The sequence below is a fragment of the Aegilops tauschii genome, chromosome 6 (assembly GCF_002575655.3).
Source record: "Aegilops tauschii subsp. strangulata cultivar AL8/78 chromosome 6, Aet v6.0, whole genome shotgun sequence".
Classification (NCBI taxonomy): Eukaryota; Viridiplantae; Streptophyta; class Magnoliopsida; order Poales; family Poaceae; genus Aegilops; species Aegilops tauschii.
In genome coordinates, this window is record NC_053040.3 from 143,467,376 (window position 1) to 143,611,554 (window position 144,179).

The following is a 144,179-nucleotide window of genomic DNA, read 5'->3' on the forward strand; positions in this document are numbered from 1 at the left end:
CCATTTGATCTACAAGACATAGTGTAAAGATTTTAGACTAAGTTCATGATAATTAAGTTCATCTAATCAAATTACTCAATGAACTCCCACTCAGATAGACATCCCTCTAGTCATCTAAGTGAAACATGATCTGAGTTAACTAGGCCGTGTCCGATCATCACGTGAGACGGACTAGTCAAGATCGGTGAACATCTCCATGTTGATCGTATCTTCTATACGACTCATGCTCGACCTTTCGGTCCTCCGTGTTCCGAGGCCATGTCTGTACATGCTAGGCTCGTCAAGTCAACCTAAGTGTATTGCGTGTGTTCCGAGGCCATGTATGTACATGCTAGGCTCGTCAACACCCGTTGTATGCGAACGTTAGAATCTATCACACCCGATCATCACGTGGTGCTTCGAAACAACGAACCTTCGCAACGGTGCACAGTTAGGGGGAACACTTTTCTTGAAATTATCATAAGGGATCATCTTACTTACTACCGTCGTTCTAAGCAAATAAGATGTAAAAACATGATAAACATCACATGCAATCAAATAGTGACATGATATGGCCAATATCATTATGCTCCTTTGATCTCCATCTTCGGGGCACCATGATCATCTTCGTCACCGGCATGACACCATGATCTCCATCATCATGATCTCCATCATTGTGTCTTCATGAAGTCGTCACGCCAACGATTACTTCTACTTCTATGGCTAACGCATTTAGCAACAAAGTAAAGTAATTTACATGGCGTTATTCAATGACACGCAGGTCATACAAAATAATAAAGACAACTCCTATGGCTCCTGCCGGTTGTCATACTCATCGACATGCAAGTCGTGATTCCTATTACAAGAATATGATCAATCTCATACATCACATATATCATTCATCACATCTTCTGGCCATATCACATCACATAGCACATGCTGCAAAAACAAGTTAGACGTCCTCTAATTGTTGTTGCAAGTTTTTACGTGGCTTGTATAGGTTTCTAGCAAGAACGTTTCTTACCTACGTAAAACCACAACGTGATTTGCCAATTTCTATTTACCCTTCATAAGGACCCTTTTCATCGAATCCGTTCCGACTAAAGTAGGAGAGACAGACACCCGCTAGCCACCTTATGCAACTAGTGCATGTCAGTCGGTGGAACCTGTCTCACGTAAGCGTACGTGTAAGGTCGGTCCGGCCCGCTTCATCCCACAATACCTCCGAAACAAGATAAGACTAGTAGCGGCAAGAAGAATTGGCAACATCAACGCCCACAACTGCTTTGTGTTCTACTCGTGCATAGTAACTACGCATAGGCCTGGCTCATGATGCCACTGTTGGGGATCGTAGCAGAATTTTAAATTTTTCCTACGCTCACCAAGATCCATCTATGGAGTATACTAGCAACGAGGGGAAAGGAGTGCATCTAGATACCCTTGTAGATCGCGAGCGGAAGCGTTCCAATGAACGTGGTTGATGGAGTCGTACTCGCCGTGATCCAAATCACCGATGACCGAGTGCCGAACGGACGGCACCTCCGCGTTCAACACACGTACGGTGCAGCGACGTCTCCTCCTTCTTGATCCAGCAAGGGGGAAGGAGAGGTTGATGGAGATCCAGCAGCACGACGGCGTGGTGGTGGATGTAGCGGGATCTCGGCAGGGCTTCGCCGAGCTTCTGCGAGAGGGAGAGGTGTAGCAGGGGAGGAGGGAGGCGCCCAAGGCTGTTGTATTGCTGCCCTCCCTCCCCCCTTTATATAGGCCCCCTGGGAGGGGGGGGCACCGGCCAAGTCCCATCTAGATGGGGGGCGGCGGCCAAGGGGGTGCCTTGCCCCCCAAGGCAAGTGGGGCGCCCCCCCACCCTAGGGTTTCCAACCCTAGGCGCAGGGGGGAGGCCCATGGGGGGCGCCCCAGCCCACTAGGGGCTGGTTCCCTTCCCACTTCAGCCATGGGGCCCTCCGGGATAGGTGGCCCCACCCGGTGGACCCCCGGGACCCTTCTGGTGGTCCCGGTACAATACCGGTGACCCCCAAAACTTTCCCGGTGGCCGAAACATGACTTCCTATATATAATTCTTCACCTCCGGACCATTCCGGAACTCCTTGTGACGTCCGGGATCTCATCCAGGACTCCGAACAACTTTCGGGTTTCCGCATACTCATATCTCTACAACCCTTGCGTCACCGAACCTTAAGTGTGTAGACCCTACGGGTTCGGGAGACATGCAGACATGACCGAGACGCCTCTCCGGTCAATAACCAACAGCGGGATCTGGATACCCATGTTGGCTCCCACATGTTCCACGATGATCCCATCGGATGAACCACGATGTCGAGGATTCAATCAATCCCGTATACAATTCCCTTTGTCAACCGGTATGTTACTTGCCCGAGATTCGATCGTCGGTATCCCAATACCTTGTTCAATCTCGTTACCGGGAAGTCTCTTTACTCGTACCGCAATGCATGATCCCGTGACTAACGCCTTAGTCACATTGAGCTCATTATGATGATGCATTACCGAGTGGGCCCAGAGATACCTCTCCGTCACATGGAGTGACAAATCCCAGTCTCGATCCGTGCCAACCCAACAGACACTTTCGGAGATACCCGTAGTGTACCTTTATAGTCACCCAGTTACGTTGTGACGTTTGGCACACCCAATGCACTCCTACGGTGTCCGGGAGTTGCACGATCTCATGGTCTAAGGAAAAGATACTTGACATTGGAAAAGCTCTAGCAAACGAACTACACGATCTTTGAGCTATGCTTAGGATTGGGTCTTGTCCATCACATCATTCTCCTAATGATGTGATCCCGTTATCAACGACATCCAATGTCCATAGTCAGGAAACCATGACTATCGGTTGATCAACGAGCTAGTCAACTAGAGGCTTACTAGGGACACGTTGTGGTCTATGTATTCACACATGTATTACGATTTCCGGATAACACAATTATAGCATGAACAATAGACAATTACTATGAACAAAGAAATATAATAATAACCATTTATTATTGCCTCTAGGGCATATTTCCAACAGAATGGCCTTCTGAATGGTTCTACATTGAGGACGTCGCACTTCCCGACCCAGTTCGGAAGGGTCTTCCCAAATTTGCAAGCGTTCCGCTAAACAAACGCCACAGTTGGCGTCCCCGGAGTCTTGAAGAGGATGACAGTGCGGAAGTTGGTCAACTCATGAGCAAGATAAAGACGCTCGCCCAGTCCGGATTAACAATACTTGAGGTAATGGCAACCTCAATAGTGTGAGGGGTTCAGCCACTTCAATACAGAGGGCTTCCAATGTGGCACTATAATGGGGAGGACGACGCCTCCCGCTGTGGTCGGAAAGGTCTGGACACCCCCGCCGCTCTGGCCAAGATACTGGCCGGACTGTTTAAAGGGGAGGAGGAGGAATTCCTTCGCATCAAGCGCAGAGATGGGTGCTCTATGTATGACCCTCCCAGTTGGGTAAGTCCTGACCCCTCTGCTTTTACTCATTCTACTTTCCAAGTCATCTTTAATGAACTCTTAATCCGTCTATTTATAACAGCACTGGCGAAAGATCACCGAGGGGCTTCACAGCCCCGCCCCACAGCCAGAGAACAACAACCGGGAGCTTGATCCTGGGTTTGAAGAGGACCCGGATATATTCGTGGTACTTGCGGAAGGGGTGTTTTACCAGGCGAGCTACGATGGCACGGAAGTGGCCATTATTGCCGATTATCCTGGTCTTGTTCCTGCTTCCTACGTAAGTTATCAGGAGAAATCCCCCCGAAAGAGTTTCCTCGCACTGCCTCACCCACCGCGCTGTCTCTTGCTCCAAAGGGGATGCGTTCGGCACGTCATGCTACCCCGGGGGCGACTCCAAAGAGAGCGGCTCCTGCGCCGAGCAAGGCCTCTAAAAGGAAGACCGGTGAAGACACGGCCAGGCCTTCGTCGAAGAGGTATGGATTTCAAAGTATGCTTTAGTAGTCACATCCATCTGTGACTGTTATGTTTGTCCTGTATCAGGAAAAAGGTTCGCCGAACTATGTCCGGGAATTCAGCCAGTCGTACTCCCAACAGCCGGGGTGCAGACCCTGCCGGAGAGACGGGGGCCGATACGGGAATGACACCGGATTGTCCTTCGGCCGAGGGCTCGGAAGATATGTCCGTCACCAACTCGGAAGCGGAGAGCGCCATGAATCATCGGCGCCAGAGGACCGTTTTACGGGACCTTGGCTTCCCAAAAGATGCGTTTGATGCCTTCAGCTCGGCTGACGCATACATCCGAGCTGCTCGAGATGGGCTGGGCAGAGCCACAAAGCAGCATTTAACGGATGTGTAGGTAAGGTTTCTTTTGTCCGAATAGGATAACCACATGCTAGTAGCCCCCGAGACTGAAAGCAGTTGGCACAACTGATTTAAGGATCGTTGTATGACCAGGTTCTTACGGAGAAGAACAACCTGCTAGCTCAAGAGCTGGAGCAGTGTCGGACACAGCTAAATGCTGCTACCGCCGAACGGAAAAAGTCCAAGAAGGCATCCTCTGGTAATGTTCCCCTCCATCGAGGAATAACAATTATATACCAGCTGTGCTAATACTATTGCTTATCTCATAATAGGATCATCAGATCAACTGGAAGAGAAGTTGAAAACTGCTCAAGCGGGAGAGAAAGAGGCAAAAAGACTATGTGCAGCCAGCGAGCGTGTTCTGACCCAAGTCAGGAAAAACAAACTCCAGGATTCAAACACCAAACTGGGCAAAGAACTGAAAGATGTGCGGGCCCAGCTAGCTGACTCCGTGAAGGAATAAAAAACTGCGAGGCGGCATATTCAGTACGTGGCCGAATTTACCTTATAATAGTTTGGAGGTAAAAGTAGCTGATATAGCTATGATTGCAGGTATGTTGACGGGCCGTCCCAAAGAGGAGGTGTCCGGATCATCAAGTGATCTTCTGCAAGGGCTGTCGCAATTGCACGAGCAAGCTCGGCAGGCAATGCAGAGTGTAGCCAAGGCCTTATGGCCATCCGCCTATGGAGGAGCTTGTAGAGCTGTTCAAGGGAGCGAGGCAGCGTATCCGACTATGGAATATATCAGCCTGTCGGGAGGGTGCGCGAGAGGCCTGGGCCATGGTGAAAACGCGGTATACCAAGCTGGATCCAAATCACATGGCCCGGGTCGGACCGCTAGGGTCAAATGGGGATGAAATTCCCGTTAGTTTAGTATATGACCAAGTAGAGGTGGCCGCTAGATATTCCCAACAGGATTGTAAGTTAGACCGCCTGTTGGACGGTATAGAGGAGGAAGTTTTTGAGTCCTAAGTGACTATGTACTTTCCTTCTAGCTGGATTGTAAAACGATTGTCATGGCCGACCTTTTCGCTTCGACCTCTCGACCCGAAGGTGCGGAGTGTTTTCCGAATACCTGAGCGGCAAAATAAACCGGGGTATGTGTGAAAACCAGGTGTAGGGGTCATAGTTGCTTAAACAGACAAGTTGTATCCGACTAGTTATGTTATATTACATTAAAATTGTAAGAAACATCTTCCAAAGAGAATAGTTCCGTTAAGGGTTCCTTTCCCTGGGTGTGCATGCATCGATGTGCATGTCCGGACTGTGATGAAGAAACCACAATGTGTATAGCTTCCGGGGGTTCACGATGGAACGAATGCAAAAACACCTTTAGTTCACCGACCAAATATTCCCTTAAGAACGCCAGCTTTCGGCTTCACCCAGTCTGAGGTACACATCCGGATGACCCGACAGTAACAATCGCAGAGGTTCTCCCTTTATGCCCTAGCCGAACTAACAGGAACGTAGGGCATAAGCACAGGAGCCAGGCAACCCAGCTTGGCCCAAACTTAAGTCATATCGATGCATATAATGGCGAAGAAAAGGTACATATGGGAGAAAACGCATATGTGATGAGCTTGATGCTCGGAAAATAATAATAGCAAGCTTCTGTACAAGAAGCCCCCAGGTATAATAGACGTACATACTTGAAGATGTATGCGTCGGGGGTGCACGGTCTAACCGCATGAAAGCTTTTAAGGCTAAAGAGGAAAAACGAAAAGAGAAAAAAACGATGGAAACAATAGGGGGAAGGAGACGAACAAAGAGTTCGGCGCTAGGCATAGAATCTTCGGAGTCTGGCCGCGTTCCAGGGGTTCAGCTCTAGTCAATTGTCTGATGCATCACGCAAGCGGTATGCCCCTCCGGTGAGAACTTCGTCGATGATGAAGGGACCCTCCCACTTGGGCTTGAGTTTGTCCTTTTTCTTCTCCGGCAGGCGTAGAATGAGTTCGCCGATGTTATAAGTTTTGGCCCGCACTTCTCTGCTTTGATACCTACGAGCCTGCTGTTGATAAAATGCAGAACGGGCTTTTGCAATGTCGCGCTCCTCCTCCAGGGCATCTAAGCTGTCCTGCCGATCGAGCTCGGCCTCTCTCTCTTCGTACATGCGCACTCGAGGTGAGTCATGAATAATGTCGCAGGGTAGCACTGCCTCTGCGCCGTACACAATGAAGAAAGGTGTGTATCCGGTAGTGCGATTGGGCATGGTCCGCAGCCCCCAGAGTACAGAGTCGAGCTCCTCAACCCAGTGCTTGTATGATTCTTCCAAAGACCGCACTAGTCTAGGCTTAATGCCGCTCATAATAAGACCATTGGATCTTTCGACTTGACCGTTTGTCTGTGGATGATAGACAGAGGCGTAATCAAGCTTGATGCCCAGATTAGCGCACCAGGTTTTCACTTCGTCGGCTGTGAAGTTGGATCCGTTATCAGTGATGATGCTGTGTGGAACACCATAACGGTGTACGACGCCGGATATAAAGTCTATTACTGGTCCGACTTCGGCCGTTTTAACTGGTTTGGCCTCTATCCACTTGGTGAATTTGTCCACCATGACCAGCAGATATTTTTTCTTATTGCTTCCTCCTTTAAGGAGTCCTACCATGTCCAGTCCCCAGACCACAAAAGTCCAAGTGATGGGGATTGTTTGTAGGGCAGTGGGGGGGGGGGCATATGGCTTTGGTTAGCGAAGAGTTGGCATTCGGCGCAACGTTGGACAAGGTCCTGTGCATCTGCTCAGGCCGTCGGCCAATAAAATCCTGTACGGAAGGCCTTGCTAACAAGGGCCTGAGCTACGGCGTGGTGCCCGCCGAGACCGGCATGAATCTCAGCCAGGAGCTGCCGCCCCTCCTCCTCGGAGATACACCTTTGAAGGACTCCGGTAGCGCTTTTCTTATAGAGCTCTCCGTCGTGAATGCGGGCCTCATTCTGATCCTCAGGAAGTTCTTTCCTATTAAGGTAGGCCAGGAAGGGTTCAGTCCATGGGGCAATGACTACCATAATGAGATGGGTCGACGGTGTTATTTCGGTGGCTGAGCCGCCGATGATATCTGTGTGTTCAGAATCTGGGGTTGTGTTCGGATCCGGACTAGTGTTGCCGCTTTCCCCTGCCACACCACGAATGGCTTAAAAAGCCTTTCCAGAAAGATATTAGGTGGGACGGGGTCGCGCTTGGCGCCAATACGAGCGAGAATGTCCGCCTCTTGATTACTTTCTCGGGCCACGTGATGGAACTCGAGCCCCTCGAACCGAGCCGACATTTTTAGGATGGCATTACGATAAGCTACCATCTTGGGATCTTTGGCATCGAAATCTCCATTATTTGAGATATTGCAAGGTTTGAGTCCCTGCGCACCTCTAGGTGTTGTATGGCCATGGAGACAGCCATCCGAAGACCATGCAATAAGACCTCGTATTCGGCTGCATTGTTGGAGTCTGTGTATAGTATTTGGAGTACGTACTGAACGACGTCTCCAGTAGGAGACGTTAAAACGACGCCCGCTCCTAGCCCTGCCAGCAGTTTGGAGCCATCGAAATACATAACCCAATTGGAATATGTGCCGTACTCTTTAGGGAGTTCGGCCTCTGTCCATTCGGCGACGAAGTCAGCCAACACTTGGGATTTAATATCTCAATGTGGTTTGTATGTAATATCAAATGGAAGGAGCTCAATGGCCCATTTGGCAATCCGCCCCGTGGCACCGCGGTTGTTTATTATGTCGTTGAGTGGTACTTCGGAAGCCACCGTGATCGAACACTCCTGGAAGTAGTGTCGTAGCTTTCAGGATGCCATGAAGACCGCGTTGCTATATTTTGATAATGGGGGTACCAGGATTTGCATGGTGTAAGGACAGTGGATACGTAGTATACTGGCTTCTGAAGCGGGAATTTGTGTCTGTCCTGTTCTCGTTCAACGACGAGCACGACGCTCACCACCTGATGTGTTGCCTATATGTATAGTAACATGGGTTCGCCGATGTTTGGCGCGGCCAGGATTGGGTTGTGAGGGAGTCCTGGATTAGGGGGTCCTCGGACTGCCGGACTATATACTTTGGCCGGACTGTTGGACTATGAAGATACAAGATTGAAGACTTCGCCCCGTGTCCGGATGGGACTCTCCTTTGCGTGGAAGGCAAGCTTGGCAATTCGGATATGTAGATCTCCTCCCTTGTAACCGACTCTGTGTAACCCTAGCCCCCTCCGGTGTCTATATAAACCGGAGGGTTTAGTCCATAGGACAACAACAATCATAATCATAGGCTAGCTTCTAGGGTTTAGCCTCTACGATCTCATGGTAGATCAAGTCTTGTAATACTCATATCATCAAGATCAATCAAGTAGGAAGTAGGGTATTACCTCCATCGAGAGGGCCCGAACCTGGGTAAACATTGTGTCCCCCGCCTCCTGTTACCATCCGCCTTAGACGCACAGTTCGGGACCCCCTACCCGAGATCCGCCGGTTTTGACACCGACATTGGTGCTTTCATTGAGAGTTCCACTATGCCGTCACGATAAGGCTTGATGGCTCATCTTGTTGTCAAGGACAACATTACCTCGGGGGGAGCCCTGGCTGTAGGCCAAACTCTCTGACTAGGCGGCTTCGTCATGACCGCCCGTTCGGCCGTCGCGCCAACGATGACTTCTCGGGTCATCAAAAACAGCCTCCACGTCGGCTCGAGATTCACCGAGCAGATGGATCCAATAGAGCTCTCTTCCTTGAACGAGCTCTTGGATCGCATGGCCGCCCTGGGAGTCGCTACGGACTATGATCGGATCGGGCTTAAACCCGACCAAAGGGAGATTAACTCTCCGCCGGTCACCCATCAGATAGCGGTGGTGGAGGAGCAATGTAGCGATTCTTCCTCTATTTTGAGGACAAACTATGTCCGGATTCCCGAGCTCTCTGAGCCGGATACCCATCCACAGGAGGACATGGCCCAAGCTTCGAACCTAGAATCAGATAGCGGGCTAGAACTATTGGGCGACATCCCGGAGCCCGAACTGCTAAGCTCGAAAACTCCTCCGCCCCTGGGTCTCGGATCGGGTCAGGGTTTGGACCTAAATCTACCCACCCACCCAGAGATAAGTGATCTTTCCCACATTAGACAAGAGCCCCAAGAGACAGTACATCACTATTGGGCCAGATTCCTCCTTGTAATGAGCAAGGTCAAGGACTGTCGCGAGGAAGACGCAATTTCATTCTTTTGCAAAAGTTGCACGGACAAGGGAATCCTCAATGCCATAAGTCGCCGTGACATAGCACACTTCGCTGACTTGGCGGCCATAGTACAGAAGTACTGTGCGATGGAAAGCGCCTGGAAAACCCAAACAAAATTCTGGGATCCTCCGGCTCTCACTAAACCCCCGGTCCGAACTAAAAGGGTGTATTCTCGTAAGTCACCTGATCTAATTACAATGAAACCAAAGCCCACTACAGGGCATGGAACTGTATTGGAGGGATGGCTCAATGGGCCATGCAAAATTCACAGTACAGCGGATACCATGCCAACACACAGCCTTAGAGCATGTTGGATACTCCGGCAGGTGGCCAAGAGCGGCGAGGATCTCCTCATCAACAATACAACAGAGCACCATCCCGTGGAAAATAACAATACAGTATTGACAGTCTTAGAGACCTTCGCCTCAAATAATAGGCGCAAGCGAGCACTCCGCAGCCTTGCCGAAGTCTGCCACGTTGCAGCAATAAATCCATGGAACGACACGGCCATAACCTTCAATGCCAGTGACGAACCTCAATTGCAAACAGCCCGAGCACCAGCCGCTTTGGTCCTTAGTCCAATTGTGGACGGCTTCCGGCTTACTAAAGTGCTCATGGACGGTGGCAGCAGATTAAACCTCATCTACGAGGAAACTCTCAGCAAAATGGAAATAGACAAGAGCCGCATTGAGCAAAGCAGCACGACCTTCAGAGGAATCATCCCTAGTCGGGAGGCACGATGTGCGGGAAAAATCACACTAGATGTGGTATTCGGCACGCTGGAGAATTATAGGTCCGAAGAAATCACATTCCAAGTGCCCCCGTTCAGTAGCGGATACCACGCCCTTTTAGGGCAGGAAGCATTCACGATCTTCCAAGCTATACCCCATTACGGGTACATGAAGCTCAAAATGCCCGGGCCCAATGGAATCATCACTCTAGCTAGTGATCCGGACATAGCACTCCGCGCCGAAAATAAAACCGCCGCACTAGCCCTCGAGGCGTTATCCGAAGCCCTTGCGGCCGAAGAACTAACTACGCTGCGCTCCACAGTGGACAAGGACGACGTGATACTCGACAAAAGACCCAAGTCCACCTCTTTTAAACCAGCGGACGAAATAGTCAAATTCCAGGTCCACCCAACGGACCCTACAAAAACTGCATCCATCGGGGCACAGCTGAACCCCACAACAGACGCCAGACTGTGGGAGTTCTTGCGCGAGAATTGGGACATCTTCGCCTGGCATCCTTCAGACATGCCAGGAATCCCACGCAGGCTGGCCGAGCATAGCCTTAACATTCTAAAGGGGTTCAAGCCGGTCAAGCAGACTCTTCGGCGTTTCTCTGAGCCTAAGCGACAAGCCATGGGAGAAGAGCTAGCCAAGTTACTCGAGGCCGGATTCATTAGAGAAATAAAACATCCAGACTGGCTAGCAAACCTGGTGATGGTACCAAAGAAGGACAAATCCTGGCGCCTATGTGTCGATTTCAAGGACCTTAACAAGGCTTGCCCCAAGGATCCCTTCCCCTCCCCCGCATCGATCAAATTTTTGACGCTACCGCAGGACACGACTCATTGTGTTTCCTCGACGCATACTCTGGATACCATCAAATTAAGATGGAGGAGTCCGATCAAGCCGCAACGACATTTATCACTTCATACGGCCCCTTCTGTTTCAACACCATGCCCTTCGGGCTCAAAAACGCCGGTGCAACCTATCAACGCATGATTCAGACATGCCTGGAAATGCCGGTGCAAAACAGTGGAGGCATACGTAGATGATGTGGTCTTCAAAACCAGACACATCGAATCTTTAATAGATGACTTGAGGCTTACGTTCGACAATCTCCGAACATATGACATCAAGCTCAATCCGGAAAAATGCGTTTTCGGCGTGCCAGCCGGAAAGCTCTTGGGCTTCATCGTTTCCAATAGAGGAATTGAAGCAAATCCGGCTAAAATTCGAGCTCTGTCATAGTTGGCTATCCCAACAGACCTCAAGCAAATCCAGAAATTATCTGGATGCATGGCTGCCTTAAGCCGCTTTATCTCCTGATTGGGAGAAAAGGAACTACCTCTTTATCGCCTTCTTCGACACACTGAACACTTCGAGTGGACGGATGTGGCCATGGCTGGATTGGAAGAAATAAAGGCTGTCTTGGCCAGCAACCCAATCTTGGCCGCGCCAAATATCGGTGAACCAATGCTGTTATATATAGCGGCAACACACCAAGTTGTAAGCGCAGTTCTTGTCGTCGAACGAGAGACGGACGGACATAAGTTCCCGCTTCAATAGCCGGTATACTACGTATCCACTGTCCTCACTCCATGCAAATCACGGTACCCACATTATCAAAAGATAGCATACGCGGTCTTCATGTCATCCCGGAAACTACGACACTACTTTCAAGAGTGTTCAATTACGGTGGCCTCTGAAGTACCACTCAATGACATAATAAATAACCGCGATGCCACGGGCCGGATTGCTAAATGGGCTATTGAGCTCCTCCCGTTCAACATAACATACAAACCACGGCGAGCCATTAAGTCACAAGTACTGGCTGATTTCGTCACCGAATGGACAGAAGCCGAACTCCCTAAAGAGTACGGCGCGTACTCCAATTGGATCATGCACTTTGACGGCACTAAAATGCTGGCTGGTCTGGGGGCAGGCGTCGTCCTGACATCCCCCACCGGAGATGCAGTCCAATACGTACTCCAAATATTATACACAGACTCCAACAACGCAGCAGAATATGAGGCCCTATTACATGGTCTCCGGATGGCAGTCTCCATGGGCATTCAACGCCTAGAGGTGCGTGGGGATTCGAACCTTGCAATATCTCAAATAAATGGAGACTTCGACGCCAAGGATCCGAAAATGGTGGCTTACCGCAACGCCGTCCTCAAAATCTCAGCTCGGTTCGAGGGGCTCGAATTCCACCATGTGGTCCGAGAAAACAATCAAGCGGCGGATATCCTCGCCCGCATCGACGCTAAGCGCGACCCTGTCCCACCTAATACCTCTTGGATAGGCTGTTTAAGCCATCCGTGGTATGGGAAGGAGAGACCGGCAACAATAGTCCGGACCCGGCCACAACACCAGATACCGAACACTCTGACGTAATTGGAGGCTCTGCCACCGAAATAATGCCTTCGGCCCACGTGATTATGGCTGTCATCGCCCCGTGGACAGAACCCTTCTTGGCCTACCTAACTAGGAAAGAACTCCCTGAGGACCCAAACGAGGCACGTTGCATTGTGCGGCGGTCTAAAGCCTACAAGGTCCACGAGGGAGAGCTTTATAAGAAAAGCGTTACTGGAGTACTTCAAAGGTGCATCTCCGAAGAGGAGGGATGGCAACTTTTGACAGAAATTCATGCTGGACTCGGCGGCCATCACGCCGCGGCTCGGGCCCTTGTAAGCAAGGCCTTCCGGATAGGTTTTTACTGGCCGACGGCCCGAGCAGACGCACAGGACCTCGTCCAACGTTGCGTCGGTTGCCAGCTTTTTGCAAACCAAAGCCATCTGCCACCTACTGCTCTCCGAACAATCCCCATTACTTGGCCCTTCGTGGTCTGGGGGCTTGATATGGTCGGACCCCTTAAAGGAGGAAGCCATAAGAAAAAGTACCTATTGGTCATGGTGGATAAATTCACCAAATGGATAGAAGCCAAACCAGTTAAAACGGCCGAGTTCGGACCAGTGATAGACTTCATATCCGGGGTTGTACACCGTTACAGCGTCCCCCACAACATCATCACCGATAACGGCTCGAACTTTACAGCCGACGAGGTAAAAACTTGGTGCGGAAACATGGGCATTAAGCTCGATTATGCCTCCGTCTATCACCCCGAAAAAAACGGTCAGGTCGAGCAAGCAAATGGTCTCATTATGAGCGGCATTAAACCCAGATTAGTGCGATCCTTGAAGGAATCAGATATGCACTGGGTTGAGGAGCTCGACTCCGTACTATGGGGGCTGCGGACCACGCCGAATCGCACTACCGGATACACACCATTTTTATGGTGTACGGCGCAGAGGCGGAACTGCCCTGCGACATCATTCATGACTCACCTCGAGTGCGCATGTACGAAGAGAAAGAAGCTGAGCTTGATCGGTATGACAGTTTGGACGCCCTGGAGGAGGAGCGTGACGTGGCAAAAGCCCGCTCCGCATTCTATCAGCAACAGGCTCGATGGTATCAAAGCAGAGAAGTACGGGCCAAAACTTATAACATTGGCGAAATCGTTCTACGCCTACCAGAGAAGAAAAAGGACAAGCTCAAGCCCAAATGGGAAGGTCCCTTCATTATTGACAAAGTTCTGACCGGTGGAGCGTACCGTCTGCGGGATGCATCGGACAATCGACTCGAGCCAAACCCATGGAACGCGGCCAGACTCAGAAGGTTTTACGCCTAGTGCCGGACTCTGTGTTCGTCTCCTTACCTCCGTCAATTTTTTATATATATCTGTTACCTGTCTTTTCTTTCTTTCTTTCTTCCCTTTTTTCATGGCCTTAAAAGGTTAAAATGTGTCTTGACTACACAATCTTGACGCGCTAGGCGTGCTCATTATACCTGGGGGCTTCTTATACAGAAGCTTAATATAACTATGTTCCGGGCTCTATGCCCCCCGCACATGTGTTACTTTTCCACATGTACCTTTTCTTCGCCATTATATGCATCGATATGACTTAACTTTTGGCCAAGCTGGGTTGCCTGGCTCTTGTGTTTATGCCCTACGTTCCCGTTAATTCGGCTAGGGCATGAGGGGAGTACCTCTGCGATTGTTACTACCGGGTCAGCCGGATGTGTAGCTCAGACTGGGTGAAGCCGAAAGCTAGCGTTCTTAAGGGAATATTTGGTCGGTGAACAAAAGATGACTTTTACTTATTTCAATAAATGCCCCCAGATGTTTATATCCCGCGTCTCTTTTCGCAGTTCGGACATGCACATTAGTGCATGCGTACCCAGGGAAAGGAACCCTTAACGGAACTATTCTCCCTGGAAGATGTTTCTTACTATCCATGTAATATAACATAGCTAGTTGGGTACTTGTCTGTTCAAGCACTTATGACCCCTACGCCTGGTTTCCACGCGTACCCCGGTTTTCACATAACTGAGCGGGTATTCGGATACACTCCGGACTGTCGGGTCTGGAGGTCGAAGCGAAAAGGTCCGTTATGACAAATGATTTACAATCCGGCTAGGGACAATATATGTCACTTGAAGTACACAGACACTTAGACTGACTAAATTCTTCTTCTATACAATCCAACATGATGTCTAGCCTACAATCCTGTTGGGAATACTTTGCGGCTAATTTGATCTGGTCATACACCAAACTGACGGGTATCTCTTTCCCATCAGACCCCACAGGTCCGACCTCAGCCATGTGGTTCGGGTCAGCCTTGGTATATCGAGTCTTCACCATGGCCCAGGCTTCCCTTGCACCTTGTCGGCAGGCAGATATCTTCCATAATCGGAAGCACCGCCGCGCTCCCTTGAGCATCTCTACAAGCTCTCCCATGCCTCCTGGCAGGGAGGCAGAGGGCCACAAGGCTTGGGCAATGCCCTGCATCACCTGCCGAACTTGTTCGTGCAGTTGTGAGAGCTCTGGCAGAAGATCACTTGCAGACCCGGGCATCTCCTCTGCGGGACGACCCGTCAGCATACCTACAGATATAACTCTGTTAGCCGGTTTCTTCGCCGAACTCTATAAAAGTTTGTTCAAGCACTTACTAAAAATGCCGCGTCGAAGCCTCTTATTCTCCTTTACGGAGTCAGCAAGCCGGGCCCGAACATCTTTCAGTTCAACACTCAGCCGGGTATTGGCATCTTGGAGATCGTTTTTCTCCCGCCTAACCTGCGTAAGCACGCGCTCGCCAGCCTTTAACTATCGTTGAGCATGTTGCTCATCCCCTCGTACGACCTTCAGATTCACTCCAGGAACATCTGCAGAATCTTTTGTTAAATTTGCATGCATGCCGCATACTAACCGGTACATGTCATTCTTTTTGATAGAAACAAGTGTTACCAGATGGGGCCTTCTCGGACTCCTTCATTGAGGCAACTGCGGGCCGTAGCTAGGCTTTGCACTCCTCCAGCTCTTGAGACAACTGGGTATTCCTCTCTGTAAGAACCTACGCAAATAATGATCCTTAAATCAGTTGTGTCAACTGTTTCAAGTCTCAGGGGCTACAGATATACATAATTATCAGATTTTCTTACCCGTATATCCTTTACATACTGGTCCGTGGCTCTGGCAAGACCATTTTGAGCAGCTCGGATGTACGCGTCTCCTGAGTTGAAGGCATCGAACGCCTCTTCAGAGAAGCAAGGGTCGCGGAGTACGGCCCGACGACGCCTGTGATTCATGGCACTCTCCACTTCGGAATTCGTAGCGGACAGCCTATCCGCATCCTCTGTAGGAGGAACATCCAGCGTTGTCCCCATGTTAGCATCTGCCTCTAAGTCCGGCTCTGGAGCCCGGCTGGTGGAGGCGTGGCCGGCAGGCTCTCCGGATACGGTCCAGCGAGCGTTTTTCCTGCCAGGAACCATGGACGTCATTATATTTTCAAGATGACAACCACGGAGCAGGGTTCTTTTTCATACCTCTGCAACGGCGTCTCAGTCCTGACCGGCTTCCTTTTAAGCCTACCCGGTTTCGGTGCCCCTTGTTGGTGAGTCACTGCGGGTTCGGCATGGCGTCCCGAGGGCCTTCGCTGTAAGACACCATATGTGTGCGGTAGGTGAAGTGCAAAAAAAGGATCCTTCTCGGAAGTTGGGACTCCGGTTTTACTTACATGCGATGCAGGGAGCAGTCCAGGATAATCGGCTATGATGGCCACCAAGGCACCGTCGCAGCTTAACTAATAGAACGTCCTGTCAATGAGCTCCACAAATGTGTCCGGATCTTCTTCGAGTCCGGGGTCGAGGGCCCGGTCAGGGTCCTCTGGTTGTGGAGACGGGCTATGGACCTCCCTCACAGCTTTTCGCAGTTCCTGCTATGAAATAGCAAGGTAAATACTTATGACGAAGAATGCGGGAAGGTCTGGAGTAAAAAGTAGCAGCTCACCCAGTTTGGGGGTTGTACATGGAGAATCCATCCCGTGGCTTAATGCGGATGAACTCCTCTTCCTCTCCTTTATATAAATCGGACAGTATTTTCGCTAGAGCAGCGATGGAGTCCGGACCTTTACGACCGCAGCGGGTGGCATCGTCTTCTCCATTGAAGTGCCACATGGGTTGTCCCCGATATTGAAGTGGTTGCACCCCCCGCATTATACATATTGACATAACCTCGATTATTGTCAATCCTGATTTGGCCAGCGTTTTTATCCGGCCCATCAGGTAAAGGACCTCTATGTTATCTTCCTCCTGGGGGCTCCGAGGGCGCCAGTTGCGGCGTTTCTTCAAAGGGGCGTTATTGAACTCAAGAAGGCCCATCCGAATAGGGTCCGGAAGGGGAACGTCCTGCATGTAAAACCACTCCGAAGGCCAATCTTCGGATGTCTTCTTAAGAGTACCGGACAGGTATCCAGTCCCGGCGATGCGCCATATCTCGGCTCCGCCCACTTGATATATTGACCCCTCCTGTGTACGGGGTATGAGGCAGAATAGCCTCTTCCATAGCTCGAAATGAGCTTCGCAGCCCAAAAACAGCTCGCAAAGGGCGACGTAGCCAGCGATGTGTAATATGGAGGCGGGATTAAAGTTATGCAGCTGGAGGCCGTAGAACTCCAGGAGCCTGCGGAGGAACGGATGGATTGGAAATCCAAGTCCCCTTAATAAGTAAGGGACAAGGCATACCCGCTCCCCCATGGATGGGTTGGGAAAGCTCTCCGCTTGCTCCCCGCCATTGTAAGTGGCTAGTCTGGCTCGGACGGGGACCATATACGCTAGAGGGAGAAACCCCTGGGTATGTAACTCTACTAATTGGCTATGGGAGATGGAACACTTCTTCCAATTGCCTGGCTTAGTGCTACGGGAGCGAGAGGAGGAGTTGCGATGGCCGGCCATGATGGGATGGGCTTTTCCGGGTGCGCTCCGATGGATACTCGCTGTGGGAGGATGGTGTGATCTGGATCTGGGGATCCCCGGATCTTTAAATAGATGATTTGCTCACAGGGTTAGGGTGGCAAGTGTAAAAATGCCCCGACTTCTCGCATTCGCTCGACACGTGGAAGATAGCCATTATTAGGCGCGGAAGCCAAGGAGTGCAACATTCATGGGAAGCTGAACACTACTCGACAGGTACTCGGAATTTGGAGAAGAACCCGCCTTGCAATGCTGAAGACAATCTGCGCGCCGGACTCATCGTCATTGAAGCCTGGTTCAGGGGCTACTGAGGGAGTCCTAGATTAGGGGGTCCTAGGACTGCTGGACTATATACTTTGGCCGGACTGTTGGACTATGAAGAGACAAGATTGAAGACTTCGTCCCGTGTCCCGATGGGACTCTCCTTTGCGTGGAAGGCAAGCTTGGCAATTCAGATATGTAGATCGACTCCCTTGTAACCAAATCTGTGTAACCCTAGTCCCCTCCGGTGTCTATATAAACTGGAGGGTTTAGTCCGTAGGACAACAACAATCATAATCATAGGCTTGCTTCTAGGGTTTAGCCTCTACGATCTCGTGGTAGATCAACTCTTGTAATACTCATATCATCAAGATCAATCAAGCAGGAAGTAGGGTATTACCTACATCGAGAGGGCCCGAACCTGGGTAAACATTGTGTCCCCGCCTCCTGTTACCATCCGCCTTAGACGCACAGTTCGGGACCCCCTACCCAAGATCCGCTGGTTTTGACACTAACAAGTTGCTCGCTAGAAGGGCTTTTATTTCTTCCAGTCCGGCTGTTGCTGTCGGCATCCTGGGAACGGGGGTCCCCAGACTTGCCTGCCTGCAGCCCACGGCGAGGCTAAGCCAACAGTCCGTACAACCCATCTTCATCAACAAGGCATCCAAGACTCTCACGAGGGGCCAAGCCTTGCGAGATGGATGACGCAAGACCTCCTCAGGAGTGGCCTAATCAGGCAGGCTCACGAGGAGCGGAGATATCAAGGCGGGGCAAACGTCACGAGGCTCTCGTGACGTGAGCCATGACGATCGGCACCAGGCGGGCGCCAGCGCGCGTAGCGTCCTTGTTTCCTCTTTGGTGCTAAGGAGGCCAGCGTAGGCGAAGAGTACTGAGGCATTAGGCAAAGGTTGCCATATCAGTGCAACGAGACCAAGACCAGAAGGACGACAAGACGGAGGTCATCATGGAGCCCAGGACGGCGTCACCACCAGAGCCTTTCGCAGGCGAAGACCACTTTTGTCAGGATAGCTTGTACTAGCTGTCCCCCTTCAAATTTGCCCGCCGTTGTTGGCTCCCTTCCCGCTCAACATTTGGGAAGAGGACCAGTGCCTATATAAGTAGAGCTAGCCACCACAGTAGAGGCATCGGATCTTAGCTTGATCCAATCTGATCGAGAGCCTACCCTAGCCACAAGAACACCTCAACCTCAGGAGGCTGTTCTTCCCTCTGTAATGTTCATCATCAGCCCAAGAGGCAATCCACCACCACCACACTGGAGTAGGGTATTACACCACAACGGTGGCCCAAACCAGTATAAATCTCGTGTCTTTCTGTGTTGCGAGTTCGTCCGCGAGATCTTAGCGAGCTAGGGCGTAGATCGGTAGGAGGGAAAGTCTTCGCGCGCACCCCAGTGTTCGAACCTTAAGGGTTTGCCGGAACCCCACATCCGACATTTGGCGCGCCAGGTAGGGGTGCGCCGGAGCTTCCTCTCCGCCAATCGACTTGCCGACGCTCCGCGACCACGATGTCCGACGACCCAAGAGCTGACCCCGACCGCTGGGCAGCCTGGCCAGCCCGGTCGGCGCCGCCCGCCCATGAAGACCTCAGCCCCGCGCTTCAGGCGGCACGAGCGCCGTCCAATCCTGCAGGGCGCGGGCGACGCGGCCAGGCGTCGTCTACCCTCACTCCACGGCAAGTGTGAGCCGCTGCCAGAGCAGCAAGCCACGCCGCGGCAACGGCGCCACACTCGCGGCAGGAACAGGCAAACTTGCGGGCAGCACTCACTGTGGCAAGGGAGGTGCTGCGGTGCCGGCTGATGGAAAGCGGCGGGGACGCACTGCTGGAATGCGTTGCCGAGCTGCTGGACACGGCGGCCTCGGGAGCGCCGCCTTTCTGTCATCAGCTCCCACCTCAGGTTGCTACAAGGATTCACGGCAGGCCACGCCGCCCCACAGGCCGTCGGGTGCGCCAGGGGGCTTTGTCAACACCAACATGTCCGGCGGCTCAGCCGCGCCCATACCGCCCGCAACAAGCATGAGCACAAGCATCGCCTCCCATGGCCCAAGTGGGATGCCGAGCTATCACCCTCAGGGTGCCGCGCTGGGCCGGGCAACATGGAGTGTGGGGCACCACGACGAGGTGTTCGGGGTAACAGCCCCGGAAGCCAACGTGCCCCGCATGATGGACCAGGAGTACACACCGGAGGGCGACCCTGGCTCGTTCATTGAAGAAGATTGGGAAGAAGGGACGCTAGGAGTCGAAGCCTTCCAGGAGCCGCCAGGGAACCACCACGACCGCGCGTGCGACGACCACTACAGGGTACCCCTAATCCCTCAGGAGCAAGCTTACGCTAACCATGAGTCGCAGGAGGAACAGATCACCGCAACAGCCGGCGGCCCCAGCTCGACGGCCCCCCTACCGGCGGGAGGATCGCGTTGGGGGCTGCAGGAGAGGGGTCGGGAGCCAGGCCCCTCCCCAAGGCGCGTGAAGCCAGGGGACACTCGGAGGTAGGCCCTCTGTCGGGGAGGCTTCGATGACCCTTCCCCCGGCAGAGGACCTGTGGTCGCCGAGGGCACCGCTGGCGTCCCCTTTCCCACTTTTGTGTCGTCCTGGTAACCGGTCGGCTCAAAGGAGGTCAAGGGTGGCGCAAGGCGGGCCCCTCGTCTGGCGATATGAAGCAAGGCCGGTACCTGTGAAGAAGGCCCGGTGCCTGTGAAGCTCATCGCCCGTGACACTCTCACGTAATAATGAGTTGGGGCTGTACACGCCCCGGAGTCTCAGGAGCGCCGGCCTTTGGCCCTGGGGCTCCCTCCCACGCCTAGTGGCAGCACTTAGCTCCGCGCTGGTGAGAAGACTTGAAGACCGGAAGACTAGACTAGGTGCCAGACGCGGCCTTTTGCTTTGGATCTCTCTTTCTATAGCTTTGCTTTCTAGATCTGGATTTAAGTTGAAGCCGAATTTTTATCGATGCGCGCGGGGGGAGCCTTTTCTCGTTTGAGCAATTTCTTGCCTTCTGGATCTCGTTTTGTCTGAGACTCATGTCCACCATCTTTCCCTCATGAGCTCCTCGCGAGCTGGACCACATGAAGCGCACGCTCGTCAAGCGCGCGCCAGCGCTGCGGCTGGTGCTCACCCCTTGCGGGGCCCCCTTCAGACGGGGCGATAAGCTCCGCAGGATTCTCAGAAACTCGCCGCTTCACGACCCAGCTCGAAGCTGGCGCTGACTAAGGTAAACCACGATGGAAAACTCGCCCTTGGATTCACGAGTTCACGAAGACACATACTCACATCGCGTAGGAAAGTAAAAACTGCAATTTACTTACATGAGGGGCTACCCCTCTCAAAATGCTCTTACAAGTTTTCCATGGGCCACGCCCAAGTTTTGTGTGCAGGGTGAAACGACAGGAGAACGTGGGATCAGCCAGAAATGTCACTTGCTACATAACCCGCGGACGCGTCACTCGCGTCGTCATCGTCTTCGTCGGCATCATCGCCGCCGTCGGCGACGCCCCCATCACCGTCGTCAACCACGTCGCCTTCGTCTGCGACGACCACCACCGCGTCATCCTCCAAGGTGAAGGCCCTGACCAACGCGTCCACATTGTCCTCGACCCAACGCGCCAGGTCGCCTCGGACGGCGATGGGTACGGGGGCGATGGCGGCGTCGAAATCGAAGTTGGGGTCGGCATTCAGAAGGTGGCTGAAGAAACGGGAGAAAGCACGCTCAAGCAGGCCACGACCCCTTTCCTTCACAAGATGGTGAGCTCTGGCATATCGAGCCTCCAGGCGCGTCACCACCTCGGTGAAGAAGGTCAGATGGCTGGCATAGTCATTCGAATGAGGGGCCGGTGCATCCGCGTCGCAAATATGGCCCAGGGCGGTATTGGCCCTGTTCCGGAGATCCTGAAGCATAGGGGCATGCTTGCGCTCCAGCGTTCGTCGTTGGAGCACTTCATCCGTGTTTTGCCGTGCGACGGCCTCAGCGTCATCGACCCGCCTCCGAAGGGAAAGCATCTCGGCGCGGGCGGAGGCTAGGTCCGCCTGCGCCGTAACCAGGGCGGCGGCCGTGGCTTCTGCGTGCCTCTCAGCCTCATCCAACCTGGGCCTGAGGGCAGCGGCCCTGCCCGCATCCTCCGCACCCGCGAGCTTCAGCTTCAGGTTGTACCTACCCTCCAGGTCTGCGCGAACCTCGGCCGCCCGGGCGATTGACCTCCTCCTCGACTCTGGCCTCGCGAGCCCCGACGGCATCTTCTGGTTGAGCGACCTGACGCTCCCTCGTCTCCAGTTGCTCGAGATCGAGGCTGCGCTCCAAGGCTTCTAGGGCCAGCGCCTCCTCGCGCTTTCGGACCTGCTCTTCCTCCACAGGTGTCCCCCTCAGCGATGCAAGAGCAGCCCTGCACGCCTCCACCTGTTGCTCAAGGGACGCGCTCCAGGCCTGGAGCTCCCACGCGCGCTCCTTCGCAGCCTCGCGACGACGTCAGCCTCGCGAGCCTCTTCCAAGCCTCGCGAGCGGGCTTCATGGGCGATCTTGAGGGACACCTCGGCCTTCGCATTCTCAAGGTCGCGCTGATAGCGACCGAGGTTGATGGCCACCTTCAGCTTGCGCCGCTCCTCCACCAGCCGGAGACCTTCAGCCTCAAGGCGCGAGTCGACACCAGCGAGCTCTTCACCAAGTCGACTCATCACGCCCATCGCCTCCTGGAAGAGCTCGTGACGAACTACGCTCCGCCCGCGCTCGAGCTCGAACGCTCGGCCCACCTCGTCCTCCACCTCCAGGACAACGGGCAGGGCTCCAAGTGGCGCGCCACCTCCCGGCAGGGGCTGGGGGCTGATGACGCACCTGACGTCGGCCAGTCCTCGCGAGAAGCCCGAGCCGATCGGGGCTCGCTGCTTGAAGAGGAGCTGGAGATCGAGGCCAACCAGCTGCTGTCAATGAGCAAAGGAGGAGTCTTGGGCACGCCCATCAAGCTCCACGCCAGATCGTGGGGGAGGGGTGGCCAAGCCGCGGGCTCGGCGCGCCAGAGAGGCAGAGACGCTCCCCCAACCGACCCTGCTAGAGGGGCGGCAGGCAGACCAGGAACGATCAAGGCCGATGGGGGAGCTGGTGAAGGAAGAGGCCGCTTCTCAGAAGGCGCAACAGCTTCAGCGGAGGGAGCCCTGAAGGACTGATGTCAGGATAAGAAGGCTACATACAAGAAGCCATGATAATAAGATACTTACACATCAATGGCGATGTACTTTCGTCGCTTCAACGGTCCGAAGATATTGCTGCCGCTGGGGATCCCTTCCTCTTGCGGAGCTCCTCGAAGTCCACACAAAGACGACCGAAGCGCTGGATGTGACGGCCGGTGCGCGGCGGGGACGAAGAAGAGCTTGGAAGGATGCCTTCAGGGGTGCCCGGTTGCGGCGAACAGCTGGGCACCGTCTCACCACAACCTCCCGAGGCCCTTGGAGCCTTGGCCTCGGGAGCCGCATGCCGCGTCTCCTCAGTGATCGACGCCTCAGGAGGGGGGTCGCAGGCCCCCGAGGAAGATGCCCTAGGATCACCGCTCGGCATGTGCTCCTCAGCACTCGAGTCACCGGCCCCCGTCGGAGCTCGCTCTCCCGCACCGTCACCTGGGGCGAGCTCGGCATCGGCGGCGAAGAAGGGAACCACGATGACGGGGTTCTCGTGGGATCCCACCAGGCCAATTGGGCGCAGCCCCCACTCATCAAAGGAAGGCATGCTCGCGGCAAATGCGGCTTTGTTCTCACAGCGGTACAACAGGCAGCTATTCCTGGGCATCTCATCCGACAGAGGGACACCTGACATGACCATGAGCACCGTTTGCCGCATCGCAAGAGGAAGCCCCTTTCCCTGAAACCTCATGCGGTCCTAGCTGCGGAGCAAGTCCCACATCGGGCGGGAGTGGCGCTGAAGTGGAGCGACTCGACGCTTAAGAACTCCTTCACTACCATGGGCGCAGTCACACCGAGGTCCTTCAACCACCTCAGCCTGGCCCAGACGGGGGCAAGGCGGGGGCTCATGAGCTTCTGATGGCCCCAGCCGGAGTTTGGAACAGCGGGCCCCGCCGGAACTTGGAGCAGAGGGTTGAGCATGCCGGCGTCAACAAACACCCAGTGTATACGGAACTCGCTCGTGGATGAAGGAAGCTCGAAGTCAATCCCCGCGCCCGCTGTTGTGGCCATGGCTTGGAAGCCCACGCACCCCAAGCTCTGCCGGGGACCGGTCAGATGCAACGAGAAGAAGTGGCGGAGGAGGGCCACGGAAGGAGCGATGCCCACCATGGCCTCGCAAAGGAAGGCGAAGACGGCAAGAAGGGTCACAGATTGAGGGTCGAGGTGGAGCATGTGGATCTGATAATGCTCGAGCACCGCGTTGAAGAAGGCGGAGAAGGGAGGAACCAGGCCAACCCAGAGGGCCTCTATGAAGATCGGGACCTCAGTGGCTGCCCAAGCCATGCGAGTGCGGGACGTGGGCCAAGCCACCGTCTCTCCCCACTCGTTGAAACTGGAGGCAAGCATGGGGCGCACCTTGTCCATGGCCTCGTTGTTGAGCACCCGAGGCCGGCCGAGCGCCGACTCAAAAGACGGAGGCGCAGTTGGCAACGACAGGGGTTTCTTCCCCTTTTCAGCTTGTTTCGGCGCCATGGGAATGAAGCAGGCGGAGCGTAAGCCGGATTGGCAGGGCAGAGCAGGGCCTCGAAGGAGCAGGGAGATTTGGAGAGCCAGGCGTGGGAGAAGGAAGAATAACTGTGTGAGAGGCGGGCGCCGCATAGCCAGGCGGATTCAAGGGCAGCGTGGGGAAGCGGAGACGCCTGTGTCCAATCAACCGCCACGTGTCAACCGAGGCCGTATGCTTTTGGGCCCGTGGTGCTCCGTACTTGACCCTTGGCTTCGCCGCGAAGCCAAGCCCAAGCGCACCTTGGGCCCGGGGGCTACTGCCGGCGTCCTGGGAACGGGGGTCCCCAGACTTGCCTGCCTGCAGCCCACGGCGAGGCTAAGCCAGCAGGCCGTACAACCCATCTTCATCAACAAGGCATCCAAGACTCTCGCGAGGGGCCAAGCCTCGCGAGATGGATGATGCAAGACATCCTCAGGACTGGCCTAATCAGGCAGGCTCACGAGGAGTGGAGATATCAAGGCGGGGGAAACCTCACGAGGCTCTCGTGACGTGAGCCATGACGATCGGCACCACGCGGGCGCCAGGCGGGCGCCAGCGCGCAGCGTCCTTGTTTCCTCTTTGGTGCTAAGCAGGCCAGCGTAGGCGAAGAGTACCGAGGCATTAGGCAAAGCTTGCCATATCAGTGCAACGAGACCAAGACCAGAAGGACGGCAAGACGGAGGTCATCGTGGAGTCTAGGACGGCGTCACCACTAGAGCCTTTCGCAGGCGAAGACCACTTTTGTCAGGATAGCTTGTACTAGCTGTCCCCCTTCAAATTTGCCCGCCGTTGTTGGCTCCCTTCCCGCTCAACATTTGGGAAGAGGACCAGGGCCTATATAAGTAGAGCTAGCCACCACAGTAGAGGCATCGGATCTTAGCTTGATCCAATCTGATCGAGAGCCTACCCTAGCCACAAGAACACCTCAACCTCAGGAGGCTGTTCTTCCCTCTGTACTGTTCATCATCAGCCCAAGAGGCAATCCACCACCACCACACTGGAGTAGGGTATTACACCACAACGGTGGCCCGAACCAGTATAAATCTTGTGTCTTTCTGTGTTGCGAGTTCGTCGAGTTCGTCCGTGAGATCTTAGCGAGCTAGGGCGTAGGTCGGTAGGAGGGAAAGTCTTCACGCGCACCCCAGTGTTCGAACCTTAAGGGTTTGCCGGAACCCCACATCCGACAGTTGCCGCGTCCGTCCACTCGAAGTGATCGGTTCGCCGTAGAAGGCGATAGAGTGGCGGTGCCTTTTCTCCCAATCTGGAGATAAAGCGGCTTAGAGCTGCCACGCAACCCGCGAGTTTTTGGACTTGTTTAAGGTCTGTTGGCGTAGCCAATTGTGACAGAGCTCGGATTTTGGCTGGATTTGCTTCAATTCCTCTATTGGAAATGATGAAGCCCAACAGTTTTCCAGCGGAGATGCCGAAAACACACTTTTCCGGATTGAGCTTAATGTCATACGCGCGGAGGTTGTCGTACGCGCGGAGGTTGTCGAATGTGAGACGTAAATCGTCTATTAGTGTTTCGACGTGCCTAATTTTGATGATGACATCGTCCACATAAGCTTCAACTGTCTTGCCAATCTGTTTCTCCAGGCATGTTTGAATCATGCGTTGGTATGTGGCGTCGACATTCTTGAGCTCGAAGGGCATGGTGTTGAAGCAGAATGGCCCATATGGGGTAATGAATGTTGTTGGAGCTTGATCGGACTCCTTCATTTTGATTTGATGGTATCCGGAATATGCATCAAGGAAACACAGTGAGTCATGTCCTGCGGTAGCATCAATGATTTGATCAATGCGGGGGAGGGGGAAGGGATCCTTAGGGAAAGCCTTATTGAGGTCTTTAAAATCGACGCACAGGCGTCAGGATTTGTCCTTCTTTGGTACCATCACCAGGTTTGCCAGCTAGTCCGGATGTTTTATTTCTCTAATGAATCCAGCCTCAATTAGCTTGGCTAGCTCCTCCCCCATAGCTTGGCGTTTGGGTTCGGAAAAGCGCCGCAGTGCTTGTTTGACTGGTCTTTATCCCTTTAATATATTGAGGCTATGTTCGGCCAGCTTGCGTGGGATTCCAGGCATATCAGAAGGGTGCCAGGTGAATATATCCCAGTTTTCGCGAAGGAAATCCCGTAGCGCGGCGTCGACCGTTGGGTCTAATTGTGCTTCAATAGATGCTGTCTTCTTGGGGTCCGTTGGGTGGACCTGGAACTTGACTATTTCTTCTGCCGGTTTGAAGGAGGTGGATTTGGGTCATTTGTCTAAGATCACATCGTCCCTATCCACCGTGGAGCGTAGTGTGGTTAATTCTTCGGCTGAGAGGGCTTCAGATAATGCCTCAAGGGCCAGGTATGTGGTTTTGTTTTCGGTGCGGAGTGCTATGTCCGGATCACTGACAAGAGTGATTATGCCATTGGGCCCGGGCATTTTGAGCTTCATGTACCCGTAATGAGGTATAGCTTGGAAGCGTGTAAAAGCATCTCGCCCCAATAGGGCGTGATATCCACTGCTGGAAGGAGCCACTTGGAAGGTTATTTCTTCGGACCGATAATTCTCTGGCGTGCCGAATACCACGTCAAGTGTGAGATTTTTCCAGCACACCGTGCCTCCTGTCTGGGAATGATTCCTCAGAAGGTCATGCTGCTTTGCTCGATGCGGCTCCTGTCTATTTCCATTTTGTGGAGTGTATCCTCATAGATGAGGTTTAGTCCGCTGCCGCCGTCCATGAGGACCTTGGTGAGTCGAAAGCCGTCCATGATGGGACTGAGGACTAATGCGGCTGGCGCTCGGACTGTCTTGTATTTTGGTTCGTCACCGGCATTAAAGGTTATAGCCGTGTCGTTCCAAGGGTTTATCGCGGCGATTTGACAGACTTCGGCGAGGTTGCGGAGTGCCCTTTTGCGCTTATTGTTTGAAGCGAATGTCTCGAAGACCGTCAATACTCTGGGGTCATCGTCTTCTAGAGGGTGTTGCTCTGGGGCGTTTTTGGTAAGGATGTCCTCGCCGCTCTTGGCTACCTGCCGGAGTATCCAACATGCTCTAAGGCTGTGGGTTGATATGGTATCAGGTGTTGTGTGTATTTTGCATGGGCCATCCCTCTAGAACGGTTCCGTGCTGCGTAATGGGTTTATATTTCTTGGCAATTGGACTGGGTGTGCCACGGGGATGCGCCCTTTTCGCCTGGACAAGAGGTTGAGTTGGGACCGACGGCTCCCAGCAAGCTGCCTGAGCTTTCCAGGTGCTTTCCATTGCGCTGTACTTCTGTACGATAGTTGCCAAGTCAGCGAAGTGTAGTATGCGGCAGTGATTGATGGTGTTGAGGATTCCTTCGTCCGTGCAATTGTTGCAGAACGCTGATATCGCGTCCTCGTCGCGGCAATCTTTAACCTTGTCCTTGACAAGGAGGAATTTGGCCCAGAAGTGGTGGACCGTTTCTTGAGACTGCTTTTGTATGCTCATAAGAGCGCTTATGTCTGGGTGGGTGGGTGGAATTGAATCCGGACCCTGACCCGATCGATGATCCGGAGTCTGAAGATTTTCCAGACATAACAGTCTGGGCTCCGGAGTATCTTCTGATTGCTTAGGCCCGCCGTCCGATTCTATGTTTGGAAGGGCGGTCACATCCTTTCGCTGGTGGGTATCCGGCTCTTCAGGGTCGGCGATCCGAGCATAGTCCGTCTTTGGTATAGGCGAAGAGTCACCGTCTTGCTCCTCGACTACCGATATCTGGTGGGTGACCGGTGGAGATTTGATTTCTCTTTGATCGGGTTTAAGCCCGATCCGATCGTAATCTATGGCGATTCCCAGGGCAGCGATGCGTTTGAGGAGCTCGTTTAAAGACGAAAACTCCGCCGGATCCATCTGCTTAGAGTGTTTGGAGTCGATACGAAGGGGATTTTCGATGGCCCGAGAGGTCATCGTCGACTTAACGGCCGAACGGGCAGTCATGGTAAAGCCGCCCAGCCGGAGGGTTTAGCCTGGGGCCAGTCCTCCTCCAGCGGTAATATTGTCTTTAAGGACGAGGCGAGTCATCGATCTCGGCGTCGACGTCACAGTGGAACTCTCAATGAAAGCACCAATGTCGGTGTCAAAACCGGCGGATCTCGGGTAGGGGGTCCCGAACTGTGCGTCTAAGGTCGATGGTAACAGGAGACAGGGGACACAATGTTTACCCAGGTTCGGGCCCTATCTATGGAGGTAATAGCCTACTTCCTTCTTGATTGATCTTGATGAATATGAGTATTACAAGAGTTGATCTACCACGAGATCGTAATGACTAAACCCTAGAGGTCTAGCTTGTATGACTATGGTAACGAATCTCTCCCCCCTCCGGACTAAGTCCCCCGGTTTATATAGATACCGGAAGGATCTAGGGTTTACACCAGGTCGGTTACAAAGAAAGGAATCTACACATTTGATCGCCAAGCTTGCCTTCCATGCCTAGGAGAGTCCCATCCGGACACGGGTGCAGTCTTCGGTCTTCGTATCTTCACAACCCATCAATCCGGCCCATAGCTAACAGGCCGGACGCCCAAGGACCCCTTAGTCCAGGACTCCCTCAGTGGGGCGGTTAGGCCTGCGCGGCAGCAGAGCCGGCCACAGGAGGCAGGAGCAGGCGGCACGACCGGTGCTGGTTTGGGCGGCTGTAGCAAGAAGACCAGAGGTTGAAGAAGCACTACGGCCGTTGGATGGACATCGTACGGTCACTGGAGCAAGAATCGTTCATATTGACTAAGTTGACAAAGCCCTCCATCCGCGTCAACTTAGTAGGCCCACAAGTCAGCCTCGCACTATGATGGGTCCCAGCTAGCACGGGGAGTATTCATTTTTTGTGCGTAATAAGGAGGCACTTCCTTGTGTGTGAAGATATAGCTGGTGGGTTCGAGCTGCCAGCGGGGGGAATGTTCTTTTCGCGAAATACAGAGGCCCTTCCGGTGGGTCCCAGCCGTCAGGTGGAGGAATCATTATTTTGCACGTAATAAGGAGGCATTTCCTTGCGTGCGACCGTGGACCCAACTGTCAGCCTCTCCACGTATAGTCCTCTTCTGATGTATGTCGTTCTTTGACCACATTGACCACGCCGCGCCGAGAGCACCAGGGCGGTGGACGACGGCCAGGCCTAGGAAGGGAACAACACGGAGCCAGGGAAGACTCGGCAGTTGTTTCCCACGCGGAGGGGAGTACGAGGGTTTACTGGTTTGTCTGTTGCCGCTGGAGAATAACAACAGGTGTTGGTGAGTAGAGGGATGGCCAGGCCAGCGATGGGAGTAGGGTGGGGCGGTGAGGCCTGCACGGCAGCACAGCCGGCCACGGGAGGAGGGAGCAGGCAGTCCCGCCGGCGCTTGTTTGAGCGGCATGAGCAGGAAGAGCAGAGATTGAAGAAGCACGACAGTCGTTGGATGGACATCCAACAGTCACTGCTCTCGTGTGTTGACTAAGTTGACACGACGTTGCATGTGCGTCAACCTTTTTTAGGAAAGCGTACGCGTCAACCTATAGTAGGCGCACAAGTCAGCCTCAAATCTGTGGAAAATAGCATACATCCCATCTGCCATTATGTCTAATAATTTACGGCCCATTCGCTAATTTTTAAGGTTTTTTTGAGCCCATATTCTTTTTGTTAGCATTATAGCCCATATTGTGGCCACAGTTAAAAAACTATATGAAATTTTGCATATTTCGGTGTGGTCCGAACTTTTTTTAATCCCGAAATTTTGAGTCACATTCAAACTAATTTTAAAAATAAATTTATATCAATATAAAATCCAAAAAATTGTCCATGCATAAAAATCAATGGAATTTAAAATCTCGAAATAAAAGAAATTGATACTAATTGCCAGTTCGATGTGTTTTAAAAATGTACAGCCCATTTCTCATTACTGATAGCCCATTTTCTGGGCAAGCCGAATGAAGCTCTCCTCGTCTTGAAAGATTTGCAGCCCAGCAGGGCTGACAAAGCAAGTAGGCCTCGGTTGGGTATTTTGCAAAAGCACAAAAAAATGGGCTAGCCATTTTCAGAAAAAAAAACTACTGGGCTGGTCTTGTGGTAAACATAAAAGAAAAGGCTGGCTAGACAAGCCAGAGTGCCCCGCACAGCCTATTTGACATCCCGCTTCCATCCAAAAACAAAAATAACCGGGTGAGCTGCTGGGTCCCTGGTGTCAGCCGCTCATTATGCAATTCTCTCATTCATTGAATCATGTCTTGCACCTCGAATGTAGGTCCACCCTGCCAATAAATTCACATGCAAAACACTAATATTACTATCTAATGATAGTACAAAAAGAGTAGCAAGATAGTAGCAAACCATGTACCTTCGTAATGAACAGCTCATAGTGCCACCAATTGGATATAAAGGTTTGGAAGAAAACATGCTCCCAATGTTGAACCATTTGGACTTTTTGTGCAGTTCCACTAAAATCGAGCATCCCTGTTTTCATAGATACTGGAAGTGTGATTACTATAAAAGTGGGACTAGTTGAAGCATAGACTCACAAATATAAGCATTTCAATTTCTTAATGGGAAAAGGTAGCAGGACTGTTTCTAACCACCTGTTTGAAGGAATAAATAAGGCAACAACGGCTGATGTCAGGAAGGCATACATAGTATTTTCTTAAAAACTGAACCATTCCTGACCTTTCCTCTTCTTTTAAGCATATTTTGTGCATTTCAACTAAAATAAAATGCCATCACCGCCTTGACAATTCAGTGACACTGTACAAAAAGAAATGACTTAGCATTACATCATGATGTCAGGTATGTAATCGACAGGCATTAGAGACAAATAAACAGACCTCCTCCGATAACATAATGAACATTAATTTTAACAAATGTGTGACTAGCTTTACTGGGATAATTTGAGTGAACTCTACACCCTCTGTTCCTTAATATAAGATGTTTTCGCAGTTCAATTTAAAGTACCCAAACGTCTAGTATTTAGAAAAACAGGTAGTAGTTTTCTTGAGCACATATCTGGGAAAGCTTGCCACACTTTATATATGTCCATACGCTGATGCAACACCATTCGAATAGTACAAATATACACTAATCCAGTGGCTAGTGCAACAGTAGAGTAGTTTTTTTATTACGGGGTACAGTACAATGGTTTTACTGAACAAATTTCCATAAGCTAGCACTGGAAGATTTCTATAAGCATTAACAATACAAAATGGAAAGGTAACAAGTTTCTGCATTAATATACTAGCTGTGCAACAACATTAAACCAAATACAAAAGTCTGAAGGTAACTAGCACTATTAACTAATGACAGTATAAAAAATTGCAAACCATGTACCTTCAAGGTAAATATCATTTTGAACTCGAGGGGACCTCAAAATTGCTATCCCAATCTTGATAATCGATCAAACATAAAAAATTGATCAAACTGATCAAGAGAACAGCTGAAGGAGGAGGTCCCCACTCTTGAACTTTCCTCTTGTCTTCATAATTTTTTTGTGCAGTTAACCAAAATAAAATGACATCAGAGCCTTTGCATTTTGGTGACACTGTACAAAAAAATTGACTTATCTCATGAAAGTGAGGTATGTAATCTATAAGCATTAACAATGCAAAAATCTGAAGGTAGTAACAAGTTTCATCGTTAGTATACTGGCTGTGCAACAGCATCAGAATGCCTTAATACATCCACAATCAACAACTAACCCTGAAATAATCCAGGGAAATTAAATGGCATTGCTTAAAGTTATCGATGGCATTAGACTGAGTGCGGCATTAGTTAAATGTGGCATCACTTTAGCAGTAGCATTGCTTGACTTTACCGCTGGCGTTATACTAACAGCAAAAAAGTGGCAATAAGAGCATGGGAGGCCCATTCGGATAGTGGGCGCACCAGTACGATGTACCTCCACGGATGCATAGAGTGGTGAGGGAGGTATGGTTGCCCAGAGCAACAAATATCTAGGCAGCATATGTGGATTACGTCCCATTTTTGTTCTCTTTAGCCACCTTTTTCCTATGTGAGGACAACAAACCGATCGACCTGGTCATTCTCTATTGCGTTGTCATGCCTTTCTACCATTTTCACCCTTTTTCAACCAAGAGACACGAGACTCGTTCCTTAGCTACTGATTTCCCCCTTTTCAACCTAGATGCGGGTTCGATGCCTAGTCTCTGGGACAGTACTTTCTCCCTTCCTTTCCTCATTCAACCCGGACATGGATTAGTCTGCATGAAGTAGGGTTTCCTTTAATAGTGCAAATTAAGGTTTTTGTCTGCATGACCAGTAGAGCAGAGGATAGCAAATTGGGAAGATGGTGGAGTGGAAAAAGATCCACATGCAGCGACGTGGCAGATGGGGCAATAGAACAAGAGTATGGTTCGAAAAGAGGTAGCGTACCCGTGGGTCGGCAGGAAGTGGCTTCGCTCGTGGTCGTCGTCCTCCGCACGCACTACGGTAGCGAGCTTGGGGATGGAGGCCATCCCGCGTGAGCGCTAGGTCTGAGAGGATGACCTTGTCATCAGTGCGTGACCTCGCTCGCCGCCGACGAGTGCGTCAACGCTGTATGTCCTTTTCTTCCCTGGCGGATCTGTGACCACCCGTGAGGAGGGAGAGAGAGGCCATCTTTTTGAGATTTGGAGAGAGGGTGATAGTGTGAGAAGCAAGTGGGCAGCCCTTAGCAAGCAAGCGCTGAAGCTCCAGCCTATATATCTTTTTTGATACTAGTACTAGAGGTGGAGTAGTGGTAGAGTAGTTTATATTTTCTCTGCATACAGTACCATTTAGTCATGATTTAAAACTGAACGACACACCATTAAAAAATAAAGTCGAGAAATAATGCGGCACCTCGGGCCAACGCGGCCAGATCGCATTTTGCACGAGAAATGACACACCATGTTTCGTTGACATGTGGTCCCGTTCCAAGATGTTAGTGAGACGACGACGAGTCCTTTTGTACAATTTCTGAATGGACGTCTATGTAGGCCAGGGCGCCTCTTCGTGTACCGCGGCAACCATCCACCGCCTCTTCGCCTTTCCCTCTCGATTTGGAACTGTTGTCGCACGCTCTTCCTCCCTCCTCCATTTGCCTTCACCCATCCTTCTGCCATTGTTCGATCGTCTTCTCCATGGAGGGAACAGGCCGGAAACGACCCTGTTATTCTTGCCCCGATCTGAAAGATGACGTGGTGGAGGAACTCATTGATTGGTGCAATGTCATCACCTCGGCTAGCATGCTAGGTTCTGTTGGGGAACGCAGTATTTCAATTTTTTTCCTATGATCACGCAAGAACTATCTAGGAGATGCATAGCAACGAGACGGGAGAGTGTGTCCACGGACCCTCATAGACCAAAAGCGGAAGCATTTAATAACGCGGTTGATGTAGTCGAACGTCTTCGCGATCCAACCCATCCAAGCACCGAACGTACGGCACCTCCGCGTTCAGCACACGTTCAGCTCGATGACGTCCCTCGATCTCTTGATCCAGTTGAGGACGAGGGAGATTTCCGTCAGTACGACGGCGTGGCGACGGTGATGATGAAGTTATCGGCGCAGGGCTTCGCCTAAGCATTACGACGATATGACCGAGGTGTGTAACTGTGGAGGGGGGGCACCGCACATGGCTAAGAGAAGACTTGGTATGCCTTTGGGGTATCCCCCCTCCCACGTATATAAAGGGGGGAGGAGAGGTGGCTGACCCAACACTACAAAAAAAAAGACACATCCATGACATTTTGGGTCGAACGAAATTTTTTTCTGTCATACTTATGACACTTCTATGACGATAATTGTGACAAAACCCGGTGTCATCATAGATGTGGTGGGGTCCTACTTCTATGACAAAAAATCTTGACAGAAAATGGGCTTTTCGTCCAGGGCGGGCCGGAGACGGAGCTGCATGACATTCTTTGGGCCGTCCATGACGGAAAAAACCGTGGTAGAAGCAAGGGCGAGGAAAATATCGGGGTGTTCCCGGTTACGGTGGGTGGTCGGGGCCGAGCAATGCACGTTTCTCTCGTACACGCACGCGCGTGGGTGCGAGGCGTTGGGCTCTAACTGAACCCGAGCGAGGCGTTGGACTCTAACTGAACCCGAGCGATTGCACTACAGGCTATGCATTACTGAACCCGTGTGATCGATCGATGGCTGTATCGAGCGATTCCTTCGCTACTGCTGCTAACTGAAGCCGATCGATGCTGCCTCTGGATGAACAGTGAGCGTTGCTGGGGGGCGGGGTTGGATGAATAGTTCCCGGTGGGGGTGGATGAACAAGACCCCATGGTGTTGCCTCTGGATGAACAGTGAGCGTTGCTAGCGGGTTTGGATGAACAGTTCCCGGTGGGGGTGGATGAACAGGACCCCGTGGTGTTGCCACTGGATGAACAGGACCCCGATCGATCGAGCCGGTTAGGGCTGGATGAACAGGACCCCCTGGAGGGCTGGATGAACAGGACCACCCCGTGGAGGGCAGGATGAACAGTAGATGGTGGAGGGCTGGATGAACAGTAGCCCGTGGAGGGGTGGTTGAACAGGAGCCCGTGGAGAGGGCTGGTTGAACAGTAGCCGGTGGAGTAGCGCGCGGTGGAGGCTGGATGAACAGGAGCCCGTGGATGAACAGTCGCAGGTGGAGGCTGGAGGAGGTCGACAGTGGATGAACAATAGCCCGTGGAGGCTGGAGGGGGTCGACGGTGGAGATGAACAGTATCCCGTGGAGTCCCGTTTGCGGTACGCCACACCCCTCCCGATCAACAGGACCCCCGTTTCGACCGTAGGAGGTCCGTTTCCTCCATTTCGCGGTACGCCAGACCCCTCCCGATGAACAGGATCCCGTTTCGAACGTGGCCAGTCGAACACAAGGCCGTTTCCTCCGTTCTGCGATACGCCAGGCCTCGTTTCCATTGGCTGTTCCGTCCAAGCCCTCCCGATGAACACGACGACGCATTCCGTTCCGACCCAGCCGGTTGGCTCCCCATGAACACAACGACGACGCTGTTTCTCCGTTTCGACCCAGCCATGTACACGAGCCCTGGCCGTACGTATGTGCGAGTAGGTGTTCGAGACCCTGCCCGTATGTACATACGTGGCCGTATTTTCTTTCTTGCACACTGGCCGCTGTACGTACGTGTACATGCTACGCGCGCGCCTCTACTACGACACGTGCGCGCCTCTACATCGACCAGTATGTACGTACACGTTCGCGACCAGAATGACAACGCTACGTACGCTTCAACCAGGTGGGTCCCGACTGTCAGGCACTTTCTTGCCTGCGAAGAAGTAGCTGGTGGGTCCTAGCAGTCAGGGGGCGAATCATTTTTTTGCCCGGACGCACTTCCTTGCGTGCGAAGATGTAGCTGGTGGGTCCCAGCAGTCAGGGGAAACGTTTTTTTCGTGAAATACGGTGGCCCATCTGGTGGGTCCCCGCTGTCAGGTGGAGGAATAATTATTTTGCGCGTAATAAGGAGGCACTTCCTTGCTGCAGCCGTGGACCCAGCTGTCAGCCTCTCCACATACAGTACTCTTCCGATGGAAGTTGGTCGTTGACCACATTGACCACGCCGCGCCGAGAGCACCAAGGCGGTGGACGACGGCGAGGCCTAGGAAGGGGACGACGCGGAGCCAGGGAAGACGCGACAGTGGATGCCCACGAGGAGAGGAGTACGAGGGTTCACTGGTTCGGCTGCGGTGTGAGAGGCTGCCGTCGCCACAGAATAACAGGGGGTGTGGGTGAGTAGAGGGATGGCCTGGCTAGCGGTGGGAGTAGTAGGGGGCGGTGAGGCCTCCGCGGCATCGCAGCCGGCCACGGGAGGCAGGAGCACGAGGCACGACCGGCGCTGGTTTGGGCGGCTGGAGCAAGAAGACCAGAGGTTGAAGAAGCGCTACGGCCGTTGGATGGACATCGTACGGTCACTAGAGCTATAATCGTGCATATTGACTAAGTTGACAAAGCCCTTCATCCCCGTCAACTTAGTAGGCCCACAAGTCAGCCTCCCACTATACTGGGCCAGCTAGCAGGGGGAGTATTCATTTTTTTGTGCGTAATAAGGAGGCACTTCCTTGCGTGCGAAGATATAGCTGGTGGGTCCGAGCTATCGGCGGCAGTAACATTTTTTTCTTGAAATACAGAGGCCCTTTCGGTGGGTCCCAGATGTCAGGTGGAGGAATTATTATTTTGCACATAATAAGGAGGCATTTCCTTGTGTGCGGCCGTGGACCCAGCTGTCAGCCTCTCCACGTACAGTCCACTTCAGATGCATGCCGGTCGTTGACCACGTTGACCAGGCCGCGCCGAGAGCACCAGGGCGGTGGACGACGGTGAGGCCTAGGAAGGGAACGACATGGAGCCAGGGAAGACTCGGCAGTTGTTTCTCACGCGGAGGGGAGTACGACTGTACGAGGGTTTACTGGTTTGTCTGCCGTCACCGGAGAATAACAGCAGGTGTGGGTGAGTAGAGGGATGGCTAGGCCAGCGATGGGAGTACAGTGGGGCGGTGAGGCCTGCACGGCAGCACAGCCGGCCGCGGGGAGGAGAGCAGGCAGTCCCGCCGGCACTTGTTTGAGCGGCTGGGCAGGAAGAGCAGAGATTGAAGAAGCACGACGGCCGTTGGATGGACATCCAACAGTCACTGCTTGTGCGTCAACCTTTTTTTTAGGAAAGCCTCAAATCTGTGAAAAACATCATACAAACCATCTGCCATTATTTCTAATAATTTACAGCCCATTTGCTAATTCTTAAGGTTTTTTTGGAGCCCATATTCTTTTTGTTAGCATTACAACCCATATTGTGGCCACGGTTAAAAAATTATACGAAATTTTTGCATATTTCGGTACGGTCTGAACTGTTTTTAATCCCAAAATTTCGAGTCACGTTCAAACTGATTTTAAAAATAAATATATATCAATATAAAATCCAACAAATTGTCCACGCATAAAAATCAATGCAATTTAAAATCTCGAAATGAAAAAAAGAAATTTGAAACTAATTGCCGGTTTGATGTGTTTTAAAAATGTACAGCCCATTTCTCATTACTGATAGGCCATTTTCTCGGTCAGCCGAATGAAAGCTCTCCTCGTCTTGAAAGATTTGCAGCCCAACAGACCTGACAAAGCGACTTACTTTGCAAATCACAAAAAAACTGGGCTGTGGCCGTGGACCCAGCTGTGAGCCTCTCCACGTACGGTACTCTTCCAATGGAGGTTGGTCGTTGACCACATTGACCACGCCGCGCCGAGAGCACCAAGGCGATGGACGACGGTGAGGCCTAGGAAGGGGACGACGCGGAGCCGGGGAAGACGCGGCAGTGGATGCCCACGCGGAGAGGAGTACGAGGGTTCACTGGTTCGGCTGCGATGTGAGGCTGCCGTCGCCGCAGGGCCTGGCTAGCGGTGGGAGTAGTAGGGGGCGATGAGGCCTCAACAGCAGCACAGTCGACCACTGGAGGCAGGACCAGGCAGTCTCGCCGGCGCTGGTTTGGGCGGCTGGTGCAAGAAGAGCAGCGATTGAAGAAGCAGCAGGACCGTTCGATTCAAATCCAACGGTTACTGCTGCTAGAATCGTTTGTTGACTAAGTTGAAAAGCCCTGCGTACGCGTCAACTTAGTAGGCCCACAGGTCAGCCTCCCAACCGGTGCGCCCCAGATGTCAGTGGGAGGACTCATTTTTTCGCATAATAAGGAGGCAGTTGATTGCGTGCGGCCAGGCCAGCGGTGGGAGTAGGGTGGGCCGGGGAAGCCTACGCGGTATCACAGCGGGCCACAAGACGAGGGAGCAGGCAGTCCCGTCGGCGCTAGTTTAGGCGGCTGGAGCAGGAAGATCAGAGATTGAAGAAGCACGTCGGCCGTTGGATGGCCATCCAACATTCACTGCTGCTAGAATCGTGTGTTGACTGACAAAGCCTTGCGTAAACAAGTTAGCCTCGAAATCTGTGACGTGTACAGCCCATTTGCTATTATTTTTATAATTTTTACTCATTTTCTAATTCATATGGAATTTATTGCAGCCCGTTTTCCATTTTTAGAATTGCTGCCCATTTTCTGGTCAGTACCAGGGTAAAAAAATTAACTAAATATGTGGGAAATTTTGAAAATTCGCAAATTTTTGCTGGGGGAACAAAATATTCTTAATCCAAAAATTAGTAGCCATACTAAAACAAATTTAAAAATAAATTAGTACTATGTCATGTTAAATCTAATGAAATACATATAAGATATCAGTGAACAAAAAAAACAAAAAAGAAACTAATATCCCATTTGCTATATTGTTTTTGGAAATTTCATCCCCTTTTGATATTAATTTTAACAGACACTAACTGTGACACCCAAGTTTTTATTTGGATTTTTCAAAAGGTTTTTATTTGACTTGAGGGGGGTGATAAATTTTTTTTCTTCAAGAGAACTCTCACTCTCAGATATTTTTCTTTATGGCACAAGTTTTATTTGGACCCACCCAAGATCTGTCTTTGGTCTTGGAGGTTCTTGCCTTTCATTTGGACTCAAGACAAAATGTTTTTCATTTGGGGAAAATAACTTTTGAAAATCTTTTTGGAAATGCACTATGGCTTTTGGAAAACTCCTTTGCCACTTTCAACAATTCCTTCTTGCCATGGCCTTAGTGCAAATCCCCTCTCCTAACCCTTTCCTCACCCTTGGATCATGATTTGCATCAAATCCAGCAAGTTGAACCTCCCCATGTGAGTATTTCCATTTATATTCTATTCAAATAAATTTCTGCCTTCTTTCCTAGCACTTGGAGATTTGCAAAGGAACCCCACTTTCTGTCCTGATTCTTGCCCCCAAACCTTTTTCCCCTCCTAGTCCCTTGAACCCTCAACCTAGAACCATGAAGATCCACTGGTCTTCAGTTCAAAATTTTCAAACTACACCTGCTGCAAGTTTGGACCAAATTTGTCAAATTTGGTGAAATTCATTCAAAACCTTCTCCAAAAATTCCAAGTAAAATCAGGCAGCCTCTGGTTGCATTGAGTGGTCACCTCACCAAGTTACAGCTCCAGAAAAATTTATCTCATAGCCAAAACCTTCTGTCGAACACCTGCAGTGCACTGTCTATGTCATGTTCAGAAAGTTCAGAGATTCAGTCAGTGGCTGTTGTCGTTTTCTTCAGAGGAGGACGTCGATCTCGCCAGTGCCACCGCGTCGCCTTGCTCCTCGTCCCCTCCCTCTTGTTCCTGCACCGCACGAATGCCTGGCGCCTTGCGGGCGTCGGCGACGAGCAGCAGAAGGTGCGCCGCCGCGTGACCGACGCCGGCGGCGGCTTTGCGGACGCCAGCGGGAGACACGGCGCCGACGACGACACCCAGCGCCGCCCAAACCACCGGAGCCCGCCGCATGGCCTTCCACTCCCCCGAATGCGCTGCCGCTCTCGTCGTGAACCGCAGGGCGCGGAGCGCGCTCTCTGCCGCCGTTGAGCCCGCGCGGTCACCTCACCGTGGACCGACGCCATTACGCCAAGACCGACCCCGTTTAGCTGTGAAACGACTCCAGTAACCTCCACTGATGCTGCCTGGCCGCTCAAACCACCTGCCAATCCACTGCTCCGCCGTAATCGCTCGCCGGAGATTCTCCGTTCACGGCCACCCCATCGATCTGCCTATAAATAGAGGCCCCGAGCTTCAACTCGAGCGCCCACCATCCCTGCACTCCCCCTAGAGCAAGCCTAGCCACTGGTAGAGCCCCGAGGAGGTCTCCTCCCTCGACTCCGGCCGCCGCGACCCGCCACGGGATCCAGCCCGATTCGCCCCCGTGTGCGCTCCTCCGCCTCCATTCTCTTGCCAGTAGCTTCACCTTGCATCCCTCGTTCTGACCCGCGCCTCAATTTGTAGCTTGCAGCCCTCCACCGGAGTTCCCCATCCTCACCCGAGCCGCCGTCCGCCGGAGATAGTGTCGCCGTCGACGTGGTGCTCCCCGTTGGACGAGTCCACCACCCACCGACGCGGAAGAAGACGCTGAAGCTCTTGGTACCCTCCGTTTCTCCTAACTCGCCGTGGTTCGACGCCGGCGTCCACCGCAGTCTTCGGGCGCCGGCGAGCTTTTTAAACCTGACAGGTGGACCCCGCCTGTCAGCCTCTATTCTATTCTCCTTCGAACCGTTTTCTGTTGGCGCCTTCGGGCAAATACGTTTTCTCCTTTGCGCTTGCGCATTCCCAACCGAAGCGTTTTCTGTTTTCTCAGTTAAAACCCTGGAACTTTTCTGTTTCATTACAGATAAGTCCCTGGACAGAAACCTTTATAACTTTTTAATAAAAAGGTGTTTTTGGGTGATTCTTTTTCTGACAATCTTAAAATTTTGTCTAGTTTTTTATGGGATTTATTTGAAAAATATTTGGAAAAGTTTCTGTGCATGTGTTGGTTTTCACGTTAGTACCCGTTTCGTGATTGCCGTAGGTTCCGGGAGAGGTGACGGAGCCGCGAACTTCGCCGAGCTAGACTCCGACTTCTCCGAACCAGGCAAGCATGTTTCGAACATTTGATATGACAGGTGTTTACATGTTCACGTGAGAGTTTGTGCGTGGCATATGAGTGTCGGTAAATACCTCGTTGCTTGTAAGGCAACGACCCGGTTGTTCCAAAGTCGCGATGATCTCTGATGAGAGATGGCCTAATCATGTGGTGACATGAAGGGCAGCAAGGTGGTACTGTTGTAGCATACCAGCCTTGCGTCATCCGACTTTCTCCGACGTTAACGTGGTTGGAGCCCCGATATCGTTCTTTTCCCGCATGTTCCAAAGTTGCGATGATCTCTGATGAGAGATGGCCTAATCATGTGGTGACATGAAGGGCAGCAAGGTGGTACTATTGTAGCATACCAGCCTTGCATCATCCGACTCTCTCCGACGTTAACGTGGTTGGAGCCACGTTACCGTTCTTTCCCCTTTCCGTGCTACCACATGTATCATTGCCAGGATGCGGTTTAGTAAGTTGGTAACCTCTTTCCGTGTACACACCAAACAGAGAGGCCGGGATGATGGTACCTTGGCCCAGGATTAAAGCCAGTCATCCGGTCAGGGGGCATGGGTGTTTCCGGTTGGGACCGAGAGGGGGGGCACCCCCTTAGAGCGCGCGTATAGAAATTTGATCCCATGCTACGCGAGGTTGTAGCCTCCCCGTCTCAAGGTTTTTCTTGAATGTTGCCGAGGGTGATCCCTGGCTTCGGATGGTTGAATTGGGTGTGTACTGGTTAGACGTGTTTCTTCCAAAACACCGTAGACGGAACTAGTCCCCGTGACTACTGAAACCCGTTGGCTGTGGTTAAGTGCAAACTCTGCAGAGTCAATTCTTTCCAAATCATCGTACCCATGATCAAGTAGTGTAAACATTACATCCATATCTATCCGTGTGAAAAACTTGTCCCCGGTGAACAAGCTCAAGTGGTAAATCCAGTTTTATTGTTATTCCTGTGGATGGACTAACTTTATATTTGTCGCATGCTTGTGATAATGTATGTTCCCGAACGATTGTATTATTGAGCTGTGATATAAGCCCTTTATGTGACGTCGCGCAGACGTTCGACTGTGGCGTGTACTTGTTTCTTACTTTAAATATAAGCCCTTTATGTGATGTCGCACAGACGTCCGACTGTGGCGTGCACTGTCTTTATTTTCTGTTGCAAGCCCTTTATGTGGTGTCGCCTCGACGCCCGACTGTGGCCTTATTATTCCGCATTTTCTGCTCGAGGAGTCTTTCAGACACTCGTTTGGCACCCGCATTATTGTTCCGCATTTTCCGCTCGAGGAGTCTTTCAGACACTCGTTTGGCACCCGCATTATTATTCCGCATTTTCCGCTCGAGGAGTCTTTCAGACACTCATTTGGTACCTGTATTATTATTCCGCATTTTCCGCTCGAGGAGTCTTTCAGACACTCGTTTGGCACCAGTATTACTATTCTGCAGTTTCCGCTCGAGGCGTCATTCAGACCCTCGCTTGGCACCCAGTATTTATTATCTCTATGTCTGATCGCACTGGTTAACTTGTTCATGTGCTTCATGTTTACATTTGTTATACCTTATGTCCGAACTGTCTTGCGAGTACTTTCATAGTACTCACCTGGCTTGTTGATTTGGCCAGATGTTGACGAAGGCGATCTCTTGGATGAAGAGTTTGATAGCGCGTCCGATGCCTAGAGGAGTCCCAGTCAGTCCTGCGCGATCCCGGATATTGGTCACTTGTATTGTATACGCTTCCGCCACCCGAAATAAGTCTTCTCGAGCCTCACTCCGACGCTCGATGAGTTGTAGTCTTCTGGAATCATATCACTCGCTTCGCGATGATATTTCCACCACCGTTATTATCGTGAGTAGTAGTTTGCCACCCCACCCGCCGTCTTGTTTTAGCGGCGTGCATGTAATAAATTGTTGGGCAATCTCTGCTCAACCTTGTATTATATTTAGTACTCCTGGTATTTTTCTTCTGTGACCAAGATATTGTCTACCAGTGAGAAGGAATTCTTCCTCGCTGGTCTATAAAAGGGATTGGTCTCTCAATAATTATTTTATTGAAAAACCGGTCATGACAAGCTTGGTATCAGAGCCAGGCTGACTGTAGGAAGCCACTAGGTGCGATCGCTAATCGGTTATTGGCGTTTTTGTGCTTTTTCAGCATTTTGCAATTGTAGCTATTTTCTGTTGGTCATCATAAATTTATGACATGACTACTCAGAATTTTTGCCTACTTTTGTAGATGGCTGGCAGCAGCTGTGAGAATCGAGTGTTCACCAACGTGCCCGAGGGGTTTGTCATGCTCCTCGTCTCCATCACCAAGCTCGCAATCGGGCCAGCAGCTCGCCCGGAGTTCACACTCTATCAACACAAGCTCAGTGACGACGTGTCTATGCACCAAGCTGTGGTGCAGTTCAAGGGAGGACGATCTGCTGCTCGCCACTTCCGTTTTGTGGGAAGGGCCATGCCTACGGAGAGGCATGCCATGCAGATGGCTGCCCGCGAGGCGATAGCTCGCCTTCGGGACATCCTTCCTACGATGAAGACTCGTCGCTACCGCTACCTCCCATGCCATGTGCCTTACACCAGCCACTATGCGTTTGCCTGCCATCGGGGAGAATGAGATGAAGCCATCGAGATGGTTGTGGAGTATCTCAAGGCTCTAGAGGAGTCTTTCGACAACCTCGTAGATGATCTTGTGGTTGCCCGCATGGACTTAGTCCGGGGCGGTCCTGCCAGCAGGAAGGAGCTTCTCCACACGGCGCCGCCCCTGACATTCGTCTCGTCTTCAGCCTCGTATGCACCAGCCGTTTTGGCCACTGCTTGCCATCTGCCTACCACTGAGGAGTTTGACCGAGTCATCGCTCCTACTCCAGTCAGAGCCGCACCGCCTGCCGCACACGCTCTACCACCAGTCGCCCCCGCACCATCACCACAGCGCAGCGTCACGCGCCAGGAGCCAGCTAGAGAGGAGGTGGAGGTTGACTCTCCTGGACCGCTGAGCCTTGCCATCGGCAAGGGGAAGGAGATCTTCACCATCTCCGACTGAGAGCACCGAGTAGCCGCGTGTTATGTCTGCCTGTATGATGTGCTGTTTATTCCTGTATGATGGTTTGTATTGGTGTGTTTGCTGCCTTCCGGAGTAGTACGCTAGTTTTAATAACATGTCAGGATGTGTACGCGCATCCTGAGTGCTGTATCCTGTGTTTGCTTTTCGCATGTAAGTTTTATGTTAAGCATTTCTTCTCCATGAAAAATCATTTGTGTTTCCTTTGAAAACCTTGAAGCCTTTTGATTATTGCCTTTGCGAGATTTTTCTTGTGCTACATAGTTTTTCTCATGGGTTTTGCAAATAATACCCCAGACTGGAAAAATGTCTCGCCCGTGGACTCGCTCCATGCCCAATCAGCCAGAAGAGGTTTACGGGACACAGACCAGCAACAATTTCACTCAGGGTCAGTCCAGCCAACAGGACAACGAAGCAGCACTGTCTCAAGTATGCCGTCTCTTCGAGCAAAGCCAGCAACAGCACCAAGAGATGATGAACCATGTCATCAACATGGGAAACCACCGTGAACACTATCAACCACATTCCAAGTTATCTGAGTTACAGAAGACTCGCCCCTCAACTTTTGCTCACACCGATAGGCCGCTGGAAGCCGATGATTGGCTTCGTGAGATTGAAAGGAAACTGATTATTGCTCAGTGCTCAGATCATGAGAAGGTGCTTTATGCACCACACTATCTTACTGGAGCAGCCGCAACATGGTGGGAAAACTTCCTACACATGCATCCCAGGAAACACAACATCACCTAGGAAGAGTTCAAGGAAGGCTTCCGTGGGGCACACATCCCCAGAAGCATCCTAAAGATCAAGAAGAGAGAGTTCAATGACCTGAAGCAGAGAGGCATGTCCGTCACAGAATACAACGGTCAGTTCACCCAGCTGTCTCGTTATGCCTACGACGAGCACATGACAGAAAGCAAGAAGATGGAAAAATTCCTGGACGGCCTGGCACCAGCACTGAGATGCCAACTGATTGTGCACACCTTTCCGGATTTTAAGACGCTGGTGGACAAGGCCATCACCTTGGAGAATGAGCGCCGTAGTCTGGAAGATATCCGTAAGCGGAAGAGGGACAAGACGACTCTTGCCCGCAGCAACCGAGGCAAGACTGAGGTCCCAAGGACAGACGCAAGGAGATCCACGACTACTGAGCCAAGGCCCGTCGGACAGTTTCATGCCAGGGACAAGGAGTTCACATACCGTCCAGGGGTCACCTGCTATGCTTGTGGTCAACAAGGGCATTATGCTAAACAGTGCCCAAAGCCAAGAGACTCGGCACCCAAGCCGAACAATGGTGGAAACAATCCAGCCCCCAAGCGCAACAACTTCAACCCCAGCAACAACCACAGGAAGGGTCACCTGAACCATGTGACCAGGGAAGAAGCGCAGAATGCCCCAGACATCGTGCTCGGTACGTTCCCTGTCAACACAGTACCTGCCACGGTTTTGTTTGATTCTGGAGCTTCCCATTCGTTCGTTTCGAAGAGTTTTGTTTCGCAACACGGTTTTCCGATACTTCCCTTGGAAAAATCTATGATCATCAAGTCCCCCGGAAATAAGCAAATCGCTCAAGGTTACTGCCAAGGAGTGGTCATTGAGTTCGAAGGACTACAATTCCACGCGAATCTCATCGTGTTGGAAAGTAAAGGACTGGATGTCATTTTAGGGATGGACTGGTTGACCACCAACAAAGGATTCATTGACTGCTTCAATCGGATAGTGATTCTCACTCACCATCACGGCAAGACTATAAGAGTTTCCGCTCAAGAAAGGCCACGATCACAGCAACCAAAACTGAACAAAATGGACATTGCAGAACTGAGAAAAGTTCCAGTGGTATGCGAGTTTCCTGATGTGTTCTCGGAAGAACTACCAGGCATGCCACCAGACCGAGAGATCGAATTCAGCATCGAACTACCACCTGGCACCGCTCCCATCTATAAGAAGCCGTATAGAATGGCACCCTCAGAATTGGTGGAGTTGAAGAAGCAGATAAAGGAATTGTTGGACAAAGGATTTATTCGAGCCAGCTCCTCACCTTGGGGTTCGCCTGTGTTGTTCGCCAAAAAGAAGGATGGGACACTGAGGCTGTGCATAGACTATCGAGCCCTCAATATGGTCACCATCAAAAACAAATATCCGATGCCACGAATAAATGATTTGTTTGACCAGCTCGCACAGGCCAAGGTATTCTCAAAAATTGATTTGAGATCGGGATATCACCAATTGAAGGTACGGACAGAGGATATCCCCAAGACAGCATTCACTTCCAGATATGGGTTATACGAGTTCACAGTGATGCCTTTTGGACTAACGAACTCCCCCGCATATTTCGTCCACCTCATGAACAAAGTGTTCATGAAATTCATGGACAAATTTGTGGTGGTATTCATTGACGATATTCTGGTTTACTCAAGGACACCAGAAGAGCATGCTGAGCACCTCAGAATTGTTTTGGGAGAATTGAGGAAACATCAGTTGTACGCCAAATTTAGCAAGTGCGAATTTTGGCTAAGACAAGTTGGTTTCTTAGGCCATATACTGAACCAAGAAGGCGTGGCCGTAGACCCAGAAAAGGTCAAGGCCATACTGGACTAGAAGCCGCCCGCCAACGTCATAGATGTGCGGAGTTTCCTAGGAATGGCCGGATATTACAGAAGATTTATTGAAGGGTTCTCCACTGTGGCAAAACCTATAACACAGTTACTCAAGAAGGACAAGAAATTTTTATGGACGGAAGCATGCAAACAGAGCTTCCAAGAACTCAAGAAGAAGCTGACGACCGCACCGGTCTTAACTGTGCCAGACATACACAAGAGCTTTGAGGTGTATTGTGACGCATCCCGAAAAGGACTCGGATGCGTACTAATGCAGGATGGCAAGGTTGTCGCATATGCCTCCAGGCAGCTGCGAAAACATGAGGAAAATTACCCAACACATGACTTGGAGCTAGCAGCAGTCATACATGCACTCAAGGAGTGGAGGCACTTTCTGTTGGGAAATCGCTATGAAATATATACAGACCATAAGAGCCTCAAATATATTTTCACACAGCCAGAGCTGAATTTACGCCAACGACGCTGGTTGGAACTGGTCAAGGACTATGACGTCGGTATTCACTACCATCCAGGGAAAGCAAATGTAGTGGACGATGCCCTTAGTCGAAACCCCAGCCCGGACAATGACGGTCCGCAAAACTTGAGGCCTGAGTTTCAGCGAGAGTTCGCTAGGCTTAACATGATGTTAGTCTCCGAGGGCACCGTATCGAACCTAGAGATACAACCCACCCTGGTGGAACAAATCAAGAAGGCTCAACAGGGACATCCCAGCATCGAAGGCATAAAGAAGAAAATGAATCTTCGTAAGACTTCCGAGTTCGTCACCGACAGTGAAGGAACATTATGGTACCGAGACAGACTTTGCGTACCTAACATTGAGGGGCTCAAGCAACAGATCCTGACGGAAAGCCACACCGCTCCATACTCGATTCATCCTGGAGGAACCAAAATGTGCAAGGACATTCAGGAAAGATTTTGGTGGCACGGTATGAAAAGAGATATAGCCACATTTATTGCTTGTTGAGATTCATGTCAACGCATCAAGGCCGAGCATCAAAAGCCAGCAGGGCTACTACAACCAAACAGGATACCGGAGTGGAAGTGGGATGAAATAGGAATGGATTTCATCGTCGGATTACCCCGATCACAGCGTGGGAATGACGCCATATGGGTCATCACAGACCGACTAACCAAAGTTGCTCATTTCATTCCCGTGAAGACTACCTACTCCACACAAAGACTGGCAAAACTTTATCTCTCCTGTATAGTTTGTTTGCACGGAGTCCCAAAGACTATAATATCAGACCGAGGCACCCAATTCGTCTCCAAATTGTGGGATCACCTACAACAAGCTCTGGGCACGCAACTAGCCTTCAATACAGCATACCACCCTCAGACCGATGGACAAACGGAACGTGTGAACCAAATCCTAGAGGATATGCTAAGAGCCTGTGTGCTCACCTATGGATCCAGTTGGGAAGAGAGTTTGCCGTATGCCGAATTTGCTTACAACAACAGTTACCAAGCCAGCTTGCAAATGGCACCCTTTGAAGCATTGTACGGACGGAGGTGTCGTACCCCACTGAATTGGTCAGAAACAGGTGACAGCCATATCTTCGGCCCAGACATGCTTAAAGAGGCCGAGGAGAAAGTTAAACAAATCCGGGACAGACTCAAGACAGCACAGAGCCGCCAAAAGAGCTACTATGATCAGAAGCACCGTGAGGTCAGCTTTGAACCCGGTGATTCCGTATACCTCCGAGTATCTCCTATGAGGGGTCTGCAACGGTTCAAAATAAAGGGGAAGCTAGCCCCAAGATTCATTGGACCATTTTGTGTAAAGGCACGAAGAGGCACGGTAGCCTACCAACTAGACCTACCCAAGGAGCTGTCAGACGTCCATGACGTGTTCCACGTCTCACAGTTAAGAAAATGTGTGAGCAACCCAGAAAAACATGTACCTCATGAGAACATTGATATGCAACCAGATCTCACCTACAGAGAAAGGCCAGTAAAGATTTTAGAAGAGTCTGAACGGAGGACCCGTCAGAAAACGACAAAGTTTTTCAGGGTTCAGTGGAGCAACCACACTGAGGATGAAGCCACATGGGAAAGGGAAGATTTCCTCCGGGCAGAGTATCCATATCTATTTGAGGATCAGCAGAAATCTCGAGGATGAGATTTTTCCTAAGGGGGTAGGTGTTGTGACACCCAAGTTTTTATTTGGATTTTTCAAAAGGTTTTTATTTGACTTGAGGGGGGTGATCAAAATTTTTTCTTCAAGAGAACTCTCACTCTCAGATATTTTTCTTTATGGCACAAGTTTTATTTGGACCCACCCAAGATCTGTCTTTGGTCTTGGAGGTTCTTGCCTTTCATTTGGACTCAAGACAAAATGTTTTTCATTTGGGGAAAATAACTTTTGAAAATCTTTTTGGAAATGCACTATGGCTTTTGGAAAACTCCTTTGCCACTTTCAACAATTCCTTCTTGCCATGGCCTTAGTGCAAATCCCCTCTCCTAACCCTTTCCTCACCTTTGGATCATGATTTGCATCAAATCCAGCAAGTTGAACCTCCCCATGTGAGTATTTCCATTTATATTCTATTCAAATAAATTTCTGCCTTCTTTCCTAGCACTTGGAGATTTGCAAAGGAACCCCACTTTCTGTCCTGATTCTTGCCCCCAAACCTTTTCCCCCTCCTAGTCCCTTGAACCCTCAACCTAGAACCATGAAGATCCACTGGTCTTCAGTTCAAAATTTTCAAACTACACCTGCTGCAAGTTTGGACCAGATTTGTCAAATTTGGTGAAATTCATTCAAAACCTTCTCCAAAAATTCCAAGTAAAATCAGGCAGCCTCTGGGTGCATTGAGTGGTCACCTCACCAAGTTACAGCTCCAGAAAAATTTATCTCATAGCCAAAACCTTCTGTCGAACACCTGCAGTGCACTGTCTATGTCAAGTTCAGAAAGTTCAGAGATTCAGTCAGTGGCTGCTGTCGTTTTCTTCAGAGGAGGACGTCGATCTCGCTAGTGCCACCGCGTCGCCTTGCTCCTCGTCCCCTCCCTCTTGTTCCTGCACCGCACGAACGCTTGGTGCCTTGCGGGCGTTGGCGACGAGCAGCAGAAGGTGCGCCGCCCCGTGACCGACGCCGGCGGCGGCTTTGCGGACGCCAGCGGGAGACACGGCGCCGACGACGACACCTAGCGCCGCCCAAACCACCGGAGCCCGCCGCGTGGCCTTCCACTCCCCCGAATGCGCTGCCGCTCTCGTCGTGAACCGCAGGGCGCGGAGCGCGCTCTCTGCCGCCGTTGAGCCCACGCGGTCACCTCACCGTGGACCGACGCCATTACGCCAAGACCGACCCCGTTTAGCTGTGAAACGACTCCAGTAACCTCCACTGATGCTGCCTGGCCGCTCAAACCACCTGCCAATCCACTGCTCCGCCGTAATCGCTCGTCGGAGATTCTCCGTTCACGGCCACCCCGTCGATCTGCCTATAAATAGAGGCCCCGAGCTTCAACTCGAGCGCCCACCATCCCTGCACTCCCCCTAGAGCAAGCCTAGCCACTGGTAGAGCCCCGAGGAGGTCTCCTCCCTCAACTCCGGCCGCCGCGACCCGCCACGGGATCCAGCCCGATTCGCCCCCGTGTGCGCTCTTCCGCCTCCATTCTCTTGCCAGTAGCTTCACCTTGCATCCCTCGTTCTGACCCGCGCTTCAATTTGTAGCTTGCAGCCCTCCACCGGAGTTCCCCATCCTCACCCGAGCCGCCGTCCGCCGGAGATAGTGTCGCCGTCGACGTGGTGCTCCCCGTTGGACGAGTCCACCACCCACCGACGCGGAAGAAGACGCTGAAGCTCTTGGTACCCTCCGTTTCTCCTAACTCGCCGTGGTTCGACGCCGGCGTCCACCGCAGTCTTCGGGCGCCGGCGAGCTTTTTAAACCTGACAGGTGGACCCCGCCTGTCAGCCTCTATTCTATTCTCCTTCGAACCGTTTTCTGTTGGCGCCTTCGGGCAAATACGTTTTCTCCTTTGCGCTTGCGCATTCCCAACCGAAGCGTTTTCTGTTTTCTCAGTTAAAACCCTGGAACTTTTCTGTTTCATTACAGATAAGTCCCTGGACAGAAACCTTTATAACTTTTTAATAAAAAGGTGTTTTTGGGTGATTCTTTTTCTGACAATCTTAAAATTTTGTCTAGTTTTTTATGGGATTTATTTGAAAAATATTTGGAAAAGTTTCTGTGCATGTGTTGGTTTTCACGTTAGTACCCGTTTCGTGATTGCCGTAGGTTCCGGGAGAGGTGACGGAGCCGCGAACTTCGCCGAGCTAGACTCCGACTTCTCCGAACCAGGCAAGCATGTTTCGAACATTTGATATGACAGGTGTTTTACATGTTCACGTGAGAGTTTGTGCGTGGCATATGAGTGTCGGTAAATACCTCGTTGCTTGTAAGGCAACGACCTGGTTGTTCCAAAGTCGCGATGATCTCTGATGAGAGATGGCCTAATCATGTGGTGACATGAAGGGCAGCAAGGTGGTACTGTTGTAGCATACCAGCCTTGCGTCATCCGACTTTCTCCGACGTTAACGTGGTTGGAGCCCCGTTATCGTTCTTTTCCCGCATGTTCCAAAGTTGCGATGATCTCTGATGAGAGATGGCCTAATCATGTGGTGACATGAAGGGCAGCAAGGTGGTACTGTTGTAGCATACCAGCCTTGCGTCATCCGACTCTCTCCGACGTTAACGTGGTTGGAGCCACGTTACCGTTCTTTCCCCTTTCCGTGCTACCACATGTCTCATTGCTAGGATGCGGTTTAGTAAGTTGGTAACCTCTTTCCGTGTACACACCAAACAGAGAGGCCGGGATGATGGTACCTTGGCCCAGGATTAAAGCCAGTCATCCGGTCAGGGGGCATGGGTGTTTCCGGTTGGGACCGAGAGGGGGGGCACCCCCTTAGAGCGCGCGTATAGAAATTTGATCCCATGCTACGCGAGGTTGTAGCCTCCCCGTCTCAAGGTTTTTCTCGAATGTTGCCGAGGGCGATCCCTGGCTTCGGATGGTTGAATTGGGTGTGTACTGGTTAGACGTGTTTCTTCCAAAACACCGTAGACGGAACTAGTCCCCGTGACTACTGAAACCCGTTGGCTGTGGTTAAGTACAAACTCTGCAGAGTCAATTCTTTCCAAATCATCGTACCCATGATCAAGTAGTGTAAACATTACATCCATATCTATCCGTGTGAAAAACTTGTCCCCGGTGAACAAGCTCAAGTGGTAAATCCAGTTTTATTGTTATTCCTGTGGATGGACTAACTTTATATTTGTCGCATGCTTGTGATAATGTATGTTCCCGAACGATTGTATTATTGAGCTGTGATATAAGCCCTTTATGTGACGTCGCGCAGACGTCCGACTGTGGCGTGTACTTGTTTCTTACTTTAAATATAAGCCCTTTATGTGATGTCGCACAGACGTCCGACTGTGGCATGCACTGTCTTTGTTTTCTGTTGCAAGCCCTTTATGTGGTGTCGCCTCGACGCTCGACTGTGGCCTTATTATTCCGCATTTTCCGCTCGAGGAGTCTTTCAGACACTCGTTTGGCACCCGCATTATTATTCCGCATTTTCCGCTCGAGGAGTCTTTCAGACACTCGTTTGGCACCCGCATTATTATTCCGCATTTTCCGCTCGAGGAGTCTTTCAGACACTCGTTTGGTACCTGTATTATTATTCCGCATTTTCCGCTCGAGGAGTCTTTCAGACACTCGTTTGGCACCAGTATTACTATTCTGCAGTTTCCGCTCGAGGCGTCATTCAGACCCTCGCTTGGCACCCAGTATTTATTATCTCTATGTCTGATCGCACTGGTTAACTTGTTCATGTGCTTCATGTTTACATTTGTTATACCTTATGTCCGAACTGTCTTGCGAGTACTTTCATAGTACTCACCTGGCTTGTTGATTTGGCCAGATGTTGACGAAGGCGATCTCTTGGATGAAGAGTTTGATAGCGCGTCCGATGCCTAGAGGAGTCCCAGTCAGTCCTGCGCGATCCCGGATATTGGTCACTTGTATTGTATACGCTTCCGCCACCCGCAATAAGTCTTCTCGAGCCTCACTCCGACGCTCGATGAGTTGTAGTCTTCTGGAATCATATCACTCGCTTCGCGATGATATTTCCACCACCGTTATTATCGTGAGTTAGTAGTTTGCCACCCCACCCGCCGTCTTGTTTTAGCGGCGTGCATGTAATAAATTGTTGGGCAATCTCTGCTCAACCTTGTATTATATTTAGTACTCCTGGTATTTTTCTTCTGTGACCAAGATATTGTCTACCAGTGAGAAGGAATTCTTCCTCGCTGGTCCGTAAAAGGGATTGGTCTCTCAATAATTATTTTATTGAAAAACCGGTCGTGACACTGACCATACTCTTTGGATAGGCCGGAATGGATCCCTCCTCGTCTTGAAAGATTTGCAGCCCAGTAAGTCGGAGAAAACAAATAGGCCTAGCTTGGGTATTCTTCAAAATGAAATATTGGGCTACCTATTTTCCCAAAGAAAAAACTGCTGGGCTGGTCATGTTGTTAGACGGGCCACAGAGACCGCACAACCCAGTTTATAGCTTGCTCCTCCAAATTACTACTAAAAAAAGTTGTGCAATTATGTCGTTAATTGACTATACGTTGAAAATGATGTGGGTCCCAGATATCAGCAGGGTGGATTAGAGTAAAAAACGAGGGGTTCATCTGAATAGTAAAAGAGGCGCTTGCTTGTGTTCGGGAGTGGACCTGGTGGGTCCGTATTGTCATACTCACAACTACAGTCCTCTCCCGATTCACTATGTTGACAGGGACCGCTTCGAAAAAAAACTATGTTGACAGGGCCGGACGGCGGCGCCGCGGCGAGCGCACCAAGGCGGAGGATAAAGTGCTGTCGCCAATGTGCTGGGATGGGTTGGACATTCTTATTGAAAAATAAAAATGGACCGGATCTATTTACGATGTTGACTACGATTTGCATGGGTCCGCTGGTTGCAGGAAGAACATGCTGGGAGAAAGAAGTCTGGTCGCTATCTTTGCCGAAGAATAATATCGACTGAATGTAACGACACTATCATAGGAAATAATATCCTCCTGTTAAATCGTGAATTTAAAGAACTAGTGCATGAGCATTTAGCTTTATTTGTTTATTTACTTATTTATGTTTAGGGGACCATGAGCATGTACCTGGGCCAGATTCATGTGAGAGCCTCCCTTCCACTTAATTATGGGCTTCTCTATTGGGCCTTCATCAGTGGGCTGCATGTTATCAACAAGTAGAAAATGTGTTCCGTACGAAAAATAATATGCGCTACGTACGGTACGGGGCACTAAAGGATCGAACCATGCAACGACTTCCAAAACATTGTGTTTGTCGTTCTAACAACACATTTATTCAACCAACAGACGAAATATACTACTGATTGTACATTGAAAACAGCAGCAGCAGCAACCAGGGCTGGGGTGCAACAGAAGCAGTAAGCAGGCCAGAAGAGTGAAGACGCAACTCTCTCTTCCAAACCAAACATCAGCCATCATTACAAAAGGGCTACCAAAAAAGAACAAGTGTATGCATCAAACTAAATAAAGATCCCACTACACAAGTGTACGCATCTAACTAACTGGCTCAGTTAGACGTTACTATTTATTAAGCTGTGGAGATTGGCCGACGGCTTGAACCAGATGGGTGCCTGATGGGGAAAACTCCAGCCAGCAGGTCGAAGTCTGATACTTGCGACCTTCTCTCCTACTTTGGGTTGCACTGCGTGGCGGCACATATCAGGGTATGGTGCATGCAGAGACGCATGGTACACTGTGTACACACAGTTTTGCCTGATGAACGAAACCGCACTGCCATCATGATCCTTGCCGTCGGTTATCTCCTGGTTAATCGGATAATCCAGTCCGACAAACAGAGAGCGTGTACCAAGGCTACTTACCAACCTCCAGTCAAAAATTCCTGAAGGCCCAGAGAAGTTGGGATCCTGCTCAAAGACCTTGCAGTGACTGTGATTGTATTCCGCGAAACAACACGTCCGGTACGTGCGAACGATTATCAATCGTTCGCCGTCGTCTGATCGAGCCAGGAACCACCTGCAACTGCCATGCCGCTTTTCTTTGAAAGGTTCTGGGATTAGGAAGGGTAGGGACACCAGGCGGCCTACAACATCATATCAAGTTGGAGTCAAATAACCCTAAAAAAAGTTGGAGTCAAATAAAAAAGGGCTCTTGATGTAGTCAATCTTAAGAACAACATGTTGTGAGCATGAATATTTTTTTAGTAAATGTTGACAGTAATATAAGCAAGCCATCATGATATCATAGGAAAGTAACATACTGCTGTAACAGCCGTTTGTAGCGATGACTGGAGTAGGCCAGCAGTACGTCCAGCCATAGAAGGAGTCGACAGCGTAAATGAAGCCCTTGTGTTCAATGGCATGAGAGAACCATGGAGGATGTATGATCCTGCGATGGACGTGCAAATTTATCCACTTACCGCAGTGACCTGTCAGATAGGCGAGACCGCGGTTGAAGAACGCAATTAGCCTGAAGTCTTTATAATTCACAGATCTTGTGGACACTTGGCAGATTACAACCTTGAGCAAATCAAACTTGGTATCATGTTGGCTACTATAAGATTCCGAGTATTCTGGGCCGCGGTGCCAAAGCAGTGCAGTGTTAATCGAAGGAAGGGGGGTCAATCGCCGGGTGTAGACCTCCATGAGCATCCAGCTGCCGCGACCTCGACGAGCACCATCCAAGACGTGTTCATGCCGACCCAGTACATACCGTTAATGTAGTTGAGGGTGACGGGGATCGGATCACAGTCAAGGGGGTTGATGCTCTCCACCCTACGATCGTTATGCTACGTGACATGCCGTTTCTGAAGATCAGGCGGCATCAGCAAGCAAGGAGCTGGCTTAAAAAGCTCCGGCCTGAGGGTTTTGAGTAAACGGTACAGCCCCGACGAGCACGCGGCGAGCGGCATGGTACTGAGATTGTCCACACGCGAAACAATGAGCTTGATTACCTCTGTGGGGAGCGAATTCCGACCACTCTTTCGGCGGACGCTGCTCGGTTCTGCCATTGTTAGTGCTTGGGTTTCGGACAAGGGGGGGAGGCACCTTAGCGGGGATGGAAGAGTGGACAAAGATGGAGAAGCGAATATGTGCTGCGGGAAGTGGACAGGTGATGATGACTACAGCACGCCGCTTGACTTACGAGACACATACCAGCAGCGTAGGGTCATATCGAAGTCAGACAACTTGCTTGAGTGATCACAGTACTGGTACTCCCTACAGTACCTGCTACTATGCCCTAACTTGCTTGACTAGAGTAGTAGTGGAGTAGGACTCTGCTCTACTACTAGCACCGGAGGAGTAGTATGTTCTAATCTAAAATAGTTACAAACTTCAATGCCCGAGCGTGGAACGACTACGAACCGCCATCGGTGCTAACTCCAATCCTGCAAGTCATGGATTTGTTTCTTTTTAACTTTCTGTAAGAATCTGTAGCCAGCATGCGAGTCATGTACACTGTACTGACAGTGGAACCCACAGAGTACTTAGAATACAAGATTAAGGATGCAATTAACTTTTTATAGAGGGAGAATCATACACACAATTAACTCAAATGGATTGGACGTGACTCTATTATTCTCCAACGGCAACCGGCAAATCTCCTCCCGCGGGCCGGAGTAGGTTTCTCGGTTTGCATACGGGTTTACGGAGGGGTTTGATGGAGGCGAGGAGGCATGTTCAGCCGGGCGTGCAGTTTACGGCGCAATACTATTCGATTTGACAACTACAACTAGTATATTATAAAAAACAAAGAAGAGTAGTAGAGATAGAGATAAGAATAGAGACTAGGGAGGAGCACCATCTACTACTTCATGGGCTACTCCTGCGCTCCATTCGGCGGCCGCAACGTCCCCTACAGCCACTCCCTCCTGCGCTCAATTCGGCGGGCGCTGTTGAAATTTGGGGAGTGTCGGGGATATACCCCGTGGTATGACCCGGCCGGAAGTATGACCCGGCCGGACCTGGCGCTTCACCGTGACCCGCCGGAGGACTGGCGACTCACGGGTCTGGCGGCTCACTGTCAGATGACTCACGAGCCGGACGACTCACGGATGGCCCCGACGACGGGTCAGATAGAAGACTAGGCCCAAGGCCCAGAAGGCCGGCTCATGTGATGATGGGCCGGCTTAAGAAGAAAGGGATGACGAATATTTCCTTTACGATGAAGCAAGACCCGGACTTGTAATTAACTTATAAGAGAAGATAGACTAGTCCTAGTCCTACTAGGACTCCACATGTAACCCGCCCCTCTAACTTATATAAGGAGGGGCAGGGCTCCCCAAAGAGGGACGAGCAACAAGAAACAATCTCTAGGGCTAAACACCGAGAGCCGGAGCCGGCGACTCTCCCGTGATCATAATGAGACCTAGCCTCAAACAGCACGTAGGGTTGTTACCAGATGATGTTTCCCGGGGCCCGAAGCTATCTAAACCCTTGTCTTGTGTTGCGTCTCTCATCCCAATCAACCCCTCTCAAGCTACTGCATAGATGCGCTAGCCTCACCACTAAGTCCTTACATCTAGGACATCTGACGTGTTAATTCCACGACAGTTGGCGCCCACCGTGGGGCTCGCGCACGGTGGTGATGAGTTCTTGGAGGGATCTTTCCTATGGATCGAGAGGCTCACGATCTGCTAGATGAAGAAAAGCCCGTCAGAAGAATCTACATCGACTCCGTGTTCAGTCATCAGAAATAAGATCAATGCTCATCTCAAGATCAAGGACAGAAGAAAATTCAGCAACAGGATCGATTTGCTCCTCTGCGACGGCCAACAGGATCGTCTAAAAAAAAGAAGCGGACGTGGCTGGTACAAGCAGCAATGGTTTGGGTCCGATTCAGATTGAGAAGGAGAAAAGGAAAAAGTGCAACAACATCATCCACGCACGAGGATCTAGGAGTTCCTCTGGTTTGACCGGTTCTAGGTATGGCTATCCACGTGAAGGCCAGTGTCCAGGAGTACTAGTTGTTCCACAACCGGCAACGACGCAGGGAAGGATACGGTTCCAGTTAAAAAAAAGGGGGTGCAAGTCGCCGAGCCAATTACGACCCGGCGACCGGCACGGAGACGGTGATGACTGAAAATTAACAGCCACGACCCGGATTCGCCGACACCGAGCCGCAACAGATTTGGAGGCCACAGACAACTCTCGTGTGCCAGAGAAATAAGGGGAGCGGCAGGAATTATGGGCGTGGATGATGTTGGCGTCCTGTGATGAAACAGATACAAGATCTATTTTTAAATCGCTGCACCCGGACAAACAACTCTGATGACCAGTTTGATACACTGTTTGAGAAAAAAATATTCAAGAGCGGTGGCAGTAACGCTGTCACATGCATCAAGGAATAATAAACACTTGATATGCATCAGGCACATCCGCATGGTTAGCAAGGCATTCAAAATCAATCGTTACTCAAAAACAAAAGTGGGAAAAGACAAATGAAGATCCATGTAGGTGCTGGTACTGCATCAGGCGTGCGTCTGTCTGGCTATCTTTGATTGAAGAACGTCCAGCATTATCCAGTATTGGTACCTGTGTTCATCCGGAAAATAAATCAGGTGCTATCTGTTCTCAGTATTTTTAGCAAGTATTACTTCTGAGAACAATTACTTTGTCTTTTAATATATTTTACGCAGGACAAACTCCACTACAAAAATGATGTTGGACATGAGGCTCACGCCGGTTTAAAACATTGCGGCCGTCTCTCACGGCCGCACCGGCTTATAACGCCGCGGCCATCTCTCACGGCCGCACCGGCTTATAACGCCGCGGCCGTCTCTCGCGACCGCGCCGTCTTCAAACATTGTGGCTGACTTCTATGTCTACATCAACATATGCAATTGAGTTGTCGTCCGTGCCTGCGGCCGATTTACCCGCATCCGTACCATTTCCAACACCGCGGCTGATTCTCTTCTCCTCACTGGTTTATAATGCCGCGGCCGACTCTCGTCCGCACCGGCTTATAACACCGCGGCCGTCTCTCGCGACCGCGCCATCTTCAAACATTGTGGCTGACTTCTATGTCTACATCAACATATGCAATTGAGTTGTCGTCCGAGCCTGCGGCCGATTTACCCGCATCCGTACCATTTCCAACACCGCGGCTGATTCTCTTGTCCTCACTGGTTTATAATGTCGCGGCGGACTCTCGTCCGCACCGGCTTACAACGCCACGGACGACTCGCCCGTCCGTTTTTGCGGCCGGTTCATGCATCCACACCGGCTTACAACAAGGAGGAGAACTTGCCCGTCTGCACCGGCTTCCAACGCCACGGCCGGTTCATCTGTCTGTGCCGCCTCAGATGTTGCGGTCGTCTTTTCCGTCCGCCTCTCGCGGCCTGGTCTACATCAACACACCGAGCCGCACCTGTCTGCATGAGCTGTGTATGGAGTATGAGCAGGTCACTACTTGGGAAGCCCGGTTTTCTTCCAACAAATTGGAGGCAAATTATCATATGTTATCAGCCGCAGTCTGCACTGGATGTTTCAATGGGCAGGCGCACAAATCGCCGCCACTATAGTTCGGTTAACTTCAAACAGCCAGTTGGAAGGAACCATTGGACGAGTTGCTGACACGGCTCATACGGGATCATCTATAACCCGCCGCAGTCACCTCAACCTTCTGTGGATACACATCGTGCTATCAACACCAATGATATACAAGTTATGCCGGTTTATATCACGGTTAAATATGGAGAATCTCAAGCCAACTCCTCGAGTCATCTTGAGACTCGGGGGCTACAGTGACATGACTCGGGACCCCGGGTCGTTGGAGGGAATGATAACCCGGTTCCGGAGGCTGCTACCATATTGATGAAAATTTAAAGGCCGTCAGCAAATTGCTGGTTCAAAACAAAAATTCCGGTTTAAAATCCGGTTCAAGAGATATCTCTCTCCCGCAAAGTTTTGAAAGCTTTCAAATCCGGTTCAAACATCCGGCTCAAGGTAAATTTATATCTTATAAAGCTTTGAAACTCTCAATATCCGGTTTACAAATTTCCGGTTCAAAAAGAGGTTGTTTCTCGCAAAGTTCGAGTTCTCAGGAAAAATTAAAGGGACCAAAGAGAGTCTGTTACAAAGCACAACTCAAATATAGGTACCCTGCTTTAATGACCATTGGGAGCTGATCGTATTCGAATTTAGCTTAACCCTTTTGGTGTGACCCTGATCGTATTTGAATCAGAGTCGTTAAATATTCTCATGATCACTAGGGGGCTTCCTGTTCAAACATAGGTTGTATTCGAACCAAAGAGAACATAGCTGTCGATACCCTTTTGATCGGCACACTGCTGAGCTCATTGGGGAGTTTCTTGGTCATATTTGAACAATAGCTCAACCCCCTTTGGGAACCGACGTGGATCCTATTCGAATCAGCGTCGTTAAACAACTCTCAAGGTCATTTGGGGGCTTCCTGTTCAAACATAGGTCGTATTCGAACCAAAGAGAACATAGCTGTCGGTACCCTCTTGATCGGCAACGCCAATTCCACTGGGGGCTATATGATCGTATTCGAATCTTAGCTTAACCCCTTTGGGACGGTTTTCTGATCGTATTCGAATCAGAAGCCTCAAGATTTTTTGAAGTTTCTTTTTGCAAATAATTTTTGGGATTTTATTTGAAGCTCTTTTGAACACATCTAAAGTGTATATGAGTGGTTTCTATTTAAACCCGACTTGGTTTTCGATGATAAGTCGCCGGCTTATGACAATCATAAACATTTGGAAGCATTGGCTTCTAAGGATTGGGTTATCACCCTTACTGCACAGGTCATGTAAACCGGCAGTACTAATTCAATATCACAGTGGTTATATGTGAGATATTATGAACCGCCCTGCGGTAAACCGCCAAGGGATCTTGTGATCTAATTATGTGCAGGATAAGACTACATTTGGGTGGTTACCCGCCCTGGTTTTTGACGTTAAGTCGCCAGGGCATATGTTGTTTAAACTCTGCAGGATTTACAGAGCTATGACTTACATAAATGATTAAATTCAAGCCCATCATCAAAGATGGAAATTGGTGTCTCAAAAGGGTTATCAATTCTTGATTTTCTCAAAGGCTATAAGCCCCCGGGTTATAAAAATTCCGGCTTACAATGGAGGCGTAATCAATCGCCATCGGCCAAGAGCCGCCGGGTATTTAAACTCCGGATTTACTTGTCAACAGATAAGGTATTTGAAATCTTTAAATAGCCAAACTTGGCTGGATTTTCATTATGATTTGAATGATTGAGGTTTTCAAACCGGGTTATTCAAATGTTTAATAGCCAGCATGGTTGGATTTTTATTATGGTTATCAGTAACTAATATTATGATTGAGGTTTTCAAAGTCGCTTTGGCGCAATGGCTATTATTTTATCAATGGATATGATTTATTCTACAATGATAGGAATAGTCCCGAGTCGCTGCAGGCTTACAACTCGGCACTTGGGGGCTAAATTATTCAAGTTGAGATTACATCAAATATGCAAGTCCCATGTCACTGCCAGCATGCACCATGGCATTTGGGGGCTAATGCAAAGTCATTTTTTGCTCACTTCATTGAAGACCCGAATCATCACATCGTAATGAGCCGGCCTTTGGGGGCTACCAATTGCTCCTGGCAACAATTCAAGACAATTCTAGGATGACCCGGCTACACTACTATGACTATAGACGACTCATGGGGGCTACAGATAATATGGATATAAGGGAGAAATATCTTCAAATTTTCAGTTTTGAGTAAATCAGATTGACCTGGTGTCTGCAAAAATCATAAACCGGCGTCGGCGACAATTATGACTTGGCATCATCTATTTATAACCCGGCAATTTTGGTACTCATAAACCGGCAAAGTTTTATATCTTTAAGCCGGATGAATATAAGTTGAATATTTGAAGACCAATATTTTTGTCAAGTCAGAGCATTGAAAGCCGACTCAAGTGGATTATCTCTTACAATATTTCTCAACAAGAGACCAACGTCAGCAAATTGACTCTGAAGCTGGCCTGTTGACCCGGATTTTTCAAAGGAAGTATCTGGATTTTTTGCATTGGCAAAATTTGAACATATCTGCTAAAGAGATTTGCTATGAGATTATGGATACATATCAAGAAGGAAGATGACAAGGAAATAAGGATGATCATGTGCCGGCTTACAAAGAATATTTAACCCAGAACACAACCTGTTAAATTTGTTCTTGTGTTTATATTGCAGATTAGTTTAGCATGGATAAATCCAAATTAAACTGGGGGCTAATGTCGGGGATATACCCCACGGTATGACCCGGCCGGAAGTATGACCCGGCCGGACCTGGCGCTTCACCGTGACCCGCCGGAGGACTGGCGACTCACGGGTCTGGCAGCTCACTGTCAGATGACTCACGAGCCGGACGACTCACGGATGGCCCCGACGACGGGTCAGATAGAAGACTAGGCCCAAGGCCCAGAAGGCCGGCTCATGTGATGATGGGCCGGCTTAAGAAGAAAGGGATGACGAATATTTCCTTTACGATGAAGCAAGACCCGGACTTGTAATTAACTTATAAGAGAAGATAGACTAGTCCTAGTCCTACTAGGACTCCACATGTAACCCGCCCCTCTAACTTATATAAGGAGGGGCAGGGCTCCCCAAAGAGGGACGAGCAACAAGAAACAATCTCTAGGGCTAAACACCGAGAGCCGGAGCCGGCGACTCTCCCGTGATCATAATGAGACCTAGCCTCAAACAGCACGTAGGGTTGTTACCGGATGATGTTTCCCGGGGCCCGAAGCTGTCTAAACCCTTGTCTTGTGTTGCGTCTCTCATCCCAATCAACCCCTCTCAAGCTACTGCATAGATGCGCTAGCCTCATGACTAAGTCCTTACATCTAGGACATCTGACGTGTTAATTCCACGACAGTTGGCGCCCACCGTGGGGCTCGCGCACGGTGCTGATGAGTTCTTGGAGGGATCTTTCCTAAGGATCGAGAGGCTCACGATCTGCCGGATGAAGAAAAGCCCGTCAGAAGAATCTACATCGACTCCGTGTTTAGTCATCAGAAATAAGATCAATGCTCATCTCAAGATCAAGGACAGAAGAAAATTCAGCAACAGGATCGATTTGCTCCTCTGCGACGGCCAACAGGATCGTCTAAAAAAAAGAAGCGGACGTGGCTGGTACAAGCAGCAATGGTTTGGGTCCGATTCAGATTGAGAAGGAGAAAAGGAAAAAGTGCAACAACGTCATCCACGCACGAGGATCTAGGAGTTCCTCTGGTTTGACCGGTTCTAGGTATGGCTATCCACGTGAAGGCCAGTGTCCAGGAGTACTAGTTGTTCCACAACCGGCAATGACGCAGGGAAGGATACGGTTCCAGTTAAAAAAAAGGGGGTGCAAGTCGCCGAGCCAATTACGACCCGGCGGCCGGCATGGAGACGGTGATGACTGAAAATCAACAGCCACGACCCGGATTCGCCGACACCGAGCCGCAACAGATTTGGAGGCCACAGACAACTCTCGTGTGCCAGAGAAATAAGGGGAGCGGCAGGAATTATGGGCGTGGATGATGCTGGCGTCCTGTGATGAAACAGATACAAGATCTATTTTTAAATCGCTGCACCCGGACAAACAACTCTGATGACCAGTTTGATACACTGTTTGAGAAAAATATATTCAAGAGCGGTGGCAGTAACGCTGTCACATGCATCAAGGAATAATAAACACTTGATATGCATCAGGCACATCCGCATGGTTAGCAAGGCATTCAAAAGCAATCGTTACTCAAAAACAAAAGTGGGAAAAGACAAATGAAGATCCATGTAGGTGCTGGTACTGCATCAGGCGTGCGTCTGTCTGGCTATCTTTGATTCAAGAACGTCCAGCATTATCCAGTATTGGTACCTGTGTTCATCCGGAAAATAAATCAGGTGCTATCTGTTCTCAGTATTTTTAGCAAGTACTACTTCTGAGAACAATTACTTTGTCTTTTAATATATTTTACGCAGGACAAAGTCCACTACAAAAATGATGTTGGACATGAGGCTCACGCCGGTTTAAAACATTGCGGCCGTCTCTCACGGCCGCACCGGCTTATAACGCCGCGGCCATCTCTCACGGCCGCATCGGCTTATAACACCGCGGCCGTCTCTCGCGACCGCGCCGTCTTCAAACATTGTGGCTGACTTCTATGTCTACATCAACATATGCAATTGAGTTGTCGTCCGTGCCTGCGGCCGATTTACCCGCATCCGTACCATTTCCAACACCGCGGCTGATTCTCTTCTCCTCACTGGTTTATAATGCCGCGGCCGACTCTCGTCCGCACCGGCTTATAACACCGCGGCCGTCTCTCGCGACCGCGCCATCTTCAAACATTGTGGCTGACTTCTATGTCTACATCAACATATGCAATTGAGTTGTCGTCCGAGCCTGCGGCCGATTTACCCGCATCCGTACCATTTCCAACACCGCGGCTGATTCTCTTGTCCTCACTGGTTTATAATGCCGCGGCCGACTCTCGTCCGCACCGGCTTACAACGCCACGGACGACTCGCCCGTCCGTTTTTGCGGCCGGTTCATGCATCCACACCGGCTTACAACAAGGAGGACAACTTGCCCGTCTGCACCGGCTTCCAACGCCACGGCCGGTTCATTTGTCTGTGCCGCCTCAGATGTTGCGATCGTCTTTTCCGTCCGCCTCTCGCGGCCTGGTCTACATCAACACACCGAGCCGCACCTGTCTGCATGAGCTGTGTATGGAGTATGAGCAGGTCACTACTTGGGAAGCCCGGTTTTCTTCCAACAAATTGGAGGCAAATTATCATATGTTATCAGCCGCAGTCTGCACTGGATGTTTCAATGGGCAGGCGCACAAATCGCCGCCACTATAGTTCGGTTAACTTCAAACAGCCAGTTGGAAGGAACCATTGGCCGAGTTGCTGACACGGCTCATACCGGATCATTTATAACCCGCCGCAGTCACCTCAACCTTCTGTGGATACACATCGTGCTATCAACACCAATGATATACAAGTTATGCCGGTTTATATCACGGTTAAATATGGAGAATCTCAAGCCAACTCCTCGAGTCATCTTGAGACTCGGGGGCTACAGTGACATGACTCGGGACCCCGGGTCGTTGGAGGGAATGATAACCCGGTTCCGGAGGCTGCTACCATATTGATGAAAATTTAAAGGCCGGCAGCAAATTGCCGGTTCAAAACAAAAATTCCGGTTTAAAATCCGGTTCAAGAGATATCTCTCTCCCGCAAAGTTTTGAAAGCTTTCAAATCCGGTTCAAACATCCGGCTCAAGGTAAATTTATATCTTATAAAGCTTTGAAACTCTCAATATCCGGTTTACAAATTTCCGGTTCAAAAAGAGGTTGTTTCTCGCAAAGTTCAAGTTCTCAGGAAAAATTAAAGGGACCAAAGAGAGTCTGTTACAAAGCACAACTCAAATATAGGTACCCTGCTTTAATGACCATTGGGAGCTGATCGTATTCGAATTTAGCTTAACCCTTTTGGTGTGACCCTGATCGTATTCGAATCAGAGTCGTTAAATATTCTCATGATCACTAGGGGGCTTCCTGTTCAAACATAGGTTGTATTCAAACCAAAGAGAACATAGCTGTCGATACCCTTTTGATCGGCACACTGCTGAGCTCATTGGGGAGTTTCTTGGTCATATTTGAACCATAGCTCAACCCCCTTTGGGAACCGACGTGGATCATATTCGAATCGGCGTCGTTAAACAACTCTCAAGGTCATTTGGGGGCTTCCTGTTCAAACATAGGTCGTATTCGAACCAAAGAGAACATAGCTGTCGGTACCCTCTTGATCGGCAACGCCAATTCCACTGGGGGGCTATATGATCGTATTCGAATCTTAGCTTAACCCCTTTGGGACGGTTTTCTGATCGTATTCGAATCAGAAGCCTCAAGATTTTTTGAAGTTTCTTTTTGCAAATAATTTTTGGGATTTTATTTGAAGCTCTTTTGAACACATCTAAAGTGTATATGAGTGGTTTCTATTTAAACCCGGCTTGGTTTTCGATGATAAGTCGCCGGCTTATGACAATCATAAACATTTGGAAGCATTGGCTTCTAAGGATTGGGTTATCGCCCTTACTGCACAGGTCATGTAAACCGGCAGTACTAATTCAATACCACAGTGGTTATATGTGAGATATTATGAACCGCCCTGCGGTAAACCGCCAAGGGATCTTGTGATCTAATTATGTGCAGGATAAGACTACATTTGGGTGGTTACCCGCCCTGGTTTTTGACGTTAAGTCGCCAGGGCATATGTTGTTTAAACTCTGCAGGATTTACAGAGCTATGACTTACATAAATGATTAAATTCAAGCCCATCATCAAAGATGGAAATTGGTGTCTCAAAAGGGTTATCAATTCTTGATTTTCTCAAAGGCTATAAGCCCCCGGGTTATAAAAATTCCGGCTTACAATGGAGGCGTAATCAATCGCCATCGGCCAAGAGCCGCCGGGTATTTAAACTCCGGATTTACTTGTCAACAGATAAGGTATTTGAAATCTTTAAATAGCCAAACTTGGCTGGATTTTCATTATGATTTGAATGATTGAGGTTTTCAAACCGGGTTATTCAAATGTTTAATAGCCAGCATGGCTGGATTTTTATTATGGTTATCAGTAACTAATATTATGATTGAGGTTTTCAAAGTCGCTTTGGCGCAATGGCTATTATTTTATCAATGGATATGATTTATTCTACAATGATAGGAATAGTCCCAAGTCGCTGCAGGCTTACAACTCGGCACTTGGGGGCTAAATTATTCAAGTTGAGATTACATCAAATATGCAAGTCCCATGTCACTGCCAGCATGCACCATGGCACTTGGGGGCTAATGCAAAGTCATTTTTTGCTCACTTCATTGAAGACCCGAATCATCACATCGTAATGAGCCGGCCTTTGGGGGCTACCAATTGCTCCTGGCAACAATTCAAGACAATTCTAGGATGACCCGGCTACACTACTATGACTATAGCCGACTCATGGGGGCTACAGATAATATGGATATAAGGGAGAAATATCTTCAAATTTTCAGTTTTGAGTAAATCAGATTGACCTGGTGTCTGCAAAAATCATAAACCGGCGTCGGCGACAATTATGACTTGGCATCATCTATTTATAACCCGGCAATTTTGGTACTCATAAACCGGCAAAGTTTTATATCTTTAAGCCGGGTGAATATAAGTTGAATATTTGAAGACCAATATTTTTGTCAAGTCAGAGCATTGAAAGCCGACTCAAGTGGATTATCTCTTACAATATTTCTCAACAAGAGATCAACGTCAGCAAATTGACTCTGAAGCTGGCCTGTTGACCCGGATTTTTCAAAGGAAGTATCTGGATTTTTTGCATTGGCAAAATTTGAACATATCTGCTAAAGAGATTTTCTATGAGATTATGGATACATATCAAGAAGGAAGATGACAAGGAAATAAGGATGATCATGTGCCGGCTTACAAAGAATATTTAACCCGGAACACAACCTGTCAAATTTGTTCTTGTGTTTATATTGCAGATTAGTTTAACATGGATAAATCCAAATTAAACTGGGGGCTAATGTCGGGGATATACCCCGCGGTATGACCCGGCCGGAAGTATGACCCGGCCGGACCTGGCGCTTCACCGTGACCCGCCGGAGGACTGGCGACTCACGGGTCTGGCAGCTCACTGTCAGATGACTCACGAGCCGGACGACTCACGGATGGCCCCGACGACGGGTCAGATAGAAGACTAGGCCCAAGGCCCAGAAGGCCGGCTCATGTGATGATGGGCCGGCTTAAGAAGAAAGGGATGACGAATATTTCCTTTACGATGAAGCAAGACCCGGACTTGTAATTAACTTATAAGAGAAGATAGACTAGTCCTAGTCCTACTAGGACTCCACATGTAACCCGCCCCTCTAACTTATATAAGGAGGGGCAGGGCTCCCCAAAGAGGGACGAGCAACAAGAAACAATCTCTAGGGCTAAACACCGAGAGCCGGAGCCGGCGACTCTCCCGTGATAATAATGAGACCTAGCCTCAAACAGCACGTAGGGTTGTTACCGGATGATGTTTCCCGGGGCCCGAAGCTGTCTAAACCCTTGTCTTGTGTTGCGTCTCTCATCCCAATCAACCCCTCTCAAGCTACTGCATAGATGCGCTAGCCTCACGACTAAGTCCTTACATCTAGGACATCTGACGTGTTAATTCCACGACAGGGAGCGCACTCTCGCGACTGCTAGCAGCGACGACTTCACCGATGACGACTTCTTCCCCGACCTCAGCAACCTCTTCCTCAACGACATGGGCGACAACCTCAACGCCAATGGTGCTGCTCCCGTTGCACCGTATGTGTTTCTGTCCTTCCTGTTCGAAATCATGGTAGAATTCATGTTTCTAGTCTGTGTCCTAGATTCGATCTGTTCATCTACTATGCTAGTCCGCATGATTAGTTTAATCTCTGTTATAGCCGTCATGATTTATTTTGTAGTAAATCTCGTAGTAACTTGCTCATATATTCATCTGGCGGAACGTCCCCTACAGCCACTCCCGTTTCATGGACGGCCTGGTCGATGCCTCCAAGGAGCCCTTCGTTTACTGCTATGAGTGCCCGATGCCATTTTGGGGCTCGTCGGCGGACATCGTGCATCACCTGACCCAGGCGTGCGGCGATCACTACTGGCCCTTGGCGAAGAAAATCAAGTACGAGACGTGCTACCCATTCACCGTGCCAGAGTCGTTGGAGGATCAGCGCCGCCTGCTAGTCTTGGAGGAGGACGACATCGTCTTCCTCTTAATCATGGGCACCGGCGAGGCCCGCGCAGGCCACCGCCACATCTCTGTAGTGTGCGTCAGGGGCGACGCCGCTGACACTAACACTGACACGAGGCCGATGTACAGGTGCGTGCTCAGTATTACTACCCCTCGAAGGTACGTGGGCAGCGACACTGGCTACGTCAAGCTGACTTGGACTCTGCCGAGCTGGGACCTTCCCGCCAATGTGGACATGGAAGACGCACGGTATTATTTGACCCCCAACAATGTGCACGGGGACTCCAAGGAGGTTCACCTGGACATCTGCATTACCAAGTTAAATGTTGATCATTAGTCTTCGCTCAATGTAATCCGCTGTCTAAGCATGTGGAGACTTCCATGCATGATCTTGCTCTATTGGAGTATCACACATGAATAAAAGTTTATCCATTTATGGTTTAGTCTAGAATCTTCCATGTATGAATTTTTACTACAGTACCGGTGAAAGACTTATGATGAACCATTTCTTACATATCCTCTGCCCCCTTCCAAGTCATCCTGATTTAATCCCTCCGTCTAGGTGTATAAGGGCATGGTTAATACTTAAATAGTATAGACAACTGTTGACTATAAGAAAGTGCCATGTCATCTGTAGCCAACATGTATAACAATGGATACTCAAAAACTAATTCTTGAAGATCATTTCCTGCAAAGCACAATAGGAGTTATTTCTTCACAAGTTTTGGATGCAGGTTGAACAGTTGAACGCTTTTGTTTGCAAAAGATATTTTTTTATCTATTTCACCCGGATGTTTGTGAGCTCTAGAGATGAAATAATATCCGAACAAACCTATCGATACCCGTTACACATGAGATGACCCCCACATCCTTTGTCAAAATAAACAACTCCCCGATCAATGCATTTCACTCTTCCGTGCAATGCACGGGCACCTTACTATAGATTAGTACGACCAAAAATTGAACTAACATTATATATAGTACGATAAATGATGATGCATGTCACCTAAAATTATATCATTGAAAACTATGTTCAAATACGAATCCAACGATATTGTTTTCGTTGACATGCACTAACATTTTGTCAGTTAAATCTTCAGTCAAATTCAATGGGGGACAAACCACGACCGATGTAGTAGTACTAGTGTAGAGGGCGGCGCTGCACAAGAGTCTCACCCCGCTCGTGGCGCGTTAGTAATGTCGTCATATCACAAAACCCAACCACTCCCAGTAATAAGTGGCCTGGTAAAATAAACGGACAAGCAACCATCACATCCCTCCGTCTTTTTTGCATTTCATCTCTCTGCATTTCAATCCCTAGCTACTACTCCTAGGGCCAGTTCTTTTGGCAGCTTCCCCAACTTTTCCCATAAGACTAGTCACAGTGGAGAGTAACATTAAGGCACCTCACTCATTTATTTGGGCTTCTAAACTACTACTAGTAGTACCTCCGTCCTGGTTTATTCCTCACCATTGTAATTTGTGCTAAATTTTGACCAAAGATTTAACTGATAAAATGTTAGTGCATGTGACATGCACTAATATTTCATTAGTTAAATTTATGATCAAAATTTGACACAGGTTACAATGGGGACCAATAAAACAGGACAGAGGTAGTAGTTATGGGATTACTAATCTAGAAGCCTAAAAGAACTGGCCCCTGGTACTCCTACTAGCAGTAGTACTCAAGTTGGAATTCCAATTGCACGACACAACTTGTTAGGCAAAAAATTCGATACAGGGTGTACGAAGCGGTTTGGGAATTTGCATGCCTTTCCGACCAGTGAGATACTCCGTACAAAGTACGACAAAGAAATAACCACAGAGAAGGAAGCTTAAAGTAAACAATCAAACGAGCATTTTTGCATTTGTTTTGCATTGAATCGTTTCACAAGCTTGACTAGTGTTGTTTTCTACTTTTACAAAAACCGCATCGTAATGTTAAAACATGCATTTGCACGTACATAAGTAATAGTAGTACTCCCTCCATCTAGGTGTATAAGTCTTCCCTCTTTCTTGGTCACGGTGCACAACCAAAGATGACTTATTGACCTGGACGGAGGGAGTAGCACAGTCTGCAAGCATATATAGAGAGAGACGTGTAGTGCGATAGTATATAGTAAAGTTTGTGCTATATGCACGTACTTACAAAATGCGTACGAATACACAAGGTTTCCAAACTTTCCCTTTTACATACTTAATTAAGGACGCTAATAATTCCTGAACGTTCGGGATTTATCATTTGCGTCCCAAAACTAATGAGATCGCCTTATGAAACAAAAATTATACTCCTACTAAAAGCCACGACGCTCGCAGGAGCACTTGCGGCGCGCCACGAGTGCCCTGGTGCGCGGCCGTTTCCGAGCGCGCCGACACAACGCCTCTTCCTCAGCCTCGCAACTCGCGAGGTGCTGATTGGCGGCTTGCCGGCGGGCGAGCGCGATCTCACCGGTGTGGTGATCCGGCGCCAACAGGTACTCCTCCTCGCTGGAAGCGTGCACCCGGTCCACGTACCGCCAAGCGTAGATGAGGCGCTTGGGCCCGACTGCACTCAGGGCTTTGGCTCGGGCGTCCTCCGCCACCCTCACGGCCCTCGCACGAGCCTTCTGCCAAAGAGCCAATTGCCTGACTCTCTCGGACGCGACATAGGCCTGCCAGGTAGCTTGTCCTGCGGTGTGCTTCTCTTCCTCGGCCTTCTTCTCCGCCTCTATTTTGGCACGCTCTGCTGGAGGCAAAGCCTCCCACAAGGCGACATCCATTTCTTTCCAAAGCTCCCCAAGGCTGGGGGGCTCGGCGGGCGGTGCGGCGTTCTCCTCGTAGCGGGGAGCCGACGCGTCCTCCGACACGCGTGCTGGCGAGATTGGGAACACCGACGCGTCCACCTCGACGCGTCGCGGCGAGGAGCGGAACACCGACGCGTCCTCCTCGACTACTGGCGGCGAGGAGCGGAACGCCGATGCGTCCACCTCGACGTGTCGCGGCGAGGAGCGGAACACCGATGCGTCCTCCTCGACTAGTGGCGGCGAGGAACGGAACGGCGACGCGTGACCGTCCGCGCGGTGCAGCGAGGGGCGCCTAGGGCTTGGGAGGGGCGATGCCATGGTGGTCGACGTGAGAGGGAGGGGGAGGAGATAGCGATGAACATGAGCATTCTTCCGAATGTCATGGGAGGCATAGTATTTATAGCGAGCAATGGCACACCTACGTAAGATATGGACTGAGCTGCACTGACTTAACTGCAGGTCCAGTTGCGTCACTGACATGTGGGCCAGACCCCTATTGGGCCCATATGTCAGTGACCCAATGCACCTGAAGTTAAGTAACTGAAGCAGCGTCCCGGAAGATATGTTGCGTGATTAATGTAGTACTCCCTCCTTTCCGGCTTATAGGGCTCAATTCAAAAATCTCACCAACCAATGTAGATAGTGAGTGGTGGAATACTTTTTTAGTTTGCAAAAGTACCCAATTAATGCTCTTGTTTTCCTCAAAAAATTATGTTTACGAATGCACTAATTGCAATGTGTGCATGCATAAAATACATGCATTGGTCAATTTTCTCTTAATACTTGCATGCAAAGGTTTAATGCACCTTGGAATCTGAACATGTGATGGGAACAACCAAATTGAGCCTTATAAAATGGAAAAACTAAAATTTTGAGATAAGCCCTATAAACCGGAAAGGAGGGAGTAATAGCTACGTGGGCATATTTGTTGGAGTAAATTACGGGGGAGGGAAGGGGTGGAAATATTGCTGGTCACAACGGATTGGACGAGCGCGGGGGGAGGAGAGTCATGCATGCAGATTTTTTCCACACGGGGTGGAGTGGTGGGACCGCCGGAGGGAGAAGGAGAGTCTGGTAGGCATATTGTTTCCACACATGGAGAGGAAAATATTTGGAGACGAACGGGCTTCCTGCAGGTATGGGGAACGGTGCATAAAGTCTCATCTTGCATGTCGGGCTAGGTATAGTCTAAAGTCATTAAAAACAAACACGCCCCACACATGTTCATATTTCAAGGTGCACTAAATTGTTGCATGCGATGGTTAAGGCTGGCCATAATGGTGGTACCTTAGCTGGTATCATGCACACGGGAATAGCAAACAAGCCGACATGGCGTGCGAACAGGCCGAAGGTCGTGGGAGGCGCGACCGTTGACGGAATTAATTGAAGTAACACACAAGCCGGTGATAACCCACAAGTATAGGGGATCGCAACAGTTTTCGAGGGTAGAGTATTCAACCCAAATTTATTGATTCGACACAAGGGGAGCCAAAGAATATTCTCAAGTATTAGCAGTTGAGTTGTCAATTCAACCACACCTGGATAACTTAATTTCTGCAGCAAAATATTTAGTAGCAAAGTAGTATGGAAGTAACGGCAACGGTAGCAAAAGTAATATTTTTGGGTTTTGTAGTGATTGTAACAGTAGCAACGGAAAAGTAAATAAGGGAAGAACAATATGTGAAAAGCTCGTAGGCATTGGATCGGTGATGGAGAATTATGCCGGATGCGGTTCATCATGTAACAGTCATAACATAGGGTGACACAGAACTAGCTCCAATTCATCAATGTAATGTAGGCATGTATTCTGAATAGTCATACGTGCTTATGGAAAAGAACTTGCATGACATCTTTTGTCCTACCCTCCCATGGCAGCGGGGTCCTAATGGAAACTAAGGGATATTAAGGCCTCCTTTTAATAGAGTGCCGGACCAAAGCATTAACACATAGTGAATACATGAACTCCTCAAACTATGGTCATCACCGGGAGTGGTCCCGATTATTGTCACTTCGGGGTTGCCGGGTCATAACACATAGTAGGTGACTGTAGACTTGCAAGATAGGATCAAGAACTCACATATATTCATGAAAAAATAATAGGTTCAGATCTGAAATCATGGCACTCGGGCCCTATTGACAAGCATTAAGCATAGCAAAGTCATAGCAACATCAATCTCAGAACATAGTGGATACTAGGGATCAAACCCTAACAAAACTAACTCGATTACATGATAAATCTCATCCAACCCATTACCGTCCAGCAAGCCTACGATGGAATTACTCACGCACGGCAGTGAGCATCATGAAAATGGTGATGGACGATGGTTGATGATGATGATGGCGACGGATTCCCCTCTCCGGAGCCCCGAACGGACTCCAGATCAGCCCTCCCGAGAGAGTTTAGGGCTTGGCGGCGGCACCGTATCGTAAAACGCGATGAATCTTTCTCTCTGATTTTTTTTCTCCCTGAACACGAATATATGGAGTTGGAGTTGAGGTCGGTGGAGCTCCAGGGGGCCCACGAGGTAGGGGGCGCGCCCAGGGGGGCAGGCGCGCCCCCACCCTCTTGGAAAGGGTGTGGGCCCCCTGGCCTTGATTCTTTCGCCAGTATTTTTATATTTTCCAAAAATAATCTACGTGAAGTTTCAAGTCATTCTGAGAACTTTTGTTTCTGCACAAAAATAACACCATGGCAATTCTGCTGAAAACAGCGTGAGTCCGGGTTAGTTCTATTCAAATCATGCAAGTTAGAGTCCAAAACAAGGGCAAAAGTGTTTGGAAAAGTAGATACGACAGAGACGTATCAACTCCCCCAAGCTTAAACCTTTCCTTGTCCTCAAGCAATTTAGTTGATAAACTGAAAGTGATAAAGAAAAAACTTTTACAAACTCTGTTTGCTCTTGTTGTTGTAAATATGTAAAGCCAGCATTCAAGTTTTCAGCAAAGATTATGAACTAAACATATTCACAATAACATTTAGGTCTCATGTTTACTCATGTCAATGGCATAATCAACTAGCGAGCAATAATAATAAATCTCGGATGACAACACTTTCTCAAAACAATCATAATATGATATAACAAGATGGTATCTCGCTAGCCCTTTCTGAGACCGCAAAACATAAATGCAGAGCACCTTTAAAGATCAAGGATTGACTAAACATTGTAATTCATGGTAAAAGAGATCCAGTCATAGTCATACCCAATATGAATTAATAGTAATGAATGCAAATGACAGCGGTGCTCTCCAGCTGGTGCTTTTTAATAAGAGGGTGATGACTCAACATATAAGTAAATAGATAGGCCCTTCGCAGAGGGAAGCAGGGATTTGTAGAGGTGCCAGAGCTCGACTTAGAAATAGAGATAAATAATATATTGAGCGGCATACTTTTATTGTCAACATAACAACCAAGAGATGGCGATATCTTCCATGCTACACACATTATAGGCGGTTCCCAAACAGAATGGTAAAGTTTATACTCCCCCTCCACCAACAAGCATCAATCCATGGCTTGCTCGAAACAACGAGTGCCTCCAACAAGCAACAATCCTAGGGGGAGTTTTGTTTGCAATTATTTTGATTTAGTTTCCCGGTGACTAGCCATTTTCTCGTGAATGAGGAGCGGAGTCCACTCCCCTTCAGAATAACCCGCCTAGCATGGAAGATAAGGGCAGCCCTAGTTGATACATGAGCTATTCGAGCATGGAAAACAGAATTTCATTTGAAGGTTTAGAGTTTGGTACATACAAATTTACTTGGAACGGCAGGTAGATACCACATATAGGAAGGTATGGTGGACTCATATGGAATAACTTTGGGGGTTAAGGGATTGGATGCACAAGTAGTATTACCTCTTAGTACAAGTGAAGGCTAGAAAAAGACTGGGAAGCGACCAACTAGAGAGCGACAACAGTCATGAGCATGCATTAAAATTAATAAACATTGAGTGCAAGCATGAGTAGGACATAATCCACCATGAACATAAATATTGTGAAGGCTATGTTGATTTGTTTCAACTACATGTGTGAACATGTGCCAAGTCAAGTCACTCGAATCATTCAAAGGAGGATACCACCCTATCATACCACATCACAACCATTTTAATAGCATGTTGGCACGCAAGGTAAACCATTATAAACTCCTAACTAATTAAGCATGTCATAAGCAACTATAATCTCTAATTGTCATTGCAAACATGTTTATTCATAATAGGCTGAATCAGGAACGATGAACTAATCATATTTACAAAAACAAGAGAGGTCGAGTTCATACCAGCTTCTCTCGTCTCAATCAGTCCATCATATATCGTCATAATTGCCTTTCACTTGCACGACCGAACAATGTGAATAATAATAATAGTGCACGTGCATTGGACTAAGCTGGAATCTGCGAGCATTCAATAAACAGGAGAAGACAAGGCAATATGGGCTCTTGGTTAAATCAACAATAATGCCTATAAGAGCCATTTCAACAATTTAATCATGGTCTTCTCCTATCGACCCCCAAAGAAAAGAAAAGAAATAAAACTATTTACACGGGAAAGCTCCCAACAAGCAGAAGAAGAACGGGAAATCTGTTTTTGGGTTTTCTTTTAGTTACTACTACTACAGCAAGAAAGTAAACTAGCTAAAAGCTACAACTAATTTTTTTTGTTTTTCTTAAGGTTTATCAAACACACAAGAAGAAAGCATAAGAAGGAAAATAATCTAGCATGGATAGTACAATGAAAGAGTATGAGCACCGACATCTAGCAATGAGTGTGTGAACATAAATGTAATGTCGGTGAGAAATACGTACTCCCCCAAGCTTAGGCTTTTGGCCTAAGTTGGTCTATTGCCACGGCTGGCCTGGCGGATATCCAAAGTTGTAGTTGGGGTCGTACTGAGATGCATCAGTCATTGCATTGTGGGCTGCAGCTTGGAGGTGAGCTATCTCAGCCCTCCTCTCGTACTCGGCCGCCTCCTCCCTGGTTATGAAATATCTCCCCTTCGCCTGAAAGTCAAAGAAGGTAGAAGCAGGGAGAGCGACGTGATAGGTACGTCGTCTGTCAAAGATTAGTCGGTACTGGAGGAACTGATCGTTCCTCTCAACAAAACGATGACGAACCATAGCTTCATAATCTAAATAAGCAGGAGGCAACTCAATATCATCCTCACGTATCGTTACACCAAGAAAATTAGCTAAACGGGTTGCATAAATTCCACCAAAGAAATCTCCATTAAATCTATTATTATGCAACCTACGTGCAACACTGGCTCCCAAATTATAATGTTTATCTCCTAACACCGCACTCCTGAGAACGCTGAGGTCAGGGACACACATGTGACATGCTTCATCCTTATCATTTATGCGCCTACCTATGAAGAGAGCAAAATAATGTATAGCAGGAAAATGAATACTCCCTATGGTAGCTTGTGCTATGTCTCTAGATTCCCCCATAGTTATACTAGCAAGAAAGTCTCTAAACTCAGATTTGTGAGGCTCGCTAGTACTACCCCATTGTGGAAGTTTGCAAGCAGTGGTAAAATCCTCTAAGTCCATAGTATAAGAATTTTCATAAAGATCAAACAGGACAGTTTGAGAATTGCGTGAAGATGAAAATTCAAACCTCCTCATGAAGGAACTAGTGAGATAGTGGTACTGACGGCACTTATCTGCCTCGAAGTTCACAAGATCAGCGTTACGCACATATGCGTCAAATTCTTCCTTGATTCCTGCTTGATCCACGAAGTCCTCTGAAGGCCATTCACAAGCCCGTACTGGAGCATCCCTTGGTGGTTCATCATCAGCATCGCGCATTGCAAGCCTGGGTGCTTGCTTCCTTGAAGAACCACCTTGGTACATTTTCCTAAACATATTTCTTCCTCTAAAAAATTTCTGAAATTTTTAGTAACTTCAAATAAAAGTGAACCAAACTCAACAAAATTGATAGCAACTACTCCCACAAGTGCCTAGAGACTATATCATGCATTAGAACTACTTGGAACCATATAAATTTGACATGCAAGCTCAAGAACATGGTCACCTAGGCTACACAAATTTGCAATGAATAAAGCACTAGAACGAAATCTAATTGGACCAAAGGAGGAGTCACATACCAAGGAACAATCCCCCAAAGCAGTTTTGTGAGAGGTGCTTTGAGCAAGGAGATCGAAAATCGCAGCAAAATGAGCAAGAACTCATGCTTGAGCTGGTTGGTGATTTTTTGGGAGGAAGAAGAAGTGTGTGGGTGCAGGAATAAGTGGAGGGGAGCCACCATGGGCCCACGAGGCAGGGGGGCGCACCGAGGGGGTGGGCGCGCCCTGGACCCTCGTGCCCAGGTGCTTGCTCCCCCTGTTGTGTTCTCAGTGCCAAATATTCTCAAATATTCCAGAAAAAATCATATTAAATTGGCAGGGCATTTGGAGAACTTTTATTTTCGGGGTATTTTTATATTGCACGTATAATTCAGAAAACAGACAGGAAAATACTATTTTTGCTTTATTTCAATTAAATACCAGAAAGTAAAAGGAGGGTACAGAAGGTTGTGCCTTCTAACTTTATCCATCTCATGCTCATCAAAAGGAATCCACTAACAAGGTTGATCAGGTCTTGTTAACAAACTTATTTCGAATAACATGGAACCGGAGAAATTTCGAATAACACTATGTTACCTCAACGGGGATATGCACGTCCCCAATAATAAGAATATCATATCTCTTTTTGACAATAGGAAGAGGAAATTCAAAACCTCCAAAAATAATCGATGATTTTTCCAATAGAATTGATACTGTGGACTTGAGGTTGTTTCCTCGGAAAGTGTATCGTATGCTCATTACCATTAACATGAAAAGTGACATTGCCTTTGTTGCAATCAATAACAGCCCCTGCAGTGTTCAAAAAGGGTCTTCCGAGAATAATAGACATACTATCGTCCTTGGGAATATCAAGAATAACAAAGTCCGTTAAAATAGTAACGTTTGCAACCACAACATGCACATCCTCACAAATACCGACAGGTATAGCAGTTGATTTATCGGCCATTTGCAAAGATATTTCAGTAGGTGTCAACTTATTCAAATCAAGTCTACGATATAAAGAGAGAGGCATAACACTAACACCGGCTCCAAGATCACATAAAGCAGTTCTAACATAATTTCTTTTAATGGAGCATGGTATAGTAGGTACTCCTAGATCTCCAAGTTTCTTTGGTATTCCACCCTTAAAAGTATAATTAGCAAGCATGGTGGAAATTTCAGCTTCCGGTATCTTTCTTTTATTAGTAACAATTTCTTTCATGTACTTAGCATAAGGATTCATTTTGAGCATATCAGTTAATCGCATACGCAAAAGATAGGTCTAATCATTTCAGCAAAGCGCTCAAAATCCTCATCATCCTTTTTCTTGGATGGTTTGGGAGGAAAAGGCATGGGTTTCTGAACCCATGGTTCCCTTTCTTTACCGTGCTTCCTAGCAACAAAGTCTCTTTTATCAGAACGTTGATTCTTTGATTGTGGGTTATCAAGATCAACAGCAGGTTCAATTTCTACATCATTGTTATTACTAGGTTGAGCATCGACATGAACATCAACTATAACATTATCACTAGGTTCATGTTCATTACCAGATTGTGTTTCAGCATCAGAAATAGAAATATCATTGGATTCTCAGGTGTGTCAACAACAGGTTCATTAGAAGCATGCAAAGTCCTATCATTTTTTCTTTTTCTTCTTTTTAGAAGGACTAGGTGCATCTACATTATTTCTCTGAGAATCCTGCTCAATTCTCTTAGGATGCCCTTCAGGATACAAAGGTTCCTGAGTCATTTTACCAGTTCTAGTAGCCACTCTAACAGCAAAATCATTCTTCTTATTATTTAATTCATTGAGCAAATCATTCTGAGCTTTAATTACTTGTTCAACTTGAGTGGTAACCATAGAAGCATGTTTACTAATGAGTTTAAGTTCACCTTTAACTCTAGACATATAATCACTCAAGTGTTCAAGCATATCGGAATTGTATTTCAATTGTCTACCAACATAAGCATTGAAGTTTTCTTGTTTAACAATAAAATTGTCAAACTCATCTAAGCATTGTCTAGCAGACTTATAGTGAGGAATATCACCTTCATCAAATCTATAGAGAGAATTTACCTTTACTACCTGTGTCGGGTTATCAAGACCATGTGTTTCTTCAATAGGTGATGGATTAAAACCATGTATTTCTTCAACAGGCGGTAAATTAAGACCATGTATTTCTTCAATAGGAGGTAAATTCTTAACATCTTCAGCTTTAATACCCTTTTCTTTCATAGATTTCTTTGCCTCTTGCATATCTTCAGGACTGAGAAATAGAACACCCCTCTTCTTCGGAGTTGGCTTAGGAGTTGGTTCAGGAAGTGTCCAATTATTTTCATTTGTCAACATATTATTCAATAGAATTTCAGCTTCATCTGGTGTCCTTTCCCTAAAAACAGAACCAGCACAACTATCCAGGTGGTCTCTGGAAGCATCGGTTAGTCCATTATAAAAGATATCAAGTATTTCATTTTTCTTGAGAGGATGATCAGGCAAAGTATTAAGTAATTGGAGAAGCCTCCCCAAGCTTGTGGGAGACTCTCTTCTTCAATTTGCACAAAATTATATATTTCCCTTAAAGCAGCTTGTTTCTTATGAGCAGGGAAATATTTAGCAGAGAAGTAATAAATCATATCCTGGGGACTACGCACACAACCAGGATCAAGAGAATTAAACCATATCTTAGCATCACCCTTTAATGAGAACGGAAATATTTTAAGGATATAATATTAGCGAGTTTTCTCATCATTAGTGAACAGGGTGGCTATATCATTTAATTGAGTAAGATGTGCCACAACAGTTTCAGATTCATAGCCATAAAAAGGATCAGATTCAACCAAAGTAATTATATCAGGATCAACAGAGAATGCATAATCCTTACCAGTAACAAAGATAGGTGAAGTAGCATAGGTAGGATCATATTTCATTCTAGCATTCAAAGTTTTTTGTTTAAGCTTAGCTAACAATTTCTTAAGATCACTTCTATCATTGCAAGCAAGAAAGTCTCTAGCAGTTTCTTCATCCATAACATAGCCCTCAGGCACAACAGGCAATTCATATTTAGGGGGAGAGTCTTCATCATCACTTTCATCAATATTATCAGTTTCAATAACTTCATTCTCTCTAGCCCTAGCAAGTTGTTCATCAAGAAATTCACCAAGTGGCACAGTAGTATCAAGCATAGAAGTAGTTTCATCATAAGTATCATGCATAGCAGAAGTGACATCATCAATAACATGCAACATATCAGAATTAATAGCAGAAGCAGGTTTAGGTGTCGCAAGCTTACTCAAAACAGAAGGTGAATCAAGTGCAGAGCTAGATGGCAGTTCCTTACCTCCCCTCGTAGTTGAGGGATAAATTTTTGTTTTCTCGTCTTTCAAGTTCTTCATAGTGACCAGCAGATATAAATCCCAAGTGACTCAAAGAATAGAGCTATGCTCCCCGGCAACGGTGCCAGAAAATAGTCTTGATAACCCACAAGTATAGGGGATCGCAACAGTTTTCGAGGGTAGAGTATTCAACCCAAATTTATTGATTCGACACAAGGGGAGCCAAAGAATATTCTCAAGTATTAGCAGTTGAGTTGTCAATTCAACCACACCTGGATAACTTAATATCTGCAGCAAAATATTTAGTAGCAAGGTAGTATGGAAGTAACGGTAACGGAAGCAAAAGTAATATTTTTGGGTTTTGTAGTGATTGTAATAGTAGCAACAGAAAAGTAAATAAGCGAAGAACAATATGTGAAAAGCTCGTAGGCATTGGATCGGTGATGGAGAATTATGCCGGATGCGGTTCATCATGTAACAGTCATAACATAGGGTGACACATAACTAGCTCCAATTCATCAATGTAATGTAGGCATGTATTCTGAATATAGTCATACGTGCTTATGGAAAAGAACTTGCATGACATCTTTTTCCCTACCCTCCCGTGGTAGCAGGATCCTAATGGAAACTAAGGGATATTAAGGCCTCCTTTTAATAGAGTACCGGACCAAAGCATTAACACATAGTGAATACATGAACTCCTCAAACTATGGTCATCACCGGGAGTGGTCCCGATTATTGTCACTTCGGGGTTGCCGGATCATAACACATAGTAGGTGACTATAGACTTGCAAGATAGGATCAAGAACTCACATATATTCATGAAAACATAATAGGTTCAGATCTGAAATCATGGCACTCGGGCCCTAGTGACAAGCATTAAGCATAGCAAAGTCATAGCAACATCAATCTCAGAACATAGTGGATACTAGGGATCGAACCCTAACAAAACTAACTTGATTACATGATAAATCTCATCCAACCCATCACCGTCCAGCAAGCCTATGATGGAATTACTCACGCACGGCGGTGAGCATCATGAAATTGGTGATGGAGGATGGTTGATGATGATGATGGCGACGGATTCCCCTCTCCGGAGCCCCGAACAGACTCCAGATCAGCCCTCCCGAGAGAGTTTAGGGCTTGGCGGCAGCTCCGTATCGTAAAACGCGATGAATCCTTCTCTCTGATTTTTTTCTCCCCGAACACGAATATATAGAGTTGGAGTTGAGGTCGGTGGAGCTCTAGGGGGCCCACAAGGCAGGGGGGCAGGCGCGCCCCCACCCTCATGGAAAGGGTGTGGGCCTCCTGGCCTTGATTCTTTCGCCAGTATTTTTAATATTTTCCAAAAATAATCTCTGTGAAGTTTCAGGTCATTCCGAGAACTTTTGTTTTTGCACAAAAATAACACCATGGCAATTCTGCTGAAAACAACGTCAGTCAGGGTTAGTTCCATTCAAATCATGCAAGTTAGAGTCCAAAACAAGGGCAAAAGTGTTTGGAAAAGTAGATACGATGGAGACGTATCAGCCAACATGGCGTGCGAACAGGCAGAAGCTATACCGTTAGGCCTACGATATGGGTCTAGTAGATATGACATCTAGTGGGTCCGCATAGTTCTCGAGAACTCTTTGGTGGCTTGCAGCCGTTTATCCACCGGGCAAGCCAGCAACCCCATGCCGTTCGCACGCCCTACTCGTCCCCGTCTTCTACTAGTACAGTACCTTACAACAGTTCGCTCCCAGTCGTCCCGTCCTTTCACATTACGGCAGTACCACTAATCCTAACCCTCCTCCCAAATCCATGGCGTCCCAAATCTCCATGATCGGCGGTGAGTACAAGGTTAGAACCATCACCGGCGATGAGTTTGACGTCATCTACACCCGTTCTTCCGCAACGGTGAAAGAATTCCTTGCTCGCTTCAAACGCATGTTCGAAAACTCAAATGATGAGTGGGTCGCTGGGCTAGATGTTGAGTACACCACAGTCCTGGGAAGCGAGAAGAAACTAAAGGAGGTAGAGAAGAAGAAGCCCGCCGTGATCCAGGTTGCGTGCATGACTTATGCTTGGTCTACCACATATGCCATGCCGACGTTGAGTGCGAGGAATTTAAGAAGTTCCTCAAGGGCGGCCAAGTAAAATTCGTTACTGTAGACTTTAGGAACGACAAGGAAATCCTGGGTCGGATAGGCCTCGTTGTAGGCCAGCCCTTCGATCTCCAGAAGGCAAGCCTGGTGTCCTCCTCTCAGCCTTCAATGCTGACCCTGGCAGCAGCCATGATTGATCGTTCGTACGCTAAACTGAAGAAACCTCACCACGAGTTTCATCATGCATGGGAGTCGAAGACATTAGATGAAGATCACATCCTGTACGCAGCAATGGATGCCTACCTTTGTTTAAATATCTATAAGGGTTGGATGAAGAAGCAGAGCCCAGTGTCCGGTTCAAGCAAAGAAGCGTCGGTGAAGAGGAAGAGGAAGAGGGACGAGGACGAAGTCGAGGATGTGGACTCGGACTCCGAGTAGGTGGCAGTGCCGTCGCTCATGCTGGTTCTACTGCAGTGTCAAGCGGACTAGTTGCTTAGTTTACTTTCAAGGGTGTGTTGTGCTGAGGCCCCAGCAGAACTATGTTTATGTTCTTTCTCGTTATTTGAACTCTTTAGTACATACAGTAGTACTAGTACTATGTCTTACTACTGTTCTTCTTGCAGTTGGTACTACTGCTCGTATCTTCGTGTTCCTACTATAGTTAATACATTCGTACTAGTAGTATAATTTGGGTCAGTCGATTTGTGAAAGAAGTTCGACGGAGTGAAGGAAGAAGACGGCAGGGTGCCCATGATCTATCTTATGAGTGTTGGGTGTGGAATGCAGTTTGCCAGAAAAAATGGATCGTGCCCGGGGTTAAACGGATGGCGGGGGTGGGGGTGTCGGTGTCAAAACCGGCGGATCTCGGGTAGGGGGTACCGAACTGTGCGTCTAAGGCGGATGGTAACAGGAGGCGGGTGAGGGAGTCCGGGATTAAGGGGTCCTCGGACAGCCGGACTATGTATTTTGGCCGGACTGTTGGACTATGAAGATACAAGATTGAAGACTTCGCCCCGTGTCCGGGTGGGACTCTCCTTTGCGTGGAAGGCAAGCTTGGCAATTCGGATATGTAGATCTCCTCCCTTGTAACCAACTCTGTGTAACCCTAGCCCCCTCCGGTGTCTATATAAACCGGAGGGTTTAGTCCGTAGAACAACAATCATAATCATAGGCTAGCTTTTAAGGTTTAGCCTCTACGATCTCGTGGTAGATCAACTCTTGTAATGATCATATCATCAAGATCAATCACGCAGGAAGTAGGGTATTACCTCCATCGAGAGGGCCCGAACCTGGGTAAACATTGTGTCCCCCGCCTCCTGTTACCGTCCGCCTTAGACGCACAGTTCGGGACCCCTGATCCGAGATCCGCCGGTTTTGACACCGACATTGGTGCTTTCATTGAGAGTTCCACTGCACCGTCACCATAAGGCTTGATGGCTCCTTCGATCACCGGCAACGATGCGATCCAGGGTGAGGCTTTTCTCCCCAGACAGATCTTCGTATTCAGCGGCTTCATACTGTGGGCAAACTCCCTTGGCCATCTGGAGCAGATCGAAAGCTATGCCCCCGGCCATGAGGTCAGGTTTGGAAGCTTGAACTATACTACCGACATCCGCGGAGACTTGATCTTCGACGGCTTCAAGCCCATGTCAGGTGCGCCGCACAGTCACGACGAGCATGACTTAGCTCTGCCGACGGACAGTGTTCGAAAGAGCACCCCTGTGGCAACTCCGGCCCTCGATCTGGAGCAGATCGCGCCATCCGAGGACGGGTGGATGGACCCCGCCATGGAGGCCGCACACTCAGCGGCGATAGAGCCGAATACCGATTTCACTTCCTACGAGACCCGTGTTGCCGGATCCTTGGATTCGTCCCCGGCCACAGGCTCCGAACCACCTGCGTCAGTGCCTATCAAATCTGATTGGGCGCCGATCATGGAGTTTTCCTCCGCGGATATCTTTCAGCACTCGCCCTTGGGCGATGTGCTAAATTCATTAAGGTCTCTCTCCTTGTCAGGAGGCCCTTGGCCGAACTGTGTCCTGCTTGAGTGGGATGCGGACGATGAAGAAATTCGTTCCCCACCCACTTAATAGCTACCGTCGACGATTTAACCGACATGCTTTATTTCGGCTCCGAAGACATCGACGGCATGGACGACGATGTAGGAGAAGAACAGGAACCACCGCCCACAGGGCGCTGGACTGCCACCTCATCATATGATATATACATGGTGGACACCCCCAAAGAAAGCAATGGCAATAAGGCAACGGAGGATAATCCCCTCGAGAAGCAATCTAAGCACCGGCGCCAACGGCGCCGCTCTAAGCCCCGCCATAACAAAAACGGCGATACCGGCACAAGAGACAACAACACTGCGGATAGTGCCGAAGACAAAGACAACCCCCTCCAGCCAGATTTCGACCGGAGGATGGGCAAGCTAGCCCTAAGGAACAGGCAGCAGACGGAGAATTAGAGGATGACAATTACATGCCTCTCTCCGAAGACGAGGTGAGCCTCGGCGACGAAGAGTTTATCGTGCCTGAGGATCCCGTCGAGCAGGAGCGCTTCAAGCACCGGCTTATAGCCACAGCAAAAAGCCTGAAGAAAAAGCAACAACATCTTCAAGCTAACCAGGATCTGCTAGCGGATAGATGGACTGAGGTCCTGGCGGCCGAGGAATATGAACTCGAATGCCCAACCAAAAGTTACCCAAAGCGCAGGTTTCTACCCCAACTCGAGGAGGAGGCATTAAAACCTACACTTCCAGCGTATGATGCGGCTGATCAGCCACCTCGTGGCCGAGGCAGAGTGGCATATCATCCCGAAGTTCAGCCTGCACCCCGTCGCCATTCAAACAAAAACATCAAGGCCCGGGGCAACACGCGGGACCTGCAAGACGTATTGGAAAACAAAGCAGGACATACAAGATCGATCTACGGATCACGGGGGCGCGCCCCAACGCGTGACGATGATCATCATGCCGGATACACTAAAAGAAAATCCGGCCGGGCCGAATATAGCAGACAAGACTCGTATGAACTGCATCGTGACATAGCCCAGCACAGAGGCGCTGCGCACCCCCTATGCTTCACTGATGAAGTGATGGATCATGAATTCCCGGAAGGGTTTAAACCTGTGAACATTGAATCATATGATGGTACTACAGACCCCGCGGTATGGATTGAAGACTTCTTCCTCCACATTCACATGGCCCGCGGGGACGATCTACACGCCATCAAGTATCTCCCACTAAAACTCAAAGGGCCAGCTCGGCATTGGCTGAATAGCCTGCCGACAAACTCCATCGGAAGTTGGGAGAACCCGACAGACGCATTCCTGGACAACTTCCAGGGCACTTATGTGCGACCACCAGATGCTGATGATTTAAGTCACATAATACAACAGCCCGGAGAGTCAGCCAGGAAATTCTGGACTCGGTTCCTAACTAAAAAGAACCAAATTGTCGATTGTCCGGATGCCGAAGCCCTAGCGGCCTTTAAACATAACATCCGTGACGAGTGGCTCTCCTGACAACTCGGCCAGGAGAAGCCAAAATCCATGGCAGCCCTCACGACAATCATGACCCACTTTTGCGCGGGCGAAGATAGCTGGTTGGCCCGTAGCAACGACACAGCAAGCAACCCTGGCACATCAGAGGCCAGAGATAGCAACGGCAAACCCCGACGCAACAAAAACAAGCGCCGCAAATATGGTGAAAACGCCGAAGATACGGTAGTTAATGCCGGATTTAGTGGCTCTAAGTCCGGTCAGCGGAAAGGGCCACTCAAAAATAACAATTCGAGTCCGTCTAGTCTGGACCAGATACTCGACCGCCAATGCCAAATTCATGGCACCCCAGGAACGCCAGCCACCCATACCAATAGAGAATGCTGGGTCTTCAAACAAGCCGGCAGGGCAGGCGCCAATAACAAAGATGGGGGTCCCAAAGCGATGATGGCGACGAAGAGCCCAGATCACCAAATATAGGAGGGCAAAAGAAATTTCCCCCGCAAATCCAAACGGTGAACGTGGTAAACAACACCCACATTCCCAACCCGGACCGGATGCGCACCCTTAGGGATGCCGACTTAACGGAACTAGTCGTCCCACAATATAAACTAGGGCCGGTCACCTTCAACCGCACGGCTCATCCGGTTAACGCCAATCAGGGCAATCCAGCCACACTAGTCCTCGACCCAATAATTGACGGGTTCCACTTCACATGAGTCCTTATGGACGGAGGCAGCAGTCTAAACCTGCTTTACCAGGACACAGTGCGCAAGATGGGCATCGATCATTCGATGATCAAACCCACTAAAGCCACTTTCAGAGGCATTATACCAGGTGTGGAAGCCAGCTGTACAGGCTCCATCGCCCTAGAAGTAGTCTTTGGATCACCAGACAATTACCGTACCGAAGAGTTAATCTTTGAAATCATCCCTTTCCGCAGTGATTATCAGGCACTGCTCGGACGAACCGCGTTCGCTCGATTCAACGCGGTGGCACATTATGCCTACCGTAAGCTCACGATGCCCGGTCCACGCGGCGTCATCACGGTTAAGGGCAAGGCCGAACCTTCCTTCGGCACCAACGAGTACACCGCTGCCTTAACAACAGAAGCAACAAGCAGCACCTTGCAGCCGAACCTCGAGTCGACGGCCAGGCTCCCGGACACCGCCAAAGGACTCCGAACTACTTCGCGGCAGGATAGCCCGGCTCGTCCAGAGATCAATTAAACACTCCGGTGAAGGCCAGGACAGGCCGCACACAGCGGCTCAACCGCTCTCTGGCACACAAACATTTCTTACATTTCCTTTGCAGGTTCACCTTTGCGCCGACCAGGACGGGCGATATGGAGGCAGCTCGAACGCGCAAGGGAATCCTTAGACATTCCTTGCGATGACCATCCGACTATACTCCGGATCCACATACAGCTTCTTCCCCTGGTCTCAGCAGGTTCCACAGTCATATTTCTTTTTTATCACATTACCTGTACTCATACGCATCGACGTACTATTCAAATACAACATGGATTTATATGACGCTTTTCTGCTGTTATTTCTTATTGAAATTCTTTTGTCAAGTGGCATCCGTACACCGCGATATGCCTTTAAACATGCCAGGGGCTACGTTTTACCCATAATACAGCAATCAAGTCCGAACACCTTCACGGAAGTTCGGCACCCCGAACCTGTAGCATTATATGCATCAGCTCCGAATCATGTCTTGGGTCAATAGTTGGGTTTGCCCGGCTCCCATGTTTTGGTACCTTACGTTCCGCTATATCGGCTAAGGTAGCACCGGGAGAACTATTGCGATTGTGTCCCGGTTCTTCCGGACGAGCACCTCAGTAGAGAAAGCCGAAAACTAACTGTCATGATACGGCGAGAGCTGGTCAGCTGTTCGAGAGGTTGTAAAATCTTTAAGGATTTCTCCCGCATAATGCCATAACCAATGCAGCGTGCGATGGATCGGTTTTTCTTCCGATCAGGTGCTTATAGAGCCTCTCGTGCGATCTTCCGAACACCAGGGGCTGCGCCTACCTTCCTAAAGCTCCTATGGCTAAGTGAGAGTGATAAAGCCCTATAGTCCGATTGCCTGGTTCGTTGTGCTGAACACCTCCTTCGCAGGACCCAAAATTGGGATAAAGAGTGATCAGGTTTATCCCGAACACCCCCGTACTTCTTACGTGGGGGCAGAAGCCGACGACTGGCCAACTCGCAGGATTAATATATAAAACGGCCGCGCAGGAGGATAAACTTTTATATAACAGGCAATAAATAATATAAATGACCTTGTTCAAACATTACAAAGGACAACATGATTTGCATTCATGGAAATATAATGTCCTTGGTGCATAGCTCCGCTGCAAGGTAGGATCCTTTTAGGACACTCTCATAATATAATTCGGGCTTGCGGTGCTCCTTCCCCCCTGGCGGTCCTTCGGTCATCAGCTTTTCTGCATCCATCTTCCCCCAGTGCACCTTAGCGCGGGCGAAGGCCATTCGCGCACCCTCCATACAGACCGACCACTTGATGACGTCAAGTCGAGGGCAGGCATTCACAAGCCGCTTCACGAGCCCGAAGTGGCTGCTCGAAATCGGCTCGGCGGGCCATAGTCGGATAATCAAATCCTTCATGGCTAGTTCCGCCGCCTTATGCAGTTCGATCAGCTGTTTCAGTTGATCGACAAAAGGCACCGGATAATTCGGTGCCAAATACGGCGACCAGAAGAGCTTATCCGCAGTGTTTCTTTCTTCGGCTCGGTAGAATTGGGCGGCATCCGATGTGCTGCGGGGCAGCTCCGCAAATACCCCTGGAGAAATCCGAATTCAAAATTAGAAACATAATTTTCTCCTCAAATACTTGCTTTACATGGAAAAAAGCCTTACCCGCCGCGATCTTCCTCGCCTCTTGGATCTCCTGCAGGGCGCTTCGGGTTTCCCCCCGGGCATCGCTCGTGGCCTGATGAGCCTTGGTGAGTTCGGATTCTTTCTCCGTTAAACTCCGCTCCAAGGTCTCGCATTTCTTCACGACCTCTTGAAGCTCCTGCTCAGCTTCAATAACCCTGGCCTCGTGCTTCTCACGAAGAGCCTGCTCTGCGGCTGCCTTTTTCTCGGCTTCGGCCACAGCCTTCTTAAAGCCTCGACTTCGGTCATCATCCCTAGCGCAAATCATGAAACATATTTTATCATACTGAAAATTCGTCCGCAATAAATGCGAACCATCCTTGCGCATACCTTGTTTATCTCCCAACTGCATTTTCAACTGGCCAAGTTCTTCTTTGGCCCGCTCCAGACATTGATTCAGTCCGGAGACCTCCGCAGTATGAGAGGCAGCAGCCGCTACAGACGCCTGCTTATAAAAAGGAGAGATAGATGTCATCAAGTGAGTCTTCCTGCGAACATAAATTTGATCCTCTGTCCGGTTCTTTCTTTCACCGAACAGTGTATCAGGGGCTACTATCCATACCATGACAGTCTTCGAAACCTCATATAACATACCTCAAAACCTTTTATAAGGCTGATACAGGCTTCATTCAGTCCACTCTCAGCAGACTGAATCTTCTCAATCACCACACCCATAAGGGCACGGTGTTCATCGAAGATGGAGGCGCTCTTCAGCGCCGCCAACAAAGCATCCGACACCTCTGGTTGGACAGAGGTTGCCGGTGGAACAGGTACGCCCCCTCCAGCCAAAGGAGGCCGCCTGCTTGATCCTGGAGCTGTATTGGTCTCCGGAATTGCATCTGGCTGGGAGCCAAATTCCAGATGGTCCCCGCCGTCAACTCCCATGGGAATCTTCTCCCCCATGTGTCCGGCCCCTGACCTCTGGGTGCCGCCTTCACGATCTTTTCCTCCCCTCCTTGGCCGGGGTCCTTCTGGGACGAAGCCTCGGTGTTATTCACCTATTTGGGGGAAGGGGCCTTCGGGGGCGTCCCGCTCTCCATAGCATCCGAGCTCAGCGAATCCTCTGATGAGGATTGTTTGGTACGGGACCTCGCCGGACTATAAAAAATATGGCTCATGTTAAAATATTATGCCATGATGAGTCTGGACGCATAAACGTATTCGGACTTCATATACTCACGTGTTCACCAGGGGCTGGGCCCTGGGATCCCACGCCGGGCCGCTGTCGGCGGCGGCAGTGGACTCTTCCGGAAGAGGAGCTTTTCCCCTTTTAGGCGACTCAGCCTCCAAGTCTGCGGAGGCCGTCCTCTTCTTTCTTCCCCCCGCGGGGGGTTCATCTTCCTCCTCCTCCTCGTCCTCTTTGGAGGCGGAACGGGCATTGGAGCCTTCGGATATTGTGTCCGAAGTGCCGCGGTGACGAAGGCCGCCCCGGGTCTTTTTGGCCTCCTTCTCGGCCGTCTTCTTCGGCACCTTGTAACGCGCCGGGACCAGCATCTTCCTTAGAAGTGGGACGGCCGGTTCTTCGGGCAGCGGGGCTGGATAGTGGATCCGCTCCGCCTTCTTCGTCTAGCCCTAGGAGAGTTGTGGAAAGCACATTAAGTATTTCCTTTGGGTTATGCGGATAAAATGCATGATGACTTACCGAGCTTGCAGGGCGGGACAGTTGGTACCCGCGGTCCTCGGCTGAGTCCGGCCATGATTTGCCGGACCTGAAAAGCACCTTCCAGATGTCTCTGTGCGAGGAGCCAAAGAGCTCTCGCAGGGTTTGGTGCTTGGCCGGATCGAATTCCCATAGATTGCAAGTCCGGTGTTGGCAAGGCAGGATCCGGCGAACTAACATCACCTGGACTACACTGACAATTTTGATGTTCTTGTCTTCCATATCTTTAACGCGCGTCTGGAGCACCAACAGTTCGTCGGACGAAGACCAGTTCAGGCCCTTCTTGACCCAGGATTTAAGCTGCGGAGGGGCTCCGGATCGAAACTCGGGGGTAGCGGCCCATTCCATGCCGCGCGGCTCGGTGATGTAAAACCACTGCTGTTGCCACTCCTTGATGGAATCATTAAAGGTGCCTGTTGGCCATGTGACGTTGGGCATCTTGCTCACCATAGCACCCCCGCACTCGGCATGCTCGCCGCCCACTACCTTGGGCTTCACATTAAAAATCTTCAGCCATAAGCCGAAATGTGGCGAGATGCGGAGAAAAGCCTCGCACACGACGATGAATGTCGAGATGTTGAGGAAGGAATTGGGGGACAGATCGTGAAGATCGATCCCCTAATAATACATGATGCCGCGAACGAACGGGTGGAGGAGAAACCCTAGCCCGCGGACAAAGTGAGGGAGGAATACAACCCTCTCGTGGGGTTCCGGAGTAGGGACGATCTGTCCCGCCGTGGGGAGAAGGTGGCTGATTTTCTTGGCCAGGTACCTGGCCTCCCGAAGCTTTTTGATATCCTTCTCCCGGATGGTAGAGGCCATCCACCTGCCTCCTGCTCCAGATCCAGACATTCTCGGAAGGCCTTTGTGGGCGGAGAAGATGAACGCTTGGGCGCTGGAGCTCGAGCGAAGGGGAATGGATCGGGAAGAAGAAAGCGTGGGTGCGAAAGGGCGTCCTTATCCCTTAATAAGGCAGCATGGATTCTGCGCCTCCCCACTTGCCTGGTAAACTCGCTTATTCCCCAAGTGACGTAATTGATGGCACGGTTGGGTTACCCACACCCGTATTGATGAGAATCCCATGATAAGGGGACACGATCTCTGCTTCAACAAGACGTGCCAAGAAAACCGCCTCGCAATATGTGCAGTAGCTGGTTGGGAAAAAGGTTCGAATAATGACCGGGCCGTGGCGTGATGTCACGCTATGAAACTTGTCAGCAGATTAGATCTGTGGAATATTATACTCTCTACGGTGGTATGTGGAATTTATTTTGCAGAGCCGAACACGATCCTTGTGTTCAAAATCTTCTATGGAGTATTCGGAGGAGGAACCCGCCTTGCAATGCCGAAGACAATCTACGCGCCGGACTCATCGTCATTGATGCCTGGTTCAGGGGCTACTGAGGAAGTCCTGCATTAAGGGGTCCTCGGACAGCCGGACTATGTACTTTGGCCAGACTGTTGGACTATGAAGATACAAGATTGAAGACTTCGTCCCGTGTCCGGGTGGGACTCTCCTTTGCATGGAAGGCAAGCTTGGCAATTCGGATATGTATATGTCCTCCCTTGTAACCGACTCTGTGTAACCCTAGCCCCCTCTGGTGTCTATATAAACCGGAGGGTTTAGTCCGTAGAACAACAATCATAATCGTAGGCTAGCTTTTAGGGTTTAGCCTCTACGATCTCGTGGTAGATCAACTCTTGTAATACTCATATCATCAAGATCAATCAAGCAGGAAGTAGGGTATTACCTCCATCGAGAGGGCCCGAACCTGGGTAAACATTGTGTCCCCCGCCTCCTGTTACCATCCGCCTTAGACGCACAGTTCGGGACCCCCTACCCGAGATCCGCCGGTTTTGACACCGACAGCGGGGGACACAATGTTTACCCAGGTTCGGGCCCTCTCGATGGAGGTAATACCCTACTTCCTGCTTGATTGATCTTGATGATATGAGTATTACAAGAGTTGATCTACCACGAGATCGTAGAGGCTAAACCCTAGAAGCTAGCCTATAATTATGATTGTTGTTGTCCTACGGACTAAACCCGCCGGTTTATATAGACACCGGAGGGGGCTAGGGTTACACAGAGTCGGTTACAAGGTAGGAGATCTACAGATCCGAATTGCCAAGCTTGCCTTCCACGCCAAGGAGAGTCCCACCCGGACACGGGACGAAGTCTTCAATCTTGTATCTTCATAGTCCAACAGTCCGGCCAAAGTATATAGTCCGGCTGTCCGAGGACCCCCTAACCCAGGACTCCCTCAGTAGCCCCTGAACCAGGCTTCAATGACGATAAGTCCGGCGCGCAGATTGTCTTCGGCATTGCAAGGCAGGTTCTTCCTCCGAATACTCCATAGAAGGTTTCGAACACAAGGATAGTGTCCGGCTCTGCAAAACAAATTCCACATACCACCGTAGAGAGTATACTATTTCCAAAAATCTATTCTGCTGACAACTTTTCATAACGTGACATCACGCCATGGCCCGGTCATTATTCGAACCTTTTTCTCAACCAGCTACTGCACATATTGCGAGGCGGTTTTCTTGGCACATCTTGTTGAAGCAGGGATCGTGTCCCCTTATCACGGGATTCTCATCAATACGGGTGTGGGTAACCCAACCGCGCCATGAATCACGGCGCTTGGGGAAGAAGCGAGTTTACCAGGCAGGTGGGGAGGCGCATAGTTTCTTCTGCCCTTATAAAGGGACAAGGACTCCTCCTTTTTACCCACGCCTTCTTCTTCCCTGCCCATCCATTCTCGCGCACTCGAGCTCCAGCGCCCAAGTTCGCATTTTCCCCGCGAAACTAGTCCAAACATGTCCGGAGCGGGAGGCAAGTGGATGGTATCCTCCGTTACGGAGGAGAACATTCTGAAGCTCCGGGAAGCCGGATACCTGGCCGCAGATATCGCGCACCGGCTCCCAGACGCGGGGCAGATCGTCCCCACCCCCGAACCCCATGAAAGGGTTGTATTCCTTACCCATTTCGTCCGTGGCCTGGGATTTCCCCTCCACCCATTTGTCCGCGGGCTCATGTTCTACTACGGGCTGGACTTCCATGATCTGGCCCCCAATTTCATCCTCAACATCTCGGTGTTTATCGTCGTGTGCGAGGCCTTCCTCCGCATCAAGCCCCACTTCGGCTTGTGGCTGAAGACCTTCAACGTTAAACCAAAGGTGGTGGTCGGCCAACAAGCGGAGTGCGGAGGCGCCATGGTGGGCAAAATGCCCAACGTCACCTGGCTCGAAGGCTCCTATGTGGAGACCGTAAAGGGGTGGCAATCGGGGTGGTTCTACATCACCGAGCCGTGCGACGCCAACTGGGTGGCGGCCCCCGAATTTCGATCCGGCATCCCCATGTGGCTCACCTCCTGGAAAGCGAAGGGCCTATCCTGGGGTTCATCGGTGGAGCTGACCGGACTCCAGAACTGCGTCAAAAACATGATAAGCAAGAAAATCAAGCTTATCAACGTGGTCAAGTCATGCTCTTCCGCCGGATCCTCCCGTGTCAAAGATGGGCATTCAATTTGTGGGAGTTCGACCCGGCTAAGCACCAGACGCTGCGAGAGCTCTTCGACACGACGCACCAAGACATCTGGAAGGTGCTGTTCAAGTCCGCCGAGGTACCTCCTCCCCTTACCGAGGATCGCGGACTCAGCGCGAAGCGCCATGCCAATCCGGTAAGCTCCTTGTATCTCATAAGATGTTCCTTTCCCCAGTATAATCATATGAGGGATCTAAGCCTCCATGCCATTCAACAGGACTGGATCGTGACAGCGGAGCAGATTGATTGTCCGGCCACACTACTCGAAAATCCAGCAAGGGCCCTCCTAACGGAGATGTTGGTTCCGGCGCCCTATGAGGCACCGGAGAAGAAGGCCAAGAAGAAGGCCACGGGGACCAGGAAAGGTCTCCGGTGCAAGGTCGTATCGGACTCATCGTCCGATAACACCGAGGCACACTCCTCCCATGAAAACGAGGAGGAGGAAAAGGAAAGTTCTCCCCCCAGTCGGGGGAGACAAGAAAAGGAAGGCCGCCCCGTCAGGGGAGGCCTAAGGGTCCAAGAAGGGAAGGACTCATCTTCCGGACTGCTCCACGGCGGCCGCTTTTAGTGACGAGGAGTGGTTACCCAGGGACAAGCCCCTGGCGAAGTCGTAAGTATCCGTATACCATAATAGTGCTTGGTATGTTATATTTTATCGCTTCTTATCATGCCGAACATGATCATGCAGTCCATCCAAAGCCCATATCGACGTATCCTCTTCGGAGGAGTCTTTGGGCCCGTCGGAGATGAACATCGATTCACTCCCGACCGCCTCCTCCCCCCGCCCTACGGACGATGTCGAGGTGTTGTCTCAAAGGGCACTGAACCAAGGGGAGACAGTTCCAGAGGCGCCCCAAGGCGACATTCCAGGCGCTGGGCGCACGAGGGGCAAAACTCCCATGGGCCCTAATGCCGGGGGCAGCAAGTCTAGCCCCCAGCTGAATACTGCGCCGGAACCTCCAATGGTTCCGGATTCTGTCAGGCGACCCCTTGCCAAGGGGGGCGAGCCGTCTGTGCCGATGGCCTCTGTCCATCCAGAGGCATCGGACAATTTGCTGGAAGTGCTTCGCGGCGCTTCCATTGACGAAGAGCACCGCACTATCATGAGTGCGGTGGTCGAGAAGGTTCGGTCTACCAAAAGCGGACTGACTGAAGCCTGCGCCAGCCTCCTAACAGGCTTTGAGGTAAGTAATCAAATTATGGGCCGGACCTGATCTGGGCCGTAATTTGGCCCAGAACGTGCTAGGCTTTTAACGGGCCGGATCTCATATGGGCCATTGTTAGGCCCGGAACGTGGCAGGCCATTAATGGACCGGATCAAATATGGCCCGGCATTTGGCCCAAAACATGGCAGCCAGTTAATGGGCCGGCCTACTAGGGTCCTCAAAATCTTGTGGGCCTACAACTGGGCCGACTCATTAATGTCGGCGAAATCTCGTGGGCCTTTAGCTGGGCCGGCCCATTATGGTCCACAAAAATCTTGTGGGCCTTCACCTCGGCCGGCCCATTATGGCCCACAAAAATCTTGGGGGCCTTTACCTGGGCTGGCCCATTATGGCCCGCAAAATTTTGTGGGCCTTTAGCTGGGCCAGCCCATTATGGTCCGCAAAATCTCGTGGGCCTTTAGCTGGGCCAGCCCATTATGGTCCGCAAAATCTTGCGGGCCTTTAGTTGGGCCGGCCCATTTAAACTTTATGGGCCGGTCCACGTGTCAACATATCATAGGCGCATCTCGCCCATTGGATGAGTGACACCTGTGCCAACGCGGAGCTGACACGTGTTTCCTTCAGCCAATCAGAATTTTACACGTGGAAAATCACCATTGGTCCGGGCTGTTAACGGGTTATCGGATCCAAAACCAGACCTGATAGCTTAATGGCGTTCCGTTACGGTGGATGCCACGTGTCGGTCGCCCTTGACGAAAGCACTTCTGTGACGCGCGATTTATCGTCATGGAAGTGGACACTTCCGTGATGATAATTTTGGTAATGTCATGGAACACTTCTACGACAGCACAGGTATGACTATCTCGATTCGGTCATAAAATTGTCATGGTTGTACATGCATGACAGAAAACGTGACCTACTGTGACAAACACATATCATCACGGAAGTGTATTTTTTTGTAGTGCAAGGGGGGCGCGCCAAGGGGGAGTCCTACTTGGACCCCCGATCCAAGTAGGATTCGCCCCCCTCCTTTCCTTTCCGGAGAAGGGGGGAAGGGGAAAGAGGTGGAGGCGAAGAAGGAAAGGGGGGCCGCCCCCAACCCTAGTCCAATTTGGTTTGGGCTTGGGGGGGGGGGGCGCCTCCACCTGGCCGCCGCCTCCTCTCTCCACTAGGGCCCATGAAGGCCCATTAACTCCCTGGGGGGTTCCGGTTCACCCCGGGCATAAAAACTGAAGACCGAAGACCGAAACCGAAAAGACCGAGACTGAACTCGAAAAGACCAAACTAGAAAAGACCGAAGAAAATACGGTCTGCACAAATAGAAGGCCGAATTAGTTATGGTCTGATCGGTCCTACTGTCTTCAGGACCGAATAGACCATATAGACCGAGTAGCCCATACGCAAGAGGCCCATATGGCCAGCCCAATGGTCACGCACAACACGAGTACACGTCCTCCTCCTCGCCTCATGATTCACATGAACGCATCCGGCAGCCAATTCACTCCATTCTTTTTCTCTCCCACTAGGAACCTAGCCGCTGCACGCCGCCCGTCGCCCACCGCTGTGGCCCGACGCCCCATGCCCATGAGATGCGAGCCGGTGACGACCGCCGCATCGAGACACGCGGCGCGCCCCTGATCGATGAAGATCAGCGCCCGAGCCCCGCCCACGACCAGTGGAAACCAGCACCCCGTGCCGCCATCCCCGACCCCCCGCGCCGTCAGTCGCTCCACTGTCTGCGACACGGCCGTCCGCTGCCGCTGACGACCGCCGCATCGAGGCACCCGGCGCGCCCCTAATCGATGAAGATCGGCGTCCCGAGCCAAGGGCCCGATCAATGGAGACCGGCGCCCCGCGCCGCCATCCCCGACCCGCAGTCAATCGCTCCACTGCCCGCAACACGGCCGTCCGCCGCCGGTGCTCCGCGCCCTGATGACTGGTTCAGCATCTGCACTCCATCACCACTCATCACCACCGGTCTTCTTCAACTCTGTTCGTCGGCTCGCTGCCTACTGCCCTCTTTCGTTTCTCCACATCGCAGCTGAAGGTGAGCATCTACTTCATGTCTCTATGTACATCATCTGTGATTCCCATGAAAACAAATTAGGTACATGCCTTCCCATGTTAGCTGCAGCTAATTTGTTATCTGTCATCAGATCCCAAATATCCTTCCTGTTGTGAAACTAATGATGTGAGCACACCCAGCATAATAGCCATCTAAATGCATGTCCTATTATGTTTATGTGGCTAGTTCTTTTTGGTTTTTATCATTGTCAAATTGTATTATTTCTATCTGCTCTAATACTGAATATCTCTTTGCTCTTTTGTAGATATATATAGCCGAATCTGAATCTGAACATCATGATGCACACATAGTAATTTGTTTGATTGTTTGTTCCTCATCTTGTAGTAATCTTGAAAACTGTACTAGGTACTGATTGCATTTGTCATCAACCAAACACACTCCACTCTAGCACTGTCCATTTGTCATCAACCAAACACACTCCACTCCAACACTCTCCTCGCATGCTAGAAATAAGCCAACTTTTCTATGAACTAGCAGAAGATGTTACCAACACTAAGATTATGAAATTTTATTGAATACTTGACTTGTTGCAGAGATGATTGAAGAATTAGGGAAAGCACAAGGTCCATGGTGGTGCTGAAATTGATTTGTTTGATGTCAAGTACTATGTTATCAAGTACTAAGTGATGCTGGTCTGCTGTTTGCTACTTGTGATCTTCTTACTTTGTGTCAAATATAAATGGTGTTGCTTGTTATCTTCTCACTTCTTGTCAAATGTAAATGTTGTTGCTTTTTATCTTCTTACTTTCTATCAAATATAAATGATATGCATACATGATTCTTGCTGCTGGACTATGATTCATGAATCTTTTTACTTCTTGTCATATATGAATCTTGTTATTTCCTGTCAAATATAAACATAGAATTGTACTGGAAGTATCATGAATATGAGTTGTAGCAATTAATTTTGTCTGTTTGGTCGGGACCGAAGACCGAATTGTAAAGACCGAAGACTGAATAGTTAAGAACCGAAAAGACCGAAATTATTTTGGTCTTCAATTATGAAACACCAAATTCTTAGAAGACCGAAAAGACCGGACTGAACAAACCGAAAAGACCGAACGCCCGGGCTGAGTTCCGGTAACCCCCCGGTACTCCGGAAAATGTCCGAACCTTTCCGAAACTATTCCGGTATCCAAACATAACCTTCCAATATATCAATCTTTACGTCTCGACCATTTCGAGACTCCTCGTCATGTCTGTGGTCTCATCCGAGACTCCGAACAAACTTCGGTTCATCAAATCACTTAACTCATAATACAAATCGTCATCGAACGTTAAGCGTGCGGACCCTACGGGTTCGAGAACTATGTAGACATGACCGAGACACATCTCCAGTCAATAACCAATAGCGGAACCTAGATGCTCATATTGGCTCCTATATATTCTACGATGATCTTTATCGGTTAAACTGCATAACAACATACGTTGTTCCCTTTGTCATCGGTATGTTACTTGCCCGAGATTCGATCGTCGGTGTCATCATACCTAGTTCAATCTCGTTACCGGCAAGTCTCTTTAGACGTTCCGTAATGCATCATCCCGTGACTAACTCATTAGTCACATTGTTTGCAAGGCTCATAGGGATGTGCATTACCGAGAGGGCCCAGAGATACCTCTCCGATACACGGAGTGACAAATCCTAATCTCGATCTATGCCAACTCAACAAACACCATCGGAGACACCTGTAGAGCATATTTATAATCACCCATTTACGTTGTGACGTTTGATAGCACACAAGGTGTTCCTCCGGTATTCGGGAGTTGCATAATCTCATTGTCCGAGGAACATGTATAAGTCATGATGAAAGCAATAGCAATAAAACTAAACAATCATTAATGCTAGGCTAACGGATGGGTCTTGTCCATCACATCATTCTCTAATGATGTGACCCCGTTCATCAAATGACAACACATGTCTATGGTCAGGAAACTTAACCATCTTTAATTAACGAGCTAGTCAAGTAGATGCATACTAGGGACACTCTATTTGTCTATGTATTCACACATGTACTAAGTTTCCGGTTAATACAATTCTAGCATGAATAATAAACATTTATCATGATATAAGGAAATATAAATAACAACTTTATTATTGCCTCTAGGGCATATTTCCTTCAGTCTCCCACTTGCACTAGAGTCAATAATCTAGATTACATAGTAATGATTCTAACACCCATGGAGTCTTGGTGTTGATCATGTTTTGCTCGTGAGTGAGGCTTAGTCAATGGGTCTGCAACATTCATATTCGTATGTATCTTGCAAATCTCTATGTCTCCCTCCTTGACTTGACCGCGGATGGAATTGAAGCGTCTCTTGATGTGCTTGGTTCTCTTGTGAAATCTGGTTTCCTTTGCCAAGGCAATTGCACCAGTATTGTCACAAAAGATTTTCATTCGACCTGATGCACTAGGTATTACACCTAGATCAGATATGAACTCCTTCATCCATACTCCTTCATTTTCTGCTTCCGAAGTAGCTATGTACTCCGCTTGACACGTAGATCCTGCCACGACGCTCTGCTTGGAACTGCACCAACTGATAGCTCCACCATTCAATGTAAATACGTATCCGGTTTGTGACTTAGAGTCATCGGGATCAGTGTCAAAGCTTGCATCGACGTAACCATTTGCGATGAGCTCTTTGTCACCTCCATAAACTAGAAACATATCCTTAGTCCTTTTCAGGTATTTCAGGATGTTCTTGACCGCTGTCCAGTGATCCACTCCTGGATTACTTTGGTACCTTCCTGCTAAACTAATATCAAGGCACACATCAGGTCTGGTACACAACATTGCATACATGATAGAACCTATGGCTGAGGCATAGGGAATGACTTTCATTTTCTCTCTATCTTCTGAAGTGGTCGGGCACTGAGTCTGACTCAACTTCCCACCTTGTAACATAGGCAAGAACCCTTTCTTTGATTGATCCATTTTGAACTTCTTCAAAACTTTATCAAGGTATGTGCTTTGTGAAAGTCCAATTAAGCGTCTTGATCTATCTCTATAGATCTTGATGCCCAATATATAAGCAGCTTCACCGAGGTCTTTCATTGAAAAATTCTTATTCAAGTATCCTTTTATGCTATTCAGAAATTCAGTATCATTTCCGGTCAACAATATGTCATCCACATATAATATCAGAAATGCTACAGAGCTCCCACTCACTTTTTTGTAAATACAGGCTTCTCCAAAAGTCTGTATAAAACCATATGCTTTTATCACACTATCAAAGCGTATATTCCAACTCCGAGAGGCTTGCACCAGTCCATAAATGGATCGTTGGAGCTTGCACACTTTGTTAGCACCTTTTGGATCAACAAAACCTTCTGGTTGCATCATATACAACTCTTCTTTAAGATATCCATTAAGGAATGCAGTTTTGACATCCATTTGCCAAATTTCATAATCATAAAATGCGGCAATTGCTAACATGATTCAGACAGACTTAAGCATCGCTACGGGTGAGAAGGTCTGATCGTAGTCAACTCCTTGAACTTGTCGAAAACCTTTTGCAACAAGTCGAGCTTTGTAGGCAGTAACATTACCGTCAGCGTCAGTCTTCTTCTTGAAGATCCATTTATTCTCTATGGCTTGCCGATCATCGGGCAAGTCAACCAAAGTCCACACTTTGTTCATACATGGATCCCATCGTAGGTTCCTCATGGTCAAGTAACATGACCTGCAGAACAGGATTACCGTACCACTCTGGTGCGGATCTTACTCTGGTTGACCTACGAGGTTCGGTAGTAACTTGATCAGAAGTTTCATGATCGTCATCATTAGCTTCCTCACTAATTGGTGTAGGAATCACTGGAACTAATTTTTGTGATGGACTACTTTCCAATTCGGGAGAAGGTACAATTACCTCATGAACTTCTTTCGAGAGAAACTCCTTCTCTAGAAAGGATCCATTCTTAGCAACGAATATCTTGCCTTCGTATCTTTGATAGAAGGTGTACCCAACTGTCTCCTTTGGGAATCCTATGAAGGCACATTTCTCCGATTTGGGTTCGAGCTTATCAGGTTGAAGCTTTTTCACATAAGCATCGCAGCCCCAAACTTTAAGAAACGACAACTTGGGTTTCTTGCCAAACCACAGTTCATATGGTGCCGTCTCAACGGATTTAGACAGTGCCCTATTTGACGTGATTGCAACCGTCTCTAAAGCATAACCCCAAAACGATAGCGGTAAATCAGTAAGAGACATCATAGATCGCACCATATCTAATAAAGTGCGGTTACGACGTTCGGACACACCATTACGCTGTGGTGTTCCAGGTGGCGTGAGTTGCGAAACTATTCCACACTGTTTCAAATGAAGACCAAACTCATAACTCAAATATTCTCCTCCACGATCAGATCGTAGAAACTTTATTTTCTTGTTACGATGATTTTCCACTTCACTCTGAAATTCTTTGAACTTTTCAAATGTTTCAGACTTATGTTTCATCAAGTAGATATACCCATATCTTCTCAAATCATCTGTGAAGGTCAGAAAATAGCGATACCCGCCCCGAGCCTCAACACTCATTGGACCGCATACATCAATATGTATTATTTCCAACAAGTCTGTTGCTCGCTCCGTTGTTCTGGAGAACGGAGTCTTAGTCATCTTGCCCATGAGGCATGGTTCACAAGCATCAAGTGATTCATAATCAAGAGATTCCATTAGCCCATCAGCATGGAGTTTCTTCATGCGCTTTACACCAATATGACCTAAACGGCAGTGCGACAAATAAGTTGCACTATCATTATTAACCTTACATCTTTTGGCTTCAATATTATGAATATGTGTATCACTACAATCGACATTCAAGAAGAATAGACCACTCATCAAAGGTGCATGACCATAAAAGATATTACTCATATAAATAGAACAACCATTATTCTCTGATTTAAATGAATAACCGTCTCGCATCAAACAAGATCCAGATATAATGTTCATGCTCAACGCTAGCACCAAATAACAATTATTTAGGTCTAAAACTAATCCCGACGGTAGATGTAGAGGTAGCGTGCCAACATCGATCACATCGACTTCGGAACCATTTCCCACACGCATCGTCACCTCGGCCTTAGCCAATCTTCATTTAATCCGTAGCCCCTTTTTCGAGTTGCAAGTATGAGCAACAGAACTAGTATCAAATACCCAGGCACTACTACGAGCATTAGTAAGGTACACATCAATAATATGTATATCAAATATACCTTTCACTTTGCCATCTTTCTTATCCGCCAAATACTTGGGGCAGTTCCGCTTCCAGTGACCAGTCCCTTTGTAGTAGAAGCACTCAGTCTCAGGCTTAGGTCCAGACTTGGGCTTCTTCACCTGAACAGCAACTTGCTTGCCATTCTTCTTGAAGTTCCCCTTCTTCCCTTTGCCCTTTTTCTTGAAACTAGTGGCCTTGTTAACCATCAACACTTGATGCTCCTTCTTGATTTCTACCTCCACAGCCTTTAGCATTGCGAAGAGCTCGGGAATTGTTTTATCCATCCCTTGCATATTATAGTTCATCATGAAGCTTTTGTAGCTTGGTGGCAGTGATTGAAGAACTCTGTCAGTGACACTATCATCAGGAAGATTAACTCCCAGTTGAGTCAAGTGGTTGTGGTACCCAGACATTCTGACTATATGTTCACTGACAGAACTATTCTCCTCCATTTTGCAGCTGTAGAACTTGTTGGAGACTTCATATCTCTCAATCCAGGCATTTGCTTGAAATATTAACTTCAACTCCTGGAACATCTCATATGCTTCATGACGTTCAAAACGTCGTTGAAGTCCCGATTCTAAGCCGTAAAGCATGGCACACTGAACTATCGAGTAGTCATCGGCTTTGCTCTGCCAGACATTCATAACATCTGGAGTTGCTCCTGCAGCGGGTCTTGCACCCAGCGGTGCTTCCAGGACGTAATTTTTCTGTGTAGCAATGAGGATAATCCTCAAGTTACGGACCCATTCCGTGTAGTTGCTACCATCATCTTTCAACTTAGCTTTCTCTAGGAACGCATTAATATTCAAAGGAACGGTAGCACGGGCCATTGATCTACAACAACATAGACATGCAAAATACTCTCAGGTACTAAGTTCATGATAAATTAAAGTTCAATTAATCATATTACTTAAGAACTCCCACTTAGATAGACATCCCTCTAGTCATCTAAATGATCACGTGATCCATATCAACTAAACCATGTCCGATCATCACGTGAGATGGGGTAGTTTTCAATGGTGAACATCACTATGTTGATCATATCTACTATATGGTTCACGCTCGACCTTTCGGCCTCAGTGTTCCGAGGCCATATCTGCATATGCTAGCACTGGTGCGCGTCGGTCCTTTCCGCGACGGCATTTGGAACCGTCGCCAAGTGAGTGTGGGCGATAGGGGGGTCCTTCCTACACGACCCAGAAACCGTCGGGGATAGGGAGCCTTGATGCATACAGTTGTCCCTATATAAACGTTTTCGATATCTCGAATATCCCAAACACTTCATCCTTGCTACTCGTTTGTGCTCGCATTGCCATCGCAGTCAGAGTTTTGTGGTTCTGCCTAAAACCAGGAAGATTCCAGGCATGGGAGTTTTCCAGGCAGATTCTAGGCACGGGAGTTTTACGATGCCTGGCACATCACAAACAGTTCATGATTATAAACCGTGTACGATGGGTAGACAATCACACACATTTAGTTTTCCCGCACTGTATGTGATAGTGTCTGACATCACACACGCTTTGCAAACGGCAACTGTGTGCATGCTTGCACACGTTTCCTCTCTGTGAACCGTCTCGGATTATGGTGTATATCGCAAATGTTTGTGTTTTAGCAACCGTGTGCGCCGTAATGACCTGCACAACGTAATTTCGCCCTAATTTAATTGCTGGTATTTAAAATTGTACCTAATTTAAACTTGAAAGTAGGCTATAGCTTTATTCATATCCATCAGGTTCCAACAACCAATGCTTTATTCGATTCATAGGTACATATGTTTAAGAATTACATAAGCACCAAATAAAGAATGATGTACCAGGGTTCTATACTTGTACTATTATAGATGGTAAAGAAAGAGGCGACAGACATTCCAGTTGCTAAACAAGGTGAAGCAGAATGGCCCTAATGTGCTCTCCTGGATGCAGAAGGCATGCAGGACTCTAGTCCAACCCCTTGTGATGGCTAGCCGCCAATCATGTAGTTTGAGAGGTAATCTTGAGGAAACTGCTTCAGGATCCACTGCAAAAGAATAAAGATTCAGATATTGTAATCTAACACAACTCATTACGGGCAGTAAAAAGAAGGCTATAGGGTTCTTACTTACCATCCTGCAGTTCACTGTTGTCTTGCATAAAGTGTAAACAAATAGTTCGATTGACATCTTTTGACCCATTTTAATAACAATCTTTATCAGTTTCCTCACTTGATGCTGGTTCATGAATATCTCATTGCCCCATACGGAGAAAGGGTCGAAGTGTGGATCTTTGGCAATGATATATGTACCTAAAAGCACCAAGTTAATATTAGAAGCTAAACAACAATTTAAAAATGATGTAGTAAAACACTCCATCCATCCCATTATATAAGATTTTATTACATGTATATCTAGACATCATCAGAACATTAAGGTAACACTCTTCCTTGTTGCTATGTAGCCTGGGATCGCATATTTAGTCATTCAGTACAATGCATGTTGCTAAACAATAATTGAAAAACGAAAAGGCATGTTAACTGCAATATACTTAACAGCAACCAAATATTGTAATTCATAGTGGTATTGTTGAAATTGTTATTGATGAAATTGAACTACATGGCAAATAGTTGCACATATAGAGCATCACATTATGAAGAACTGAAATAAACAAGTCATAAGGACATCTCTAGGCGATCCTTAAAAATTTAAAGGACTAAAACCCTTAGTGGATATATATATACTCCAGCAATTTTTGGCCTTTTCTAGTCGATCCCCTAAACTTAAGGTTGTAAACTTCAATTTGATCAAGTTCAAAGCAGGTTCAACCGAAAGTAGCATGCATTCAAACATAAACATAGATAGTTTTGCATAACCGAACATAAAACATAAATTTAAACTAAGCTAAACTACTTTCGGTCCAAATAGAGGTCGAGCCAATCCTTCCTCGTCATGTACGGTGTGCCGCGAGCCGGGTCCGGGCCAGTACGTCGTCAGGTCGTTGGGGAAGGCACTCCTCCATTTGTAGAGGTCGATCTCCTTGTCCTCGGGGCCCACCTCGACGCCCTCCGCGTCGCCGTTGCTGCCGCCTTCGACCTCGTCATCAGAGGAGAGCACGATAACCACGCCGCCCTCGGCGCCGCCGTCCTTGCCGCCTTCGACCTCGTCATCGGAGGAGAGCGCGATAACCTCGCCGCCCTTCGCGCCGGCAAAGATCGCCCACTCCGCCTCCATGAGCTCCGGGTGCTGCCGGTGGAGCTCTTGCATGTAGGCCTCGTCGGCGGCCTCGGCCTCGAGGCACTCCCACGCCTCACTTGATGCTGGTTCATGAATATCTCATTGCCCCATACGCAGAAAGGGTCGAAGTGTGGATCTTTGGCAATGATATATGTACCTAAAAGCACTAAGTTAATATTAGAAGCTAAACAACAATTGAAAAATGATGTAGTAAAACACTCCATCCATCCCATTATATAAGATTTTATTACATGTATATCTAGACATCATCAGAACATTAAGGTAACACTCTTCCTTGTTGCTACATAGCCTGGGATTGCATATTTAGTCATTCAGTAGAATGCATGTTGCTAAACAACAATTGAAAAACGAAAAGGCATGTTAACTGCAATATCCTTAACAGCAACCAAATATTGTAATTCATAGTGGTATTGTTGAAATTTTTATTGATGAAATTGAACTGCACGGCAAATAGTTGCACATACAAAGCATCACATTATGAAGAACTGAAATAAACAAGTCATAAGGACATCTCTAGGCGATCCTTAAAAAGTTAAAGGACTAAAACCCTTAGTGGATATATATATACTCCAGCAATTTTTGGCTTTTTCTAGTCGATCCCCTAAACTTAAGGTTGTAAACTTCAATTTGATCAAGTTCAAAGCAGGTTCAACCGAAAGTAGCATGCATTCAAACGTAAACATAGATAGTTTTGCATAACCGAACATAAAACATAAATTTAAACTAAGCTAAACTACTTTTGGTCGAAGTAGAGGTCGAGCCAATCCTTCCTCGTCATGTACGGTGTGCCGCGAGCCGGGTCCGGGCCTGTACCGTCGTCGGGTCGTTGGGGAAGGCACTCCTCCACTCGTAGAGGTCGATCTCCTCGTCCTCGGGGACCACCTCGACGCCCTCCGCGTCGCCGCCGCCTTCGACCTCGTCATCAGAGGAGAGCGCGATAACCTCGCCGCCCTCGGCGCCGCCGTCCTTGCCGCCTTCGACATCGTCATCGGAGGAGAGCGCGATAACCTCGCCGCCCTCCGCGCTGGCAAAGATCGCCCGCTCCGCCTCCACGAGCTCCGGGTGCTGCCGGTGGAGCTCTTGCATGTAGGCCTCATCGGCGGCCTCGGCCTTAAGGCACTCCCACGCCTCACTTGATGCTGGTTCATGAATATCTCATTGCCCCATACGCAGAAAGGGTCGAAGTGTGGATCTTTGGCAATGATATATGTACCTAAAAGCAACAATTTAATATTAGAAGCTAAACAACAATTGAAAAATGATGTAGTAAAACACTCCATCCATCCCATTATATAAGATTTTATTACATGTATATCTAGACATCATCAGAACATTAAGGTAACACTCTTCCTTGTTGCTATGTAGCCTGGGATTGCATATTTAGTCATTCAGTACAACGCATGTTGCTAAACAACAATTGAAAAACGAAAAGGCATGTTAACTGCAATATCCTTAACAGCAACCAAATATTGTAATTCATAGTGGTATTTTTGAAATTGTTATTGATGAAATTGAACTGCACGGCAAATAGTTGCACATATAGAGCATCACATTATGAAGAACTGAAATAAACAAGTCATAAGGACATCTCTAGGCAATCCTTAAAAAGTTAAAGGACTAAAACCCTTAGTGGATATATATATACTGCAGCAATTTTTGGCCTTTTCTAGTCGATCCCCTAAACTTAAGTTTGTAAACTTCAATTTGATCAAGTTCAAAGCAGGTTCAACTGAAAGTAGCATGCATTCAAACATAAACATAGATAGTTTTGCATAACCGAACATAAAACATAAATTTAAACTAAGCTAAACTACTTTCGGTCGAAGTAGAGGTCGATCCAATCCTTCCTCATCATGTACGGTGTGCCGCGAGCCGGGTCCGGGCCAGTACCGTCGTCGGGGTCATTGGGGAAGGCACTCCTCCACTCGTAGAGGTTGATCTCCTCGTCCTCGGGGCCCACCTCGACGCCCTCCGCGTCGTCGTCGCCGCCGCCTTCGACCTTCTCATCAGAGGAGAGCGCGATAACCTCGCCGCCCTCGGCGCCGCCGTCCTCGCCGCCTTCGACCTCGTCATCGGAGGAGAGCGCGATAACCTCACCGCCCTTCGCGCCGGCAAAGATCGCCCGCTCCTCCTCCACGAGATCCGGGTGCTGCCGGTGGAGCTCTTGCATGTAGGCCTCGTCGGCGGCCTCGGCCTCGAGGCGCTCCCACGCCTCACGGTCCTCCCGTGCCATAGCCGAGCTCACCACCCTTGGCTCCGGCGGAACGAGGTGGACCGGACGTGTGCCCTAGGGGAAATTGAGCCTAGCTGCCGCGCCGTGGTAGCGGACCTGCCAGCGGTCGTACTCCATGGCCGCGAGCTCGACCGTGTGGAAGATACCGAGCCACCAGCGGGTGTGGGTCTCTCAATCTGTAATCTCGGCGACCCACGTCCCCCACCGCCGCTGCCGGACCCCGAGGTAGGACTTCGTAGCTGCCGGGTTCGAGGGAGGACGGGGAAGTCCTCGAACCGGCGTAGGGGCGCAGCGGCGGGCAGATCGGGGGACCGGTGACGACGGATCGGGCCCGCGGAGGACGACGGGGACACCTCGGCGGCCACCTCGCCGGCGTCGGGCGAAAAGCCCGCGATAAACCTCTTTTTGGCCATTGGCTCCTCGAGCTCCCCGGCACACGAGAAGAGGTTGAGGATGGAGGCGCCGACGATGGCGGCGACCTACCAATGGTTTCAAGGGTTGTGTGTGTCTGTGTGAGCGGAGGTTTTGGGGTGTGTGTGTGGAGGGGGGGGGAGCAAGGTTGTGTTTGAGGAAATACTGCGGCAATTAAAAATTTTACTAGGCGGGAGTAACAAGGCGGGGCTACTGAAAATTTGGATCAAGGGCGAGCAGATATTTTTGAGATTGCGAGGCATGCAGAGGCGAGAGTAAAATGCCGGGGCCACTGAAAATTTGAATCAAGGGACTGAAGCAGAGCAGGAGTAACAGACATCGCACACAGTCCGCACATACTAATCGTGTGCTATCAAACATTAAAAATCTTCCAGGCGATAGATATTTTCGAGATTGCGAGGGATGCAGAGGCGGGAGTTTTTGGGGAGTGAGCTAGTGTGCTTGACACGCCGGCTGTGGACTATAGCCTACGCACCTTCTCGCGTAAGCCATAGGCGTACTATACACCGACGGTGCTCCAAGATATTTTGTACTACATCTCACACGGTTGGTGACAATAAACTATGTGGGATCTACTTGATTTGAATTGCAAAATGGGGTCACAGCGGCAATGGATGCTGTTTGAATTGCTAGACCTTTTATCCGCAGAGAACATGCAACTATAAGTGTGTCGTAAAAGAATTGTAATTATTCAGGGTTCGTTTGGACATTTTATACAATAAACTAGTTTTCTAGCCATTTCACGTGCACAATTCAAAATTAAACTACATGCACATGCTCCGGTGCATACAAACTGGTTGAAAAATCAAATTTGTGTCCTTCAGTGCATGATTAGGTCCCATGGAAGAAATGGGAATGAATTTTTCGGGGTTCGTTTGGCCTTTTTTAATACATTAACTGGGTTTTCTAGGCATTTTATGTGCATAATTCAAATTTGAACTACAAGCACATGCTCCAATGCACCAAAGTTGGTTGAAAAATCACATGTGTGTCCTTGGGTGAATTTCTAGGTCCCATGCAAGAGATGGGAATGAATTTCAAACACCAGGGCACTGTTGATTGCCGGCAAAATGTTGAGATACCTGGTTTTTAAATTCTAGTAAATCCAAAACTCGTCTAAAATTCATGAAACTTGGCATGCTATGATGGAGCGGCATCAATATGCTGTGGTGAAAATTTGTCCCATTTGGGGCAGGTTTGGTTATAAGCTTCTCACAAACCAGAGCTTCTCACAACAAGCATGATGGTTTCGATAGGGAACGTACCACCTTTGGGGACGGGACGATATCCGTTGCCTCTTATTGCTTTCAAACAATTTCTAGTGTCAACATAGAACAATAGGAGTGTTGTGTTTAATCTTGGAATTTTTCGGGGTTCGTTTGGCCTTTTTTATACCTTAACAGGGTTTTGTCAGCATTTTATGTGCATAATTCAAATTTGAACTACAAGCACATGCTCCAATGCACTAAAGTTGGTTGAAACATCACATGTGTGTCCTTGGGTGAATTTCTAGGTCCCATGCAAGAGATTGGAATGAAATTCAAACACAAGGGCACTGTTGATTGCCGGCAAAACGTTGAGATGCCTGGTTTTTAAATTCTAGTAAATCCAAAACTCGTCTGAAATTCATGAAACTTGGCATGCTATGATGGAGCAGCATCAACATGCCGTGGTAAAAAAATTGTCCCATTTGGGGCAGGTTTGGGTATATGCTTCTCACAAACCAGAGCTTCTCACAACAAGCCTGATGGTTTCGGTAGGGAACGTACGTCCCACCTTTGGGGCCGAAACGATATCCGTAGCCTCTTATTGCTTTCAAAAAAAATTCTTGTGTCAACATAGAACAACAGGAGTGTTGTGTCGATTTTTGAGATTTTTTGGGGTTCGTTTGGACATTTTTATGCATTAACTGAGTTTTCTAGGCATTTTATGTGCATAATTCAAAATTGAACTACATGCACATGCTCCAGTGCATATAAATTGGTTCAAAAATCACATGTGTGTGCTTGGGTGCATGCTTAGGTCCCATGCAAGAGACGGGAATGAATTTCAAACACCAGGGCACTGTTGATTGCCGGCAAAACGTTGAGATACCTGGTTTTTAAATTCTGGTAAATCCAAAACTCGTCTGAAATTCATGAAACTTGGCATGCTATCATGGAGCGACATCAACATGTCGTGGTGAAACTTTTGTTCCATTTGGGACAGGTTTGGGTATAAGCTTCTCACAAACCAGAGCTTCTCACAACAAGCATGATGGTTTCGATAGGGAATGTACCACCTTTGGGGATGGGACGATATCCGTTGCCTCTTATTGCTTTCAAAAAATTTCTAGTGTCAACATAGAACAACAGGAGTGTTGTGTTTAATCTTGGAATTTTTCGGGGTTCGTTTGGCCCTTTTTATACGTTAACTGGGTTTTGAAGGCATTTTATGTGCATATTTCAAATTTGAACTACAAGCACATGCTCCAATGCACCAAAGTTAGTTGAAAAATCACATGTGTGTCCTAGGGTTTAGACAGCTTCGGGCCCTGGGAAACATCATCCGGTAATAGCCCTACATGCTGTTTGTGGCTAGGTCTCATTATGCTCATGAGAGAGTCGCCGGTAAGCCGGCTCTTTGTGTCTAGCCCTAGATATTGTTTCTTGTTGCTTGTCCCTTCTTTGGGGAGCCCTGCCCCTGCTTATATAACTTGAAGGGGCGGCTTACATGTAGAGTCCTAGTAGGATTAGAACTAACTTATTCTCTATTACAAGTCGGATACAAGTACCGGTCTTGCTTCCCTGTAAAGGAAATATTCCTCATGCCTTCTGTCTTAAGCCGGCCCACAATAACATGAGCCGGCCTTCTGGGCCTTGGGCCTAGTCTTCTGTCTGACCTGCCGTTAGGGCCATCTGTGAGTCGTCAGGCTCGTGAGTCGCCACTTCGGCTGGTTACCAATGAAAGCGCCAAGCCCGGCCAGGTCATACTTCCGACCGGGTCATACCGCGGGGTATATCCACGACATTAGCCCCCAGTTTAATTTGGATTTATCCATGTTAAACTAATCTGCAATATAAACACAAGAACAAATTTGACAGGTTGTGCTCCGGGTTAAATATTCTTGTAAGCCGACACCTGATCATCTTTAAATCCTTGTCATTTCTTTCTTGTCAATAGGCCAGCTTCAGAGTTAATTTGCTGGCATTGGTCTCTTGTAGAGAAATATTGTAAGAAACAATCCACTTGAATCGGTTTCCAAAGCACCGGCTTTAAAAGATATTGGTCTTGAAATACTCATCTGACTTTCAGCCGCCTTGAAGAGGTAAAACTTGCCGGTTTATCATAACCAAAATTGCCGGTTTGTAAATATTGATAGCACCGGGTCATAACTGTTACTAACGCCGGGTCATAATTATTTGGTGACACCGGATCATGATTGTTGCAAACACCGGGTCAACTTGATCTTCTCCAAACTGAGAATTTTGTAGATTCCCCCCCTTATATATATATCACTTGTAGCCCCCAAGTGCCGGGTTGTCATGCTTGCAGCAATCTGGGACTTGTAATTGCCTTATGCTCATAAAAACTTGAACCAGCGTAGCCCCCAAGGGCCGGCTCATTATATAATAATGAGCAGGGACTTTGTAAATATAATCATGTAAACTTGCCCCGCAACGTGTAGCCCCCAAGGGCCGGGTCAGTAAGATATTACCGAGCTGGGACTTTGTATATGATTCATTGATAATAATAGCATATGATGTAATCTCCACCATGGGGCTTGAACCCACGTCCACAAGGTTAAGAGCATTGTACTCTACCAACTGAGTAGTGGATCTTTCAATATAATAGATTAAGGCTTGTGTACCTTGAATTTTCGACAGGAGCAATTGGTAGCCCCCAAGGGCCGGCTCATTACAATGTGATGAGTCGGGTCTTCAATAAGTTGAGCAAAAAATGTCTTTACATTAGCCCCCAAGTGCCATGGTGCATGCTGGCAGTGACATGGGACTTGCATATTTGATGTGATCTCAATTTAAATAATGTAGCCCCCAAGTGTCGGGTCGTAAGCCTGCAGCGACTCGGGACTATTCTTTCCATGGTATAATAAATCATATCCATTGATAAAATAATAGCCATTGCGCCAAAGCGACTTTCAATACCTCATCTGCTGATAAGTCAATCCGGAGTTTAAATACCCGGCGGCTCTTGGCCGATGGCGATTTAATACGCCTCCATTGTAAGCCGGAATTTGTACAACCCAGCGGCTTATAGCCTTTGAGAAAATCAAGAATTGATAACCCTTTTGAGACACCAAATTCAATCTATGATGATGGGCTTGAATTTAATCATTTATGTAAGTCATAGCTCTGTAAATCCTGCAGAGTTTAAACAACATATGCCCTGGCGACTTAACGTCAAAAACCAGGGCGGGTAACCACCCAAATGTAGTCTTATCCTGCACATAATTAGATCACAAGATCCCTTGGCGGTTTACCGCAGGGCGGGTCATAATATCTCACATATAACCATTGATGTGTAACAAGGAGTCACAGATAAGCCTGTTATGAATCATAACTTTGAAACATAACTATAATAATAATATTATACCTGTGATATTGAATTTTCACTGCCGGTTTATGTGACCTGTGCAGTAAGGGTGATAACCCAATCTTTAGAAATCAAGACTTCCAAATGTTTATGATTGTCATATGATGGCGACTTATCATCCAAAGTCAAACCGGGTTAAATAGCAACCACTCATATACACTTTAGATATGATCAAAAGAGCTTCAAATAAAACCCAAAAATTGTTTGCAAAAAGAGACTTCAAAAAATTTGAGGCTTCTGATTCGAATACGATCAGAAAACCGTCCCAAAGGGGTTAAGCTAAGATTCGAATACGATCATATAGCCCCCAGTGGCTTTGGGGTTGCCGATCAAGAGGGTACCGACAGCTATGTTCTCTTTGGTTCGAATACGACCTATGTTTGAACAGGAAGCCCCCAAATGACCTTGAGAGTTGTTTAACGATGCTGATTCGAATACGATCCACGTCGGTTCCCAAAAGGGGTTGAGCTATGATTCGAATACGATCAAGAAGCCCCCTAGTGAGCTCGGCAGTGTGCCGATCAAGAGGGTACCGACAGCTATGTTCTCTTTGGTTCGAATACGACCTATGTTTGAACAGGAAGCCCCCAAGTGACCATATAAGTTTTGGCATTGCGCCGATCAAGAGGGTACCGACAGCTATGCTCGATGAGCAGGAAGCCCCCCACGTGACCAATAATATGATAAGCCAATAAGGCAGGATAACCCATGTTTGAACCGCGCATCATGGCAGCAAGTTCTCTTTGGCAACCTTTAATTTTTCTGAGAACTCGAACTTGCGAGAGATTATTCTTTTTGAACCAGAAATTCTTAAACCAGATATTGAGAGCTTCAAAGCTTTGTAAGAGACAAATTTACCTTGAGCCGGATGTTGAACCGGATTTGAGAGCTTCAAAGCTTTGCGGGAGAAAGATGTCTCATGAGCCGGATTTTAAACAGGAATCTTTAATTTGAACCGGCAATTTTATGACGGCCTTTAAATTTTCATCAATATGGTGGTGGCCTCCGGAACCGGGTTATCCTTCCCTCCAATGACCCGGAGTTCCCGAGTCATGTCATTGTAGCCCCCGAGTCTCAAGACGACTCGAGGAGTTGGCTTGAGATTCTCCATATTTAACCGTGATATAAACCGGCATGAGTTATCCAATAGCTCTGTGATATAATAATCCCTTTTTGCAGTGGACAATTTTTCCTACATTGGAAAACTTGCAAGCTAGAGTAATTGCTCTTTTAAAGAAAGCAATATATAATATAAAAATATAATGGAGGGGTTTCACCTGATATGTTAAGCCAGAAAATATCCACCGCGGAGTTGATGATCACCACGGTGAAGCTGAAATCAATCATCGGCGAGTCGGCCATGCAAGCAGACAGATGAATCGGCCGCGGCGTTGTAAGCCGGTGTGGACAGGGAGAGTCGGCACCGGCATTGTAAGTCGGCACGGACGGGCGAGTCGGCTGTATGTTGATGTAGACCGGACTGCGGGGGACGGCGGTCTATGCACGCTTTATCGGGCAATTCAAACGGTCCATACGAGTTGATGCGGACTGGACCGCGGGAACGGCGGCTTGCACGCATATTTGTTGAGCAGTGTGGCATGGACGAATGCTAGTGCATGCACTCCGTATCCGCAGTACAGGGCAGAGTAATTGTTCTTTGACAAAAACAATAAGTGTTAATAAGATAAATTTAGATGGATATCACCTGATGTTTGTGAACGACAGATGATCTGTGCGTAAAGTCCGTCAGTCAACCCGGCACTTTGAATAGGCCGGACTGCAGGGCGGACAGTAAAACGACCGCAGCATCAGAGGCGGCTTAGAGAGGTGAGTCGGCCGCGGTATTGTAAGCCGGTGCGGACGGGCAAGTTGTCCCCCTCGTTGTAAACCGGCGCTGTCGTAAGAGACGGCCACGGTGCTTTAAACCGATGCGGTCACGAGAGATGGCCAAGGCGTTGTAAGCCGGTGTGGTCCGTATCCGCGGTATAATGCCACTTTTGTAGTAAATGGTTACCCTGCATATAAAAAACACCGTAAAGCAGAGTAGTTGTGCTTGGAGTAATTAAAGTGTACTAAGAAAATATATAGGAGAAATAACACCTGATTTGTTTATTTTGGACGCACGCGGGTGCGGCCATTAGCGTGCAATTGGTCTCCATGTGTGCTTCATCCAATTTACACATACTACTCTCCGAAGAAAATTAACCCAATATGGAGTACCAGTACTAGTCGCCACATTGACAAATATTATAGACCAGAGTGATTGTTCTTTAGACGAGTTAATATGCTGATTAAATACAGAGGAAAGATATCACCTAATGTCTTGTGGAGTGAACGCCATATTCCAGCAATTATAAACTTGTAGTCTCATTTCTTTTGTCCAACCCACGATGTTATGTTTAGCTCCTTCTCACGTTACCCTATGTTTGATCCAGCCTATTTCCTGCATCTCTCCTCGACAGTATGATGGACTGGTGCTTTTGACCTTGACGTTGAAGTGAAAGGTGTTGATATCTTACAAGGAAAGGCTGAAGCTGCAGCTCGCCCGTGCGATTGCTCAAAAGCGAGGCTAGCAGAGTTGAACCGGCACGGGAGCAGCCAACAGGAGCAGCAGCAGTGAGCCGGCGAGGGCGGGCCCCTGGCCACAGTAGCGACTGAAGACACAACGGCGGAAGTAGCGGCAGCCGGTGATGGAGTTTTGATCCGTGTCCGGGTCATGGCCGCTCTGGCCAATTTGTTTTCTTTGAGTCGTGATCCGACGAGCAGATGATTGTTTTTTTCCTTCTTAACAATACTTGCCTCGGGACTTGATTTTACTTTCACCTAGTCACATGACCGACTACTAGTTGAAGTAGTACGTGATGACTCCTTGAATCTGACTTGAGTCCACAAATCACAGAGTAAACAGGAGCAGCCATTGTTGACTACCTCGGGACTTGGAACCTTCTCATCTGCCGTGGAGTAAATCGACATTACTTTATAAAAAATATCTGGTCTCTGGGTTGATTAGATAGTTCGATTCTGACTTATCTTCCTGTGTTACAGCGATTTGTGTAGTTGGTATTGGCGTCGGACCCGGTGATCAGAACGAGGACCCAAACCATGCTGATTCTGGCGACTTCAGATTGGATTTGATGTGGTGACGAAACTGGCTGTAGCGGAAAAACGATGGTCTCGGCGACTTGCGTCGGCGACTTACGGCAACGAAAAAATTGTAACCCTAATTTCTTTTGAACCTTAAATCCCAGATCTTAAACCTGGACTGATGAACTTGCGGCTGATACAAATCCTTCTGAACCGGCTTTCTCCATCCGGAAAACTGCAAATTTCTCGATCCTTGGAAAAAATCCCTTCAAGAACTCAACACCACCGTGCGCCTACCCCACGGTGGGCGCCAACTGTCATGGATTGTCACGGCAGATGTCCTTAGTCTCAGGACTTAGTCGCAAGGCCAGCGCATCTATGTGGTAGCTTGAGAGGGGTTGGGCGGAATCGAGAGACACAACACAAGACAAGGATTTAGACAGCTTCGGGCCCCGGGAAACATCATCCGGTAATAGCCCTACATGTTGTTTGTGGCTAGGTCTCATTATGCTCATGAGAGAGTCGCCGGTAAGCTGGCTCTTTGTGTCTAGCCCTAGATATGGTTTCTTGTTGCTTGTCCCTTCTTTGGGGAGCCCTGCCCCTCCTTATATAACTTGAAGGGGCGGCTTACATGAAGAGTCCTAGTAGGATTAGAACTAACTTATTCTTTATTACAAGTCGGATACAAGTACGGGTCTTGCTTCCCTGTAAAGGAAAGATTCCTCATGCCTTCCGTCTTAAGCCGGCCCACAATAACATGAGCCGGCCTTCTCGGCCTTGGGCCTAGTCTTCTGTCTGACCCGCCGTTAGGGCCATCCGTGAGTCGTCAGGCTCGTGAGTCGCCACTCCGGCTGGTTACCAATGAAAGCGCCAAGCCCGGCCAGGTCATACTTCCGACCGGGTCATACCGCGGGGTATATCCCCGACAGGCCGTGCAAAAGATCCACTGCGCCATAGCTCTGTGTGCCTCACTGATGAGGCAGTCAATGAAATGACAAAGACCCTTCTGAACGAGAGCCTGGGAAGCTGCAGCAAAGTGGGACTGAACCCTTTCTGCAAACTTAACCCGCCACCAGATGTGAGTCTCCAAATCACTTATTTCACCTTATTACTCAAATGTTCCATTAACTCAATGTAGACTATTTTCACAGGCTGATTCCGAATTTTGGAAGAAAGAGTATGACCATGAAGCTGCCAAGAAAGCTAGAGCTAAAACAAAAGCCGTCAAGAAAGCCGCCAAGAAGAACAAGAAAAAATCAACTGCCTCCGAGATGTTTGAACTGGACGACACTTCTGAGTCGGTGGTAGCCGTTGATTCCCTTGGCTCCTTGAGCCTTTGCCAAGACAAAAAATTCGACGGGTAACCCGGAAAGTAAGCTTTTCACACCCCTTGGCTCATTTGGATCCTCACTTTCTTTTGAAGCAACATCAGCACGAGAACCGGCGACAAACTTAGACCAGGGAGGTGAAGAGTTATCTTTCGTCTTACCAAACACTCCAGCTCCACGGAAACGTCAGAATGAGGTCCTTCCAAATTTAAACTCTTTTTATCCACTGGCAGGTCTCAATCGTTAGCCACTTAATTCTTCTGATTCAAACTATCAGGAGGCTTCTCGCTCTTCTTCCGGTGACTCATCACAGACCCAACTGTCGGCTTTCAAAACTGCCCCTGGGTAATAATAACTACTTCTATTCTTTACCTCCTTATGCTCTGATACTTGCACTAACCTCTCATAACCCCTGCAGTGGACAAGCAAAGCCTAGCACGAAGTCAAAGGTGATCAAGCCGGCTGAAGAGCCCAAGGTCAATGAGCCGGAACAGCAAATTCCAGCATCCGACACCTTCATGCCGCAACCCCAAGAACCCGTCCATAATGATCCACCAGAAATTCCTGACCTCTCCGGTGATCATACAAATCCCAATCCTTTGAAAACTTAATCATCAAGCCCCATTAAACCGTCAGGAACACATGCCGACGATGTTATGATTACTGGTACCAGCTTCAAAGAACCGGGACAACCTACTATCTTAGCCAAGCACTCCGCCAAAGCAGAGTTTGTTGAAAGGTGGAAAGTGAGATTTGACATTGCTAATTATTCTCAACTAAGCGTCAGTGAAGTATTCTCTGGTTATCTCAATCAAGTTCATACCAGCCGCGATCTTGAGATTGACATGGTGAAACAGATGCACCAGAAATATGAGGTATGAACTCCGTCTTAAATAAATTACGCATATTCTGTCAGCCCCCAAGTCTACTGTGTATAATAGAATAGAATATGATGTAGTCTTAAAATATCACTCTCAGGATTAAACCAGATCTTAATGATCAACATTGCATCTGTAGCCCCCAAGGGCAGGTTTAATCAGCATGAATGAGCTGGTACTTATCCTTGTTTAGATATCAAAACTTACTTGTGTAGCCCCCATGAGCCGGCTATGGTTGTTTGCAGCACAACCGAGTCATCAAAAAGTTGTAATGAAACGCGAGCAACTATGCATTAGACCCCGAGTGCCAAGTACTCTTGCTTGCAAAGTACTTGGGACTTAGTCATATAAGCCGTTGTATGAAGAATTTTTCGGTAGGCATTAGCCCCCAAGTGCCATGTGTTGTTGCTTGCCAAAGGCTTGGGACTTATATTCCTGTAATCCGGATATGAATGTGGTTGCAAATCTGTGCTTGTACAGGACGCCACTGCTCAACTTCAATCGCAATTGGCTGATGCAAAGACCCGGCTGGAGAATCAAGAATCCGAGACCTGGAAGGCCGACTCAAAATTCCAATTTAGCGTGGCTGAAACAGAAAAACTGAAGACCAGCTTTGATGCTGAAAGAACCGCCTGGGCCGAAGAGAAAAATGCTCTGATGCAGCGGGCTGAAAAAGCGGAAGCTGCTCTTCAAGAGGTGACCACTGAGCTTACCGGTTTAAAACACCGTATATCCCAGATGGTTTCTGCTATCTTTGGTGAGTAACTTTGCCAACCTCAATAGTGAGTTTTATCTTTCATGTCATAAACTGCCGCTAATCAGTTCGCAATTATTACATAGGTCCCAGGAGCAGCAATCTTGGTCAAGACATGCTGGTGAAGCTTAAAGCCGTATATACGCTTGTTAAATAGCTATATACCGGAACTCAGCGCACGCTGGCCATGATTTCTCCAACGAACCAGGCCCCCACTCTGTTGAGTGACGTTTTGAAGAAACTGTCTGTCCTGCCTGCAAGGATTGAAGAAATAAAGCAGTCATCTGCAAGAGCCGGTGCCGTGACGGCCTTGAGCCGGGCTAAGGCATGGTTACCAGAGCTAGACCCGGCTGAGGTAGCTACTAGATATCCGAGCTTGAAAGAAGATGGCACTTCATTTGACCAAAAGGACTTTGCTGCCTGTGTGAAGGAAATACGTCCTCTGGCGACTCTGATTGCTGATGAAACAAATCTATCAAAATATCAGCCGGCTTATGATGCAGAAAATCAGAAGATGTCCACGCCGGCTTATAAAGTGATGGACCCCCAATCCGTAAGCATGCCATCGCCTCCGAAGTTGGTCCGTCCGACCTTATAGATGATGAAGCTGAATTCCAAGCCTTGTGTGGCGTTGATTGGTCATCACCAAACTTCCAAACGGCGGAGGAGGACGAAGAACCGGAGAAGGATGATCTAGAACCTTCAAGTCGCCAAGGCCAAGAAGACTGATCCACTGGGCGGTTCAAGTTTTTGATCTTCTGAAAAACACTTGATCTTTTTGGCTCACTCAGTCATGTAATAGGCTAGTGAAACTTTTAATCTGCCGTGCCATCGTGCACGTTTTGCTTTGCGCAAACTGCTGATCCGCCAGTTGAAAAACTACAACTTTATACTTATGATAGCATCAATTTATGCAGATCAGATTTAGCAATACCCTGCACACAAACAGATCACAAGTGCCCTGGCAGTTTACCGCTGGATGGGTCGTACTACCTTATAAAAAACCACTGGTGGCTAATAATAATCCATAACCAGGGCTAGTTTAATCATGATCTTTAATAAAAAATATCGTACCTGTGATACACTGCCGGCTTAGTAGACCAGCGGAATAAGGGTGAAAACCCAAAAGATTGAGCATACAAAGCTCTGTGCAAATTGACACATACCGCCAGCTTAATACGCCATATGCAGCAAGGGGTAATATCCCAAGACTTAGAATATAATGCTTCCAAGTATCATATATTGGCGACTTATAGTCTGCCATCATGGCGGGTTATAGAAAACCCAAAGATGCTCAAATATGAGACAGACAGGGCTGTTCAGCCTGATTTGTGAAAACCATACGGCGAGAAAAAGGCGTAATATAAATCAAAGAAAACCCACAAATAACAAGGCTATCATAAATTGCCAAAAACCTTTAAACATAAAACTTCAATGAAACTAGCATGATAGCCACTGGAGTATCCTCGCTTTTTGTAAGCTGGCTCTCACATGACCCAATCGATGTTTTAACCTTTATAAGTTCAGATTTGACTTATCGAGAGTACACGAGGTCGGAGTAGCATCAAGCAAACAGGCAGGTTTAACCAAGTTTCAATGAAGGCGGCTTAATAGCTTGGGTTCATCCTCGCTATCTATAAGTCGTGCCCTCACATGACAAACCGGCGTTTTAACCTTAACGAGTTCAGGGTCTTGTTTAAAGATTGACTGTTAAGAGTTTGCCGGGCCAATCAGGATTACCTGATAGAGAAGCAGCTGGCATACAGGCAGGATGACCCGGAAGGGTTATGTCCTCTTTGGTTAATACACCTATGTTTGAACAAGATAACCCAGTCAAAAGGGTAGTAACGCTATGTTGTCTTTGGTGAATACACCCATGTTTGAACAGGAAGCCCCCAAGTGACATATTCGTGAGCTGTGCTCGCCGGGTACCTATGTTTGAGTTGTGTTGTGCAACAAAACTCTCTTTGTTCTCGGTAAACCAGGCGTCAAGCCGCGGAAGTTTATCGTATGTCATGACAATAACGACTCAGATTCTGAGATTTGAAGACAACAGAGGCCCTGAATTATCAGGGGTGCTCATTTTATTATATTTCCCATAATATATACACTGATATAAATATATACATCACGAGAGCCGGTTACTCAAGTGTAGTAAGGCCGAAGATGAGCAATATTCCACGGCCGCCGGGTCTCCTCCTCTGACTTGCGTGAGTCCTTGTGGTCTCGAACGTCAATAAGATAATATGACCCATTATGCAGGTTCTTGCTCACCACAAAGGGCCCTTCTCAAGGTGGGGATAGCTTGTGCATATCAGATTGATCCTGGATAAGCCGGAGCACCAAGTCACCTTCTTGAAAGGTTCTTGTTTGAACCTGACGACTGTGATAACGGCGCAGGTCTTGCTGGTAAATCGCCGAACGAGCCGCCGCAAGGTCACGCTCCTCATCTAACAGGTCAAGTGCATCCTGGCGTGCTTTTTCATTGTCAGCTTCAACATAAGCCGCCACACGGGGCGAGTCGTGACGGATGTCACTAGGGAGAACCGCCTCCGCTCCGTAAACCATGAAGAAAGGCGTGTAACCCATAGATCTGTTGGGGGTAGTATTGATACTCCATAACACTGAGGGTAACTCCTCCACCCAACAACCCGACGTCCTCTGCAAAGGAACCATAAGCCGGGGCTTAATGCCTCTCAGGATCTCTTGATTCGCTCTCTCAGCTTAACCATTAGACTGGGGGTGAGCTACTGATGATACATCAAGCCGGATATGCTCACGTTGACAAAATTCTTCCATAGCACCCTTGGATAGATTAGTGCCATTATCAGTTATAATGCTGTGGGGAAAACCAAAACGGAAAATCACCTTTTTCATGAATTGAACCGCCGTCGCCGTGTCACATTTACTGGCCGGCTCTACCTCGGCCCACTTTGCGAACTTGTCAACCACCACTAGGAGGTGTGTCTTTTTATCTTTCGACCTTTTGAAAGGCCCAACCATATCAAGCCCCCAGACCGCAAACAGCCAAGTAATTGGAATCATCCTTAATGCTTGAGCCGACACATGGGCTCGGCGTGAAAACTTCTGACACCCATCACATTTACTGACTAGATCTTCAGCGCCAGCGTGGGCCGTCAGCCAATAAAACCCGTGACGGAAAGCCTTGGCTACAAGATATTTAGAGCCGGCATGATGACCACAATCTCCTTCATTAATCTCTCGCAGAATTTCACAGCCTTCTTCAGGAGAAACACAATGTTGAAACGCCCCTGTAACACTGCGATGATGCAACTCTCCATTGACAATAGTCATTGACTTAGACAGCTAGGTTATCTGCCTGGCCAAAGTTTCATCCTCAGGTAACTCGCCCCGGGTTATGTAAGCCAAATATGGAACCGTCCAGTCAGGGATAGCATGAAGAGCCGCCACCAACTGTGCTTCCGGGTCGGGAATAGCAAGATCTTCCTTTGTAGGCAATTTGACAGAAGGGTTATGCAAAATATCCAGGAAAGTGTTAGGTGGCACCGGCTTACGCTGAGATCCTAACCGGCTTAAAGCATCAGCCGCCTCATTTTTCCTGCGATCAACATGCTCAACTTGATAACCCTTGAAGTGCCCAGCAATAGCATCAACCTCTCGTCGATAAGCCATGAGCGGATCCTTATAATCCCATGTGCCAGAAACTTGTTGAGCTACCCGATCTGAGTCGCCGAAGCACCTTACCCGGCTTAAGTTCATCTCCTTAGCCATCCGAAGACCATGGAGCAGGGCCTCATACTCAGCTGCATTGTTAGTACAAGGGAACATTAACCAGGGAACATAAGAATATTTATCACCTCGTGGGGAAGTCAATACAACTCCAGCCCCCGAGCCTTCCAACTGCCTGGACCCATCAAAGTGAATAGTCCAATATGTATTATCCGGCTTCTCCTCAGGCATCTGCAACTCTGTCCAATAATTGATAAAATCCACGAGTGCTTGAGACTTGATGGTTGTACGAGGCACATACTTTAAACCGTGAGGTCCAAGCTCAATGGCCCATTTGGCTACCCGACCTGTCGCTTCTCTGTTTTGAATGATATCCCCCAAAGGAGCAGAACTAACCACAGTGATAGGATGACCCAGAAAATACTGCTTAAGCTTCCGGCTAGCCATAAAAACCCCATATACAAGCTTCTGCCAATGTGGATACCTCTGCTTGGACTCAATAAGTACCTCAGTGATGTAGTAAACCGGCCGTTGAACCGGATGCTCTTTCCCTGACTCCTTCCTCTCCGCCACAATGGCTGCACTGACAGCTCGGCTATAGGCAACCACATATAATAATAAAGGCTCCTTATCAATAGGAGCAGCAAGAATTGGCTGCTCAGCCAATTGTTTCTTCAAGGACTCAAATGCCTGATCAGCAGCATTACTCCAGACAAAATGATCTGTCTTCTTCATCATCTGGTACAAAGGGATACCCTTCTCACCCAACCGTCTTACGAACTGGCTTAAGGCCGCAATACGACCCGCCAAACGCTGAACATCATTGATGCATGTCGGCTTAGCCAGAGAGGTGATAGCCTTTATCTTCTACGGGTTAGCCTCAATACCCCATTCTGAAACCAGAAAACCCAAAAGCTTACCAGCTGGCACACCAAAAACACACTTGGCCGGGTTAAGAGTCATCTAATAAACCCAGAGATTGTCAAAGGTTTCCTTCAAATCATCAATTAGGGTCTCCTTCTTCCTGGACTTCACCACAATGTCATCCACATAGGCATGAACATTGCTCCCAATCTGACCATGAAGACAATTCTGCACACATTGCTGGTAAGTCGCCTGGGCGCTCTTGAGCCCAAAAGGCATAGACACATAGCAGAAGGCTCCAAACACAGTGATGAAAGCTGTCTTCTCTTGGTCCTTAACTGCCATCTTGGTCTGATGATAACCAGAATAAGCATCCAAAAAGCTCAAATGCTCACAACCCGTCGTAGCATCAATAATCTGATCTGTACGAGGGAGAGCAAAAGGATCAGCCGGACAAGCCTTGTTTAAATATGTGTAATCCACACACATACGCGAAGTGCCATTCTTCTTAAGTACTAACACCGGGTTAGCCAACCATTCAGGATGAAAAACTTCAACGATGAGTCCTGCCGCCAAGAGCCGGGCGACCTCCTCACCAATAGCCTTACGCCTCTCTTCATTGAAACGGCGAAGGAATTGCTTGACCGGTTTAAACTTTGGATCAATATTAAGAGTGTGCTCAGCGAGTTCCCTCGGTACACCTGGCATGTCAGAAGGTTTCCATGCAAAGATGTCCCGGTTCTCACGGATGAACTCGATGAGCGCGCTTTCCTATTTCGAATCTAAATTAGCACTGCTACTGAACTGCTTGGACGAGTCGCCAGGAACAAAATCACCTAGCTTGGTGTCGTCTGCCGACTTAAACTTCAACAAAGGGTCATGTTCTGTGTTTGGCTTCTTTAAAGATGTCATATCCGCCGGGTCAACATTATCCTTGTAAAACTTCAACTCCTCTGTCGCAAAAACAGACTCAGCGTAAGCAGCATCGCCTTCCTCACACTCCAAAGCTATCTTGTGACTCCCATGCACTGTTATAGTGCCCTTGTCACCCGACATCTTTAGCTGCAAGTACACATAACAAGGCCTTGCCATAAACTTAGCATAAGCCGGCCGCCAAAATAGAGCATGATAAGGGCTCTTGATCTTAACCACTTCAAAGGTCAACGTCTCAGATCTGGAATCATACTCATCTCCAAAAGCAACTTCCAGGGCTATTTTACCAACCGGGTATGCCGACTTACTAGGCACCATACCGTGAAAGATAGTGTTCGATGGCTTAAGATTTTTAACAGTTAACCCCATGCGACGGAAAGTTTCATAATAAAGGATATTGATGCTGCTACCCCCGTCCATGAGTACTTTAGTGAATTTATATCCTCCAACCTGAGGCGCCACCACCAAAGCCAAGTGACCCAGATTATCAACCCGGGGTGGGTGATCCTCATGACTCCACACAATGGGTTGCTCAGACCATCGCAAGTAACGGGGAACCGCCGGCTCAACGGCGTTCACAGCCCTTTTATGGAGCTTCTGATCCCGCTAGAATAAACTCGTGGTGAAGACGTGGTACTGCCCACTATGCAACTGCTTCGGGTTACTCTGATAACCACATTGCTGCCGCTGATTGCCCTGATTGTTCTACTGGTTGTAACCACCTTGATTGCCTTGATTACCTTGATTGCCTTGGCTCTGGAAACCAGAATTGGACGCGCCACCACCGTAACCCGGACCATGAGAGCCGGAACCTGAGCCGCCGCTCGGCCCATTATTGTTCTGGAAAAGATATGATTTCCTGAATTCTTTCATGATATTGCAATCCTTCCATAGATGCTTGGACGGCTTCTCACGAGATCCGTGCTTCGGACACGGCTGATTCATCAATACTTCGAGGTTGATGTTTGACCCTTCAGCCTGAGCCGGCCCTCCTTTGTGCCGCTGGTTATAATTCCGCGTGCCAGTATTAGCCACGAAGTCTCCCTCAGCTCTGCGTTTACCATTGCCACCCTGCTGCCCTTTCACACCGCTACTCTTCTTTCCCTTACCCGGCTTTTCCTCATCAGACTCGGGGTCCTTGGTACTATCAGAGTTGGCATATTTAACCAGAGCCGCCATGAGCGTACCCATGTCATTGTAGTGGCGTTTGAGCCGCCCTAATTTCTGCTTCAGGGGCCTGAAACGACAATTGGTTTCCAACATTAAGACTGCTGAATCGGCATTGATGCGATCCGACGAATGCAGGATTGCTGAGACCCGGTGCAGCCAATGGGTTGTCGACTCACCCTCTTCTTGGACACAGGAGGCCAAATCCACAATTGACATAGCCTGCTTGCATGTATCTTTAAAATTCTGAATAAATCGGGCTTTTAACTCGGCCCATGACCCAATGGAGTTGGCGGGCAGCCCTTTCAACCAAGTACAAGCTGTTCCTTCCAGCATCATGGTGAAGTACTTAGCACATGCAGCGTCTTCAACAACCAATAGCTCCATCGCCATCTCATAACTCTCAACCCATGCTTCAGGGGGTAAGTCGGCTGTGTAGTTGGGCACCTTACGAGGACCCTTGAAATCCTTGGGCAAACTGTAGCGACCCGACCTCAGACGGTCAAGTCTCTGTGTTCTGTGTCATCCCTGGATCGGTAATGCTGACACACACAATACTCGAATGGATTTATAACGGAGTAGCAATCACACACTTATTACATCAAATGTATCAAAAAAGAACTTATTACAATAAATATGGCTTAAGGCCATCTAAATAAATAACAGCGGAAGGCTTGGAAGATAAAGTCAGTCCATCAACTCCAACGGCATAGCTGAGTGCACGACAACGACCTAGCGCACCTTACTCTTCGTCTGAAAAGTCTGCAACATGATATGTTGCAGCCCGAAAATGGGTCAGCACATGGAATATGCTGGCAATATAACACACTAGAGCAATGAACAGATAAATGCTATCACTACATGCATATATGGCTGGTGGAGGCTCTAGGGTTATATTGTTTTTGCGAAAAGCAATTTTTCCCTACAACAAAGGAATAATTTTTTTTAACTATAATGGTAGTTGAACAACATTGAGAAGGTTCCTCTAACTCAATCCCAATTAAAAGTAATTATCAACCCAACAAATTAAATTAGAGTGATGAGATCCATATGATAATCCAGGAACCAGATACTCAAGATGTCCATAACCGGGGACACGGCTAACCATGATTAGTTTGTACACTCTGCAGAGGTTTGTGCACTTTTCCCCACAAGACTCGATCTCCTCCGTTGGATTTCTCGCACTACATTGTGTTTGAGAAATGGATGACCGAGACACAGTCTTTCAGAAAGATTAACTCTAACCCTGGGTAGAAAGTACCAACCTACATCCCCCACATCTGCTAGCTTACCACTGGAAGAGGTCATGCAACATACTCAACTATGCTAGAGCCCCTAATAGCTTGTGGCTGCACACGGAAGTTTCCATCATGAATAATCTTACGATCCCTTTGAGCCTGGGTGGCGGACCACAGGATGATCACACGGGTACTCCGGGATATCGTAGGACAACCCTGGATTCTCCAGGTGCCCGCAAGTAATCCACCCAGATGTGTATTTAAGTAGCCACCTTAAGTTAACCATTAATTAACAATCTCGCATCTGTCATGGATTCACTCACCCAAACCACGTCTACGAGCATAGCATAGCACTATAAGAAAAACGTAGAAGTAACTCCCAGGGTTTGATAATAAACAGGGCAATAGGTTCTACCTCATCATCTACTTCCCAATACCCACATGTTAACAACATCCTAATCATGCAGTGTTTGAGGATTGTAACTAATGCATAAAAACTGGGTATGAAGGGAGTATGATCAATGTGTTACTTGCCTTGCTGACGATCCGCAAAACCTAGTGACTCATAGTAGCACGCTTCGCACTCCGGAAATTCTATCGCAAACAAACAATAGCATACATAAGCACTCATGCAGAAGCACGGATAAAACTCAAATAAGAATATAACCAGAAAGTTCAACTGAAGAACTCCGGTTTGCAAAAAGAATCAAATCAAACGGAGCAACGGAACTCAAACTACAAAAGAAACAAGATCCGTTTACTAATCTGGACTAAAGTCAAATTTTACAGTACCAAAATCTTTTTAAAGTTGGTTATACAGAAAGAGGGTTTCGAGACGAAGATTTTGGCGTTGGTTTCACTGGATTTGGACGAACGGTTTAGAAACGGCGGGCGTTTGAAAAAAATCAGGGGCTAATCTGCAATAAAGTAATCGCGAATAGGTCCCTGGGCGAAAATAAAATAAAAAGAACCTAACCGGTGAATAGCATTCGCTGTCTGAACCTAACCAGTGAATAGCGTTCGTAAAAACGAACGAACGGACGAACGTCCGCTAAATAAATAAACCGAACGAAAAACCGATCTAATAGATTAAACCGGAAACTAAAAAAAACCCGAGGTTAACCGAAGAAAACCGACCGGTCAACGGTGGGGTCAGAGGTGAGATCCGACGCGGCGGCGGCTTCGGCGACGGCGGGCAGGAGCGACGGCGGCGGCGGCAGCAGCTGCGCGGGCGGCGGCACGGACGGGCGGGGGCGGCTAGGGTTTCGAGGGGGCGCGGGCTGGCGGCTTTTAAAGCCTTGGCCGGAGAAGTTCGGCTTGGGGGCGGCCCGTTAGGTCGGTTTAACTTAAAAAAACAGATTCCGCTAGAAAAATCCTAGCAAATAAAATAAAAATCTAAAAATACCGAAACAAATTTTCGCCATCTAAATAAAATATTTAGAACAATGTGAACACTTTCTTGGCCTAAAAATGCAATTTTGAAAAAAATGCATATTTTTCTAATTCAAATAAAATAGCCATAAAATCCAAATAAAATTATTTATTTGATTTTAATATTTTTCCTCTAATATTTCATTTATTTTGGAGAAGTCATATTATCTAAATATATTTTTTTCGGAGAGAAAAATAATTAAAACCAAAATGATCCTTGTTTCGATATTTGAGAAAAATTCAAATATGAAAACGATGAAATCCCCAACTCTCTCCGTGGGTCCTTGAGTTGCTTAGAATTTCGAGGATCGCGAAATGAAATGCAATAAAATATGATATGCATTGATGACCTATGTATAACATTCCAAATTGAAAATTTGGGATGTTACAAACGTGCCCCCCTTAAGATGAATCTCGCCCTCGAGATTCGGGTTGGCTAGAAAATAGGTGTGGGTGGTCTTTCCGTAGATCATCCTCTCGTTCCCAGGTGGCTTCATCCTTGGTATGGTGGCTCCACTGAACTTTGCAAAACTTTATAACCTTGCTGCGAGTAACTCGGCTGGCAAACTCGAGAATCTAGACTGGTTTCTCCTCATAGGTCAGATCACTATCCAACTGAATTGCCTCCGGGGGCACTGTATCTCTCAGAGGGATATCGGCCATCTCAGCATGACACTTCTTCAACTGAGAAACGTGAAACACATCATGAACTCCTGACAATCCTTCGGGTAACTCCAACTTGTAGGCCACTTCTCCCATACGTTCCAAAACTCGGTATGGTCCTACAAATCTTGGGGCTAGCTTTCCCTTGACTCCAAAACGTTTAACTCCTCGCAGAGGTGACACACGAAGATATGCTCGGTCTCTGATTTCACAGGCTACCTCCTGGCGTTTCGAGTCTGCATAACTCTTCTGCCGGGACTGAGCTACCTTTAGTCTGTCTTGACTCAGCTTAGCCTTCTCTTCTGACTCTTTGATCAAATCTGGTCTAAACAACTGACGGTCTCCAACTTCATCCCACATCAACGGTGTTCTGCACCTCCTTCCATACAGGGCTTCGAACGGTGCCATCTTCAAACTGGCTTGGTAGCTATTATTATATAAGAACTCTGCGTAAGGCAAATTATCATCCCAACTAGAACCATAGTCTAGTGCACAAGCTCTCAACATGTCCTCCAGAATCTGATTGACTCCCTCGGTCTATCCATTTATCTGCGGATGAAAGGTTGTACTGAACTCTAGGCTGGTACCCAAGGTCTGGTGTAGCTGGTGCCAAAACATTGAAGTAAACTGTGTTCCTCTATCTGATACGATGGTCCTCGGAACTCCGTGCAGACATACGGTCCTGGTCATATATATCTTGGCCAACTTCACACTTGTGTAGGTGGTTTTCACTGGGATAAAGTGAGCCACTTTGGTCAAGCGATCAACTACTACCCAGATAGAATCATATCTCGATCGGGTCCTGGGCAATCCGGTGATAAAATCCATGCCAAGCCTGTCCCACTTCCATTTAGGTATCGGCATAGGCTGCAGTAATCCTACTGGCTTCTGATGTTCTGCCTTTACTCTCTGACATACATCACATACGGCTACATACTCGGCAATATCCTTCTTCATATCAGTCCACCAGAAACGCTCCTTTAAATCCAAATACATCTTGGTGTTTCCGGGGGGTATCGAGTATGGTGAGTCAAGAGCTTCCTGAAGTATTAACTTCCCGATCTCTGCATTATTGGGCACATATACACGGTCCTCGTACCACAAGGTATCGTGCTCATCCTCACGAAAACCTTTGGCTTTTCCTTTGCTCATCCTCTCTTTTATCTCGGCAATCTCCTTGTCATCCTTCTGGGCTTCGCGAATCTATCCCAACAATGTAGACCGAACTTCCATGGCTGCAACAAAACCTCTAGGAACAATCTCCAAACGAAGTTCCCTGAGATCATCGGCTAACTCCTTTGGAAATCCCTCGCTTACGAGGGTATTAACATAACTTTTCCGGCTCAGAGCATCTGCTACGAAATTGGCCTTGCCTGTATGATAGTGCAGCTTCATGTCAAAATCCTTAATAAGCTCCAACCATCCCCTCTGCCTGAGGTTCAGCTCCTTCTGTGTGAAAATGTACTTCAGACTCTCATGATCCGTGTACACATCACAATGGTTTCCAATAAGAAAATGTCTCAAGGTCCTGAGTGCATGAACTACAACTGCTAACTCCAAATCATGCATAGCATAATTCAACTGATGCGGTCGAAGTTGACGTGAGGCATATGAAACAACTCTCCCGTCCTGCATAAGCACTCCTCCAAGTCTTAAGCGAGAAGCATCGCAATACACTTGGAAATCCTTGCGTATATCTGGCAGAATCAGCACTGGGGTTGTAGTCAAACGTTTCTTCAACTCCTGAAAACTTGCCTCACATTCTTCTGTCCATTTGAACTTAGTGTCCTTCTTCAACAACTCTATCATGGGCTTTGCAATCTTTGAGAAATTCTAAATGAATCTCCGATAATATCCTGCGAGTCCCAGAAAACTGCGGATCTCTCCAACCGAGGTGGGTGATAGCCAATCAGTGACTGACTTAACCTTGGTGGGGTCTACTGCTATACCTTCTCCTGATATAACATGTCCAAGGAATCCAACTTACTTCAACCAAATTCACATTTGCTGAACTTGGCATACAACTGATGTTCCCTGAGCTTCTCGAGAACTAAACGCAAATGCTCCTTGTGTTCCTCTTCATTCCTCGAGTGTACCAAGATATCATCAATGAACACCACAACAAACTTATCCAAGAACTCCATAAACACCTTATTCATCATGCTCATGAAATAGGCAGGGGCATTAGTCAATCCAAATGACATAACCATATACACGTAAAGCTCGTACCATGTGGTGAAAGCTGTCTTAGGTATATCCTTTTCCTGAATCTTCATCTGGTGATATCCTAATCGCAGGTCGATCTTCGAAAACAATTTAGCTCCTTGCAGTTGATCAAACAAATTATTGATCATCGGCAGCGGGTACTTGTTCTTGATCGTCACTTCATTCAACGTATGATAATCAACAACCATCCTCAACGATCCATCCTTCTTCTCAACCAAGAGCACTGGGGCTCCCCATGGTGATGAACTTTGTCGAATGTAACCTTTCTCCAATAACTCCTTGATCTACTTCTTAATCTTCTCCAGATCATTCGCGGGCATCCAGTATGGTCTCTTTGGTCAAGCGACCATAGTCTAGTATGAGAACTCTGCGTAAGGCAAATTATCATCCCAACTAGAACCATAGTCTAGTGCACAAGCTGTCAACATGTCCTCCAGAATCTGATTGACTCCCTCGGTCTGTCCATCTGTCTGCGGATGAAAGGCTATACTGAACTCTAGCCAGGTACCCAAGGTCTGGTGCAGCTGGTGCGAGAACTTTGAAGTAAATTGTGTTCCTCTATCTGATACGATGGTCCTCGGAACACCGTGCAGACATACGATCCTGGTCATATATATCTTGGCCAACTTCACACTTGTGTAGGTGGTTTTCACTGGGATAAAGTGAGCCACTTTGGTCAAGCGATCAACTACTACCCAGATAGAATCATATCCCGATCGGGTCCTAGGCAATCCGGTGATAAAATCCATGCCAAGCCTGTCCCACTTCCATTCAGGTATCGGCATAGGCTGCAGTAATCCTACTGGCTTCTGATGTTCTGCCTTTACTCTCTGACATACATCACATACGGCTACATACTCGGCAATATCCTTCTTCATACCAGTCCACCAGAAACGCTCCTTTAAATCCAAATACATCTTGGTGTTTCCGGGGTGTATCGAGTATGGTGAGTCATGAGCTTCCTGAAGTATTAACTTCCCGATCTCTGCATTATTGGGCACATATACACGGTCCTCTTACCACAAGGTATCGTGCTCATCCTCACGAAAACCTTTGTCTTTTCCTTTGCTCATCCTCTCTTTTATCTCGGCAATCTCCTTGTCATCCTTCTGGGCTTCGCGAATCTATCCCAACAATGTAGACCGAACTTCCATGGCTGCAACAAAACCTCTAGGAACAATCTCCAAACGAAGTTCCCTGAGATCATCGGCTAACTCCTTTGGCAATCCCTCGCTTACGAGGGTATTAACATAACTTTTCCGGCTCAGAGCATCTGCTACGAAATTGGCCTTGCCCGTATGATAGTGCAGCTTCATGTCAAAATCCTTAATAAGCTCCAACCATCCCCTCTGCCTGAGGTTCAGCTCCTTCTGTGTGAAAATGTACTTCAGACTCTCATGATCTGTGTACACATCACAACGGTTTGCAATAAGAAAATGTCTCCAGGTCCTGAGTGCATGAACTACAACTGCTAACTCCAAATCATGCGTAGCATAATTCAACTGATGCTGTCGAAGTTGACGTGAGGCATATGAAACAACTCTCCCGTCCTGCATAAGCACTCCTCCAAGTCTTAAGCGAGAAGCATCGCAATACACTTGGAAATCCTTGCGTATATCTGGCAGAATCAGCACTGGGGCTGTAGTCAAACGTTTCTTCAACTCCTGAAAACTTGCCTCACATTCTTCTGCCCATTTGAACTTAGTGTCCTTCTTCAACAACTCTATCATGGGCTTTGCAATCTTCGAGAAATTCTAAATGAATCTCCGATAATATCCTGCGAGTCCTAGAAAACTGCGGATCTCTCCAACCGAGGTGGCTGATAGCCAATCAGTGACTGACTTAACCTTGGTGGGGTCTACTGCTATACCTTCTCCTGATATAACATGTCCAAGGAATCAAACTTCCTTCAACCAAATTCACATTTGCTGAACTTGGCATACAACTGATGTTCCCTGAGCTTCTCGAGAACTAAACGCAAATGCTCCTTGGGTTCCTCTTCATTCCTTGAGTATACCAAGATATCATCAATGAACACCACAACAAACTTATCCAAGAACTCCATAAACACCTTATTCATCATGCTCATGAAATAGGCAGGGGCATTAGTCAATCCAAATGACATAACCATATACTCGTAAAGCTCGTACCGTGTGGTGAAAGTTGTCTTAGGTATATCGTTTTCCCGTATCTTCAGCAGGTGATATCCTGATCGCAGGTCGATCTTCGAAAACACTTTAGCTCCTTGCAGCTGGTAAAACAAATCATTGATCATCGACAGCGGGTACTTGTTCTTGATCGTCACTTCATTCAATGCACGATAATCAACAACCATCCTCAACGATCCATCCTTCTTCTCAACCAAGAGCACTGGGGCTCCCCATGGTGATTAACTTCGTCGAATGTAACCTTTCTCCAATAACTCCTTGATCTGCTTCTTAATCTCCTCCAGATCATTCGCGGGCATCCAGTATGGTCTCTTCGATATCGGTCTGGTGCCTGGCAACAACTCTATCAAAAACTCAATGTCTCGATCCGGCGGCATGTCTGGTAACTCCTCTGGAAATACATCCGGGTAGTCCTTCACTACAGGCACTTCCTCCTGAACAATTCCGGAGTGGGAATTTACTTGGGTCCTCCTTGGCGCATGCCTAGATACATACTTGATCCTTTTTCCCTCCAGGTGGTGAGAAAAATTGACTTACTGGTGTAGTCGGTGTTTCCTCCATACATCGACAGCCAATCCATGCCTAGAATCACATCCAATCCTTCGGACTCTAGAATTATAAAGTCTGAGGGGGGAAGGTATGGCTACCTATGGTCAATGGCATCTGATGGGTTTAGAGGGGAGAGATTAGAATAGAATGAGGTCTAGTGAGAAAGCACTACCCATATGCACATGAGACAAACACAATCATATCATATCACTCAATCAATCAAGCAAGGGCATACAATCGATCTAACTATCGTTACAGTGCTCGGACTATACTATTTACATGGGGGAAAAACTACAGATCATATGGTGGTCTACTAGAAATTTTGATCGGTGGAAGACTCCATGATATCCGCTCCAGCTTCGTCTTCATAATCATCATCACTACTGTCGGGGTCGGAGTCGGTGTCGTCGATGATGATGTAGTCTTCAGAACGAATGTCCTTGGATTGGTCGTCATCTCCTCCTGGCGCGGGGTCTCCCATGAATACTCCTAGCTTCCTCGTCAGATCATCATTCTTCTCCACTAATATTGCGATTTCTTCCTCGTATCCATCACGTGTAGACTTGAGTTCCTCTTCTAGCTCCATGTTCCTGGTCATCACCTTCTTCAGGTCTATCATGCTTGCACACATCTGGTTCTTCTCGCGTCGAATGTGCTGGCTTAACTCCTGGATGAAAGCTGCAATGGACCTGTCCCTCCTGGTGCTGATCATCTCCCATTGCTCATCTCGGCGCCCACATATCTGGTAGATAGTGTCCTTCAACTCCTGTTTGTAGACTTCTCCAATACATCCCATAGCAATGTGGGTTGCCATGCTCTTGCCTAAACTCCATGTGGGTGCATCAAAGGAAAGCTCTATGGGCTTAGTGACCGGCGTGAACGTCCTTCCTGGAACTTGAACTCGAATAGTCCAGCAGTCCTCTTCTGGTAAAGTGGCGGTGTAGGTCCCGGTGAAGCTTGGTATTCCGATGTTCAGGTACCTAGTGACTTCCTTCAAATGTCGTCCAAAGGGTGTGTCTTCATCCGGTTGTGTACACTTGTTCCTTGAGTCCGCCATCCTATAGAGTAGAAGATGGAGAGGAGTCAGAAATGAGTAGAGAAGAGTGACCTATGGCTTGTCTTAGTGGTCGTGTCCTACATTCAGCGTGTGCTCTGATACCATCTTGTAGTGACCCGATCTCAGACGGTCAAGTCTCTGTGTTCAGTGTCATCCCTAGAACGGTAATGCTGACACACACAATACTCGAATGGATTTATAACAGAGTAGCAATCACACACTTATTACATCGAATGTCTCAAAAGAGAGCTTATTACAATAAATATGGCTTAAGGCCATCTAAATAAATAACAGCGGAAGGCTTGGAAGATAAAGTGAGTCCATCAACTCCAACGGCATAGCTGAGTGCATGACAACGACCTAGCGCACCTTACTCTTCGTCTGAAAAGTCTGCAACATGATACGTTGCAGCCCGAAAACGGGTCAGCACATGGAATATGCTGGCAATATAACACACTAGAGCAATGAACAGATAAATGCTATCACTACATGCATATATGGCTGGTGAAGGCTCTAGGGTTATATTGTTTTTGCGAAAAGCCAATTTTTCCCTACAACAAAGGAATAATTTTTTTAAATATCATGGTAGTTGAATAACATTGAGAAGGTTCCTCCAACTCAATCCCAATTAAAAGTAATTATCAACCCAACAAATTAAATTAGAGTGATAAGATCCATATGATAATCCAAGAACCAGATACTCAAGATGTCCATAACCGGGGACACGGCTAACCATGATTAGTTTGTACACTCTGCAGAGGTTTGTGCACTTTTCCCCACAATACTCGATCTCCTCCGTTGGATTTCTCGCACTACATGGTGTTTGAGAAATGGATGACCGAGACACAGTATTTCAGAAACGTTAACTCTAACCCTGGGTAGAAAGTACCAACCTACATCCCCTACATCTGCTAGCCTACCACTGGAAGAGGTCATGCAACATACTCAACTATGCTAGAGCCCATAATAGCTTGTGGCTGCACACGGAAGTTTCTAGCATGAATAATCTTACGATCCCTTTGAGCCTGGGTGGCGGACCATAGGATGATCACACGGGTACTCCGGGATATCCTAGGACAACACTGGATTCTCCAGGTGCCCGCAAGCAATCCACCCAGATGTGTATTTAAGTAGCCACCTTAAGTTAACCATTAATTAACAATCTTGCATCTGTCATGGATTCACTCACCCAAACCACGTCTACGAGCATAGCATAGCACTAGAAGCATAACATAGAAGTAACTCCCAGGGTTTGATAATAAACATGGCAATAGGTTCTACCTCATCATCTACTTCCCAATACCCACATGTTAACCACATCCCAATCATGCAATGTTTAAGGATTGTAACTAATGCATAAAAACTGGGTATGAAGGGAGTATGATCAATGTGTTACTTGCCTAGAAATTCTATCGCAAACAAACAATAGCATACATAAGCACTGAAGCAGAAGCACGGATAAAACTCAAATAAGAAGATCTAACCAGAAAGTTCAACTGAGGAACTCCGGTTTGCAAAAAGAATCAAATCAAACGGAGCAACGAAACTCAAACTACGAAAAAACAAGATCCGTTTACTAATCTGGACTAAAGTCAAATTTTACATTACCAAAGTCTTGTTCAAGTTGGTTATACAGAAAGAGGGTTTCGAGACGACGATTTTGGCGTTGGTTTCACTGGATTTGGACAAACGGTTACGGCGGGCGTTTGAAAATCAGGGGCTAATCTGTGATAAAGTAATCGCGAATAGGTCCCTGGGCAAAAAAAAGAAAAGACTAACAAAATAACGTTCGCTGTCTGAACCTAACCGGTGAATAGCGTTCGTAAAAACGAACGAAAGGACGAATGTCCTATAAATAAATAAACAGAACGAAAAACCGATCTAATAGATTAAACCGGAAACAAAAAAAACCCGAGGTTAACCGAAGAAAACCGACCGGGCAACGGTGGGGTCAACGGTGAGATCCGATGCAGCGGCGGCTTCGGCGACGGCGGGCGGGAGCAGCGCTGCGGCGCGGGCGGCGGCGGCCCGTTAGGTCGGTTTAACTTAAAATAATAGATTTCGCCGGAAAATCCTAGAAAATAAAATAAAAATCTAAAAAAACCAAAACAAATTTTTACCGTCTAAATATAATATTTAGAACAATGTGAACATTTTCTTGGCCTAAAAATAAAATTTGAAAAAATGCATATTTTTCTAATTCAAATAAAATAGCCATAAAATCCAAATAAAATTATTTATTTGATTTTAATATTTTTCCTCTAATATTTCATTTATTTTGGAGAAGTCATATTATCTCCTCTTTTATATTTTAATATGAAATGTTTTTTCGAAGAGAAAAAATAATTAAAACCAAAATGATCCTTGTTTCGATATTTGAGAAAAATTCAAATATGAAAACGATGAAATCCCCAACTCTCTCTGTGGGTCCTTGAGTTGCTTAGAATTTCGAGGATCGCGAAACGAAATGCAATAAAATATTATATGCATTGCTGACCTATGTATAACATTCCAAATTGAAAATTTGGGATGTTACACAAACGTACGTTATAGAGAGTCGACACTAAACACGGCACTCCCAAGGTTCTGGATGTTACACCTATCTCCACAGAAGTTGTCGGATAAACGGGAGGATGCTGTTGAGCCGCTCGCTGAGCCGCCAGCTCAGCCTCTCGACATGCTCCACCCTGGTCCACCAAATCCCGAGCACCATCACGCACCGGGTCATGCCCACGAGGCTGGTTACGGTGCATGTCGCTGGTTGAAACGACCGGTGAGTCAATATGTCTGCTATAACTCTGGCTTGGACGAGGGGTTGAGTGAATCCTTTCACGACTGTAAGAATAATCCTCCTCCTGTACCAATGCTGTCTTAAGAAGCTCTCTAGCCCTTCGTGTTTCAACCGCAGCTGGAGATTCGCCTTCAACCGGGAGAGCCGCCAATCGTGACGCCGCAGCGATCATATTATCCAAAGGGTTAGAATAATGACCCGGCGGCATTGCCACATATTGTGGTGGGATATTGTTCAGATGAGGCGGATCCGTCGTGCATGGCTGAGCCGACGCTCTGGCCCTAGGCGCGGCTACCGTCCGGTTTACCTCTGGCGGGTCACTGGTCCCCGCACTAGGTGTGTTAAAGAGATTCCTCGCCTCATAGACCGGAGGCAGACGACTCCGGTGCCTTCTCCTCATGATGTCGTTCGAAGCGTTCTGATCCAATGAGAGCCGGAAGGAGTCAGCCTGGATCCGTTGTGCCTGAGCTTCCAGAGCGGCTCGCTCCACAGTCATCCTCACGTCCTCGACCGCCAGATCCTCCTTGGCTTGAGCTATCTCATCTCGCAGTTTTGCGACTTCCGCGTTATGTTGAGCTTGATTTGCCGGATTAACCTCTGCTGTCAACAATGTTGTCAAAGGGTCCAATAAGTCAGACAAGACCTGAGCCGGCGGGCGCACAGGGCCTCCTTCCCCGGCTGCCGTCGCTGCTGCTGACCCAGAAATCATTGCTGCTGGAGTCGTAGAATTCTGCCCTGGCTGTATACTGGCCATGAAAATTGCGACCCGGTTCGGCGGCTCATAGGGGTCCGGAATACTATCACCATAGGAACAGCCCCCGAGCCTGCCGTCTTGCAGTTGATACAACGAAGTAGTCTCGCCTGTGGACGACTCACCATCCGAATAGATGGCCGTCTCACCGCCAGATACGGATCCTTCCTCGAATTCTGCCCCATGGATGAATCCAACAAAGGCGTGCTTCATGGTGGGTTCAACCCGTGCGGGTCGTGCACGCTGAGCCGTCTCGATGATGTCGGTGCAGATGTCCGGCTCAGGGTCCGGTTCACCGATCTTGCCGATGAAGACGTGGATTCCGCCGAAGGGGACCCGGTACCCGTACTCAATTGAGCCGGCATCGGGGCCCCAGCCTGCGTCGTCGATGCAGAGCTTGCCGCGATGACTCTTGGTCATCCGACCCACAGTGTACCCTTTGATCTCTTCAAAGTTGCCCTATAAGAACTCAAAACCACCGTGCGCTGGCCCCATGGTGGGCGCCAACTGTCGTGGAATTGTCACGGCAGATGTCCTAGTGTGAGGACATAGTCATGGAGCCATTGCAATGGAGTTAGCTTAAAGGGGTTAAACGGGACAAAGGACACAAGAAGTTTATACTGGTTCGGCCCCTTGCGGTGAAGGTAAAGGCCTAATCCAGTTTGAGGTGGTATTGCTTATGTCTCGATTACTAGGGAGCGAATACGCTTGACCTAGATCTCGATCTGTTGGTTCTTGCCCTAAGTCGCCGCCGGGTCATCCCTTTTATACACAGGTTGACGCGCTGCAGCTTACAGAGTCTCGGCCGGTTCATAAACAATGCGTCCGGCTCGGTGACTAACTACACCTTACAGTACAAGTTACATATATACGGCGGTTTACACTTATGGGCTTTAAGCCGCCTCTGGGCTTTAGGCCCTTTAGTATGTCTTCATCCTGAACCGCCATCTTCGCGTCTCCATGGGCTTTATGATGATGAATCACCATTGGTATAACCCGGCCCCTCCTGGGCGGGTCATACCCAATAGTTATATCCCCAACAACGCAGGTCCACGTCCCCATCTGTCACCGGCGACGATTGAACAGCGAAATGATATTTGAGGAGCGGGCTAGTGTGCTTGACACTCCGACGGTGCTCCAAGATATTTTGTGCTGCATCTCACACAGTTGGTGATAATAAACTGTGTGCGATCTACTTGATTTTTTCGTCTTGATTTGAATTACGTAATGGGGTCACAGCTGCAAAGGATGGTGTTTGAATTGCTAGAACTTTTATCTGCAATGAACATGCAACTATAGGTGTGTCGGCAAAAAATCGGAATTATTCAGGGTTCGTTTGGATGTTTTTATACATTAACTTGGTTTTGTTGGCATCCAGGTGCATAATTCAAAATTGAACTACATGCACATGCTCTAGTGCATATAAACGGGTTGAAAAATCAAATCAGTGTCCTTGGTTGCATGCTTAGGTCCCATGCAAGAAATGGGAATGAATGTCAAACACCCTGCCACCATCACTCGGCCGCAAACATTGAGATACCTGGTTTTAAATTCTAGTAAATCCAAAACCCGTCTGAAGTTCATGAAACTTGGCATGCTATCATGGAGCGGCATCAACATGTCATGGTAAAAATCTTGTCCCATTTGAGGCAGGTTTTGGTATAAGCTTCTCCCAAACCAGAGCTTCTCACAACAAGCGTGATGGTTTCGGTAGGGAACGTGCCACTTGGGGACGAAACGATATCTGTTGCCTCTTATTGCTTTCAAAATTTTTCTAGTGTCAACATAGAACAACATGAGTGTTGTGTTTAATTTTGGAATTTTTCGGGGTTCGTTTGGACAGTTTTATACATTAACTGGGTTTTCCAGGCATTTTATGTGCATAATTCAAATTTGAACTAAATGCACATGCTCGAGTGCATATAAATTGGTTGAAAAAATAAATATGTGTCCTTCGGTGCATGCTTCGGTCCCATGCAAGAAATGGGAATGAATTTCAAACACCCTGCCACCGTCACTCGGCCACAAACATTGAGATACTTGGTTTAAAAATTCTAGTAAATCCAAAAATCGTCTGAAATTCATGAAACTTGGCATGCTATCATGGAGCCGCATCAACATGCCGTGGTAAAAAATTTATCCCATTTGGGGCAGGTTTGGGTATAAGCTTCTCAAAAACCATAGCTTCTCACAACAAGCGTGATGGTATGTGTAGGGAACGTGCCACCTTTGGGGACGAAACGATATCCATTGGGTCTTATTGCTTTCAAAAAATTTCTAATGTCAACATAGAACAACAGGAGTGTTGTGTTTAATTTGGAATTTTTCAGGGTTTGTTTTGACATTTTTATACATTAACTTGGTTTTGTAGGCATTTCAGGTGCATAATTCAAATTTGAACTACATGCACATGCTCCAGTGCATATAAACTGGTTGAAAAATCAAATATGTGTCCTTGGTTGCATGCTTAGGTCCCATGAAAGAAATGGGAATGAATTTCTAACACCCTGCCACCGTCACTCGGCCGCAAACATTGAGATACTTGGTTTTTAAATTCTAGTAAATCCAAAACTCATCTAAAATTCATGAAACTTGGCATGCTATCATGGAGCGGCATCAACATATCGTGGTGAATTTTTTGTCCCATTTGGGGTAGGTTTGGGTATAAGCTTCTCAGAAACAAAGCTTCTCACAACAAGCGTGATGGTTTCAGTAGGGAACGTGCCACCTTTCGGGACGAAATGATATCCGTTGCCTCTTATTGCTTTCAAAATTTTCTAGTGTCAACATAGAACAACAGGAGTGTTGTGTTCCATTTTGGAATTTTTCGTTGTTCGTTTGGACATTTTTATACATTAACTGGGTTTTCTAGGCATTTTATATGCATAATTCAAATTTGAACTACATACACATGCTCCAGTGCATATAAAGTGGTTGAAAAATGAAATCTGTGCCCTTCGGTGCATGCTTAGGTACCATGTAAGAAATGGGAATGAATTTCAAACACCCTGCCACTGTCACTCGGCCGCAAAAATTGAGATACTTGGTTTTTAAATTCTAGTAAATTCAAAAGTCGTCTGAAATTCATGAAACTTGGCATGCTATCATGGAGCGGCATCAACATGTCGTGGTAAAAAATTTCTCCCATTTGGGGCTGGTTTGGGTATAAGCTTCTCACAAACCAAAGCTTCTCTCAACAAGCGTGATGGTTTCGGTAGGGAACGTGCCACCTTTGGGGACGAAACGATATCTGTTGCCTCTTATTGCTTTCAAAATTTTTCTAGTGTCAACATAGCACAACAGGAGTGTTGTGTTTAATTTTGAAATTCTTTGGGGTTCATTTGGACATTTTAATACATTAACTGGGTTTTCTAGGCATTTTATGTGCATAATTCAAATTTGAACTACATGCACATGGTCCAGTGCATATAAATTGGCTGAAAATCAAATCTGCGTCCTTCGGTGCATACTTAGGTCCCATGCAAGAAATGGGAATGAATTTCAAACACCCTGCCATCGTTACTCGACCGAAACATTGAGATAATTGGTTTTCAAATTCTAGTAAATCCAAAACTCGTCTGAAATTCATGAAACTTGGCATGCTATCATGGAGCGGCACCAACATGCCATGGTAAAAAATTTGTCCCATTTGGGGTAGGTTTGTGTATAAGCTTCTCACAAACCAGAGCTTCTCACAACAAGCGTGATGGTTTCGGTAGGGAACGTGCCACCTTTGGGGACGAAAGGATATCCGGTGCCACTTATTGCTTTAAAAAATTATAGTGTCAACATAGAACAACAGGAGTGTTGTGTTTAATTTTGGAATTTTTCGGGGTTCGTTTGGATATTTTTATACATTAACTGGTTTTTCTAGGCATTTTATGTGCATAATTCAAATTTGAACTACATGCACATGCTCCAGTGCATATAAATTGGTTGAAAAATCAAATATGTGTCCTTGGTTGCATGCTTAGGTCCCATGAAAGAAATGGGAATGAATTTCAAACACCAGGGCACTGTTGATTGCCGGCAAAACTGTTGGATTTCGGGTTCCGGCAAAACCCTTGAGGTTCGAACACTTGGGTGCGCACGAAGATCTCTCCCTACCTAATCACGCCCTCAGCCTCACCGCGATCTCAAAGCCTAGCTCGACGAACCCGCAACACAAGAGACACGAGATTTATACTGGTTCGGGCCACCGTTGCGGTGTAATACCCTACTGAAGTGTGCTGTGGTGGATTGCCTCTTGGGATTTAGGATGAACAGTACAAGGGGAAGAACAGCCTCCTGAGGAGAGGTGTTCTTGTGCTTGGTGGACTTGTGTGTGTGAGGATCATCTGAATCAGTTGCCTCCTACTATGGTGGCTAGTCCTATTTATAGAGGCCTGGTCCTCTTCCCAAATATTGAGCGAGAAGGGATGCCACAACGGCCAATTTGAAGGGGGACAACTAGTACAAGTGTAACGCCCCGGATCTGACTTTCCATATTTGTATCTCCAACTCTTGCCATTTTCGGCTTTAAGTTATGAGATTCCTTTCGTGGTTGGGTTTTGTCTTTCATTTTGCATTTTGTTCATGTCATGTATCTCATATCATGTCATCATGTGCATCGCATTTGCATACGTGTTCGTCTCATGCATCCGAGCATTTTCCCCGTTGTCCGTTTTGCAATCCGACACTCCCACATGCACCGGCGCACCCCTCTTGTCTCTTTTCGTGAGCGGGTCTTAAACGTTCTCGGAATGGACCGAGGTTTGCCAAGTGGCCTTGGTACACCACCGGTAGACCACCTGTCAAGTTTCGTTCCATTTGGAGGCCGTTTGATGCTCCAACGGTTAACCGGGTAACCGCAAAGGCCTCTTGTGTGTTGCAGCCTAACACCCCTCCAAAATAGCCCAATAACCCATCTAAACCCCCTCCATGCTCTCCGTCGTTGGATCACGATCGTGTGGGTGAAAACCGCTCCTCAATTGGAGTCTCCTAGCTCCCTCTACCTATAAATATGTGCTCCCCCCGGATTTTCGCGCAGTCCAAACCCTAGCCTCACCCCTCTCCGCCGCTGGACACGTCCGGTTTGAGCCGGACGCATCCGCCGCCGCACCCGAGCCATTCGGGGTGCGCCACGTGGGCGCCGCCGCCTCCTGCGCCGCCGGCCCGCCCGGCCCCCGCGGCCCGCACCGCGCCCCGGCCGCCGCGCCCGTCCTTCTCCTCCTCCCGCGCGACGCCCACGCACTGTCGTCCGCTGTCGCCCGCCCGGACTCCAGCGACCTCGCCGCCTCCCGGTCACCGGACCTCCCAGCCGCCGTCCTCCACCTCCGCCTTCGCCGCGCCCGGTTGC

At 48.2% G+C, this 144,179-nt stretch overlaps 1 long non-coding RNA gene across 1 annotated transcript; it reads left to right on the plus strand.

Moving 5' to 3' along the window:
* The first annotated feature begins 96,952 nt into the window (after positions 1-96,952).
* Positions 96,953-98,334, plus strand: LOC109774491 (uncharacterized). Its single transcript, XR_002235583.3, has 2 exons — positions 96,953-97,507; positions 98,080-98,334. It is a non-coding gene; the product is annotated as an uncharacterized lncRNA (long non-coding RNA).
* Positions 98,335-144,179: the final 45,845 nt, after the last annotated feature.